This window comes from Chelonoidis abingdonii, chromosome 6 (genome assembly GCF_003597395.2).
Source record: "Chelonoidis abingdonii isolate Lonesome George chromosome 6, CheloAbing_2.0, whole genome shotgun sequence".
In the NCBI taxonomy this organism is placed as follows: Eukaryota; Metazoa; Chordata; order Testudines; family Testudinidae; genus Chelonoidis; species Chelonoidis abingdonii.
Window position 1 is genome coordinate 65,828,256 of NC_133774.1, and position 144,179 is coordinate 65,972,434.

At 40.3% G+C, this 144,179-nt stretch overlaps 1 protein-coding gene across 1 annotated transcript; it reads right to left on the reverse strand.

Annotated features, from left to right (window-relative positions):
- Positions 1-9,896: 9,896 nt before the first annotated feature.
- Positions 9,897-97,478, reverse strand: ST8SIA4 (ST8 alpha-N-acetyl-neuraminide alpha-2,8-sialyltransferase 4). Its single transcript, XM_032762632.1, has 5 exons — positions 97,030-97,478; positions 90,397-90,528; positions 75,147-75,404; positions 47,105-47,398; positions 9,897-14,848 (listed from the first exon to the last, which is right to left on the reverse strand). Exons 1-5 carry the CDS (start codon positions 97,140-97,142, stop codon positions 14,566-14,568), a joined length of 1,080 nt encoding a protein of 359 aa, XP_032618523.1. The 5' UTR covers positions 97,143-97,478; the 3' UTR covers positions 9,897-14,565.
- Positions 97,479-144,179: the final 46,701 nt, after the last annotated feature.

The following is a 144,179-nucleotide window of genomic DNA, read 5'->3' on the forward strand; positions in this document are numbered from 1 at the left end:
GCCTGTACCACTCGGGGCTCCTGTGTTGATTTAAATGGCCTGGATCTTCAGATGCTGCAATGGTGTCCGGAGCCCCAGGCCCTTTGAAATCGCTGGCCTCAGGGCAGCTGTTACTTTGTCCCCTCTGCCCGTCAGCAGCCGGGGAAGGGGGGGGGGGGCAAAAGGCGTAGGGACGTTAAAGCACTGCAGGGTCCTTTGCTGCAGCAGCGCTTTAAGGTGTCTGTGCCCCCGCCCCCTTCGGTGGCCCTGCCAGTGAGGGCGGGGTGCAGCAACATTAAAGTGCTGCAGCGGCAAAGGACCATACACGGCAACACTTTAAAGTTGCTGCTCCTTTCCGCTACCTCCCCCTCCAACCACCATCGGCGGCCCTGCCGTACGGACCCTACCGGCAGGGCCTCCAACAGGGGAGGCAAAAGGGGCAGGGAAGGGCTGGGTATGGGCTGGTGCAGGTTCTTACCAGTACGGAGTACTGGCCCGTACTGGCTCACTTTCACCCCTGGCATCAGGAATTGTGCTCACGTACAAACAAGACACAGCAAATCTTACAGTTCTGAAACAAAGTTATTGATGAGCTCAGTTGGAAGTCACATTTATCATGTCCTTTTCTTGCTTTACAGTGCATTCTGTAGGCAAAAATACTGCTTACAAGTAACTTGTGCAAATTAGGAATTCATTAAATTATTGATCAGCTTTATGGCTTTAAATGCACTGGGTTTTAAAACATAATTTTGTTTGCTTTGTTTCTATACATTGTAATTTACATCATAAATATGGACATAGTGGCTTAAATCATAGAATCGTAAAAATGTAGGACTAGAAGGGACCTCGATAGGCCATCTACACCAGTCCCCTGTGCTGAAGCAGGACTAAGTATTATCTAGAGCAGTGTTTCCCAAACTGGGGATGCCACTTGTGCAGGAAAAGCCCCTGGCAGGCCGGGCCAGTTTGTTTACCTGCCCCGTCCGCAGGTCCGGCCGATCGCTGCTCCAGACAAGCTTCCAGCAGCTCCCATTGGCCTGGAGCAGTGAACTGCGGCCAGTGGGAGCTGCGATCAGCTGGACCTGTGGATGGGGCAGGTAAACAAACCGCCGTGGCCTGCCAGGGGCTTTCCCTGCACAAGCAGTGTCCCAAGTTTGGGACACACTGATCTAGATCAGTGAGATTCAGACTGAGGCGTGAGCTGCAAGTGGATCTTCAATGTCTCTCATGTGGCTCTTTGCAGCACATGATATTAAAACACTGTGTGATTTAATTAACCAGCGTGGCTCCGATCAGGCTCTCACTCACCAGAAGTACCTTCTCCAGGGTCATTGTACTGTACTCTTCCTCCTCCTCTTTATCCTCCAATGACTTTTCCTCCTCGCTCCATACAACTCCCCCCTAGCAGGTGTCCACGGACATTGGTGGGGCAGTGGTGGCGTCGCCCCACATAATTGCATGCAGCTCACAGTAGAAGCAGAATGTAGGGGACTGTGACCCAGAGCACCCATTCACTTCCCTGGCTTTTTGGTACGCTTGCTTGAGCTCCTTGTCATTTGTACGATACTGCTCTGTGTCCCTGGAGTAGCCTCTTTCTGTCATGGCCCTGGAGACTTTAGCGTACATATCTGCGTTCCTTTTTTTGGAACGTAATTCTGCCATAACAGGTTTGTCTTCTCAGCATGTAATGAGATCCAGTACCTCCTGTTCGGACCATGCTGGAGCTCACTGTGAATCTGGGATTGTGTGATCTCCTGTGATGGTGGACTCTGCATGGTTGCCTATGATGGTGACCTGTGCTGATGGTCACCTGTGCTGATAGTGACCAAACAGGAAATGAAATTCAAAAGTTCCTGGGGCTTTTCCTGCCCACCTCACTAGTGCATTGGAGTTGAGAGTGTTGTCCAGAGCGGTCACAAAGGAGCATTCTGGGATAGCTCCCGGAGGCCAATAACATCGAATTGCATCCACAATACCTTTAACCTGGGATTGCTTTCTCAATTTAAGCAATACTCCACTTGCTCGGGTGGAGTACAGAAATCGGATTAAAGAGCCCTTTAAATTGAAAAAAATAGTTTGGTAGTATGGATTTTTTTTTAATTAATTCGGCTAATCCCGAAATAACAGACTAGTGTAGACCAGGCCTAAGTGTCTGATTAAAACCTTTCTGCTCCCTTTATTTTCTGACTTCTGTTTGAAAAAATCAAACAAAGAAGAAGAAAAAAAAGACTTCTTTTGGCAAATTCTTCCACTCATGTCCTACAGATTTACTCAGGTAAAACTCACAGCTCAGTCAATGCACCAAATTCTGAGGCTCTTACTCAGTTTTATCTAGTCCTTACTCAGCAAACTCCCATTTACTTTTTTTTATTTAAATTGTAGCACTTGGTATGTTGCCATCTGTGCAGAGAAGTCAAAATTATTGGCTAAGAAATATATTCTTTGCAAATTGTTTCCTTGCAAAAATGTTATGTGCATATATTCTGTTGCTTTGTTCTGTAGATCAATAGTATTATCCATAGAATATGGATATAGAAACTTCTGCAAGTTTCAAAACCATACTGATCATTCTCTTTTTTTAAATGCGTGAACCCCAAATGTCATCATCTTCCAAAAGGATCTATTCCCATTTACACTGATACTCTGCACCCAAAACCAGTTCTCAATCCTTAATTGTGCATTTAGCTCTGAAAACCTTGATCAGACTAATTGGTATGTGTTCATCTGATTGTCAGATGGACTTATGCACTTTTTCTTGAAAATAAGCAATTAATTGGCTTTCCTCCAGTCCCTTGCCAAAATTAAGTCACTTGTTTGTAGACCTGCTCAAACTGGAGCCATTTATGAAAGACTACATAGTCATAAAATGATCTTGTGATCCACAAGGGACCAAAACTTATTCCCCTGCTGGGATGAATTGTAATTGGTGTATTCATTTCTTACTGACAGGTTATCAGTCTATCAGGAATCATACATCATTGTTCTCCCCACCCTTATCATAAGCTCAGTGTATGAAATCAAAGAGGAGAAAAGGAAGAGGAAAGTGGGTAACTGGTGCTCATCTATCTTTTCCCACAAATGCAGTAGCCAATCAGCGATAAATGCAGACTTTACAGGGGTTGGGAGCAGGAGTGGTGCAAGGGTTTTTGGCGCCTTAGGCGGGGGTCCTTCCACGCTCCCGGTCTTTGGGGGACTTCGGCTGCTGGTCCTGGAACGAGTGAAGGACTCGCCGCAGAATTGCCGATGAAGATCTGGAGCATGGAAGGATCCCCCGCCGCCGAATTGCTGCCAAGGGCCGCAAAATGCCACCTTTCTAAATCCTGGTGCCCTAGGCGACCACCTAGGTCACCTAAATGGAAGCGCCAGCCCGGTTGGGAGAATATGTATGAACTGGGACTCTTTTCAGGCCATCACTTTCCTACCTTAGATGCACAATTCTGTCCTCTACTCCAGAAGGCTCATTCTTTCATTAACAGAGTAAGAATTGTTGCAACTCCATGTGTGACATTTCCCACCCATGAGAACAAGTACTATTTCCCACTCCAGGTATCATCCTCTCTCCACTCATAGCTTTCTGAATCAGCGGATAACAGTAGGAGAGTGATTGGAGACCAAGAGGATGGGCTGAGAGAGCTGGGTGAATGGAGTGAATTGGGGATTGAGGAGTAGAAGATCCTAGCCACTCTCATTCTGCCACTGCTTCTTACTGCCTTCCCACACACTTTCCTATTTTCATTCTCATAGACTTTAAGGTCAGAAGGGACCATTATGATCATTTAGTCTGATCTCCTGCACAATGCAGGCCACAGAATCTCACCCACCCACTCCTGTAACAAACCCCTAACCTATGTCTTAGTTATTGAAGTCCTCAAATTGTGGTTTAAAGACCTCCATGTGCAGAGAATCCTCCAGGAACTGACCCGTGCCTCATGCTGCAGAGGAAGGCGAAAAATCTCCAGGACCTCTGCCAATCTGCCCTGGAGGAGAATTCCTTCCCGATCCTAAATATGGTGATCAGTTAAACCCTGAGCGTGAGAGCAGAACTCATCAGCCAGCACCCAAGAAAGAATTCTCTGTAGTAACTCAGATCCCACCCCATCTAACATCCCATCACAGACCATTGGGCATATTACCGCTAATAATCAAAGATCATTAATTGCCAAATTGGCTATCCCATCTACCGCCCTCCATAAACTTGTCAGCTTAGTCTTGAAGCAGAATGCTTTGCCCGCACTACCCCCTGGAAGGCTTCCAGAACTTCACTCCTCAAATGTTAGAAACCTTCATCTAATTTCAGTCTAAACTTCTAGTGTCCAGTTTATATCCATTGTTCTTGCCCACACTGGTACTAAGCTTAAATAATTCCCCTACTCCATGATATTAGCCCTGATAATTAAAAGAGCAATCATATCCCCCTCAGCCTTCTTTGGTTAGGCAACAAGCCAAGCTCTGCGTGAGCTCCTTTTAAGACAGGTTCCATCCTCGGATCATCCTAGTAGCTTTCCTGTACCTGTCCAGTTTGAATTCATCTTCTAAACAGGGAGACCAGAACGCACAGAAATTCCGATGAGGTCTACCAGTGCCTTGCATAACAGTACTAACACCTCCTTATCTTACTGGAAATACCTCGCCTGATGCATCCCAAGACCGCATGCTTTTAACAGCCATATCACAATACTCCGAGGTCCTCTCCCGTTACTCCAATGATGTGTCCCAATTATAACCAAAATCTGTTAGTAACTCTAAATGCATGACCTTTCACTTCACTATAATTTCATCCATTACTACACTCCAGTTACAAAGTCATCCAACTTCCTGTATAATATCCAGTCCTTCTCGTGTTAGCAATATCTCCAGCTTGTGTCATCCGCAAACTTTATAGCACTTCCCACTTTTGTGCCAAGGTCAGTAAAAGATTAAAGAAATAGATTGTCCCAAAACCGATCCCTGAGGAACTCCCCTAGTAACTTCCTTCCAGCCTGACAGTTCACCTTTCGTATGAGCATTGTAGTCTCCCCTTTAACCAGTTCCTTATCGCCTTTCAATTTTCATATTGATCCCATCTTTTCCAATTTAACTAATAATTCCCCATGTGGAATCATATCAAATGTTCTTACTGAAATCAAGGTAATTAATCCACTGCATTTCCTTGTTCTAAAAAATCGTCTATGTCCAAAGAAGGAGATCAGGTTGGTTTGGCACGATCTACCTTTTGTAAAACCATGTGTATTTGTCCCCATCCAGTGACCTCAATTCCTCAACTAGACTTCCTCTTCAAATTTTCCAAGACTTGCATTACTACAGATGTCAAAACTAACAGTCCATAATTACTCGCATCACTTTTTCTTCATTAAATGTAGGAACTCTGTTAGCATCTCCAGATTGTACGGTACAACCTGAGTAACTCGATCATTAAAAATTCTTGCTAAAGGGCTTGCAATTTCATGTGCCACTATCTTTAATCTTGATGAGATTATCTGGGCCCCCGATTTAGCCCATTAACTGATCGTCTTGGCTCTACCTCGATGTGTAATATCTCCCTCCATATCCTCACCATTTGTCATCCTACCATTATCCTAGCTCCTCATTAAGCCTCATTAAGACTGAGGCAAAGTATTTGTTTAGATATTGGGCATGCCTAGATTACCTTACCTCCACTCCATCCTCATGTAGCGTCCCACTTCTTTCTTGTTTTCTATTTATATGGCAATAGAACCTCTATTGGTTTAATTCTCTTGCAAGGTCCAACTCTGCATGGCTTTGGCTTCTCACTTATCCCACATGCTGGATAACCGTACTCAGAGAGTAGTTATTAATGGCTCCCAGTCCTGTTGGAAAAGTATAATGAGTGGGGTTCCGAGGTTTGTTTTGGACCCTCTGTTCAATCATTCATAGAAAGTACGCTATAGAGATTGCAGACGATCCAAACTGGAGGATGCAACTGTTTTGGAGACAGGTCAATTCAAAAGATCTGGACAAATTGAGAAATGGTCTGAGGTAAACAGGAGAAGTCAATAAAGACAATGCAAAGTGCTCCACTTAGAAGGAACAATCAGTTTCACATACAGAATGGAAGAGATGTCTAGGAACGGTATGGAAGAAGAGATTTAGGAGTCATAGTGGACCACAAGCGAAAATATGATCAACAGTGTTATACGTGCAAAAAAGCAACGTGATTCTGGGATGCATTAACGTGTGTTTAAACAAGACACGAGAAGTCATCTCTCCGCTCTACCTGCGCTGGTTAGGCCTAGCTGATATTGTGTCCAGTTCTGGCACCGCATTTCAAGAAGATGTGGAGAAATTGAGAGGTCCAGAGAAGAGCAACAAAAAAATAAGGCTTGAAACATGACCTATGAAGGGAGGCTGAAAAATGGGTATTTAGTTTGGAAAAGAGAAGAAGGACATGACAGCAGTTCAGTATCTAAAAGGGTTGCATCAGGAGGGGAGAGAAAACTGTTCACCTTAGCCTCAAGAAAGCATGGGTTTAAACTGCAGCAAGGGAGATTAGGTTTGGACATTAGGAAAAGTTCCTTAATTCAGGGTAGTTAAACCGCACATAAATGCCTGGGAGGTTTGGGAATCCATCTCTGAGATATTAAAATAGTTAGATAAAGTTATCAGGGATGTCTACGACAGATTGTCTCGCCAAGTGAGCAGGCGAACGGACTCGATGATTCGGAGTCTTCCAGTCAGGTCATGAGTCTATGTTCTGACCTCAATAAGGTACCTTTTCTTGCTAATCCCTCCCATCTTCCACTCCTTGTAGGCTTTCTGCCTTTTCTTAATCACCTGAGATGCTTGCTCATCCAGCTTGGTCTACAACTCCTGCCTATGAATTTTTTCCCCTTTCCTGGGATGCAGGCTTCGGATAGTTTCTGCAACTTTGACTTGAAGTAATTCCAGGCCTCCTCCATCTTTAGATCCACAAGTTCTTCAGTCCAATCCACTTCCCTAATTTCCTTTATTCTTTAAACTTAGCTCTTTTGAAATAAAAAACCCTAGTCCCAGATATATTTTTGTTTATCCTTCCATCTAGTTTGAACTGGGCAGTGTCCCTCAGCCTGCACCGCTTCCAGCAGCCCCCATTGGCCTGGAGCAGCAAACCGCAGCCAGTGGGAGTCGCGATCGGCTATACACGTGGATGGGGCAGGTAAACAAATCGGCCCAGCCGGCCAGGGGCTTTCCTTACACAAGTGGTGACCTCAGTTTGAGGAACACTGCATAGATGGAATTAAAAATTCCAGTAATGGTGAAAGCCTATAGATTGTTCTAATTCATAGAAGAATGACTCAATGTAGGACACACAAAAGCAGGGCTATAATAGGCTGTTCCCCCAAAAGGAACTCTCTAAATGCAACAATCAACCTTGGGGTGTGCAGTAGGGCTGATAGAAAATTGGAAATTCCATTCTGTGGGAAAATCCAATAATTTGACATTTGTTTTTTCCTAAATCAGGATGGAAAAAGTCAAAATACCAAACCTTTTTGCAGAAAGAAAAGTTCTGATTTTTTCAGTTTGGAAATATTGAAATATTTAGTTTTAAAAATAGAATGCATACTTATGATCAAAGCAAATCATTTCAGCTTTCCCAAATTGAAATATTTTATAGTGGATTGGTTCATTGAACTACATCTGCTGGAGCTGCTGTGATGCCTCATGGGAACTGTTGTTTGGGTACCTCATGTCCTTCTTCTCCTCAATGGGCTCTCTGGCTGGACTACATCTCCCAGGATAAAACAAGGTCATGGGATTCCCATGATGCATCAAGGCAGTTCAGTGACAGAGATGGCCACACTACGTCATGGGAAATGTGTCAGGCCAAGGGGCCAAGGCCATAGGTAAGAATGGGGACATGAGGTACCTAAACTACAACTCCCATGAGGAAGTGTGGCAACTCAGATGGACACAGTTTGTCAAACTGACTTGAAATGAAATGTATCAATTTGCTTTGACAAATGAAAATATTTTGATTTGGCTAAAACCGACCTGAAACTAAATATTCTGTTTAGTTTTTCCCAATTGAAGAGGTAGAGAAAGGAAAATAAATAAACCTATGGAAAACATCAACTTTGTGGAAACCACATTTTTCATTGAAAAAAATATTAGAAAGAAATTCCAAATATCTCTAATCAGATCTAATGTCAACAGGTCTGTTCTAGGGCTGAATTTGTTCTTGAGAGTCTTTGATATACATGTTGCCCTAACACAAAGCTATTGCATTCTGGTTCCCTATCTCTTTCAAGACCAACATAATCTCTTAAATTAATGTGAGTTTGGAATAAATCAGGAGCAACTCCATTGTTTCTAGTTTCAGAGTAGCAGCCGTGTTAGTCTGTAACTGCAAAAAGAACAGGAGTACTTGTGGCACCTTAGAGACTAACAAATTTATTTCAGCATGAGCTTTAAATTTGTTAGTCTCTAAGGTTCCACAAGTACTCCTATTGCTTCTAGTATAGTTTTATTGGTACAAACCCAGTGGAAGTGAGAAACAGTCCCAATAATTTTTAGACCATGCACTACACAAGAACATGATGAGTTCTCCATGAAGAGGCAGACTTTTAAATAATAGGCACTTTCTTCATTTTAGTAACCACATGGCACCAGATTCTGGTCTCAGTTTCAACAATAGAATAAGTCAATGAATTTGAATCAATGGAGTTATTTCAGATTTACTCTGATGTAACTGTGAGCAGAATTTGGCCAGTAAGACCATATTCTACCATTGATCCTCAGGAAAAATTAGCGTTTACTTCAATGAGAATAAGACTGGTCCTCCATATGATCCAGAGTCAAAAAACAAAACAAACAAACAAAAACAGTGGATCAACAAAGGGGTTGTCTTTTTCATTCTGTTTGTTCCTTATCACATTTTTCCTTAGGCAAATTTTAGTCCCTAGGAAAAAAAAAATTTCTCTCAGCCCACAGCCTCCTCCACTTTGCTATCTATCTAATATCATAGTATCTGGGTGCCACTAAAAAAGACAAAGTGAAAATTATGTTCCCTTTTGCATTATTCTTTTAGAAATAGTCTTTTATATTCTTGCTAACCAGGGTTTCTTAGATTCTGAGGAAGCACTTAAACAATGTTAAATATACATACATATAGGTTTTGGAATGAGAAAATAGAGGACAAGAAGGAATACAAGGAGAAAAAGATGAGGCCATTGTTGAGAACTGTGCAACAAAACAGATCAGAAGACCGAGCATAAGCAGCTCTTCATTATAGTGCAAGCATTTATCATCGTACTGTTGTATAATCTGGTATGCATACATCTTCACAGTGGAAGGTAATTAAAGCAATACCACTGACCCTATAAAAACTGACCATTATTTAAACAATCTCAGTCATATTATAGTACTATGGGCTGGATTCAGTAAAATAGAACGTCTGACTTCTATGCAGTGGAAAACAGTGGAGCTCTGCAAAATATTGACTTTCATGGCTTTTTCAAATATGCCCAGGCTTCAGCAGTGTATGTAAGTTGAATCTACTATGACAGAAACAGGTGATCAAATTTATTACAGAACAGTACTTTTTATAGATTTCTTTTTTAAAAATCTAAACAATTCCATAGTAAGGATATAAACTCTCTATTTGATTCTACAGTTTAACTTACAAGTCAATGGCAAATAATATTTGCTATTAACTCCAGGAGTTTTTACAGTAACTTTTATAGAACTCGGTTAATTCCTACATAACCCAATGGATTTCATCCCTAGTATATTCTAAACTTTCTGTAAGTATTAAATCTGGCCATGTTTGATTAGTTTTTCTAACCCTTAGATTCTGACATATGATATATTTTAAAGGATTTGTCTATTGCAACATATTAAGACTAATTTGAAAACCTGTGAAAATAAAACTCAAGGCTGATTATAGTATAGAGGAACACAGTATAAGAAAGTACCAGAAAAAAATGAAAAGAATTGTTTAATTTATTTTATAGTTATACAAATAATAAAACAGTAATACCCAAATGCTGTACACAAAATCATATTAGAGGACAAGCCTGATAGGATACATCTTAATACTGTAAACTGCACAAATGGTATTGTGAATGCTCAGTGGCAATAGTACTGTGCAGAAATGCTCTACTCCATAAACTCTCTTCCTTTATTATATACATTTAGAACAATTGTGCTTTTCCCTAAACAAAGTAACATATCTTCAAAACAATAAAACTTAATGTGCAATATAAAGCTTAAATCCTGCAAGAGGGTAGGCGTCTATTTGTTCTGAGCACTTCAATTCTCAGTGAACTCAATGAGAGCAACAAGTGCTCAGCACTTCACAGGATCAGACCCTAAAAAAAAAAAAAAATGTACTGAACCCACAGGTATTTATCTGCAAATTGCAGTCAATTCAAAAAAGTCGTCATCCTCATGAGCATGTTGATTTTTAATGAGAAGTTTATTTCATGGGAGGATTTATTAATTGTGGTTCAGTTTGCAAAACACATCAAATTGCCCAAAACCCTTCAAGGCTGGAAACATTCAGTAGATGTTAGATGAGGGGTAGAAAAGGGGAAAGGAAGAAATGGAGGGATAGCTCAGTGCTTTGCACATTGACCTACTAAACCCAGTGTTGTGAGTTCAGCCCTTGAGGGGGGTCAATTAGGGAACTGGAGTAAAAAAAAAACAACTGCAAACTTAACAAGCAAATATATTCTCTGTTAAACCACAGAAGAGAGGGTCTCTGACAAAGAAATGTAAAAATACTAGTTTATAAATCATTTACAACAAACATGTTTGAATGAAAACAAATTCCTCTGCTAACTTTGCCTTAATGAGCTCAGCCTCAAGATTCTGGCATCATAACAGACAGCTTCCAGAATTTTGCTTTCAATTATTATTCTTTTTAAAACATATTTGCTAGAATCATTACTGGTGATTGCTATATCTTGTGCAGGAAGAAGTCAATCATTTGAGACCATTCCTCATTCATAATCAGCTTAATCTGATGCCCAGTTTCATATCCCCCCCAAATGGGTTATCATTCTAGCAGGCAGACAACTTGTCCATTTTATTTTCTCTAGTTAACATAAGTCAGCGATAAGTGTTGGGCAATAATTACAACTGATGTTTATACTAGCAGTTCTGTAAGCAGTGTGGGGAGATGAAAACAACAGAACTCATCCAAAGCTGCTATGCAGATTTGAGCTAGATTGTTGTACTGTGAGTTGAAGAACCACACAGTGAAATCCATTCCCTTGCATAGGTCCTGTGCCATATTTAAACCTCCATATAAGTTCAGTGAGGCCAATCCTTCACCAACCTCCACAGGAAAAAGAGGGTCACACAGCGGAAGCAGTGTGATTTCACTGTTGAGGGGAGGATTTGGGGAATTTGAATGGAGGTCCAGGGGCAGCTCTGTACATTATGGACACCAGCTCTGCAATCCTCATGCAGCAGTGTTTAGGAGCAGGGAATGGCAGGCCAGGGATGGGCTGGCATCCATGGATCTGCTGATGTGGAGATTTACTAGACATTGACCTTCACAAAGGGAGATACAGGATCATGGGGAAGGTGGCTGCAGTAAGGGACACAAGACTGGGAATCCCCCTCTTCAGTCTACCAAAGAATCTCCCTGCATTACATTGAGCTACTGGGTTTGTTTGTGGTTTTTGCACTGGGGTCAGTTTCATCAACAGAACTAAATGTGAACACTGCAAAATAGGCTCATGAATATCTTCTAAATACTTATTCATATTCTGCCTACTTCCCCCAATCTTCATCTGCTGAATTTTAAATCTGAACAGGAAAAAACTCATCTACCATTCTGTTTCTAGGTCTCATTGGTTTCCCTAAGTCTACTAAAAAATGGGAAATAAAGCATGTCCATCTACTTTGAACTTTATCTTCATTGAACTCATATTGGAGTATTAAAAAGTTCCCTGAAATGGGGCAGAAAAAAAACCGGTTTTAATCCACAAGGAAACCCTTTTTTGACTGTAGACTCTGCCATCTCACAGGGAGCCCAAATTCACAGACCATGAAGTATGTAGTAATAAAGGTATGTGAATAAGCTAAAAAGACACTACTCTGAGCTTCTCTGACAGGGATATCAGTGGACAGTCAATCATTCTATAAAAAATAATGGGTGGAACAAGACGACCTCCATGCATATTTACTGTTAACACGGATATCATCCATATTTGTTTTAAAATGCAAACCTTGAATGTTTACCCTACACAGTTTTGCAGTTTTTCAAACCCAATTTAAATGTGTTCCATTCAGTGCTGCCAAGTAGCTCTAAGTGATTCCCCTATGATTTCTGGAATAAAAAAACAAAACAAAAAAGGTATTAATCCATGATCATGTAGGCCAAATCTTGGACCCCAGCACAAAGCCAAAGCAAACAAGTCTTGTGCAGGAAAGCTTGGCGGGGCGGGGCGGGGCGGGGGGGAAATACTGACCATGTCTCTGAGATGGACAGCTGTGCTTTCAAACCACAGTCTGTTGGCTGCAGTAGTAAGTTCTGTGGCTTCTTCTGAGGGGAGTCTGGCTAGTGGACTTGCATGATTATAGACTTTCCTTTGGCATGTGTAATGAATCCTGGACCCACAAATTAGGAACAAGATTTATGCTTTAGGGCTAAAACCCACCATGTGTTGTATAGATGCAGAGGGGAGGAAGGAAGAGTTAGTCAACAAGGCAAAGACATGCTCTTAGAACTTTCTTAAGTGCTAGTTCTGGAGCCTGGCACATGACTGGAGACATAACCAGGCTTGAGACCCCACTGTCATTAGGGAGTAATCAGAGTGAAAGTATGATATGGAGCTCATTCCACTAGAACCATCACGTCCAAGACCAGCAGTTGGGATCAGGGGGGTCGTCACTTGGCTGCAGTCATTCCTCTACTAAGGTGTGAGCAAAGTTCTTTAAACTAGCTCTTCCCCTTTTTAAATAGGTGCATCCTTGCTCATGTGTCAGGTATTAAGTTTCCTGATATACACATTCTAAAAAGGAAGTCCTGGTTTTGCTTAACTCTAATGCATTCAATCACTCTAATTACCCAAGTCTGTGATGTGAACAGACTAAGAAATGGTACTATAGACTCTTCTGTACTAGATCCTGAAGATACTCCTCCTGCCACTTCTAAATCTCTTTCTTGGACAAGTACAGGACAAGTGCAGTTGTTCTGAGTAAGAAAATGAATGAGTGAATGAGGTTTGGAAGAATATAACTGATATGGGAATAATACAATGTGTTATTTTCATCAGTTACTTATCAGCATGTTAGACTGATACAAGACAAGTATATTGTCCAACACTGATAAATATAGATTTAAAAAGGACTTTGTTCAATTTATGCTTTATTTTCCATTCAGTTTTTTTACGCATTCCAATGACAGGGATATTACATAGTGCAAAATTTTGCTACATTAATTCTTTGTCATTAATTCTTTTATTACAGTAATTAAAAACTGAAAATTTTGCTTCAATGGAAATAAAAATCACCCTCATATGTTTAAGTGCATGGAATAAAAACAATTTGGATATTTCTACAAAACAAATCACTTTAGACAAAGTCAGCATAGGGAATTTGTTTGAGGCTCTTCATTCAAACAAAGTAGGCAACATATATTCCAGTAGATAACAATACCCAGAAACATTTTTCCTTCAGCAGCACGGCAACACAGTACTAAATGTATGTTTTCTGCATGAAAAGAAAAACAAAGGTATTTGTATACAAAAAAAAAAAATCAGTGTAATCTTTGGTACCAAATGTAAGGGCACCTTCTTATTAAGTACGTCCTCCCCAGTTGGCAAGTAACAGAAACGTTTCCTTAAGAATGGCTCAAAATTACCAATCTCATAGTGGTTCTGTTTAGCTGGTACTGACAACCGCAGTTAAAAAAAGCAATCTGGAGGTTTAGAGTTGTGCAACAGCAGGATACAACATAAATATTTTTTAAGTATTTGATTTCCCTCCAATAAGAACTTATTTCTTCAAATACAACTCTTTGAAGATTTTATTTTTAATTGTTCCTATTGTCCTCATAAAATCCTTTAAGGATTCCAATACCCAAATGAATAAAACAGCAATCAGAAAAAACACCAACAAAACACAATGAGGTTATAATACAAGGTCAAACAGTTCCCTGACTGAAGGCATTTACTTGATCTATTTAATCGTATAGACACCACTTTCTCCACTAATTCCACCATGATTTCTGATGACAAAGGCTGTTTTATTTCCCCAAGGACAGATTCCATCTGCTGGGTATTTCTTCTATAAGCTGCTCAATTTTGTGTTGGCAAGTCAGCATTAAATGGACTATTTGCTTCTTCCTTAATTGACGATGAATGCATCATTGGATCTTGTAAACACTACTGATTATACATTCAAGCTTTGTTCTTAGTGAAAGTGGCACTTACTTGAACCCTTGCAGTCAAGATACCTTAGTTTTATAGCACTTCACAGGTATAATATCAGCTGGTCATGGACTTCAGGTAAGCTTCCTTTTCCCAATGGCTTAGTGGGTATTGAAATATATCTTCTGTTTGATCCCATTGCCTTTCACAACATCTTTATGATGAAGTGACTATTCTGTACTTTATATTGTACTTTATGTGTGCTTTATTGCTGTACACATTTCCCTGTTGTTAATTTCAGTGCTCCTTGGTTATGTAACATATGTAAAGTTTTAAACTCTAATGGCATTCTATGAGGGCTGGCATTAGAAAAGTACCGATATTTTAGATCATCGTAGTAATGATATTTGACTGGTTTTCCATATAAATCCTTTGGAAATGGCCAGAACCCATACAGGTGAATTTCATCACAAAATCTGGTAGTGAGCGTGTACATGAGGAGACCGGTGCTGGGTCGTTTGATGTGGACCTTGTTTGTCAACCAGTAACTACAAAGCAAACAACAAAAAGACAAGTCATGAAACGTACATACAACTCCATATAAACAAAATTTGTGAAATGCACTTAGTTTATCTTCATTATATACATTATTTTTCTTTCATGCATCTTTTTATGGGCTTCATTCATTTTCTTGGAATGGATATATACAGATTAGCTTGTTTCTTCTCCTTTAGGGCAAGATGGTGAGCAGTTACTTGCAAAAGTAGTTCCATTAATTTTCAGTGGTATGACCTATGTAAGTAACTGCTCACTTGTGTGAGAAAGGAGTTCACAAGTTTTTAAAGGGGTTAACTTTCTTTTTGGAGGAGGAGGTTGAAGCCGCAACCAACACACGGTATTGCTCCTGAACTGAAGCTTTACACTGGCTCAATTGTATACTAGGAGTTAGGAATTCCAAGACAAAATGAAGTAACCACTTGAGTTCTGGAACTGCCAGCTCCAAAAGATATAAAAGGAGATTTCATTCATTTTGAAAAGACACTCTTTTTACATTATTTCACAGACGTTAGATGAAGGGAAGAACTAGAATACCAGTTTATCTAGGTGATGGGGACTGCCACCCTCAGGGACATTGTTAACAGGTCCAGAGAGTAACAACTACACCCTCTTTCTTAATGGGACAGGGCCTTAAGTTATTTTCTGTTGTGAGATGGGGTCATGGTATGGAAAAGTTTGGGAAACATGGATTCAAGATTAGCACCTACTAATCAGGATCATTTGCTATATTTAAACACTAAGATAGGAGGAAGTATCTGTGCCAAACAAATGTCTAAATAGTTCACTTTGACTGTGAAATAGTTCAAATCTTTGGGCCAAAGTCTTTTGGACTATTCTTCAAAAATATGCATGTAGCTGTTCTAATTATTAGGTAACTGCATAGGCAAAATGGGCCACGTAGACATATATCTGATCATTTGTACTTAGAAAGATCCAATTTAATAAATAAATATCTAATTAGCCAATTTTAAACACACAAATATGCAAATTAATTGCTTGTGCAAAAGTAGATGCAGTGATAAACATTTTTGTGTAATGACCTATAGCTTCTCTTAAGAAAACACACGAAGGCAAAACTGTATTTTTGTAAAATCTGATTCATTGTTTCATTGAATAATAAAGGACATTTTTATTAAAGTAATCTGACCCTTTAACTTGTTTGCATGTTTACTACAAATTTGAGACTATTCCTTTTCCCCATCACAAGGACAGCAACTTTTTTATAAATTCACCATTAAAATGAACCCTCTCTATTCTCGATCGATCTCTGTATACGTGTTAACAAAACTCTCATAAATCTGAACATGCTTTTGCAGACTTGATAGACAAATCTGTGCGCGAAATCAAGATGTTACCAAAAGGTGATTAATCTAATTTCTAATCTGAAATACTGTGCAGTGTTGTAGTTACACTGTTTCTTTGGTTTTCAGCAAGCTCTCCTTCCAAATGCAACAATGACAAACGTACATCTTGGCAGGCTTAGTTCTGGATGTCATTAATTACAGGTTTCTCAGGTTTTTTAAAGCATAAGTTGGCAATGAGATAGAGCCTCTCAACTGCAAAAGTTGATGCAAAGAGTGACAGAGAAAGAAACACAAGAATGTGAAGAATCTGATAAATTTAGGCTTTTTTTTCTTGCGTGACAAAAAGAAATCCTGACTGATGACACTCCACTGGAAGACCATTCACATCTGTTTTCTGGTACATTTTGAATAAACTGAGGGAACTATATTTTGAAAGGAGGCACTGAGTTGAACCATGTTTTGACAGAATTTTATTTTCTGGTTCTATTCAGGTTTGCCAAAGTATGTTTTTAAGAGATGGATGTGCCAGCATTTCACAGGTTTATGAAAAAGGAAACACTTTTGTTAGGGTCAATGGAACTAATCCATATAACATTAAGATAGAGCTACAGCTACATTGACAATGAGTTATTAGGTCAACTTATTTTCTTCTAAGATATATTAATTTTTATATTAACACCAGGTTAAAGAGAGGCCAGGCATATGAGTTTGAGTTCCAAATTCTAACAAGCTCTCAAGGCAAGGAGGTGCTGAAAATAATTGCAGATAACCTGCTCTGTCCATTGAACAATGAAGACAGCATGTTGTTCTCTAATGATAAACCTTTACTTCCACACTAGCTTGTCATGCTACTACCCAAGCAGACTAGCCTCACACTGAACCTTTGACAAGTACAGAGGCTGTTTCACATATCATTCTTGCCTAAAAAACAAGTGAATGAAAATAAGAAATGCAAGACATAACAGTACTGCATAGCTCGCATAACTGCAGATCAAGAGTTACATTTTGTCTTGCTCATGTATATTTACTTACAAGTTTCCCCGTCTGTAAAACTGAGATAATGACATTAACCCTCCTTTGCAAAACATGTGGAGATCTCTGGATGAAAAGTGCTAAATGGCAGCTAAGTTTTATTATTAACTGAAACAAAGAAAAGTGGTCTGATTTTTATGCTGAATAGCCACACATTCCACTGAAGTTAGTGGGATTACGTTTGCTCGCTCCACTGAAAATCAGATCACTTTTACATAGGTACCTAAATATGGATTTAGGAATCAGGGGATGTTTTCAAAGACACAAATGGAAGTTGGGTGGACTGCATGGAAAGTCAAAGGGAGTTCGGCATCTAACTGAAAATCTTCACCGTCTTCCTATCTTTAGGCACCTAGTTCTGAAAAATATGGCCATATTCATTAAATAAGGTTTTGGCGTATTAGTGGCTTGGTAAGGACTGGCCTCATGCTTGCTCAAACACTTAGTTAAGGTTTGTTGAGCACTTTGAAGAGGTAAAGCTCTGTAAGTGTTAAGTATTATTACTGTTTGGAGCAGGGGTTCTCAGCACATTTTTTGGTGGTCTCAGAGTGTGGCCACCAGCTCTTGCCGTGCTGATACTTTTCTCTAAAACACTTAATTAACTTTAGGGAAAAAAACAAATAAATATGCTTATACACATATCCAAATCATTGTAATTTATTTAAGTAAGTTTTTTTGCAGATTCATTAGTAAAAATAATACTTGTATGTTCGTTAATATCACTTTTCACAACACACTTAGTAACCAGCTCAGAGGCTGTGATAAGTGACTAACAAACATACAAGTATCACTTATTACAGCCTCCCAGCTAGCTAGTATGTCTGCTGTGAAAAGTGATACCTGAATGTTTGTTAATATTACTTTTCTCAGCAAGCCCCAGGACAAATTAAGCCTGGGGGCACAGGAGGTGGCAGCGGGGCCAGGGGTGATGAATGTGGGGCCAGGGAAGGCAGTGGGGCCCCGGGCCAAGGGGGTGAGCCTGCATGGCTGGAGCCGGGGGTCAGCGCACATACTGTGTGGTCAGAGCTGGGGGCTGCACAGCTGAAGTCTGGGGTCAGAGCCCGCTGCTGTGCAGCCAGGACCAGGAGTCAGCATTGTGCTCCATGCTCTGCCCTCCAGCAGTGATGCAGGGCAGTGCATGCAGGAGCAACAGGGAGGGAGGGGGAAAGGTTGATAATTGCCCTCCTCCCCCATCACCACCCAGGAGGTTTTCATGACTGCATGAAAAGCCCCAAATGGCCGCATTTGAGAAATGCTGGTTTGGAGTGCATACTTATGGTTGTGGTGTGGTTGGGTTTTTTTAAAGACACACAAAATTATATTAATTTAGAGCAACATTGGGACTTCATGTGAATACATGTGTTTACAGACATGAGTAAGAGTAGCAATATTTAGCCTTTAATATCAAAAGTGTCTTAAAAGCATCAGAAGCCCCAAAATCCTAAAAATATTAATTCTTGTTAAAATTGACCTTTTCAGTTTCAGTTAGTGTCTTGCAGTCTGAGTCTCTGACGTGGATGTGGCTTTGACAGTGGTTCTTTCATCTCAGAAAAAAAATGGCCTTTGTTTAAAAGGAAAAAGAACCTTCCCTCCCACTTTCAGTCCCTCCCCCCTGCAATCATTCCTGTTGCACTCACGCAATTTTAAAAAGCTCACAGGTTCTGTGAGCTGAAAGCAGCTCCAGGCTGAGCCATGGCCACTTTAAAGACAGCAGAGAAAGACTCAGGAATCTGTTTAGTTTATAAGACATATGAATGAAAGCAAGTTAAGAAAGTGAATATTATGGCATGCGGTTATGATAATTGCACACTACTATGTGTTATTCTGAATGTTTTCATTAACGTACATTTTTAGGCAGGAGAGACCTCTGAGATGTGCCCTCTGTTGATCCAGCATTTTACAACTGGTAAGATTTTTATTGTCATATTTTGTTTTAACAAGTGCTAGGCTCCCTGAGCTGAAAACAACTTCAGACTGAGCAATAGTCAGTTCAAGAACTTCAGGCCACAGATATCTGCTCAACGTAGGCTGAAGCTGAAACCCAGGGATCTAGTTTCAGCAGAAACAGGTGTTGCAGGGCTACGCAGAATTGGTGTGGCAGGCTCACCACATGCAGGAGGTTGCAGAATCAAGCTGCTTACTTACTACACTGCTGCCTTTCCCTCAGAAGCCCAACCAGGTGCTTCCATTTTTTCTGTTAGGAACCTTCCATGGCCTCCTCTTACCCTGGGTGAATTTCACTCATGTAAGAACTAGGGTTGCCAGCTTTCTAATTGCACAAAATCAACACCCTTGCCCTGCCCCTTCAAGAGGACCTGCCTCCACCCCACCCTTTTTCTGAGGCCCCACCACCCATTCACTCCAGCCCCTCTCCCTCCTTGCTTGCTCTCCCCAACCCTCATTCACTTTCACTGGGCGGGGGCTGGGGGCTGGGGTGTGCGAGGGGGTGAGGGCTCCAGTGGGGGGTGCTGGCTGTGGGGTGGGCCCAGAAAATGAGGAGTTAAGGGTGCAGAAGAGGGCTCCAGGATAGGGTAGTGACACAGGGGGCGGGGGTCAATCAGAAACCAGATGCCTGGCAACTCTAGTAAGAATGTCAGAGTTAAATGTTCATTAAATAAATCTGCAATATATAGAGACAGTTCCATATTTTTGGCACAAGGAATTAGTACAAGTTATTTCCAAGAGACAGAGATGAATATTCTATTACTGCTAGGATGAAAAACACCCCCAGCATGCCAAAGTCTATCGCTAGTAGAGTTTACACTAGGAATTAAAAACCTGCAACAAAACTTTTTTCTACTTGTCATAACTCTTATCCAAATCATACTGAGAAAAATGTAATTGTTCGCCCACTCATACAAATGAGACATTGGCCCAAACTAAACTTCATAGTCAAAATATGGGGTGGATTTAAATCTGTAGCTGAATTTTGCAGCTTGAGATCAACTCAAATACAGATCCAAAGAACACAAGATGTGAAATGAATAAAAAGGTTAGAGCAGTTTGAAGCTTACTGCCTTCTTTAGAAATCAAATTTGTAATTAATCAGGAATGAACACATCTCACCTCTGCAAAGCCAAGATCCCAATCACTGTTTGAACTGATTTTAAAATAGACCTTTTCATCTACCTGGCCTCTGTCATTTAGTCCTGGATTATATGACTAAAATTGTTAATTACTAGAATAACTGCCCCACTATGAGCTCAATTAAGGCTTAATTTTTGGAAATTCCTTAAAGTTGCAAGTAATTGTTTGATCAATAACCATTTTGCACCTTTCCCTTCCTGCCTGTGAACACATTCAGTTAAATCTAAGCTATGACGACAGCTTCTTTTTATTTATTTTTAGGAGTATGGTTTGAAAGTATGGTTCTCTGTAAGATTAAGAATTCCAAGCAGCAAAGGGAAAGGCAGCTGGCATCTTTAGTTTTTCACAGGTTATCTCTGGACCTACATTCACAGGGATCGACGTCCTAGACCTGATTTTCAAACTGGCTGTGGACATAGCAAAAACAAGAAACACCACCAGTCCTGAACAGACTATCGTCTCCTTCAGGCTAAGATCAGAATCCTCCCAAGTCTCCTGGCAAGACAGAGCAGCCCTATTAACAAGTAGTTCCTGGATTCAGTCAAATTCTAAAACATCCTTGCATATTACTTCAATTCATCAAAAGGCCATAAAACAGAAGACCAAGTAGGTCATTATGACCATTCAGTGTTAGTGTCATCGTTAACCACAACAGCTGATATTCTGGCATTGAAACATTTGCTCCTTCCTCAATGTTCCCAAGGGTTTCTATGGTTTTCTGATTATCTCTGACCAAAAAAAGTACAAAGGAAGACAATGCATCAGTGACCAAAAACAAACAGATATCGACATGCCCCAGTACAAGGAATACAAGCTTATGTCCTGGCTATTGAAGAAACAGAGAAATCCCACCTTTCTTCCACCACAGCAGCTGCTAAATCACGTTCCATTGAACTATCACAGATTGTGAATCCTCTTGTTAACTGAGTACTTCAGCTACGCCCATTGAGAAGTATTATCAGAGTCCTTCTTGGAGAAAGTCATCCACATCAAATATTGACTCTTGGAGCCCTAGGAAGCATACAGCAGGCATAGGCCTGATGACAGGATACCCTCTCACTTTGAATTTTCCCATTCTTGGCCTAAAGTTGCAACAGGCAGTGAAAAAGTCAACTACTTCCATCCAAACTCCCTCATGCTTCTCAAAAAGCAATGACAGCAAGTATTTGAATATCTGCTTAAAATGGATGTACATAGTAGCAATTTGCCAATTTAAATATCCTGATTAGTCATCTTAAAACAGAAGTCATTAGCAAAATACTGTTTGGCTAATTTCAGAGTAGCAGCCGTGTTAGTCTGCATCCGCAAAAAGAACAGGAGTACTTGTGGCACCTTAGAGACAACCAGATTTATTTGAGCTTCAGCTTTCATGGGCTACAGTCAAGTGGACTGTAGCCCACGAAAGCTGATGGTCAAATAAATCTGGTTGTCTCTAAGGTGCCACAAGTACTGTTCTTTTTGTTTGGCTAATGGCATTAAACAAAGATTAGTATACTGAGTGTATACTACATAGAAAGCTGAATTGGCCATTAAAGCCTTGCATTCTGTAATATTAAGATTTAAAAAGATTTGTGAGGTAAATTATTTATGTATCAGAAAGAACACAACAAAAATATTTATATAAATGAGATCTGTTTACATTTTCAGTGTCTAGCATTAAGGATTATTACTTCACAAGCTTAATGCATAATTTCTATTGAACTTCTGATGCAGAAGTCCCAGGTACAAGATTTTAGGAGAGGAGTGACTGGCAACAAGTCTGGCAGACACACTCAGAATAAAGTTTTCATGGACAACAGACTTTGAGAAATCCTATCATGGTGGAAAGGAGATGTAAGGATTTGTCTAATGGTGCCGTGTCCTCACCATCTTGCATTGTTCAAGTATGGCAATGTTTTGAGACAGCCTTTCAGCACAGTGAGGTAATAGATAAAAGATGTTGAGGTACTGTGACTAGCAAAAATTGTGCCATATTAATCATTGCATATTCCTGCATGAGAAGTGAAACAGCTGAAAATCTGAACTGACATTATTAAGGGTGAAATCAAATGGAAATGGTGGTGAGGGTAGATTTTATTTCATATATTTTACACCATTTTATTCAGTTGTGGATGGAAAATACAGCATAACTAAAAAACCAAGAGTAAACTTAAAAAAAAATGTAACAGAATCAGCTGTTGGCTATCAGACTATCCATTAACCTTCTTGGCACATGTCCTGTAGCATTCTGAAACCCCACTGAAGCACAGTCCATGCTGTTATAGGCTAATGAAAAATAGCACAATATGTTTATAAGTATAAAGACACACAAACTTTGTTCCCTATTGTTTAATATACATATAATTACACAAAAAACGTATGTTAAAAGAATGTAATTAAGGTTGCTAAGTCAAGCACTCAAAAGTTAGGAAATGCTAGAATTAAGGTTGCATGTGCTACTTAATTTGGCCCTAATTTAAAAACTTGGCATTATTATATGACCACATACTATTTTTTCCCACAGGACTTCAGGTCCCAGTCTATTCCTCTCTACAGATTTTGTTCTCTTCTTCATTTGAATCATGCAGCTTCCTCCTCCATGTTACCGAAGCCCAGGAGAGGTTTAACTGTTGCCAATTACATTTGTACAATAAGAGCACGGGAAGCACTGTTGAGTGCTTACCTATCAGCTAATTTGCAATATTTATTGTATGGCATTCTCAAGCAGTTAGTATACAAAACAAAACTGTTTTTACCAAAAGTAATAAGGCACTTTAATAAAGGGAGATGCACTTGCTCAAACTGTTAGTCTTTCTTTAATGAGCTCAGTCAATGTTATTGCCCCCTTTCCTCCTCCTTTGACCTGACTTGGTGCCAAGTGGTTTCTGCTAAATATTTTCAGGCAAATTTAGGTTCCCGTTTATAGAGCAGATGGTGAATGAAAAGACCATTAGCCTGGGTTTTTGATGATAGTGTTTTTGTTCTTCTGCAAAATGAAGGGAAAAAACCAGTGACTGAAGCTGTAATGACAACCAAGTTACAGGAGGCACTATATCTTGTTATGAATAAGAATGAAAGTGCTAAGAAGACTATGTATTCATCTTAATCACCACTGTGGAGAAATTTAAACATTTCAAATATTAGTTTTATTGACTGTGACAAAACAGCTAACAATATTTTAAAGCTCAGTTTGTACAATCTTAAAAATAATGGCCAAATTCTCTGCTATAGTGTAGCTGGTTTACAGTACTCCGGGGGCGTAATCTGGCCCGAGAGCAAATTTAGCCAATCATCTAAAGAAGACCACCTTAGTACAAGGGTGATACTCCAGTGACACAGATATGATGTACGGGCACTTATGTCACACACCCCTCCCTGCAATCAGTGCACTGTGGAAAAATAGGCATGGCAAAAAGACAGGGGACCTGACTACTATGCAGCTGAACCACACCAACCCCTGGCTGTGCTTTGATTTGCATTTAACTTGCCTTTATAACCTAGCATACGTTAGAACTGCCTTCCAGATGGCCTTGTGCAGAGCAGCATTAGGGTTGGGAAACTGCAAATATGAGCTTTAAACAACCTTTGTACCTACCTCTACCTGTACTTTATTTCAGCTGAAGCTTGCTCATTGTCTTTGTCTGTCCAGGTTAAACGAAATACCTGAAAACATGTTTTCCCTTTTAAGGTGGTTCTGAACCTTCTGGGGCAAATTCTGTCTATATTTAGACCTGCAGAATTTATGGTTTAAAGAGGAACAGAATTTAGCTCTGTGTTTTCAGGAATGTCCAGAGGAGCTAAAATTGCACACTATCAAAAACATCAAAGGCATGTTGTTTTTTTAAAAAAAAAATTGTAAGCCTAAAATTTACATTTACGCATTCAGGTACACTGTCTTGCTCCCACACAAGAATTTACTGTGTATATTCAAGTAGGGTGTAAATCCACACTAACATTAAAAAGCCCACCGAAGAATAGGTGCATCGATGATTCTTAAAAAATAATCTGTTTGTGAAGTTTTCCAAATGGCTAACTTTACATGACCAAATAAAACAGAAATAAAACAGAAATAAATAAAAATCACAATATAAGCCTATATATCACTGAATAAAACACAACCAGAATAGACTGATATCCCATAATGGCTGCTGAAGTGTCAAGTATGAATTATTAAAATTGATTGTTAGAAGCTCAGAAGACAAGATCCCACATGGACAAGCCGACCCATGATACAGTAACTAGTTCAATTTGGACTTCACTGCTGAACAAGTTTTAGATGAATTTAAGAAAAATTAATGTACTGATCTCTCTTGGAAGATTGAACACACAGGTGTCACACTATAAATGTAATGGCAAAATACTATCCTATATTACTTTTCAAGCACAGGTGAAATGAACTCAACATGAACTTATACATACTATCCAAGGAGCCTCTATAGGTTTTCCTTTTTCAATATTTCTGCGGAAAGAGTACTGACTCAGCCTCCAAAATGATAAACATCTCAAAATAAGAACAGCATGACTGAGTTAAAAGTTATATAAAATTGCCATGTCATGCTTTTGGTGAAGGAGCAATACTTCTATCCTTAAACTTCCATCTAACTTTTCTGGTTACTAATGTTATTAAGAACTACCCAAAGGCAGATAATCTGGGAGCAAAATACTAACATGCTTAGAATGTCTCCTAAATAATGATCAACATATATGCATAAAACTATTTCAGCTTAGGGTTACTTAACTCAGAAAAGACCTAAATACACTCAGCACACATTGTAAAAACAATACAAATTGCTGACTTGAGAAAAGGCTCAATTTGCAGCTCCTACTCATGAAAACAATCCTCCCCCATGAGAGTTGTTCTACTGACTTACATGCAACTATTCACGTGATGACAGTTATGACTCATACTGGAAGTGAACATTTAAACTAGACCACAATCTACTCGACCTAAGAACTCCAGTGATGAATCACAAAACCACCTAACCAGATGCTTAGAAGAATTTAATTAAACAATAACATATAAAAAGCTAAAAAAACCTGTTTTCTTCTAGACAAAAATATTAGAGGGATAGCAAGCTATGGGAGTAGTTATGCCTATTAAGATATAGACTCTTAAATAGATTTTTTTTTTTAATTGTGCTATAACATGTATTTTTCAGGGATGGTTAAATGTATAGTGGCTATTCCTCTGTAATTGTGGAGCCATAGCAACAGAGCTTGTTTTTCCTTTACATTAAATGTAGTGCTACACGATAAATTACCATTTGTTATTTTAGAAAGAAAATATGTTAATCTTATCCAAAATTTGTGTAAATCTTACCCTGTGCCACAGTAAATAACACAACTAAAATGGAAACATGAAGGTATTTTCAAGAAGCTGTCAAATAAATGCAGTCAATCATCAACGATCTGTCTCCTGCTCAAAATGGAGTCAATGAGAGTTTTACTATTGATGGCAATAGGATCAGGAGCAGGCCCAAATTTATTAGCTAAAGACGGCATTAGCATCTCTGTGCAGATCTTCAAGGCCTTCCATGGAATTGGCCCAATGTACCACAGATGCTTTCCAAGACAAAGATTTCCCTTGACTTTCCCCAGGAACTATGAAGCAGCCAAGCTCAAAGATGGAGTTCCTGAGAGTAGGTGAAAAGTCTTATTTGGAAACAAGGCCAAGGCTTTGAAACTCATTCCAAGAAATGACGGACCACAAATCTCTCTGCCCTCAGAACAAAGCGTTAAATTCACTTCCAATTATCATTCCCTCAGCTGCTATTCTGAACTGCAAAAAAAGGAAAAGAAAGAAAAAGCAGTGAAGGCAAAAAAGGAGAGAGAGAAAGAAGCAGGAGACAGTTAAGTAGAGAGAAAGTAAATACATTAAAAAAAAAAAAAAACCTTCTACTGCTTCAGGAGGAAGGAAAAGCAGACAACTGGACTAATGAGATTTTGGAGGCATTCTAATAATGGTGTGCACCATTATAAAGAACACAGGTGGGTAATCTTCCCTTTCTAAACTATACAGGACTCAAATATACTCTACAAATTCTTCACTTATTTCAGCAAGATTATACTATTGTGCCTTGACTAGATAGGATTTCTGATAACACTGTTATGTCTTTTCCACCTAAGTGTTTTGTCAGTTTTGTTGCTTTTATCAAAATGAAAAAACTTTAATATGATGGAGTTCATTGCTCTCTCTCAGATTTCTCTATTGTTCATCTCACTTCTCATTTTCAATGTACCGTTTAGATAGGATGTATACTGTTAATCAAAACTAATTTCTAGTTTTGTGTTCTAATTTTAGTTTTCATAGTGGGCATTTATTCTGATTACAGATCTTTTACTTCCAGGGTGAAATTGGCGATTCATTTTATATATCGGATTCATTTTACATACCCGTTTCTTAGTCTACCAACATAACCAGACCATTTGCATGTCCTTAAAAATCTCAATAATTAACCAACTCAGGAACTTATATTATTAATGACGCAATTTTATACCAGCAGAACAACAATTAGATGTATGGTTAGAAGCTGAAAGCTTCATTACAATTGCGTAAAGGAGGATATTTCCTAGATTACAAAATAGCTAGGAAGCAACTGAGGCCCAGAGTCACAAAAGGACTTAGGTGCCTAAAATCCAGAAAGTAGGCACCACTGAGAACCTCAAAATCCCCACTAAACTGCCACCTAACCTTCAGAGGTGCCTAAAATTCAATGGTGCGTAAATTTCTGCTAAAAAACAGGAGTACTTGTGGGCCTTGGAGATTGACAAATTTGAGCATAAACTTTCATGGGCTACAGCCCACTTCTTCGGATGCTGTAGCCCACGAAAGCTTATGTTCAAATAAATTTGTTAGTCTCTAAGGTGCCACAAGTACTTTTGTTCTTTTTGCAGATACAGACTAACATGGCTGCTACTCTAAATTTCTGCTGTAAATGTCCCCTAGGCACCTATGGTTTTGGCTCTGGGCATGCACACAATTCCTCAGTATAGGGGCCTGGGCACCTATCTCATGTCTAAGCCACAGCGGGATCCTCAAACCAGGCGAAACCCAAGGTTGTGAGCTCAGCCCTTGAGGGGCCACTTAGGAATCTGGGGCAAAATCAGTACTTGGTCCTGCCTAGTGAAGGAAGGGGGCTGGACTTGATGACCTTTCAGGAGAGGGATAGCTCAATGCTTTCAGCATTGGCCTGCTAAGCCCAGGGTCAAGAGTTCAATCCTTGAGGGGGCCACTTAGGGATCTGGGGTAAAGTTGGTCCTGCCAGGGAAGGTAGGGGGCTGGACTCGATGACCTTTCAGGGTCCCTTCTAGCTCTGTGAGATAGGATAGGTACATATAAACCTGGTAATGCTTGATTATTATCTTCCTCATAAGTTTCTTTATCTGTGCATCTCAAAAACTGTATTTTAATTGCTTTGGGTGTTGCCTCAGGTTTTGGCTTCAAACAACTGTCCAATGAAAGTCAGCAATTCACATTCTTGGTCCTAAAAGTGGTAAGTCATTACTGTGAAATTACAAAAGGTTCCCCATTTAATTCGTTTTTGGTCTCAATTCTCTTCTCACACACACATGCAAACATGCACAATCCTGAAAGAGTTTTTCTACAAAATATTTTTGTAAACACTGATTATTCAGAGAATGCAAGTTTGCTCTTTTAAAGCACAGAAATTAGTTGAATCTATTTTTGATTAACGTGGACTGTACCTACACATAGTGAACAAATCGTGCATTAATATTGATTGAAAATTATCAGCATTAGTGTTTTCTTACTCTATTTACTAAGTACCCTGATACTGCAAAACTTTTCACATATGCTCCTGTGAGTAGTCCAGTGGTAGTAAACATAAGAATGGCCATACTGGGTCAGACCAAAGGTCTATCTAGCCCAGTATCTTGTCTTCCGACAGTGGCCAATGCCAGGTGCCCCAGAGGGAAAGAACAGAACAGGTAATCAAGTGATGCATCCCTTGTCGCCCATTCCGAGCTTCTGGCAAACAGAGGCTAAGGACATCACAGAGGCTAAGTTAAGTATGTTTGAGTTTACAGGATCAGGGCCTAAGATCACACTTGATTAAAATGTTTTTATTAACAAAAAGTCAGGAAAGAAAATATTTGGAATTCTTTAAGGCAGAAAACAGCTCTGCAAAGTAAAACAGCCAAACACTCAAAAAGGAGAGATGAAAATTTATGTGCGTGAGTTTATGAGGATGAGGATATGAGGGAGCTAGGAGCTTTCTTTAGTCTGGTCACATCAGGTCAGGTTCAATCAAATTAACATTTATCCAAATCTTAATTCACAATTAGTGAAAGAGACCAGAATTTGAAGCAACATGATCAACTGGCAAAAACGTCATTTTTAACAAATGCAGAACCTTCAAAAAGTTTGGATAGTCTGACAGCAAGTGCACTCTATGAATCACATACTCTTATGACACTATGTAACTAATAAAATGTAGCTACCACAGCCTGCTGTAAATCACAAGTAGAAGGTAGCAATACTTCCTGGAGACCTGAGTTAATGCTGATGCTCATCAAAGTGACCAACGAATAGCTCAGGCAAAAGCATAATGTGAACAAGGAGCTGTGCTACACTGATTACGTAGTTCTGCCAGTGCACCTCAATTAGGACACATCTCTGCTGTTTCAGGCCCTTGTTTCCTCAGATCAGAGACTTTAAATGGTGCTGAATTGTACAGTTCCTTTTGATGTGTTTAAACATACACTGGAGACTGTATCAAAACCTCTAAACTCATTTTCACTGGTGAGCTAAGTCAACTGTTAATAAAAATCTCCAGAGGTTAAAGACTAGTGAACCACTACACCTCTTAGTCCACCGGAATGCGAATTCAACACAAGGTCGGAGCAGTTAAGCATGCTGATAGCACAAGCATAAAACCAATCTCTTTGGCAGCAACAGTAGTGTTATGATTAAAATTAGGAGAAACAGTGAGCCTGGTCCCACAAACACATACTCTACTGAGTAGTCATTTTTCATGCTAGGTAGTCCCATTGGAGTCAGGAGAACTACTCACATGAGTAAGTGTCAGCATCCCTAGATTTTTCTGTTAGATATACTTTAAATATTTCATTTTCCTTCTGTAACCATAGTTGTAAGAGAATTAGAACAGCACAAGACTGAGAAAAAGGGAGAACAGCAAAGAGATAATGAGACAGACATCAAAACATGTTTGTGAAAAGATGAAGAGTATAATAACCATGACTTGGAAACAAAAGTAACACAAGTAGAGGAATTAGTCAAACTAATATTGACTGACTACAGTAGCTAATCTGATACTCGTTGCAATATTGGTTACTTTGATCTTTGACAAGAATATTTAAATCAGTAATACTATGGGAATCAAAAAAAAAATCCATTGCGGTATTTTATTTCGAACTTTAAAAAATTATATTTCATACTTTGCCTTCATTCTTAGGTTGGTAATCCTGCATAAAAAGACCCTAAAACTTAAAAAATAAGACAACCCCCCCAACTAAATATAAAATAATGAGGTTCTAGTCTATTGAAGTTAACAAGCAAAAAGCAAGAAACTAGAGAGATCTAGGCAAAGACAGATAAATAGATAACACGTTCTACCCAGAAACTAATTTATTGAGGTTAGTTAGTTATCCATAGTAATGTTTGAAATTATCAGCCAAATACAATTCTCCATCTATTCAGATATGGGTCCTAATCTTTCAAGAATGACAAGAGCTATGTTGTGTGTAAACACACACACACACACACACACACACACACACACGAAGATGGAAAGATATGTGCAAAAGAGTGAGTGAAAGAGTAAAAAAAGAAGTAGTGGACAAAGGATACTTTTTAAACTACAGTAATACCAGCTATTTCTAAAAGCAAAATGATAGGAACATATTCATAAAAGACAAGCAAACATTTATTGCATGAAAGACTAATGTTGTTTACAAAACTGTGCAAACCCACCCCGCTGCTCTGGGTACATAGCGGCATTGCTAGCCCGCACTGAAACCCAGTTTTTAGCAAACTAGATAGATTTAAAGCAGATATGACTACACATGCTGCATGTTACACCTCCAGTTGGAGTTCAGACATAGCCTAGTAATTCATAGTTAGTATATACTAAATTTCTTAACATGAAACAACATCTAGCATAATTTACTGCAGATTAAGTGTTAGTCTTAATTGTGCTGGCTGCAACAGTCCCTCTGGGAGTGCTGCCCCACACAGGGATCACGCAGAGTATTAGGCACCCATCCCGCCTTCTCACCTCCTCCTGACACGGTCTCCACACTCCCTTCACTGCCCCCCATCAGGAGGAATTTCCAGCAATCTCTATAAGGCAGTTTTATGGGGACTTAAGCTTTCAGAAGAGATGCAGCCTGGGCAAAAGTCTGGCCCATAAGTTTTAGTGTGTCCCATGCCATCATATGAATGTTTCTTTGACAAATTCATCCGAATCTATTAAAAGATTGGTTTCTGTTAGACAAAATGGTCTGCTTGTTGCAAAAAGGGGTGGCCTTTAAATGATGGGCACACAAATTATGTTGTAGCTAATACAAGTCCTGGTTCAAAACAGCACTGGTGCTCAACTTTCAGCAAGTGTCAAATCTCCCCGAAATCAACAGATTGCAAGTACATGCTTAAAGTTAATCATGACTTATGTGCTCTGTGGCACAGGGGCCGTAGTTCTCACTTTTCCTGGGGATCTTTATTTGCAAGAGAGAGAGGTGTAAAATAGAATGGGACATGGATATCACATGGTTTGTAACAAGACAATATTTGGTTTGAATGGATAAGACTACGTAACCATACACCACTCACTCTGGAAAAGCCATATAGAATGAAGAGTTGTACTCCCCTAGTGAAAGACAAAGAGACAACTTTTGGCTGACGAGAGATGATAACCCAGCAGTAAGAGTAGTTAGGAAAACAGCATGATGTAATCAAACTGCAAAATTATAGTGTTAGGAATATTCTGCCAGTGCAGAAGTCTGATTAGCTGATGATCCCTAAGTGCTTTGCAATAAACAGTATACTTCAGTTGTAATTTTTAAAACATGCATTAAAAAAAACCACACACACAAAAAACCCAATCGACACTTGGAAATCTTACTATTTTATTCAAGCATCATCATAAATTACCTTTCATCCATGTTTTGTTCTTTTTAAATTGCAAAAGCATACCATTGGAGTGGTATAATTAAAGTTAACAACTTGCACTGATTCTACCTTCCACCATTAGCTCTAGTCTTTCCTAATAACACAGATAAGTGCTCTTATGCTAATATCCAAGAAATGTGTTTTCTCTATAGAAAATATCCCAATATATCTCCCTTTTGGACACACTGTCAACACTAAGATAAAAAGGAAAAATGTAAAAAATTAAAAAACACTGGATAATGTTCAATACACTAAGGATGTGGTTTGCACCCTTTACTTTTTAGATCTGATGAGAAGTTCAAAACTACACATCATGCAGTTTAAAATTAATGGACTGTTCCAGATACATATAGTGAAACCCATGTGTATTATTTGGTGTTTGTTAGAACAACTATAATCATACAGCTGTAAATCACACCACTTTTTCTTTAAATCAAGACAATTTAAGGTCTCCTTTTTAGAGATTATTATATATAAAATATTCATTACAGAGAATTAGATTTGATAAATACAATAAACCAGGACATATTAATCAGATATAAAACTATGGATTTTGCAGTTATATATCCCAGTTGTCAGTGTATTTTTATTAGCCAATCAGAAGAACCATGATTAAGGCTATGATAAGGCATGTGTATTTTTAATAAAAGTCCTGGACAGGTGATGGGCAATAAACAAAAAGTCATGACCTCTGATCTGTCCTTGACTTTTACTAAAAATACACCTAACTAAAACTTAAGTGTTAGGGGGCAGGAGTGGGGTGCTGCTACGCTGGAAGATGGGTGCTCTGGGCCCTGCCACTGCTGGGGTGGAGTGGGGCCCAGGGCCCCGCAAATGCTATTGGTTGAGGGGAAAGGGAAGGGGCAGGGACAGCCCAGGGCCACCCTGCCGCTGCTGCTCCGGGTGAGGAGCAGCAGCCCAGGGCCCTGCTGGTGCTCCCGGACTGCTGCTCCAGGCAGCACCTGGGATCAGCTGCCTGAATAGTGGCCAGTGCGGCTGGCCCTGGGCTGCCCCAGCTGCTCAGACAGCACTGGGGTCAGCTGCACTGGTCACTGCAAAAGTCACGGAGGTCCTGGAAAGTCACGGAATCCGTGACCTCCCTGAAAGATCCACAGCATTAGCCATGGTGGATACGTATACAAATAAAGTACTTACATAAATAACCCAAGAGGTACAAGTTACAATCTAGGACCTAGATTCAGCAGAGTTCTTACAAACAGAAGTTTAATGGAGTTTAAACACATGCTTAAAATTAAGCATATGCTTAACTGCTTTCCTCAAAAGGCATAGTTTGCTGAATCAGAACCTGCTGGAAGTTAATGCTGTGAAAGATGCCAGACTGACAGCCTGGCAAAGTGAAGTTCTCTATTCATCCATAAAACACATACAGCACACCTACAGGCACCACAAGCTTCCACAAACTGCCAAGCCAAAATGCCACAGTCTACTTCCTAGTTTCCATGTCCACTCAGTCTCTGACTTCTCTGCTAACATAAGTGTAATTAGCACCAATTGTGAACAGCAACTAGGCCAAGACCACCAATTTGTTTCATACAGGCCACCTAGCCACCAGCTGACAATGACTGCCAGTCACTGCTGGACTAGGCAGAGAGAAACTTGTGACATATAGATAAAAGGCTCTAGATACCGTTATTAATTCCTTGAGCAAACACTTAACCACAAAATAATCTGTGATGCACAGCGGGGGATGGCTGGCAGCATGTTCTCGATGAGGATCCCATGACTAGCCTCCGTCATTGGTCTGACAAAACCCAGATTTGATAGCTTTCTGTATCAGCCCATCTTTTCTATTGGGTGTTTGGGAAATCGAGATAATTGAGTATGCTTGAGGGGCTTTATTATACAACTATTAATTCTTGTCAGGCAAATATAAGGGTGTGTGTATGTGTGTGTGGTTTATTATATCATTTGTTTTATTTTCTTACTGCAGGTTTTATGAGTTTTTAATATAAAACAAAGATGTCCAAGTGGAAAGATGCCCATTATTACTATTATAAATCAACTCAATAAAAGTGTCATGACTAATTTCCAGTAAACTAGCTAACCAGTTCCAATGAATTCCATGAAAGCCACAGTCTTAAAAATGAAACTGTGCAAATCTATTTTAATATTTTTTAAAATGCAAATATTATTTTGTTGCTTATACCCCTCAAGCAAATACTAAAATGTCTACTTGAATAAATAAGCTGCAAGTCATTGCATATTGCCAATGGCCCTACTTATTTACCAACAACCACATAATTAATACTAATTTGAAGTGAGATCTTTAGTTTGAATTCAAACTACTCACCTTCATCATCAATGTTATAGAAATTAAGTGTGTGTACATACTGGCACAGTTCCCAGACGTTTCATGCCCAGACGTTTATAAAAATTGAAAAGAAAAATACTAAAATCAGAAAAAGCCTAACACTCGTAAATCGATGTATTACTTTTTTAATCTGCCCTTTCTTAACTATATTAGTAGGCAAATATTTTGCCAGAATACCCACAACTGTTTACAGAGGTCTCCTGGCTAAGGCACTCAGGGAGTTCAGTTCCTGGCTCTGCCACAGGTTTCCTGTTTGACCTCAGACAAGTCATTCAGGCCCAGATTCCCACCCATTGTCTCCCTCCTCCTTTGGTCATGCTGTGAAATGACCCAAGGGATTTAGGGAGACATCAATTTAACCAGTAACTTTCTTCCTTTGTGAAGACCCCATTCAATGCCCACTGACTTCATTGGAAAGACACTCATTGACTTCAATGTGTGCTAAATCAGGCCATGAGTTCTATCACTGAAGCTGGTGGCCAGCATTCACCAGTGCATCATGCCTGAAGCTCCTAGACTCACTATGAAACTGGAGACCATTACAAGTTTCTCCTTAACAGATCTTTTTGCGACTGATATTTCTGCTAAGATAGAAAGAAACAACCACTGAGACCATGTCTTGTGAGAAATATTTTTGTGCCTAAGCACCAGAAACCCATGATTATGAGTCTTCCTTCCAAAGAGTTTCAAAGATTTGCTGAAGTAGATTTATGTGTGGGAACATGAGAAACTGGATACTGCTCTGATAAAAAGTCATACCACTTTCAGGACACACATGTACATCTTAAGATCCTTGTGGGTGTTATAAAAATCATGTCTTCAAGTAAAACTTATATGAGTGTAAAATGTACCCATTTTGCATTCTGGCACAACTCTGATACACCCACAACTTCCTCTTTGCGAAGTTCTCTGGCAACAGTGCACATATTTAGATTGAAACAGATATACAAAGTCATGCTCCTCCAAAACACTGTGGAAAATGGTTACTGCATTTGCTAAAAATGACATCTTATCTCAGATTATTTCTACAGATAGTGTTTAACAGTACAGCAGAAAATAATTACTAATTCTGAGTGGAAATCCCCCAGTCCCATCTCCAGCACACAAACGGCAACTGAATTTAAAAAGTAAAAAAGTGCTAGCAATAACTTCTATGCCTCAGCATTGTCATTGATGTACATTTGTGTTTTGATGGGGGGCAAACTACATGAGATAAGACTCCTGTTCCCATTCTTTACACCGTGCTCATGTGAATTTGGATACATTTTCAAGTGTGATTTCTATCAGGAAATTGAGACTGTGACTTCCATGTTTACTCTAAGAAGGGTGATGGTCATAACTTTTAAATAACCAGTTAACTCTGTTTTTAGGCACCATTGAAAGTCTCCTCTTACTGTTTAAAATTAATACACGCTATATGAAAAACAGATCCCCAAACGACCATTCTTAAAAATCTACATGTAAACTAAAAACAGTGGATTTAGAATGTGTTACACAAAGGATAATGGATTATTTATTACTTGACTTGTATGTTAGAGCTATCAAAAGAAAAAAAAAGACTGAGCCAAATCCTTCCTTCAAATATATGCCCACTACTCCCACTGAAATCAGGAGTTGTTATGGGTCATATCTGAAGGCATACTTAAGCCCCTTGATTAGAATTTTTGCTGCATTTTCAACAGTAGGACAACTAAACCAATTTGTTTTACCTTAAAATTGTTAGGGCTCTGTCCTGTTCTCATTGTAGCCAATGGCAAAATTCCCACTGATTTACTGGCAACAGGATTGGGCTATTTTTAAAATTCCATATAAAGTAATAAGCAATGCTGTGATTTGTAGTGAGGTAAAAGGTACCAGTCAGAATCCTGTGGTGACATCATCTATACCTCATAATCACCTATGCAGAAATACATACATTACGGCTGGATCCAACTCATTGAAGTCAAACAGTGAAATCCAGGAACGTGGTGTAAAGGTGACTCACACTAGAAATAAGAAACACAGACTTACGTTTTTTGTTGTGGTTGTTTCATTTCTCCATCCTCTGTAATAAAGACCCAAAAATGTTTGTGGTGGTGGTGGTGGTGGTATACTTAGCTGTTTTTTCAAATGGAAGGTGGTTATGTGTATGGAATTCAGATCTAATATTGTCTGGAGAACTCAGTGGTGACTGGAGAACTAGTGAAATTATGACAAAATAGCCAAAAGAATATAAACTGAGATGGTAAGAGAGAAAGGGATATTTACTCAGACTAAAACTCAATTTATTTTACTCCTACTTCACTTCATTAACTAACAATTTAGAGAAAAAAAATCTTGGTTAAATATTCAAAATCCCTATCCCGTCACTTTACAAGCTGAAGTAATGTGCGAGAGCTAACAATATACATCTTCCAAGACCTACTACAAAACCAGGTAAGAACATACCAGGTAGCTAATACTCCTGAAATATCTAAGGTAAAAATCAACTTTAAAACAATAACACAAAACAAATCTTATAGCATTTTCTTATATGTCCTGTAGAACAGTGTTTTTCAAATCACGAGTCGCAACCCACTACTGGGTTGTGGCATGTAAGGTGCTGGGTCTCTTTGGTCAGCACCACTGATCAGGACATTAAAATGTCGGCGGTGCTGCCCAGCTAAGGCAGATTAGTGCCTACCTTTTCTGACACCGTGCTGTGCGCTGGAAGTGACAAGCAGCAGGTCCAGCTTCTAGGCAGGGGGGCCATGGGGGTCCACATGCTGCCCCCACCTCTAGCACTGGCTCTGCACTCCCATTGGTTGGTAAGTGGCCAATGGGGACTGGGGGGGGGCAGTGCCTGCGGGCTAGAGTTTCACAGAGCCAGACCTGTTGCTGGCCGCTTCCATGGCGCAGCGTGGTCCACGGTGCAACCCGACTACACCACTGACTGGGAGCTGCCAAAGGTAAGTCCATGCCCCAACCCCCCTGCCCCAGCCCTGAATCCCCCTAAACCTAGAACCCCTTCCTGCAGCCCAAATCCCTCATCCCCATCCCCACCCCCAGCCCTGACCCTCCTGCACTCCAACCCCCTGCCCTAGCCCTTAGCCCCCTCCCACACCCTGAATCCCTCATTCTCAGCCCCACCCCACAGCCCTCATCCCCACACACTAACTCTCTGCCCCAGCCCCTCCCCCTCCCCCTCAGCTCTGCTGGATCACGGGCATCAACAATTTTCTTCACTTGGGTCCCGACAAAAAAATTTGAAAACCACTGATGTAGAAGCGCTAGATGACGCAAATCTAATTATTTTTAAATACTCTGCAAATTACCTTTAAGGGCAGAAACCTCTCACCATCGCCATGTGCACTCTCTCCCCAATATTATCCCCCAATTTGGGTGGGTAACCCACAGAGCTAGCTTCAGCATTTATTTTATTTAGCAGTGACATAAGGAACCTATGGGCCTGTATCTTGTAACACATTGGCTTAAGCAGTTAGCTTAAGGCTTGAGGCCATCAACTCTGACACAAATATATATCCTAACAGTCACTCTTAAGTTTTGGGGAACTGGGAGTAGCGTGATTAAGAGGGATGTTTGGCCACAATGACACTAGCCAACCACAGGAACATGAGCTAACACCAGCTTTTGTTATTTTAGGATGGGAATGTCTGCAGATGTCTGACCACAAAAGTGCTATGGCAATGAATGGATATCTGTGATGGTTAGTTGAGATCATTAATTTGTACTTGTTTCTCCCACTATTTAAAAGGGGAAGAAACAACACATCCAGCTCCATCCTCTCACCCTCCAAAGCTATCATTCCCAATTTCACCTCGCTTTTCTACTCATGTCAGCAGAGGGAGCATGGACCTCAAAGTAAGGACCACAGAATTTGGCCTAATGCGTTAATTCACAAAATCAGTGCTATCTGGGGGCTGGTCTACACTAGGGGAGGGGATCAATCTAAGATACGCAACTTCAGCTACGTGAATAACGCAGCTGAAGTCGAAGTATCTTAGATCGAGTTACCTACCATCCTCACGGCGCAGGATCGATGTCCGCGGCTCCCCCTGTCGACTCCGCTACCGTCGTTTGCGCTGGTGGAGTTCCGGAGTCGACAGGAGATGCGATATATCGATCCCCGAGAAATCGATTGCTACCTGCCAATACGGCCGGTAGTGAAGATGTACCCTGGTATCCCATTTAAGGACTCTCTGCAAAGCCAGTTCTAATGCTATCCTAAGTAAAGGTTGAAGGGAAATATAATAATACAATCTATATTAGCATTATTTTTATTGGAAAGTGATATTTTCCTTTTTATTCTTCCAGTGTGGCATTCCTGTAATGCACTGAGGATTACTACATTGTTTACAGTAGTAAGTAACTCCACTAAACCTGAATCACACAAGTGTAAAATTGGTGTAAGTAAATTCAGAGTCAGATCCATGCAGGCTCAAAGATGCTCAGAAGTCACAACCTTTAATGTGAGTTGCAGTCCTGCACCTCACATCATCAGGCCATTACTGCATTAAAAATACGTTGGCAAATCACATTTCAACTAAAATTTAGCATTTGTAAAACCCAACAGAAATATTTCCAATAAAAAGTTAAATCCTTGTAACTGAAACTTTGCAATATAGGCTTACTGAATAAAAACTCAAATGAGAAATTGTGGAGAAACTCAGGTTTCAGAGTGATAGCCGTGTTAGTCTGTATCAGCAAAAAGAACGAGGAGTACTTGTGGCACCTTAGGACTAACAAATTTATTTGGGCGTAAGCTTTTGTGGGCTAAAACCCACTTCATCAGATGCATGCAGTGGAAATTACAGTAGGAGGATATATATACACAGAAAACATGAAAAAAAATCAGATTCAAGAATTGTAACATTCAAAAACCAGTCGGAGAACCCTTCAACCTCTCTGGTCACTCAAATACAGACCTAAAAGTTGTAATTCTCAAAAAAACAAAAACAAACAAACAAAAAAAACAAGCAAAAAAAAAAAGACTCCAACGAAAAATTGCAGAATTGGAATTAATTTGCAAACTGGACACTATTAAATTAGGCTTGAATAAAGACTGGGAGTGGATGGGTCATTATACAAAGTAGAAACTATTTCCCCATGCTAATTTTTCCCCTTCTTGTCAACTGTTTGAAATGGGCCATCCTGATTATCACTACAAAATTTTTTTTCTCCTGCTGATAATAGCCCACCTTAATTGATTAGTTTTGTTAGAGTTGGTATGGCAACACCCATTTTTTCATGGTATGTGTGTGTATGTGTGTGTATGTGCGCGCGCGCATATATATATCTTCCTAGTGTATTTTCCACTAAATGCATCCAGGAAGTGGGTTTTAGCCCACAAAAGCTTATGCCCAAATAAATTTGATACTCTCTGAAGTGCCACAAGTACTCTTTGTTCTTTTTGTGGAGAAACTGACAATTAAAAAACAAATTACCCTAACTAGCGCATTTTCATTAGGAACCTGAGTTAGAAACAAAACGTAAAAAAAAAACAAAAACAAAAACATAAAAAACACACACAGAAAAAGCAGTAAGGAAATTTTTTAAAAGAAATCTTTCATTGTGAGATGTTCAGAAAGATAGGTTAAGGCATTTACTGTATTTAAACATAAACAATATATGATTTTTAGACTAACTGTGTAACTTAAATTTTTTATTTTCCAAAAAGATGTGTATATATATATATTGTTACTTTGGCAGCAAAAATAGAGAAAGACTGTTAACAGAACAAACCACAAAGTGCGATATTGATCCCTCCCAGCAATTGTTTAGCACAGAGCTACAGGAGGACAATTTGACTTATACATGTTTGAGTTTCACAAAGTATTATTTTTCTGTACTGCCCGCTGTGAAAGACATCAGAGAGATAGTGAAGATGTATATAAGGTCATTCCCTTCAAAATAAGCTGTTTGTCTCAACTTATAAAGGAAAAGGGCTCTGCACTGAAAAAATGACCATAAATAGGTACAACCCTGTACCATTTACTCAGGCAAAATTCATAAAGACTTCATTAGGAATTATGCCTCAGTAGGGAGTACAAGATCAAGCTCATTACTGTCTTTTATAAGAAGTGGCAAGATTAAAATCTTAATAAAGGGAAAGCCTGAAGAATGGTTATGTGATTTCCCCTATACAAAAGATTATGAAGGCATGAAGAAATTTCCAGTGATGTGAATGCTAAATGGTGAACAGTTCAAGGGAATGAACTGTTGCAACTAAAAAAAAAAAAAGTCAGGATCATGCATTACATTTAAATTAAGATGCACATGAGAATATTGTTTTTGGACTCCCAGAGGGGAACAGGGCTGGACAAGGCAGGTTCACTTCATAGAAGAGTAGTATAAAAGACTGTAAAATTGTTTTACTGACTCTCTTTTGTTTCATTGCATACTCTCATCAGTGAGGAGTGAAGACTGTAGAGGAGTCAGAGGAAAGAGACCTTCAGACCCACAGAACCCAGGGATCTGTGGATCACTGTGCCACAGCTCTCCAGTTCCTGGAGCTATGTGTACGTCTGTCCAGCCCCTCCATGTTGCCTGCTGGTTCCTCTCTCCCTGATGGTGTAGTTCTTACAGGAGCTTTGGTGCCACTGTTTGCTTCTCTCTGTGGCCATGTAACAGCAGAGGGAATTCACTGGAACCTAATGATCTTTGGAGCAGTGTTAACAGCTGCTCAGTTATCCGTGTGGTCTGCAGAGCGGCATGCCATGGAAGAGAGTATCCCTTGCTCTGCTAGTTTTAATTGCCCTTCATTAGTGGAAATGAAGAGCAGCATTTGGCCCACAATGCTAGCCAGTCCTAGTAAGTTCTACTCATCACTTTGTCTCCTGTTTAATGTGACTTCCATGGACGTTTTGACTCAGCAAGGTACTTGAAGAAGACCCTACATGTACACACTGCACTTACTTTCCTATTCAGATGTCTTTTGGTGTATAACTAAACACAAACAACAGCTCAGCATGAAGTCTCAGGTCCATAAACAAACCCCCGTTTCATCTTTCTGAATTTTTTTGTTCAGTTCAATTATTTTTAAAAGCTGTGTGGTTTGCTTACTGGAATTACCCTATAATTAACCTTCTGGTCAGCGGCTAAAGAGAGTGAATCATTTAAATCAATTAAACCTTTAATTTAGAGCTTCTACTTCCTGCTGTTAATCTTGAACACCATAGGATATTGATTACCTCAATTATTTTGTCAATAATGCATGCACAATTACATAAAAGTTCAGTAAAAGCTATTAGACATAATGCATAAGCAAGTCACGCAACTGTATAAAGAAAAATCTTAGTGCCCCAAATTGTAAAGTAGTGATATAAAATGATATCTGAGCAAGCAATACAATGCTTAAGAAAAATTTCTTTATATTTGCTCACAGGAAATGGATTACAGCATAAAGCTATTTGATCATCCTGGGGAAGAACTGCTTAAGTCAGAATCTGAATGTAAAGGTCACTAAATATATGCAGTGGCTTAAAAATGCAGTTATCATACTGGACCTAGTATTTACATAATATGTGCATACAACGCTTTAAATCATCATGAGATTTCTGAGCAATACCCATACATTCACAGAAGTTTAATAGAGCATGAAATCTGCAAAAAGAACTTTCTTTTTCAAACACCACATTACCTTTTTTATGAACCAAACAGCCCACATGTGATCAGAATAAAAAAAAGTTTTCTTTAAATTCTCTCATAACATGGAGGGAGACTAGGATACATTCTGAATAAGAAAAGTGGCCAGATCCAGCTAAAAGTAATCCTATTAAAGACAACAGAGTTAAATGAGTAAGAAGAGAAAGGTTTAGTGCCATGTGTGATCACTGCAAAACTGTCTGGTTATTATATACGCCAGTACACATGAAGATATAATGTGGTCATACTAGATCACCTAAGTAGTCTATCAAGTTTAATATCCTGTCTCTGGAAACTGCTTAAACCTGATGGTCACAGAAAGATGAAGGAAAAACAATGCCCCTGGAAGACTTGGCAATGCTGTTCATAGGCAGAGAGCAGGGGTGATTCCTTCCTGAACGTTGCAGTTATCAGCCTACACAATGAAACATGAAATTTCTTTAACCCTTGCTCAACACGTCAAGTTGAAAACAAGAATCAAAGTCATCCAGCCTGTTTTAGACCACAGGTCTCCCTAGAGCACCAAATTTTTAATGAAAATTTCAGGTGAGTCAGACCACAGGGCTCCTGACATTGAATTAAATATAGAGTTGCACAGGACAAAGTTTTGCTTGTTCTACAAAAAAATGAATATTTTACAATGTGATTGTAAGCTCCTTGGGATAGGGATTGTCTCTTAATGCGTGTTTGTAAAGCACCCACAGAGATCCATTGTATTTGGGATGTCTACATTGCCATAAGAAAACCACAGCACTGAGTCTCAGAGGCCAGGTCAGCTGACTCAGGCCACAGAACCATAACATTTCAGTGTAGACAGTTGAGCTAGGGCTGAAGCCCAAGTTCTGAGACTCTCTCCTCTCATAGGGTCTCTTAGCCCAGGCTCCATCCTGAGCTCAAAATGTACAGACTGCAATTTTGCAGCCTGAGCCCCACAGGCTTGAGTCAGTTGACTCGAGCCAGCCACCTCATTACAATGTAGACATATCATAAGGCTGACGGAGCCTTTCAGCATTACCATCTTACAAATAATACACTTTTCTACTTCGCAGGCCTTTGTAGAAGTGTACTTGCAAATCTAATAAAAAAATAAACAAAGTCTCACTAAAGAGTCTCAGTTTGCACATCAGAACTCTATGGAAGTGCTGTCCCTCAAAAGACAAAAAAAACCCAGTGAACATGTAAGCCATAAAGGGCCTCTTCTCTATCAGAGATGAAAATTCCTTTCTTTCAAAACAACTTTATGGAGTCATTTAAACATCAAATTGCACATTTTATTTATCCCCATTAGATTATCATTTCAAGTTCAGGATACTACTTTGGAAGATCCTCCTAGTATGTTTCTGGCATGGTCTTATAAAAATCTCTCCATGTTTCACCTAATATAACTCTGGAAGGATTTCAAAACATAAAAAAAAGCAAAATTACAGCCTTAATGATTTGCAGACTGATACTCTTATCATGAAGTCTAATTTAAAAAGCCACCTTCATATAAATGATTATTTAAATGCAAAATAAAATGTAAAACAATGAAGCCTTGTATGTGTTTAAAGGTTAAAAGGAAGTTTCTATGTCTTCGGAGAAAATGCAAATATTATTCTGGGAGAATGATTCTAAACGTCACGTTCACATATGTGTACTCCAAGCTTTTTGTGGTCCTTAATGAAAATCACCACAGTATATTCAAGGGCAAGGATATGAAAACTATAAGAATCTTGATATTTAACAAAACAAGGATCACAAAAGTAATGGATATACAATTAGCACCATATTGTAAAATAAAGTACCTGACCAGACTGTCATAAACAGAGAGCTAAGGGTTAATGTCTATTTCACCTGTAAAGGGATAACAAACAGTGACCTGCAACACCTGACCAGAGGACCAATCAGGAGACAAGATACTTTCAAATCTCGGTGGAGGGAAGTCTTTGTTTGTCTGTTGTTCTCTCTGGGATCTGAGAGTGACCGGATGTACTACAGGCTCTAATTTTCTATTCAAGTAGTAAGTGCAAGTAGAAAGCTTTAGCTTTAATTTGTTTTTCTTTATTGACAAATGTGTATTGGCTTGTAGAGTTTTAATGGTATTTGCTGAAAGTATTTTAAATTGTATTTCTGCTGGAGGAGGCTTTTCTCCAGTTTCTATACGCTGAAAGACCCTGTAATATTCCATCTTGGAATTTACAGTGATTATCTTAATCTCCTTTCTTTTATTAACATTTTTCTCTTTAAGACCTGATTATTTTTTCCCCTTTAAGGCAAAGGAACTGAGTCTTACTCACCAGAGAATGGTGGGAGAAGGGAGAAGGAGTAGTAGGGAGGAAAGTGAATCCTCTGTGTTTTAGATCACGGAGCTTGAATCTGTCTCTCTCCCAGGATAACCCAGGGAAAAGCCTGAGAGGGGAGAAGGGGAGGAGAAACTTATTTCTCTGTTTGTAATTCAAGGAGTTTGAAGCACGATGATCTCTTGGTGTACCCAGGCGGGAAAAATCTGGAGGAAAAAGGAGGGGGAAGGGAGACTCAAGGAATTTGGTCTTGGGGTCCCAGGGAAGGTTTTGGGAGACGAGATTTATCAGGCACTCCAATCCTGATTGGTGGCAGCTTATCCGAATCAAGCTGTAATTAAGCTTAAGGAATCATCTACCCCTTTTTTTTTTGGACTCTAAGGTTCAGATTGGGGAAAGATACCAAGACACAGACAATACCACTTTTTACAGTTAGAACACAAGAACGGCCATACTGGGTCAGACCAAAGGTCCATCTAGCCCAGTATCCTATCTTTTGACAGTGGCCAACGCCAGGTGCCCCAGAGGGAATGAACAGAACAAGTAACCATCAAGTGATCCATCCCATCACCCATTCCCAGCTTCTGGCAAACAGAGGCTAGGGACACCATCCCTGTCCATCTTGGCTAATAGCCATTGAGTTCAGCCTTGCCTATCTTTCTTTAATCAAAAGTTAAAACTTGATCTCCTCTGATTGTTTCAAACACTGATGTAAAATATACCATGTCTAAGAGATTATTTAGCTGGTGTATACAATAAATTAGATGGTTTTTCACAAGTCTCACCCCACTGTTTTTTTTAAAACAAACAAGTAGAGTATTTGGGTGTACATATCCTGTTTCCTTTTTACCGCAGAGCTGGCAGCAATCTTCTACATGTTTTCTGCTATTTCTTTCACTTCTGCAGTAGCTGAGGACTCCATTAATAATCACAGTTTATTTATTAGACGGTAACTTATGGAGACTTGTGCTCAAGCATAGCAAAAAATACTGTTATACAGAAGACAAGTTCAGCCTCCACATAAGAGAATTTTAGGAGTGTTGCTTCTGGAATGTGTCTTCTCAGGAGAGCACAGATCATCACACAATTCACATAGGGTTCGAAATAAAAATGAATGGAACAAAAATAAAAATAGAATTGTCATGTATTAAATGTTCCTCAAAACTACTATACCATAATATGCAAATAACAGTTACTACATGAAGTGGCAATCAGTGGTTCTGTATTTGTTTCACGCTATTACTGATGTCAGACAAGGTAACTATGCAAACCTTTTCACAGCCAACTATTTTACAAGGTTAGTGTGAGTCCATGAGGGCAAGGGGGGGGGGGGAGGAGAGAGAACATAAATTTTACTTCATGTTTTCACATTATAGGTTTGTCACTGGGGAATGTGGAACTGAAATTTAGGCATAAATTTTATTTTTATAAAATCAATGTTCAAAATTAATCTTTGCCTATCAATTTCTACCACTGCTATAACATACAAATTGTTCTGCTTGAAATACATAGACCAGATACATACTGTGGTGATAGCTTTTGAGATTTATCTCTAAACATGAAAGAGATGGTACTTTTTTCAGAGGCATAAATTGTATTTAGTACTAAATCTTATCGCTATATTTTTAAAAGCCAGAAAAGCCTATCTATTAGGAAATCTAGAAGGATATTGACTCTAAATTTAATCAATAGATATCTGTATGCTACCTGTCAATCAGAGACATGAAGCCAAATTAATCCTTCATGTCACTTTGTGGTAGTCAGTGCACTTAGATCAGGGATGAATCAGACATAGGACTTTTAGTTTTTGTTTTCATTAGATGAACTTTCATTTTTATTCATACTGTAAACGAGAACAATGAATAATGAGATTTAAAATTGTTGGCCTAAATTTTCAAAACTGACTGACTAGTGATTTTTGGTGACTCAGTTATAAGTTACCAATTTAAGATACAATAAAGGGACCTGATTTTCAGAGGGTAAGTGCACAGTGCTTTCAAAAAATTAGGCCCCTTCGAGGTGCCTCAAGTTGGCCACCCAAAATGAAAGCACCACTAGTCACTTTTGAGAATGTAAGTTATTACTACTACAACAGTTGTTTGTTAACTGAAACTGGACTTATTTTAAAGGATTTATTAGGTTATGTATTTATTCATTCAGGTTTATACACTTTAAATAAAGATCACCTATCCACATGTTCCAGGCACACTAGAGACAACCTGAAAATTCGACAAAATCAGTGCCCAAATGTAATTAAAGTATAGCAGTACAATTCAAAACAACCCACCAACAGCAACCAGGTAATCCAATACCAAATTTACCTCCCTCTCTAACAATTGTCCTCCTATTCTCAACTGGCTGAAGAAGAAAAAGACAAGGTTTGCCATCTGAAGGTACTTCAAGTTAACTTCTTTGGACTGAGAGGTGAGCGAACTGTAAAGCAATTTTCATGGAAAGCACTGCACCACAGCAGCTCCTTCTCAGGCCTACTAGTGAGACTTCAGCTCAAACATCTCATCTGATCTCAGCTGTAGTGGTCTGGTAGACAGGCAGTTTCTAAGCTGTTTAGGGTTGTATAATCAAAACAGACACCTTGAACAACACCTGGAAACCTACAAGTCACTAGTGAAGTTCATGGAACATGGGCTGAATATGTTCACAGCAAGGTATTGGACTTAATAGATGAGCTGAAATATTGCACCAACTCCAGTGCGTGGTTTTAAGGTGTATCCCTATGTGCATCGTGGTAATCTAATCTTAAAATGACAGACATGAATGACAGTTGCAACGTCCACATCCAAGAAGCACATGCAATTTTATCTGGTTGAAAAGAAAAAAAACCAAAACCAAAAACAACAGTCTCCTAGCTCCGCTGGACACATACCTAGCTTTTAACAACTACTTTTAAGCTTTCAGTTATTCTGACTAGTTGGCTGTTTTTGATGGCCCAAAAGGCTCTCAGTTCAGGACAAAACAGGGAACATTTTGAAAGGAGCTCAGGTTTTTACATCTGCCAGACAGACTCTTTTGTAGTACACCATTTCTGGAGATGGAATCTAACTGTTTCTCATGAAATACCAATCATTTTTGTCCTCCACAGCCTGGCCCAATAGAGAACATGAAGCACTTTTATTGCATTCTGTGGGTCAAAAGCTTCCCACCCATGCTTTGAATTCACCTTATTTTTCAGTAATTCTTCCTTATGATAATAAAAGTGTTCATGAAGGTGGAAAAGAAAAGTTACTAAAACACCCCAAATGTTTACTTTTGAACAGACTTAAAGAGCAGAAAACATTTATTACCAAACAAATAGCTTTATCAACAAATGCAATCCATTATGAAAATAACAGATACACCATAAACGCTTTTAGAGGTTCACTAGAGCTTTTTTCTATCTACTGGAAATTTTAGTTATGAGTTCCATTGTGCCAAGGACAGTCCAGTCTTTTACAGACACTTACCCTCTGACAGCATGAATAAGTCTCAGTGATGGATAAGCGGTTCGCACTTTCAATTTATTCTTAAGGATCAATGCATTAACCCACTCCACATGCTTCTCTCCGCCTTTCACCATGAAAGCAGGGATCCAAAGGACACTGTCATTCAGCATGGATAGTCTATGCACAAATTTTTCTCTGTCACTCTCATTCCGAAAGCCTCCAAATGCTCTTTGTACAACTGATGGATTCATGGTAATAAAATCAGATTTAGTTCCCACATCTGCAGCAAACTCCACCACAGGGGCTAGATTGCACCTGAAGAGGAAAAAATTAGTGGACAAATGAAAATAGATATGAACCATTAACTTAGATAAGGGTATGCATGAAGGAAAAGCTGAAAATGAACATGTAAGACTGTTTCACACTAGGTGAGCAAAAAAGTACCAATGGTAATCTGCATGATATTACTTAGTGCTGTATACAGCCTGGATGTTCCCAGCATGTTCTAAAAAAAGTATTATGTGTAACCAACTCAGTGAAGAAGATACTGTACAGTATATTTAAAATTCATATAATTAGAGTTGAAACAGAATGTGTCAATACTTAGACAAGCGCTGAACAATAACAATATGTCTCTTACAGCTATTGTTATTTTCACTAATCTGCAGTTGTTTAACCTATCTTGATTAAATTCCTTGGGGACAGCTGAAGCTCTTTAAAGGTAGTCATGCCAATCAAGTAAAATTCATGTATTTTTGTTATCCATTATGTAGTTTGTACAGCACATCATTTCATACCAATCACAAATAACTGTCAGAAAAATCAAACTGGTTTGTGTTTGTTTAGTTGTCAGTAAAGCTGGCTGAAAAATTCTGACAATCACGATTTGGAGGACATTTTTCATCTAAGTTTCAAGTTTTGACCAAAAGACTGAGTGACTTTTTTGTGAAAATAATGTCCCATTTTTAGACCAGCTGCAGTTGTCAGTGACCCCTTGCTCTCTCCAATTTTGAGCTTGTTCAGGCCTTTTCCACCAACATGTAACTTTTAATAATCACCAACCTAAGCAAAAAGATCAGTCTCAACGTTTTACTGTAATATATTGGCCATTAAGCTCATCATTAGTAACACATCCATATATTATGCACCTGATAATATTTAAAATCTGTTCTAGAATAAACTGCATTTAAAAAACTTTTAATATATAAAATCTATCTCCAGAAGAATATGAGAATCTATTTACTGCATATACGTACAGGACACAGAAGTATCAACATAGGTACGGTTTTTCTTACTCATTTCTTCGTTTCTGCAGTTGTTGCCTTGCAACAAAATCTTCCTACTCTTCCACTGAGTAATCTTTTTGTTTATGACAAAAATGGGATGTAATTTTAGCAAAAATTGTCAGAAAATTTCATGTAGTGACTATTTAATGTGCCCCTGGAAAACACTGAATTTATCCTCACAACACTGCCGTCCCAGTCTAGTGCTTTAATCACAAGAGCGGCCTTCCTCTCAATAATTCTCAAACAGTGTAAGTTTAAATGAAGAAAGTTAAGTGTGAAGTAGGAGTTGAAATGGAAAAACATATTGGGTCCACTTCACATCTGTGGTGTAACTCAAATGAAATCACTAAAGTTTTACAGGTGCCAGCACAATGGCTAATTCTGAATGTCATCCTTGGCACTACTGTAATATAAATAATAGTTATTATAACAGAGGTTAATTCATTTAAGAAGAAACAAGATTTGCAATGCAAATTCTATTACCTGTACATACAAGTGCTAGAATCAGATGGATGCGAAGGATATGGTGCTGAACATTTTTTTTTTTAATGTAAAACTGCACTGACACAAATTTGGCCAATATGTCTTTAAGACAAACCTCTTCGGACCTGGCAACTACAGTACTGTTTAGGTAGCATCATCTCTCTTCAATTACAAAGGTTTTCTGCAGTTAGAAAATGGTACCTAAATGTAATTTCCCCATAAACCTAAAAAATAATTATAAGGGCTAATACTTTGTGAGTTATCACCAATTCATGAGAAACATACCTAATGCAAAAGGTTATGTTTTATAATGGTGTACTTTCTTGACCTAATGTATCTGGCAGTACATGTTTTATAACAGGCAGCATCATGAGATTTTTCAACCCTGGATTAGAAAAGGTAATAAACCAGCCCAATCTCACTCCTTGGTAATGGAGGTGTCCCTGCTTTGTTATTAAACATCTTAAGCAATTTTTTCAAACCGTGGTGCCTCATTATATGGATAGAGGAATTTAAACAAGTGGTTTTAATTGTTGGACATGCTGTGTATCTTCAGTACTGTGCTTGGTCCTCTAAGAATCTAGTCAGTTATTTTAGGTATATAATTATGAATTTAAGAGAATCATTTTAGATACTCAGTTTGAAAAACTTGTGATAGCAAAAGAAAGACAATGCCCTGTGAATCTCTAATTTCATGGAAGTACCTCAATGTTGCTATGCTAGTGCAGTGCCTACACTAATATTATTTTGGTAGAATATCAGTGTAACACTAGCTGTTACAGCAATATATAGAATTGTGTTAGGAGAATGAACAATACTACCTTGGGAGCAGTTGATTGCTTTATAATAGTATTATCAGACTTTGTTCACTTTCCATCTATTTAACAGATTTTTTTTCTCCAAAAATGTGGCTTACAGAACAGAAGATAGCAGTACTTAATGTTTTCTCAATACCCCAGTCTAGAAGCAATGCAAAATCTTGGAAAAATCTGTAAATTCAAAATAGCATGTTCTTCACAAAGCAGCTTATGGTACAATTGTTTCTGCCATTCTCACTGACCCATCCAAGACTATGTTCACAATAGTCTTCAACTATATTTTTGACACCACACTGCCGCTACTAATCAACTTATATTTCCATAGGATTCTTGGAAATCTTATGTTAAAATGCCTTTCAGAATCTATTTTTTTAAAATACTTTGGACATGCACATACTACAGTAATGTGGGGTGGGGTCACACAGAGAGAGAGAGGAGAGAAAGAGGAGAGAGAGCACACTACGTAAGATGTCTGTATGCACCTTTCTGAAAGTTTCAGAGCAGCATACTTAAAAATAGGTACCTTTCTGTAAAATTGGATGTGAATGATTTCCACAGAGATATTCAGCATTTGCATACATTATGCTTTGGTTTCTGAAAAAATTACTAGCATTTTAGAGACTTAGTTGTTACATTATCAGCAAAATGGTCTTCTTTCTTCGTGAAACTGGGATTTTTCTTGGAATTCAGCACTGCATTTTCTGAATGATAACTATCTATGTCTAAATACATTTATATCTGGTTTTGACTTCACATATATTCTGCATGTCATATCTTTTTCTAGATCATAAACTAGCTGCATTGCACACTTCCACTTTTCCATCCTCAAGAATCCACAATCAAGTCATTTTTTATTCTTTTTGGAAGGCTTGGATTCTAAAGCTTTTAGTTGTTGTAGTTTCCATTTAGGACTTCATGTTTTCAGATGCACATACATGAACCTTATAAAATCTGCCACTGCCCTTGCACACAGGTCTAAGTATATGCAGATAACTTCCTATATCTGTTTTCAAACCCTTTCTGGAGCCTCTAATGCAGCACCTTTGTGATGTATCATGCTTGCAATACTGTACTTAAATAAACATACTGTTTTATTAGTTGACATCAATTGTTTTCTACTGTCTGTTCTGCAGACCTGTTTCAGGACAGCATCCTGATTCAAGAAAGCAGTAAACGTGTTTTAATTTTGAGCATGGACTCAAATCTTACTGAAGTCAATGGACTTAAAGAAAAGCACAGGTTTACTGCATACCAGAATACAAATACATGGAAAAAAATATTTGATTGCCTTCCTGAATCGGGACCTCAGATGAATGGCATGGGAAAAAGGAATAGTATCTGTATTAGAATATGTCATATTTTAATCACCTATTCAATTTTTAACCATATTTCAAACTACCACAGCTTTCTGCCCAACTAATTCATTTCTATCATGCTGTCAGTTCAAGTCACTAAAAAGGTATGCATCTTACTCCACTAATTGTTTATTTAACCATAATGGATTGCACCCAACCCCACTGCAGGGTATTGCTGTGATACACCAGACTCCTTTATATGTCTGGGAGCATGTTTTGTGTAATATGAGCACAGAGATCAGAACTGAAAGTGCACCAAGCACAAGGATCAATAGGTTTTAGCCCTCAGTGAGTCCCTATTAACACTCAAGTATTCTGAGGAAGTAACTGAAGATTACTTCAGCAGGGCTCCCAGAAATAAAGAGAGAGGAATAATCTAGGAACAATTACATTATATAGTTGCCACAAAAAGGTCAACCCAACCATTCCTAACCCAGTCCTTGGGGCAGCCTAAGAGAGGGGTATAAAGAGTAACCATGTCTTGTTGAGACCTCTTCACACCATAATCCTCCCAACCATATGTCCCATGTCAAATACTTTCAGGCCATCATCATGTATCTTGCTACTGCTGCTTACCTGTGCATCTCTTGATAGCCACAGGAAACATGTTGTTTCCTTGCCCAGCTCCCAGGCCACCTGCTATCCAGTCTTTACCTCAAAGCCCTCAACCGCTGACTCTGGCCTACTACTCCTGGTCACATACAGGCACAGCCTCTTATGCCCTCCTAAGCCTGTTCTCCTCTGCTTTCAGATTAGGGTGACCAGATAGCAAGTGTGAAAAATCGGGTCAGGGGTTGGGGTGGGTGACAGGTACCTATATAAGACAAAGCCACAATTATCGAGACATAAAATCAGGACATCTGGTCACCCTGCCTCAGGAACTCTCTTCCTTTTCTGTACTGGAGGGATTACAGAACCATAGAAATGTAGGGCTGGATGGGACCTCCAGGGATCATCTTGTGCACCCCGCACACTGAGGCAGGATTAAGTTTACCTAGGCCATCCCTGACAGATGTTTATATGGAGCTTTCTACCGGCCAGCATTAAACTGCATAACACATTATGTTCCATTCATTAGATCCTTTCACTGCAGCACAGCCAGGGAAGAAGGTGGATACGGAGTAATAAGCCACCTGATTCATTACAATATTTTCCCGTACTGGACATTAAATGACATGCTTCAAATTAAACTTTAATTTTTCCTGTTAATAAAAGGCTATTGCAGGAGTGTCCCTACTACCACTCAGCCAGATTGAACAAGGGAGAATAAATATTATAGTGGCATTTACTGGGCTATTTCCTTCCCACCTACCCCAATATTGTTTTCTTCCTATTGCACTACTTTTAAAATACCACTCTCAAACACAATTCTCTCCCAGATCTCAGCAACTCCCTTTAAGCTTCACAATCACAAGACCATCTTAACAAAAACAGTATCACCACTACTTAAGTCAACCTTCAAGGAAGCAAGCCTAACTCATTAATGCCCAGGAGGACAGACTTGAATATAGGAAATCAGTGAAGTCACGTACTGAAGTTGGGAACATGAAAACAGGACAGAAATATCAGTTATATCCTACACTGAAGACAGACTTCAGGAAGCAGGTGAGTGGCTCTACATATGAACAAATCGACAAAACCTCATCACATCCTGTGGAAATTTGAAATGCTACACCACAGTATTCACAAATTCCTTACTGCAGCTTATTTTTAAAGGGACTGCAATGTAAACAGGGATTGCCCTGGTAACAAGAATGTTACCAAAAAAAAGAGATTGTTTTATTTAGTTCTTTGTTTTTTATCCATTAAATTTCACACTGGGAAATGGTTCTGGTCTTTGAGATTGAAAGAATAAATATTTTTATATGGAAAAAAAACAGCTTAGCAGCTTTAGCTCCTTGTTTTTCCCATACACTGACTAGTTTTATCCTCCAGTTCTTAGAAAGATTCTTCTTGGTCTGAAGGTGCAGAAAGTTTAACTATAATGGTCTTTATCTGTGGGAAAAGATAAATAGGCGGGAAAGGATCATAATACATGTGTTCACTAGTATTCACTCCACTGAATACAAGGCAACACATCTGGGTTCCACAGCTCACTACTCTTCCTCTTGGATGAACTAAGACAATATCCAAAATCCTAACTCAGCTGGTTCACCATCCCATAAAAATGATATCCAGGAAATTACTGGCCAATAAATCTAACCTCAGCATCACATATTTAAATAAAAAAAAAAAAAAAAAATCAACCAACCAAACTAGATGAATAATAAGGATTCAAGAACCTAATAAGGAGGAGAAGTAAGCAGCAAGAAGATAGTTAAGGTAAGCAGGTTCAAGTTAAGCTAAATCACGTGTGTATTTATAACAAACATAGTGGACATAATATATAGAGATATTAAAAACAGTTCCAAGTGGAGTCTCAATTAGAAAGCAAAAATATAGTTTGGATAAAAGTACTCATGTAAAAATATGCAAAGAGTAGAAGGATGGATACATATTTGGCTGGAGGAGAGTAATTATTAATGACCACGTGTAACAGTATCTTGAAGCATTCAACAAGGGTCGGTGTTGTATCTACTATTACTTAGTATCTTCATAAGTGACCTAGAGCAGTGGTTCGCAACCAGGAGTACATGTATCCCTGGGGGTACGCAGAGGTCTTCCAGGGGGTACATCAACTCATCTAGCTATTTGCCTAGTTTTATAACAGGCTACATAAAAAGCACTAGCAAAGTCGGTACAAACTAAAATGTCTACTATGACTTGTTTATACTTTTCTATCTACTATATCAGTGTTTCTCAATCTGGGTGTCGCAACCCCTGGGGGAGAAGGGGGATGTCACAGGATGGGTTTGGGGGCTCGCAAGTGCATGACTGACATTAGGTGGTGGCAAGCATGTGCCCTTGAAGCTAAGATATATGTTGAAGCACAAGCTCCACCACCTGTGGCTCAAGCCAAAGCCTGGGCCCCACCGCCCAGGGCTGAAATCAGACCCCTGAAAGGGTACAGTAATCTGGAAAGGTTGAGAACCACTGACTTAGAAGAAGGAGTAGAGAGGACAGTGATCAGATTGGCTGACAAAATGATGGACGGACTAGTACAATTAACAAGTAAATTCAGTAGCCTGTTTAAAAAAAAAAGTAGAGCAACAGTCAGAAATTAAGATAACAAGATTTAATAGATAAATTATGAGTTGGTTCACTTGGGGAGAAAAAATATTCTAAAGTATAAAATGTCTGTTTCCTTGATAGGAAACAATACTCCATTGGGGGTGACATGAAAGAATAAACTGAACATGAGCATGCAATGTGATGCTGTCACCATAAAAGGAAACAAAGTACTGAAGTACACTGCATGTCATTTGGGAACCCATATAATGAACCACATTCTGAGATGTACAGAGTACAGGTTATGCACGTGCACACAAAGTGCTTAAACCCTTGATCCTCCTACAGCACTGTCCAGGAACAGTCCCCCTATACCATGTCAGAACAGCCTGAGGACTACTCTTAGTAAACTTGAAATCTAGAGGCCAAAGGAGTTAAAAATGCTGCCAAAAGATTAGCATTGCATATACTTCTTTTCCTTTGGCCATGCCCCCGTCACCTACATCATGAGATGCTCTACATTCTTACAGAGAAATTATCCAGGCTGGGCTCATGCTGGTTTTATGGCCCAATTAAGCCTGTCGCACAGTGAAGTTGCAGAACTGAATAACCTTATAAAGAAGGTATTGCAATCACATTCCTGGAAGCCACAGCCAAATACAAATTTTATTATTCCACGGTGATGCAGTGGAATGGGCTAGATGACCCAAATGTACATATCCAACTCTAGTATTTATGGGCCAAATCCTGCATTCCTTGCTCAGACAAATTCCAATGTAAAGCAACAGGTAAAAACTGAGTAAGGATCTCAGGATTTGACCCTATACATTTTAAGTGTGTTGATCCATTGTCTGATCTGTGCAATTTGTAGAATACAGGCTCCTTGGTTGAAATAGAAGTGTTTGGCAACTGTTGCTGGCGTCAAGCAGAACCTGCACAGAACACTGCTGTGAAAGTGTTTCCTCTTTCAGCAAACCATTTCTTGTGGATCAAAGAATAATAAGCCCATCATATGGTATTAACTTGAGGTGTACTCTGGAAGCCAAAATATTAAGATTAACCTGTTATTGGAAAATCGATATGTATTCAAGTCACCTAAACTCTACAGATGCACCTAAACTGGCTCCAGGAACCCCCAAAGCTTTCCCCCTCACAGCCTGCAAACTTTAGTAATACAGATACAGTCCTGATCTCTAAAATGGACCAAAACTGGAACCCTGAATCCAGATGCCCCTGAACTTCTAGAATGTATCTAAATCTGGAACTGAACTTCATGGCTCATGTGCACTGCAACAAAACAGAAAACAAAAGCAAGGATAGCACAGAACGTACCAGAGAGAGTAATACCTGCTCATCTGTCTATTTACAGAAAGCACATCACTATGACGTCTGCACACTTAACACAAAACAGCTTCACTGCCTTGCATTTGGACTACATATAGCATGAAGCCAAAAAAAGGAGAGACCATAAGAACGGCCATTTGGATCAGACCAATGGTTCATCTAGCCTTAGATCCTGTCTTCCAACAGCGCCCAATGCCAGGTGCTTCAGAGGGAATGAACAGAACAGGCAATCATCGAATGATTATCCCATCATCCACTCCCAGTTCCTGGCAGTCAGAGGCTACGGATGCCCAGAGCATGGGGTTGCATCCATGATTATCTTGTCCAATAGCCATTCATGGACTTGTCTTCTATGAACTTATCAAATCCTTTTTTGACAAGTTTTGGCCTTTACAACATCCCTTGGCAATGAGTTCCACAGCTTGACTGCGTGTTGCGTGAAGAACTAGTTTTGTGTGTTGTTTTAAACCTGCTGCCTATTAATTTGATTGGGTGATCCCTGGTTATGTGAAGGAAAAAATAACATTTCCTTATTCATCTTCTCCATACCATTCATGATTTTATAGACCTCAGTGATCTCTACCCCTTAGTTGTTTCTTTTCCAAGCTGAAAAGCCCTAGTCTTTTTGATCTCACCTCATATGGAAGCTGTTTCACACCCTTAAATCATCTTTGTTGCCCTTCTCTATACCTTTTTTAATTCTTTCTTGAGATGGGATGACCAGAACTTCATGCAGTATTCAAGGTGTGGGCGTACTATGGATATATAGTGGCATTATGATATTATCTATTCTTTTCCTAATCGTTCCTAATATTGTTAGCTTTTTCAACAGCCACTGCACACTGAGCAGATGTTTTCAGACAACTATCCACGAAGATGCCAAGACCCCTTTTTTGAGTGGTAACAGCTAATTTAGTTCCCATAATTTTGTATGTAAGGAAAACTGCATCCCAACTAATGTGCAATATTTTGCAAGTAGATTTCATTTGCCATTTTGTTGCCCAGTCACCCAGTTTTGTGAGATCTCTTTGGAACTCTTCACAGTCTGCTTTGGACTAGTTTTGTATTGACTACAATTTTTGCCATCTCACTGTTTAGCCCTTTTTCCAGACCATTTATTAACATATTCACTAGTGCTGGCCCCAGTGCCAATCCCTGGGGAACACCACTGTTTACCTCTCTCCATTCTGAAAACTGACCATTTATTCCTCTTCTTTGTTTCCTGTGCTTTAACCAGCTACTGATCCATGAGAGGACCGGCCTTATTAACCCATGACTAAGGTTATGATTCTGTCATGGAGATAACTTTCCCCAGGGCCGCAGTGACAACTGACCAGCTGTCAGCCCTAGGGCTGCCAGAGATGCAGTCCCCAGCCCACCGGAGCAGCGGCGGGGGTTGGGTCAGCCACCCTGGGGTTGGAGCAGCTGCAAACCTTGGCAGCGCTCTACTTGTCCCCCACTTGTTCCCAGGGTATTTTTTAGTAAAAGTCAGGGATAGGACGCAGGCTTCCATGAATTTTTGCTTATTGCTCATGACCTGTCCTTTAGTGTGGGATCTTGTCAATAGCTCAAGTACATGATATCCACTGGATCATCCTTGTCCACATGTTTGTTGACCCTCTCAAAGAATTCTAATAGATTGGTGAGGTATGACTTCCCTTTACAGAAACTACATTGACTCTACCCCAAAAAACTGTGTTCGGCCATATGTCCAATCAATCTGTTCTTTAGTATATTTTCAAATCAACCAATTTGCTTGCTTTTGAAGTCAAGCTTAACGGCCAGTAACTGCCAGGATGGCCTCTGGAGCTTTTTTTAAAAAACTGGTGCCACATTGACTATCCTGCAATTTCATATCTGAGTTCCTGCAGAACACCTGGGTGAATACCATCTGAGCCTCACTTATTAATATTTAATTTATCAATTTGTTCCAAAATCATCTCCACTGGCACCGCAATCTAGGACAGTTCCTCAGATTTGACACCTAAAAAGAATGGGTCAGGTGTGGGAACATCCCTCACATCCTCTGCAGTGAAGACTGATGCAAAGAATTAATTTAGCTTCTCCAGAATGGCCTTATCTTCCTTGACTGCTCCTTTAGCACCTCAATCATCCAGTAGCCCCACCAACTGTTTGGCAGGCTTCCTGTTTCCTATATACTTAGAAAAAAATGCTGTATTTTTTATTAGTTGCTCTTCAAAATTCATTTTTGGCCTGCTTAATGATACTTTTACACTTCACTTGCCAGAGTTCATGCTCCTTTCTGTTTTCCTCAATAGGATTTAACTTCTAGTTTTTACAGAAGGCCTTTTTGCCTCTAATTTACTGTTCCCCAAACTGTGCAGAGGAATGTTTGGGGGGGGGGATTCAGAGGAACATTTGGGGGGCTAGGATGGAGTGCCACCCAGCCCCGCTATGCCCCAGTAGCAGCTCTACTCCACCCCCAGCTCCGTCCCCAGCCCCAGCTCCACCCCCCAGCCCAGCTCTTCCTTCAGCTCTGCCTGTTCCTCTGCTGAGCCAACTGTGTGGTAACGGAAGGGGGTGCACACAGATTCCATTACTGTGTAAAGGAGTGGGAGTATAACGAGAAAAGTTTGGGCACTATTGCTCTAAGTACTTCTTTTACTTTGCTGTTTAGCCATGGTGGCACTTTTTGGTCCTCTGGGGTTCCCCCCCCCCTTTGGAGTATACAGTAAATTTGAGCCTCTATTACAGTGTTTTTAAAAGTTTCCATACAGTTTGCAGGCATTTCTTTTTTGAGACTGTACCTTTTAATTTCCATTTAACCAGTTTCCTCATTTTTGTATAGTTCCCCTTTCTGAAGTTACATGCTATTGTGGTGGGCTTCTTTGATGTTTCCCCCTCACAAGGATGTTAAATTTAATTATATTATGGTTGCTATTATTGAGTGATTCATCTGTATTCATCTCAGACCAGATCCTGTAAGTATCCCCTTGTGGGTTCCAGGACTAGCTGGTCCAAGAAGCAGTCATCTATGGTGTATAGAAACTTTCTCTCTGCATCTCATCCTGCGGCAATATGAAGATAATAATGAGAGATTGTAACTGAATTTCCCGCTCCCAACCCCCATATTATAGCCTCTCTAATCTCCCTGAGTTTTTCACAATCGCCATCACCATCCTGGTCAGGTGGTCGGTAGTATAATCCTATTGCTATATTCTTATTATTTAAGCATGGAATTTCTATCTATAGAGATTCTATGGTACAGTTTGATTCGTTTAAATTTTTTACTATATTTGACTCTTTCTTTCATAGATAATGCCACTCCCCCACCAGCATGACCTACTCTGTCATTCCTACGTATTCTGTACCCTGGTGTTACCATATCCCATTGATTATCATCATTCCACCAAGTTTTTGTAATGCCAGTTACATCAATATTATCATCATCTTAATTCTAGCTTTTTTACACAAGCACTTATAAAATGTGTCACTTTTAGTTGTCTGCAATTATGTGATGTAACTGAATGGGACTCTTTCATTTGTTCCTACCTGAATTTTATCAACATCCATCCTCACCTTTTTATAAGGATACAGAGACTTCCCTTTAATAGACACTCCCCTACGGGACATCTCTATGAGAACGGTGTGCTCTCCACACCTGTTGGCTTTCCCCCAGCCCTTAGTTTAAAAAGGAATTCGTATTTCTTCCTAAAAGAACAGGAGAGGTCTGGCAATAGCAGTGATTTGAAAAGCATATGGTTTGGAGCCCTCAGAATTGTAGGATGATCTGGGAGCCAGTGTGGTTCCTGCCATAAACTAGAGCACTGGCTGCTCCAAGTTAAGGCAATTTAAGCTCCCAGCAGCTATCTCTAGGCTACTCCACAGTCTGCATAGCCCAGAATTCCTGAAAGTGATGGTCTCACTTCCTAAGACTTTCTCCCATCTGCTGGGTATGCACGGGAGTCAGCATAGAACTTCTTATAGAAGTAATACGATGTGCATGTGCTGGGGGAGTTTTCCCAAGGCCCTTTGTGGTAGCACAATTCCAGTTCCTATCTGCCACTGATGTACAGGGGCCAGGTCTACCCCTCAAGGTCTATCACGGTGATGTTATTTGTTAATTATTCCCTTCTGTAAGACTTGTTACAAGAATTCAGGTTTTATTTAAAAAAAAAAAAAGTGTCGCCTTCTTTAAAGTGAGCTGCCAACAAGTTTTCTCATTTCTAGTACCCTTATTTTTAAGTTGTTTACGAAACAGGAATTTAAACTTACGACCACTAAGTTCCTTGTTCCTGCAATAATATAGTTACTGATATAGGTTCTTCTGACATGAGGCCACAGAGTGAAGTAACAGGGAAGGTTTAAAGGATATTAAATACTTAGAAAAAGTGATGACACTTTTTGGCAGCAGACCTTGCTGCACCGCTACCCATGAGTTACTGAGTATTACTCTTGTTTCCAGTAGAGTTCTTCTGACATGGTGTAGCGAGGGGGCTCCCCTCCCCCACGTTCCTGAGACAGGGAATAGGCCAGAAGCCCTGCGGCCCCGGGCAGAGGCCCGGCCGCCTATCCCCGCCCCCAGGAAGCCAAGGGGCGGGACCGGAAGTTCAAGGCCCCCTCTGCCTGTTCCCGCCCCCAGGAAGTCAGGGGGCGGGACAGGAAGTATAAAAGCCCGTCCCAGCCCTGCAGTTGGGAAGACGGCCCGGGAAGGCAGACTGGGCTGCCCGCTCCGCGCGGGCTACCGCTACTCAACGCCGGTATCACAAGGGGTATACTGCCTGACCCTCTCCCTGGGCCAGAAACCTAGAACGGCAGCGGCAGCCCTCTGACGCTTGGCCTGGAGGACTGGCCAGACGCCTGGACCCCGGTACCCCGAGACGGACCACCGCCGAACCCCGGGACGCTGAGACTGAACCGGACCGGCTGGACTCCGGTACACCGAGGACTGGACCAGACGCCGAACCCGGGAGCGAGGATGGACCAGACCGCCTGGACCCCGGGACCCCGAGGACTGAACCGGACTCCCCGCCCGAGCTGGCTGAGGACCATGTTTGAGGAACCCTGGAGACGCGGCGAAGGGCAGGTACCCGGGGAGGGGAGGTCGGAAGTAGCCTGGGGCGGTGACTACAGTCAGCCGTGGAGGCCCTGAGCCGATGGCCGTGAGTGATGCCAGGATCCCTGACCACCCTGTCGTGTGTTTCGGTGGAATCCTAATGCTCACCGGTCAGTGTGTTTCGGGTGGATCCCCATTGACCGCCTTAGCGGCGACAGCGCTCTAGGGCCGGGCTGGAATGCAGTGGGTGGGAGGGCCTGCATTCCCTGCCACCTTAAGGTGTGCAGACTCCCCTTTCTTTACTTAACCTGCGCCTCCAGTTGTCCTCGCTTGCCCTGCCAAAGGCAGAGCCCCAAACTACCTATGTCTTGCCCTGTCCCAAGGGCCAGAGCTCTAAACTGCTTGGTGCTTGCCCTGCCACAAAGGCAGAGCCCCTAAACTGCTATTGCTCTGCCCTGTCCCAAAGGGCCAGAGCCCCTAAACTGCTTACTGCTCTGCCTGGCGCAAAGGGGCCAGAGCCTCTAACCTGCTTGTTGCTCTCCCTGCTCCAAAGGGCAAGAGTCCCTACACTGTTTGTTCACCATCCGCCCTACCCAAGGGCTCGGACTGCAGACTACATTCGCTCAGCCCCTGCGACCAGGAGCTGAGCCCCAGCCAAGGCTGTTACACATGGTTATAAAGAAGTAAATTCATATCACTGAATGTTGCTGCATAGTATATGCAAAAAACTAAGTAAGTGAAATATCAAGAATGAGATCTTAATCACGGAAAGTCAGAAAACTAAGTTGTAGTTTTCACCCTGTCCCTAACTCCATCTTCTTGAGTACATGTTTTTTACTGACTATATAAGAGGATTAGTCTAGAGGGCAGATCTCACACCACTAGCCTTTTCATACTATTTTAATATAGGTAATTTTAGAGTCATTATGTGCCTCAGTGAAGGAAGAGAGGTTAAATATTACAATTATTTACACTTCTGTGAGGGTTAAGGGGAACTCTCTTTTCCAGTCTTACAGAAAAAGGATCTTTGTGGTTGTGAATAACAAGAAGGAGCTCTTAAGATATTCAAAAGGAAAAAGGGACTTTTTATGCTGGTGGAGCTGCACCAACTGAAGGGTTAGTTTTTTTTAAAACTACAAAACTCACCAAAAGAAGAAGGGGGCTAGGGAAGCAGATTTATTACAGAACTGGTAATTTGTGGTTTCTGAGTTCAGATTACAGTTTTATAGAATTTTGTTTAGGAGAGTTTTACAGTGCAATTGAATTATGGTGATTTTTAAAAGGTAAATTTAGAGTTTTGTGACTTCTGAAGGAAAAAATATTAACAGATGTTCTGCATTAGAACATTCTTTGCTAGTGACTAACATGAGTATCTTAACCATTAATGGAAATTTTACTATTAGGTGTCTCTCCCAGGAAAACCATTAAAGCCAGACTGGATCTTGTATGCTCTAGAACTAGCTGTTCTAAAAAGCAGTCATTTCTGATATCAAACTATTTATCTAAATCCTATCTGTTGTATGCAGTATTATAGCTATGGTGGTCCCAGGCTATTAGGGAGAAAAAGTGGGTGAGGTAATATTTTATTGGACCAGCTTCTGATGGTAAGAGAGAAGACCCCTCTCTCTCTCTTTCACCCCAACAGAAGTTGATCCAATAAAAGATATTACCTCACTCATCTTGTCTCTCTAAATATCCTGTTATGATATTTGACTAGCCTTCATGTGAGCAGCTGAAATCAGCCATCGTTATTGTTTTATTGATTTAGACTGATCTTACATCAAATTGCACATTCAGACCAAGATTTATGAAACTGAGTGTCTTAAATTAGGCTTCTAAATCCTGACATCCCTAAACAACTGCCATGATTTTCAAAACTGCTGAGCCCCTGACAACATCAAAGGAAGTCAATAGCCATGTTAGGTGCTCACTGAACTGATGATTCCCATGGGTAATGAAAAGTTTCTAAAACTGGTTTTACCTCACCTACTCTGGGGCATATGGCACAGCGGGCATGCCAAGACATGGAAAAGGCCTAGCTGCTAGAGAAATCCTGGGCTGGAGCAGAAATTCAAATGGAAACTTTCCAGATGCAACAAAGTAAGAATAATCTCAGAGCTGCTCTAACTCATACCAGGGGCTTTCAGTCATCCCGAAGACTAGAAACAGTAGTGGTAGTAGTCACTTCTGCCCTCCTCGCTTCTCAGAGGCACCAAATAAAGAAGAGCAACAGCTGAAGATATGACTTATTTTTATGCAACTGTTTTGTCTGACAAAAGTAATTGGGAATACAATAGAAAAAAGATTAATCAGCTGGCAAAGTAGTAATTCTCACGTATGGAAGAGAAGTAACAGAAGCATCAGAATCTATGATGGAGAAAGTGTCAGCAGAAGCTGAAAAGTTGTCTTTGAAGTGCCATCTATATTTATGATACTCTGCAATATATTTTAAATAAAATAAGACACAACATAAGGTGAGATAGTATTATCCAAAGACAAAAAAAGGGTAAAGTGTCACCCTAAATCTTGTGCTGACAAGTCTACATGAAAATTTTTGCTAAGATACAGGAGGGAAAAAACAGAAGAGAAAGCTGGGACCTATGCATAGGTAAACACTGAGTGAAGTGAGCAATATTACTATCGACATTATTCTCACTCACTGCTCACATATTGTAATTAAAGCTATTTTACTACACAACAGAATAATTTGCAGAAAGAGGACAGACAATGGGCTGAAGCATTTGTAGAACATGAAGAGGAAGAGAGTTTTAAAGGTTCTATTGAAATTGTTTATTACACAGTCACATGATACCTTAAACTGCAGTTCTGCTCTGAAGAGTGAGTTTGTAAAATTGGCAACTTCAACAGATCTGCTGCCTGTGTGCTTTCCTTGTTGTAACTGCTTACTTTCGCAATGAAAAGAAAAGTTTCTACTGCTTTCCTACCTCTTATTCCTACAAAGTCAAGACAGTTAAGAGTAACCGAGCTGGATTCTATTCCTTCTGATGAATAATCAACAGAAGTTGTTTATCAAGTTCCAATTACCTACACCTGTGAAAACCTCACTAAAGGCAAGGGGAATGCACAGGTTTCACTAATAGGGCATGTCTACACTGTAAACTTAAGTTGACCTATGTTAGGGCAAATTATAGCCACCGCAGTAATTATTGTGGTGGTTCATGTCCACACTGCCCTTCTTCTGTCAGCAGTGTGTCTCCTCACCAGAAGTGCTTCCACCAACTTAAGAGGGACAGTGTCAGGGGCTGAAAGCCAGGACTCCCAGCTCCACACACAGTTCCCTGCCAGTAGTCCAGTTCCCTGCCTAGAATGGGGCAGCTGCAGCGGGCTTCTCGGCTCCCCGTTCACTTCTCCGGACACAGAGCTCCCTTCCAGGTGCAGCCTTGCCCCCAGCAGGCAGCCAAGAGCCTGGGAGGGCAGTCAGGTTCCTGGCAAGGAGTTCCACATCTGAAATCTGGTCAGCTGCCATGCTCCCAGTGGGGAGTAGGGTGACCAGATGTCTAAATTTTATAGGGACAGTCATGATATTTGGAGCCGTCTCTTATACAGATGCCTATTAACCACCACCACTCCCAGCCTGTCCCCATTTTCCCTCACTTTCTATCTGGTCACCCTAGTGCAGAACCAGGAGCCTGGCTGGGAGACCTGCACGCAGAGTCTGGTCAGCTGCTGTGTGCCCAGAGGGGAGCAGGGAGCTGAGAGCCTGGACAGCAGCCCAAATCAGCCTGGCTGAGCGCAGGAAGTTGGGACCTGGGTCACAGTAAGGTTCCCCAAAGGGAGTGGGAGCCCAGCAGCATCTTGAGTTGAGAGCCTGGGTGACAGCCCATCTTGGAGCAGAGACCAGGCAGCAGCCCAACTGGGGAGCCAGAAACTGACAAGAATGACAGCCAATAGATATAAGTAATGTATCTACAGGGCACTGCATCACCCTAACTACATCAATATAAGCCCTATACCTCTCATGGAGTTACTATGTCAGTGCAGTAGGGCACTTACAATGGCAGGAGCAAGGCTGCAGTATGTACAATGACATAATTAGGTCGACATAAACTGCCTTACATCCAGCTAATGCTGTAGTATAGACCAGGGCTAAGGGAATAATTTAAAGACAATGAACATTGGAAAATTGAGGGCCTAATTTGACTGGCAAAATCTCTCTTACTGAAGATGATGTGCAACCCGGATGGATAAAAATCAATGATTTTTTAAATGAATAAAATCTGATTTTTTTTAAATTTAAAATCAGGTTTTTTCCTTAAAAAGCATTTAATCAAAAAAAATCCATCTAAAGATAAAGATACATTATAGCTCAATGATAACTCATCATGGAATAAGGCTTATAAATTCAATATTTTCATGTAATGTTTAAGAAAAAAGTTTTGCAAATGATTTCCAATAGTTCATGGATTAGGGATCCATGGATTAGGAGTTTCTGTATAGATTTAGGTTAATCTTTCTATCTACCCAATGGGACTCAGTGCTCAGTCTAGAATATACTATCAGATGTTTAGTTTTGCAGTTCCCAAACTGTGGATGCGTCTCTCCAGAGATAAAAAAATTAAATTGACTATGTCAGCTGTTAATTATGTTTTTAATATTTTAACTATTTTAGTTAACAATTTTAATAAAAACAAACCTGATTTTAAAAAACTTGAGTGTTTAACTAAATTCAAAAATTGATATGCTTGTTTTGTTAAAATATTATGTTTGCTGTCAAAGAAAAAAATTCTGAATACTTAACGTCATTTTAGTTAAATAACACAATTTAAATGTCTGTCTGCTGATGTTCTCCTCCTAATGTAGGAGCATTGCCAGCAGATTGAGGGACGTGATCATTCCCCTCTATTCGGCATTGGTGAGGCCTCATCTGGAGTCCTGTGTCCAGTTTTGGGCTCCACACTAGAAGAAGGATGTGGAAAAATTGGAAACTGGAAAGAGTCCAGTAGAGGGCAACAAAAATGATAAGCCATGTGCTCCAGCCACCTAATGAGGAGAGGCTGAGGGAACTGGGGTTATTTGGTCTGTGGAATATATAGAGACATACCTATATCTCCTAGAACTGGAAGGGACCCTGAAGGGTCATTGAGTCCAGCCCCCTGCCTTCACTAGCAGGACCAAGTACTAATTTCTGCCCCAGATGCCTAAGTGGCCCCCTTAAGGACTGAACTGACAACTCTGCGTTTAGCAGGCCAATGCTCGAACCACTGAACTATCCCTCCCCCAAGAATGAGATGGGATTTGATAGCTGCTTTTAAACTACCTGAAAGGGGGTTCCAAAGAGGATGGATCTAGAATGTTCTCATTGGTAGCAGATGACAGAACAAGGAGTAATGGTCTCACATTACAGTGGGTGAGGTTTAGGTTGGATATTAGGAAAAACTTTTTCACTAGGAGGGTGGTAAAGCACTGGAATGGGTTACCTAGGGAGGTGGTAGAATCTCCTTTCTTAGAGGTTTTTAAGATCAGGCTTGATAAAGCCCTGGCTAGGATGATTTAGTTGGGAACTGGACCTGCTTTGAGTAGGAGGTTGGACTAGATGACCTCTTGAAGTCTCTTCCAACCCTGATATTCTATGATTCTAATAGAGCATGGCAAGAAAATCCTCCAAGTATTAATGATGAACTTGTTGAATTGGAGAGAGTTCACCTTCCAATGACTTCATAAATATCTGCTTCATTTACCTTTGGTAAATGAAATAACAAACAATCACTAATTTTCTGATACAGCTGTAAAACTAATCTGAAAATTTTTCAGAATAAATCACTTTAAAAATGTATAGTGTGTAACCTCTGAAAATGAAACCTACATTTACCTCTGAGCTGTGAAGAATACGTATTTCATGTAGAAATCCATGATTAAATCAAGTCTTCCTGACTAGTGATTTAAATCAATTTGATTTAAATCAAATCCACCCTGCATGCAACAAAGATCCATCTGCTTCCTAGAAAGAAGGGACAGCAAGAATAGCAATTGCAGAGGTCAGAAAGTATCTTTATACTTCTGAACTGTGCACTTTTGCACTAAAAATCAGAGACAATTAACATGGAACCCCAAAATGCTGTTTTTACATACACAATTTTGAGAGTACACCATACCTTAAGTAGAGTTGTGTAATATGGCATATTAGCAGCATGTGAAGTTCAGTGGAGACAGATGGGATAAAGTGTTGTGACTGTTTCCCTTTTTGTGGAGAGGTCAGATAAAAGATTGGGGTAAGAGTTTGGAGATTTAGAAGATAAATAAGTTCTTCACATTGAAACAGCATTGAAAAAAAATGTTATTGCACCTGACCAGAAACCTCAGAATCAGAAGTACAAATCTGGGGAACCTACTGGATTACAGAAGCAGTAATTGTTGCATGAAGATGAAATTTATAGAGAAATTGGATTTCTCATTATTTCTATTTGGCTTGCTCGTGGGCTTGTGTGTTGAATTTTAGTCTTTGTAGAGTACTATGGTTAAAAGGGTTTTCATTAGAAGATATACGGGAAATATAACCTGTCTTTGTTTGAGAGATGTAAGTGGTTTAACCATTAAGAGTAGGTTCCTCTAACTTTTAGGAATCACTCCCAGTGAAGCTACAAAAAACAATAAAAATAACAAAGGCCAAGACAAACAGCTCCTGGCTAGTAAACACAATAATATCAGAAGGAGATATGAAAATGTACAGTAGGTAACTTTATTAAGGTATCCCTTTTCTCTAAATTTAAAGAATTTCTCTGAAAATTGAGGAAGACAGATTCCATCCACCATTCTGGAGGCATACAACTGCTGTACATGAGAACATTCTCCTGGTACAGGCACAACATAGGACTGGTATATACTGCTCCCCCTCTCCCGCATTAGCCCTGGCATAAAGGGCATGCTCGGGACATGACCGGAGAGAAATCAGGGGTGGGCCCATACTGGTGCTATGAGGATTCTAAGCACCATGGTAGCCCAGGATGGGTTGCCACTACTTTGAGCAGCTAGGGACTGCTTTAATTTACACCAGGGGCCATTTCACTGTGCCGATGAGCAGCATCAAATTAAACCATACGAATGCGGAAATGGTATGTTTCGGGATTGTCATACACATTAATCAGATTCAGAGAAGTTCAGTAAGACATTCAAAGAACTGGTTAAAGAGAGAGCCAAATTCTTTCCCCCAAAATGGGAAGGACTCAACCCCCTGCTCTCTGCTCTTCCCCTCCCAAACACCCTCATTCATAACTACAGATATAATATAGATAATTTTTTCACAGCTTAGTACTACACTTGATCTCAACCAAAAGGCTGAAAGTGACACCCCATTCCCACTTTTCTTCCTCCCTCCCCTTTCTCAACTGGCAGAAATGTGAATGACTCACTCATTTCAAATCACTGGCACGCAATGATCCTTGTAATGACTTAAATACAGGTTTTGGATGTTTCTCCGAGGTTGCACACTTCATATTGCAACCTGAAAAGCACTGAAGGCATGTCCCAGTGCTTCTTGTAGTTCATATATTTTCTTTTTAATTGATTGACACATTCAAACACATATTGAAACTTACTGAGCTCATCAACTCATCTCAGAGGCCCAGCAGTCATCAGCTGGTCAAAATTTGGGCCCTGATCCTACAAGCTGATTTCTGCAGACCCTTAAGTCAATGGCCTCAGGGCTGTCCACTCCGATCAACTTGCAACAGTAGAGTTTTAACCAGTATCTACTTGGATCTGACTCACAATGGCAATCTACAAGAGAGAGCTGTTTTTTGTCATACATTTAGAGTGATCCTACAAATCCTTACTCACATGAATAGACCTTGGGGCAAGTGTCTTTCTGTCGGTCTCTGAGGGTACAACTACACTACCTGCCGGATTGGCAGGTAGTGATCAATCTATCAGGGATCGATTTATGGCATCTAGTGTAGACATGATTAAAATCAATCCCCGATCGCTCTGCCGTCCACTCTGGAACTCCACCGCAGCGAGAGGCAGAAGCAGAGTCAATGGGGGCGTGGCAGGGGTCGAATCGCCGCCATCCCCACAGCTAGGTAAATTGACCTAAGATACGCCGACTTCAGCTACGCTCTTCTCATAGCTGCAGTTGGGTATCTTAGGTCGACTCCCCCAGTGTAGACCTGGCCTAAAAGAGATGCATCATGTTCCTATATAAAGCCAATGGAACTAGTTGTACAAGTAAGGACTGCATCATATATGCATAAATACAGTATTCTGGTAAAATGTACGTAAGATGCGACAGAAACCCACAACTGATTAAATGTTTACTATGTGGACAGTTCTGAGGAGCTGAGAGATAGTCAAAGTCATGGAATACAATGAAAAATCCTTTTCTCTGCTCAGCCTCTCTCTCCATGGAATATCTACTATCAAAATTAATATTTGGTAGGTTTATGCGAAACAACAATTTGCTTAATACACATGCAGTAGTTGCCATTATCTCAGATGCCACTTCACAACATACTCCCCACACCAAACAAGAGGGGAGCAGGCACACCACAATTTCCTTAAGCAGAACAGTAGGTGTTCCTTACTCCAGGATAAAATCTAAATGCACCATCTAGCCCACACTAATATATTTAGGTCTGGATTCCTTGTGGAATAAGGTGCTACTCAGTGTCAGTAAGGCTGGCAGAATCTAGTCCTTACTTTGCACAGGCACAATAAACTATCTGTAGCTACATCAAAGGTTTCTTGAGTGATCAGAATCCTTAAGTCCTGCGGAAAAAACGAAGCTGTTTTTCTAAAATCCTAAGTATTCTTAACATTCTCATCCTAAAAGTAAACTGAATTCTCTCATGCGCTCATGAAATCATGAACTGTTATAGGGAAGAAGAAAAAAAAAAAAATCAGAGAATCTTGAACTCATTTTTTGGCAGGTACACAAGTGGCTCTTCTTTCTGATACTTGGAAACATTATAATTATCTTACAATATATGACTAAAAATATAATTTAATATTTTTAAACAAAGGTCTTAAAACCACCATATAACAAAAAAATTGCCACTTGCTTACTCTACAAAGGTTACAAACTCTACTCTTTAGTGGGTATAACATCATTAGCAGAGTTCATGCTTGAAAAACTCAGACAGTGAGAGCTGATACTCCATGACTGAGACACCTTAAAACAGAAAAATGGTTGAGGTTAAAAATCATGTGTCCCCTGAATGTCTATTTCACCCTCATTATTTGGGGGCATTCAGCACATGTTGTCCTATGGCCAGCGTCTGGTTGGTTTTCTAAGTACTTGCAACTTATCTCTAAAGAAAAAGCACAACCAGACTACGCAGACAAAGGAAAGGAAAGACAAAAGGTAAAGGAAACCAAAGAAATGAGTCCTTAGAGCTGCAGAAGTCTAGTGAATCTTACTGCATGTGTATTTTTTTACCTGACAGCAATAGCAATAGAAATATTGTTTAGAACATCCTCAGTGGAGGAACAAGCCTGACATGTTTTAATCTTAGACAGGAGCACCATCTTATAGCCATCTGATTCAACAGCTAGATAACTGAAGAACAGCAGCAAGTGGAGCCAGGCCATTTCTCAGCAACCTGTGAGCAATCAGTGTATTATCTTATTTTCTACAGCACTGATTCCTTTCATGGAGTGACAGGTGTTCTTAGAGCTAAGGAACCTTTTCATGGTATCATACAGAAATGCTACATGCTGTGATTTATCACATCAGTACTGTGGATGCAGGGATCAGTGCTCATTTACTTGGATACACTTAGCTTTAAAAGGTGATGAGGAAAGAATCTGAAGAGAGAAAACAATTTGCAATCAGTATCGTTTTAAGAGAACAGTAGCCTGATTCTCCCCTCTCACCAAGTTAACTCAACTGGGTCAGACCTTCTCATGCTTAAGCTGTTGTAGCTTTACTGAACTTGACAGAGCTAAGCCACTTTACTCCAACAGAAGATCTAGCCCCTTGACATTAAAGAAGTTACTCTTGATTTACACAGGTGCATGAAGAGAATCAAGTCCTGCATGTGTAGAGTTATACTTTATCTCAAAAATAGCTGCTTAAGATGTGCCCTAAATATGGTAGAAACAGATAGTTACTCTGACAAAGCATACAACTACATTTGCAAAACAGTGTGTGTTTACATACGCATTTTTAGCGCTCTGTAAAGAGGAGTGATAATTGCATTCTTGCAACTGTATAATTTACTAGCACAATTACCTGTTTGTTCCCATGTGTGCATACACTTCTCTCTTTGTTAGGTACCTATTTTTAAAAATGTGGCTTAACATTCTAAACACAACGTAGTTATTTTCTTCTTTAGCTAACTGTAGGCTCCAATTGACTATGAGAGCTCAGATATCATCAGCACACTGTGATGTCTCAGAGACAGAAGACCAGTTATTAACGAACTTGGATAACTACCTTAGAGATAAGACACTATAAAATTTAAGATTTCAGAGTCGCAGCCGTGTTAGTCTGTATCCACAAAAAGAAAAGGAGCACTTGTGGAGACTAACAAATTTATTTCAGCATAAGCTGATATAAATAAATAAATAAGCTTATGCTGAAATAAATGTGTTAGTCTCTAAGGTGCCACAAGTACTCCTGTTCTTTTTATAAAATTTAAATAAGCTACATAGTGAATGCTTCCTTCTCCCCTTGATAATGCTTTTAGGGTGTCCAAGTCATTTCACTGGTTATTAATATTTTCAGGTTATCTTTAATGTAGTATCCAATTCCATCATATTGTAATTCAAGATTGCTGGATTTACTGTATCACAATCCAAACAGTAACATTAGAATGGCCGTAGTGATCAGACCAAGGATCCATCCCGCCCAGTATCCTGTCTACCGACAGTGACCAATGTGAGGTGCCCCAAAGGGAGTGAACCTAACAGGTAATGATCCAGTGATCTCTCTCCTGCTGTGCATCATCACCCTCTGACAAAGAGAGGCCAGGGACACCCTTCTTTACCCATCCTGGCTAATAGCCATTAATGGACTTAACCTCCATGAATTTACCTAGTTCTCTTTTAAACCCTGTTATAGTCCTAGCCTTCACAACCTCCTCAGTCAACAAGTTCCACAGGTTGACTGTGCGTTGTGTGAAGAAGAACGTCCTTTTATTTGTTTTAAATCTGCTGCCTATTCATTTCATTTGGTGGCCCCTAGTTCTTATATTATGGGAACAAGTAAATAACTTTTCCTTATTTACTTTCTCCACACCACTCATGATTTTATATACCTCTATCAGATCCCTCTTTAGTCTCCTCTTTTCCAAGCTAAAAAATACTTGCCTCTTTAATCTCTCCTCATATGGGACCCGTTCCAAGCCCCTAATCATTTTAGTTGCCCTTCTCAGAACCTTTTCTAATGCCAGCATATCTTTTTTGAGATGAGATCACATCTGTATGCAGTATTCGAGATATGGGCGTACCACGGGTTTATATAAGGGCAATAGGATATTCTCAGTCTTATTCTCTATCGCTTTTTTAAATGATTACTAACATCCTGTTTGCTTTTTTGACTGCTGCTGCACACCGGGTGGACGTCTTCAGAGAACTATCCACAATGACGCCAAGATCTTTTTCCTCATTTGTTGTAGCTAAAGTAGCCCCCCATCATATCGTATGTATAGTTGGGGCTATTTTTTCTGATGTGCATTACTTTACATTTATCCACATTTAATTTCATTTGCCATTTTGTTGCCCAATCACTTAGTTTTGTGAGATCTTTTTGAAGTTACTGTAGAATGTCTGAAGTACCTTCTTTATCTTCAGATACTGGTCTCATTTTCACTATCACTGCCCCCATCAAATTAACAAGACCACTGATATTAGGGGCAATGTGATCAAGATACTCCTGTTCTAATTAATCACACACACTTTTTGTTATGTATTTCCTTTCATAAATCTCTTAAGGGGAAAATACAGTATTATCAAAATTAACAGAATAATATTTAGTTTCACCAAAACAATATGAGCATCTCTCTAAAATGCTTTGTTCATACTACACAAAGCTGTTAGAGTCTACAGAAATTTTCTTCCTTAGCTTGTACGGTCAATTGTGACCCCAATATACCCTATACAACTGCTTTTACAGAAAAAGCAAAAAAAAACAACCCACTATGGTGAATAAGATGTGTATATTTTATTTTCAGTGAAATCAACCAAAAGCAAAGGAATCTGCAAAGTCAGATCATGGAGTTCACACCTGAGCCCTTACAGCAATACAATTATCCAGCATGAAAGCAGCACAGAGTGCTGCTTACTTTTATTAGGTTCCTTTCTCTCCTCCTCCTAGCAAAGAGATATATTCAGTCTTCTCCCATAATTCCTAAAGGACTTCCTTACTACAAACTTTAAGCAGTGAAAAGTCTCTGAATGCAGTTTAGCCACACACATTCTGTGCATTTCTGAAGAGTTTTAAGGTCTGATCAGTGAATAAAATCTCTGTACCATACATACTCCAAAGTGTTACACCCATTTCCTTGCCTCTTGTTTATATGAAGGATTCACTCTTGGCTAATCTGACTCTATTCTGGAGTACTAAGGATACTGTTTATTATGGCAGTCCCTCTGATGCAATGGGATTGCATTGAAGTGACACATTTGCCTCCAATCTAAATTGCAGGTTTTGCTTCCTGATGTTCATACTGAGCTTTATCATTTTCCTTTCATTCACAGGCTAATTTCTGTAGATTAAACCTTTGCAAACCTACTTTCTTTATTCCACAGAGCTCAAATTCTTTGCTAGTTCAAAATTCATATTAGATCTCATCCTCTGGTTTCACTACTAGCTAAGACGTGTTTTGGAGACAGGCATAGTTGGTCTAAGCAATGAGTTCTTTGACATCTACAGGAATTAAGCACACGATAAAGTTAAATACTGTACATGCTTAGGTACTTTGCTGAATCCAGGCCTTTTTGAGGGACAATCATGAGTTTACCTTCACATAGAAGAACTTCCTGCAGAAAGTATGGTATCTGCATCATTATGCAGCTTGTCAAGTCAAACACATTAAACCTGCAAGAGGGCATAACGTCAAGAAAAGAGCTACAGGCTAAGTGCAGTTAGGCAATGGACTGTTTATAATGAACTCTCTCAGCTATAAGCAGGAGTTCTAACTTGGCAGAATCAAAGCATTCTCAGTATAAGTCGAACATGCATGGAAAAGGAAAGGGCAGTCTCTGGCCAGTCACTGGAAAAACACCAAAATAAAATATAGCTCCTATATCTGTGTGTGCAGTGTTTGGGTCACGTGTTGTAGGACAGAACAGAGAGATGAAAGGTGGAGTGTGAAGAAAGACATTGTAATATAGCTTCCAACTCTTGATAATTTTCTTGTCTCTATCCTCCCAGCTTTCTGCAGTGTCACTATCCAAAACAGAAGTCAGGCCCTTCAGTTAGCAAGGTGCAGGAGCATCTGATGTCTCTGACAACCCTAAATGACATGCAGCATTTTTCCATAAGAGTCCAAAGGATTTGTATCCATTTTTATTAGCATCTTTGGAAAAGTGCTCTTTTCGCAGATTAATACAAGTGATTATAAAATGAGATAACTAGCTGTGATGAAGTGCATAATGATGAAATGTATTTCACATTGTCCAATATACTAACGAGGTTTTCTTAAGCCTTGTTAAAAAGCTTGCTGTATTTCTCTATTCAAGCCTAAAATCGTGCCTTTGAAGAAAATACTACACAATAATTCCTGCAATTGTTACTACTAGGAAAAGGGTGATGTATTTATTTCAAAGCTGCCTAAAGGAGTTAGATGTCCAACCTCCACTGAAAGCTTTTGAAAATCCCAGCCTTAACATTTTGAAAAGAAAAGAACTATAATTTTTCCTTTCACAGACCCTGTCCTTTTCAAGTTTCTTTGACCACCAGCTTCGTACAAAATAGAAAAAAGGAAAAATAGGAACAGGAGCAGTGATGTAAGCTAACCCTACATATATAGTAATTTTCTACCACCACCATTTCACCCTCCATGTTCCATACCAATGGAGACTTTGCCTAAATTTATCTGTGTACGTTCATATAATGACAGCTTGTCAAATGGAGGCAGTAACTGCTCTTAATTTGCCTCTGATCCGTGAAGACAAAATTTTGTTGAGGTTGAGCATGTTTGAGTGTCTACACTAAAAAAAATAATTTTTTTTTGTACCTGCTGTGGGGATATATTTTCAGAGCAATATGAAGTGAGTGAGATGTGTGGCTTTCAGTTATAATACCAGAAGCCATCTGACTAAATTTCAATGCCTCACAACGAAATTTAGACATCCCTCCCCATATATAAAGTAATTCAGTAATTTACTGCTAGGCCACGTCTACTGGCCAAGAGACGGGAAGGGAGATTTTGGAAAAAGAAAAGTTTTCCATTTACAGGAACAAATTTTCTATCAGAGTAATGCATTTATCTGGAACACCACAAATGAACAAACACAGGCAATGAGTAATGTGAATCTGTCTTCTACCTCCAAATATGCACACCTCTCATTCCAAAAATGTATTTAAATTTAGGCATCACGCAGTGAAAATATCACTTCAGATAAATTACTCAGTAATTCCAAATAATCCCTGAAATTGATCTCTCAGGTTAAAGCATATCTGCCTGTTCCCTCTCCCAACCCCAAAAGTGACAGATAGCAGGCTATAATCCCCAGCAGCAGATGAAAGCTCACCTTATTACAAAGTCATGGTTGTCAATCTCCTTTCCACATTCACTGTCCAGGAGGATGCCAGAATTGCCCACAACTGCACATGTTTTAAACCGACGGTTCTTCATTGGCGAAACTTCAGGAAGGAGGCTGTGTAAATCCTGAGAAATGTTCAGGGTGCGACGTCTGTCTAGCACATAGTGAATTACGTCTCCTGGCTTAAAGCTGCTTTTGACCACTGAGACATCTCTTTCAGCATCCAAAAATCGAAGAATATTCTTCCTATTTTGAAAGAAACAGGCAGACAGTATTCATTCCTCACAATCAGCTCATCTTCTAGTAATATGGTATAAAACATAAAAGAGTGTGAGGTTTCAGATTTTCATTCCCACAGTTTCAGACTATGCCATTTCAGGTGCTATAAAGTCATGTTAGAGCTCCATTAAAAACCCTTATGGTCTTGATTAAAAAAATTTCATGTGACAATTACTCAAAGACAGTCTAATCACTAGATGTTAAAGAATTAAGTGACTATAGATTCAAGTTTTAAAAGTTGGACAGTGCACATATGCGGTAACGGGTTTTGGGTGGTATTTTAGAAAACCATCTGGCATGTGGGTTAATGCACAGATTCCAGAATAAAATGCATCATTCTATTTTAGTAACAACCAGTAAATTAAAAAATATTTACAAAGATTTCAATGTAGCCTTGTGTGTCAAAAATGAAGGAATGAACTAGCATGGGTCTCACAGCCTTGGTCGAGTTGTCAGAGCTAGCAGCTAGATAAAACCTTTTTTTTAACCTCTAAACTGAGCATCTCTGTCATGGAAATCAGCAGGAGATAAGTCTGGCTTCCTCACAGTGTCTTTTAGAGATTCATAATCACGTTGGAACAGCACTTAAGAGATTTTCAGAGTTCTCCTCATCACCATGTCCTTCAGTTTTAAGCACCAAGTTGGTATTATTATTCAGCATGCTTGCACATGTATAACTCATTAGAATTTAGCACTTGTCTACACAGAGAAATTGCAGTTTTGTAACTTGAGGCTTAAATTGAATTTAAACTGACTTGTCTACACAAACTTGCAGTGGTTTCATTAAACAAGTTCAGTTGTATTGGTGCAAACCCTAATGTAATGTACACACTTATTTTGGTTTAATATTGGCTTATTTTGGTTGACCTTAAGTCAGTTAGGAACGGGTTTAAGATGAACCAAAATAAGCCACTATTAAACCAAATTAAGAGTACCCTTGTGTGGACACTCAAAGATTTAAATCTGGAAAAATAAAGGCTGTAGTGTGGGGTTTGTAGAGCCCCCCATTACACAAAAAAGGATTACAAGAACATAAGAACGGCCATACTGGGTCAGACCAAAGGTCCATCTAGGCCAGTATCCTGTCTTCCGACAGTGGCCAATGCCAGGTGCCCAGAGGGAATGAACAGAACAGGTAATCATCAAGTGTTCCATCCCCTGTCGCCCATTTCCAGCTTCTGGCAAACAGAGGCTAGGGACTCCATCCCTGTCCATCTTAGCTAATAGCCATTGATGTACCTTTCCTCCATGAACTTATCTAGTTCTTTTTTGAACCCTGTTATAGTCTTGGCCTTCACAATAGGTTAGGGGTTTGTTATTGAAGTGCATGGGTGAGATTCTGTGGCCTGCATTGTGCAGGAGGTCAGACTAGATGATCATAATGGTCCCTTCTGACCCTGAAGTCTATGAATCTATGAGCTTGCACCTCTGCAAGCCAAACAGCCAGATTTAAACCAATCTAAGAATGTCCACAGCCAAAGTTGCACCATTTTCACTACATCAGTTTTTAAAATCACTAGTGCAACTGTACATGTAGACTGGGCTTTAGTAAACAATTTCCTTGATAATGAAGAAATTGGAAAAGATCTGGTCCACTCTGTCAGAGCCCAATTGTATAAATATCACCAGCTACAAATCCCGAATCAGCAAAGCATTTAAGTACATGTTTAAGTCCATCTCTATTCAGCTATGTACTTACATTTGTTAATGGGACTACAGTACATATCTGAAGTTAAGCAGGTGCTCAATGGAATGCAGAAGTGGGGTTAGAACTACACCGAGGGGGCCTGACCTGGCAAAAACATTAGCCTAACTCTTACTAAAGCTTATTGGAGACTGCTCATTATGTATATGCCATCTGGAAGGCAGAAGAGGGCTCTTAAAATTGGTTATGGAAGGAGATTTAGTTAAAGCAGATTTGTTATTAAATGGTGCTTTCCCTAAAAAGGTGTCGTACTTCAGCATTGGCTCTGCAATTCTAACAGGAGAAAAAAAAGCTGTAAGAGATATTTTTATCATTCAAGTCAGCAGATAAGACTCTGGATGCACAACAAGCATTTTGTTGAGCGTAAAAATAGCATTTTCTTATAGTCACTTTGAGGATTCTGCATTTCTAATCCTTAGGACAGAATCAATACTTACCAGGAAAAACATCCTGCTGTTTTAACTGCTGTACAAGCTATTTAGAAGTACCTACTTGGAAATGAAAGGGGGGAAATAATCTCCAGAGGTGAAGGGACAAAAACACATCATCATCATGTAGGCCAGTCAGCTACCCTGTGTCACTGCCTCAATATACAAGAGAATGTCTGATAATGAAACTGGTTACAAGACATTTGGAACCCTGGAATTTACCTTAAAAGCCTAAGGGAAAGTGAAACACAGTAAGATTTTTTTTTCTAATATTATCTCACATATCTTAAATCTAACTAAAATAAAGAGAAAACCTTTAAATTATATTTTAGGGCTCTTGTGAATGTATGAAGTAGCATCAGAGCAAGGACATCTGATGATGTAGCATGCATGAGGGACCGAGATTAATGAAGCAGAATGGGAGATATTAAAACCTTAAATGCCTTAAGCTTTTGGTAAATGGTGTAAATGTCAAAGCAAGTGATTTTTGTTTTGTTTTTTTTTGTAAAGCAAGATAAAGACTTTCAGCCCGTAAGTTTAATAGACTTAAAAGCCCTGTGGGTTTGATGTGCCTACTTTTGTGGGCACCTGCAATAGAGATGTAATGACTAGAAAAAGAATGAACGAAGAAAAACATTTGAGCAGATTGAATTAAAATCCTCATAAAAATATTCATTACATAGGAATGCAGCCTTCAGAGTTGGGGCTTTTTAAAGGAGATGGTGACTACATCTAGAAGGACAGTGACCACAATGGAGAGCCTCAATGAACAGGTGAAAATGTCAAAAGGACTCTCGGGAACCTGATAAGAATCATAAGGGAAGAGGGATTAGGAAGATTCGCTTTCAATACCCGATAGACACTTTCAGTATCGAAGAGGCACCTGGCTATTATGTGTTAGCAAAAGTGCAGCTACATTTGCACATAAACAGGATTTCCCATGTATTGTTTTACTGTATCTTTTTAAATGTTAAGGCATCCAAGCGGGGAATAACTTTCTATCTCAATTAACACGAAAGAAATTAGATAGAAAGTGCCCTGGCTTGAACTGTGACTGTATTTATTAATCTGAATGTGGGTAATTCATGGCACAAACTCACTAGTTATCTAATTTTTAAATGCATGAAGGTCCTGATCCAGTTCCCATTAAAATTAATGTAAGTCTTTCACACATATGTATGAAATAATTTGAATAAGAGATCATTCAGAATTTACAACTTTGTTTAAAGTTTACAAGATAGCTCTGTTGCTGACATGATTATTGTTGGAGAGTTCACTCTTAATATGAGCTTCTGATTTCAGTTTCTATCAAAACTGAGGGTATAACTGCAGATTATTTAATAAGCAATATACAATTATTAGCGATGACACTTATTTATAGCTTTCTGGGAGACAGACTATAGACTAGACTCCTTTTAATAAACTGGCATTTTTCTCTTAAGATGCAGTTTATCATTACAAAGCTCAAAATGCAATATTTGTACTGTGCCATGGTAGCTTCTCCAATCTCTGTCTGAGAATGGTGTAGACTGAAGAAGAGTTGGGCGGGTAGACTTTAACTTAAAGGCTTTGGATTAATTTGCAGCCCACTAGTGATTGGTCCATTTTCTTGAACAAATCTCCCAACTTCAAATGTCCCAGAAAGATCCACAGAGACCATATATCCTGCTTTCACTTATCTCCCACAAAGATTCACATCCCCAAGCCAGCTAGCACTGGAAGTCCTAGTTTCCAGAAAGGGTCAGGGTTTATGTTCCAGTTGTTTCTAGTAGAAACAACTCATGAGGCAAACTTGCCAAAGAGCACCATAAATATCTTGGAAGCCAGACTAACCCCAGAAACACTGCAGTGTTAAAGCTGTTAGAACTACATTGAGAGGTCCTGTTCTGGCAAAGACATTAGCCTAATTCTTACCAAAGCTTTACCAGAGACCATTCATTAAGCATATACCATCCGGAATGCAGAGGAAGTTCTTAATTTCAAAATTAGTTACAGAAGATTTAGTTAAAACGATTTGTTGTCAATTAAATGGTGCTTTCCCTGAAAAGGTATTATTAGCTCAACTTCTTTATCTGGCTGAACACAGATTTAGATAAGCATTTTGGGGCAAAATTTTGCCTCCTCTTCCTCCCCCACTGACTCCTAATGAAGTCTATAGGAATTACACATGTCTCTAAAAGCAGACTGTGGCCTTATGTTAATACAGATTTTTTTTTTTTTAATGTTTATATTAAGAGGGAGAACCAAAAACATTGTTTCACAGGGAACAACTGGGCTTGCCTTCAGCTACGCATTTGAACAGAAAGTAGTATAATATACTTCCAGTTATTTGAAAATACTATTTATCCAAATCCACACAGTGCCCCCCATGCAGTCTTAAATTAGTTAACACTTCCATTTATCTAAATGCCTAGTTATCTGAAAGTTTTGGATATTGCCCAGCAGAGTCAGCTCCAGGCATAAGCAGCAATAAGCAATTGCTTAGGGTCCCGATCAGCTCAAGGGAGCCCCTTATTTGCTTTTTTAGTTTGTGTTGGGGTGGGGGCCAAAACCATTTCTGCTTAGGGCTCCCAATGGGCTAGCATCACCTCCGTCCCTGGGCCATTTGGATAAAAGAGTGTATTTGATTTTTAACATTTTTGAATAACTGAAAAATGCATACTTTAATTTGATTAACCAATTTTTATTTTTCTGTATTTCTTTTCATGTTTTTACTATGCATAGTGATCACTAAGAAAATTAGCACTTCTAACAACTGTTTTACATACTGTACATTTTTGAGTATATATATTTAGTAATTGCAATGAGCTTTCTGCATGCTATTAAAAAAAAAAAAAAGAGAGAGATTCATGTTTAACTTCTCCAAGGAACTGTGGCTGATTCCTTAAAGGCAAATGGTCACTATTAAGAATATCTGCATGTGTTTTTAAATTGTCTTAAAGCATCTCTGTAAACAAAGTCTGATTTTTAAATATCACATGGATCATTTTGACAGTAGCTAAAACTAATTTCTCTAATTAGAATACAAAAATAGCAAACCTTGCATGTGTTTTCACTTAAGCCCAACTTTGGACTTTTTAGTTCTATTTTGGTCCTTGTATGTATTTTTGTATAGAATAAACAAAATGTCTAAATATATAAAAGCAACTAGAAAGTCTCACACATTACTAACTGCTCCTTTAGAAAGATGCTACAGAATCATTCAGTACATTTGGCACATGTGTTTTGTTGGCTTGCAGCAAAGCCTATGAACCAAGCACAAGTTTATCTAATCCAATTAACCTTTTTTTAAACTGTGCCCATCTGTGTGCTAGGCGCACCACAGAAGGCACATACAAAATAGGTCCCTATTCTGAGGAACTTATACTCTAATTGATGGACTTCACAAACGAATGAAGACAAAGGTGAGGGCAATCATTTTAGTTGTGAGTATCGATGCAGGATCGTTTACAAAAAACAGCTTCTGACTTTTCCTGTACGAAAATCCTGGCTGGGCACTTTGCAGGCTTCCACTCTTCTTCTTAACAGGAAACTCCATTCATTGCTCCCTGACCCAGCACACTAGACACTTGGGTAATTTTCTCCTTGCTTTCCCTCAATGGATTCAACCCCCCAACAGTTTAAGGGAGGTGAAAGAAGAAGGTGGTCACACACACTGAGTGGGACTCTGAATACCTAGGAGGTTGTATCTAAGATGTCGAATCAACCAGGCAAGGTACTAACAAACCTCAACAGGACTTTATTTTTAAAGTGGAAACCTCTTTACAAAGCTGCTGCTGCGTCCTCTATAACTCTCACCCTGCCTCCTCAACTCCTCCCTCCTCCTTCCCGTTTCCTGTCCTTTCAGACTCCCAACAGCCAGTGCTCCCAGTTCTCATAATCTAAACACCACAATCCCTCCTCTCAAGAAACTCTCCCAACTAAAATAAACATTGTTGTTCTAACCATAGGAAAAAATAGGAAACAAGACACTATATTATTGGCAGAAATATTATACTGAAAACACTGTAGCTACTACATAACACAGTCTCTAGTCCAGACAGGTGGTCGTCTGGGTCTGACAGGCCGTCTCTCAAGCCCTGGTTCCAGTGCAATGTCTTGTTGTGTGGATACTATGGTGAAGTCATCCAATACAGACTGGGTGTTGGCATAATCTGCTCTTGGTGCATACGCAGGTGCAAGATCAGAAGTATTCCTTACTCACCCATCAGAAAGTCAATGGAGAAAAAGGGACATTACACCTATGATTTTAAGAGGAGCTGTGAATTTATGATCCCCTTTGCGTAAGATTCCAGGCTTTTGTATTTAACGAAGGAACCACCCTCAAACTTTGGTTCCTTAGCACTCACCGCTTGTCTGTGAAAGCCTTATACTTTGCTTGGTTCTGTTCAACTGTTTTTCCTCACATCATCCTCGGTTGGGGCTCAGGTCATGCCTTTAACAATCCAGCAATGTTCAGTTCAGTATTCATCTATTTCCCATGCAGTAATTCTGCAGGTGATCTTTGTGTTGTGGCATGTCGTGTACCTCGGTATGCTTGCAAGATATCAGTAGTGAAGGGTATCCACAATTGCCCTTCCAGTTTAGCCATTTGCAAACCCTTTCAAACTTCTGTTAAACCATTCGATTTCCCCATTGGCTTGAGGGTAATATAGGGATGACTTTCTGTGTAAAATGTTCCTCTCTGCTAGAAAAGTTTCAAACTCCAGGGAAGTACTTTGACTACCATTATCTGAAACCTGTTCTTTGGGGTTACCTTCCTACTAAAAACTGAAGAGAGGAACTGAATTACTGTAGCAGAAGACATTTGCGATGTAAATGCTACCTCAGGCCATCTACTGAAATAGTCTATTAAAGTGATGCCATAACGACAGTCAATTGGAGCAGTATCAAAGGGTGCTACAATGACAATCGCCACTCTTTCTCCATGCAGATTTAGGAAGAGGAACAGGCTGTAATGGAGGGGTACATGTCACTGCTGTCTTATCATGCATTTGGCAAGTGACACGGGATTTTATGAGTGTTTCAGTTTGAGAGTCCATCCCTGGCCACCAATATAGATCCCGTAGTCGTTGTTTGGTTCTGACAATTCCTTGATGAGTATCGTGTGCCAGGTGTGAGTTTTGACTGTAATTCAGGCACAAGTAGCTGGTGTGTACCTCATAGCACACAGCCATTGAGCAAAGAAAGTTCATGCCAAAACTCTAAAATAAAGGCAGCAAAACTAGTTCAAGGTTTTTAGGGTTACTGGGCCATCTTTGTCAGAAATTCCCGTAGTTTTTGTTGAATTGGACACGCTGAACAAGCAGCTTGAAATTGTTCTCTTATTACAAGCACTCTTACTGCAGTTACAAGTGCAACTACTACATCCTCATCCTCCGGTGGACCATCTGGTGAAGGCAAAGGCACGTGAGAAAGAATCAGCTACCACATTTGTGTTTCCAGGGTTATATTCCAGCTCATAGTCTTGCAGACCATCTAGCAATACGATATCCTGCTCTTCCCAGTCCTTTCATGGTGAGCAACGTCGTCAAAGGGCTGTGGTTTGTGCGCAACTTTAAGGTGTGGCTTCACAGGTAAGTTCCCCATTTTTCAGTAGCCCAGACACAAGCAAGTGCTTCTTTTTTGACTGCAGAATATTTTCTCTCAGCATTACTTAGTGTCCTTGAAGCAAAAGCAACAATGCTCTTTGTGCTATCCTCATGAAGTTGTATGAGGACAGCCCCAAATCCATAATCAGAAGCATCAGTAGTTACAATTGTGGCAATGCAGGTCTAAACAGTGCAAGTACTTGACTATATACAATCAAGTCTTTCACCATTTTGAAACTAGCTTGTGCATCCGCTGTCCACACTAAGGTTGAACTTCTTTGTAGTAATTCTCATAACAGTTCAATGACAGAAGCATAATTGGGAATGAATTTTGCATACTAGGAGGTAAGACCCAAGAAGGAATGTAAAGTTTGCAAATCTGTTGGAGGAGGAACATTTGAAATTGCCAGGATATGAGCTGGATCAGGTTTTAGTCCAGCCTTGAAATTGTATGCCCCAGAAAGGAGAATTCAGTTTGTCTAAATTTGCATTTGGCCTATTGAGCTTGAGGCCTGCTTTGCTGAGGCAGTTTAGTACAGACTGCAGATTATTGTCATGCGCCTCAGTAATATTTCCAATTATAGTATCATCCAAATAGCACTGAACTCTGTTGATTCTTCAGAATCAATGAATTTTTTGGAAGGCACTTGGGGCTGATGCGAGACTGTATGGAACATGTTTAAAACTAAACAGTCCCTCATGTGTAATAAATGCTGTGAGGTCTCTGCTATCTTCAGGTAACATAACCTGGCGGTATGCGCTCTGCAAATCAAGAGTAGAAAACATCTTTGCTCCACAGAGTTCTGCAAATACTACTTCTATGTGAAGAAGAGGACAGCTGTCAATCACAATAGCTTTATTTGGCTCCCTTAAGTCCACACAAAGGCAAATGCCTCCACCCTTCTTCGGCATCACTACTATAGGTGAAACCCATTCCAAGGAGTTACTCTTCAATAATGTCCTTTTGAACAAGTTTTTTAAGTTCCTCTGAAACAGCTTCCCTGACTGAAAATGGTAAGTGCCGTAATTTCTGTCTTACAGGCATCACATTATTCCATGTTTTAACTTTATGCAAAAACCCATAAGCACAGCCAAGTTTCTCCTCAACCTGGTGTTGGGTCCCAGCTGACACTGGTGTGTGTACTGCAAGAGTGCTTTGCTGAGGAAGATCAATTCCTCCATTAACTACCCTGAGATTTAAAGCAGCCAATAAATCTCTGCCAAGGACAGGAGTGCCTTTGTGGACAAAGTAGAACTCTGCAGTTACACAGCAATCACCAAAAGTAACTACTGCTGGCAGACAGCCATGTTTTCAAACACCAACTAAAGTTTGGGTTCAGTAAGAGGCACATCTTTAAAGTAATGCAAATAGATGGAATCAGGTAGCATAGATACTGCTGAGCCAGTGTCCAACATTAGCTGAATAGAGTGTGATGTGCCTGAGGGTATGGCGGAAACATTGCAGTGCACTCTCTTCTGGAATATGTGCAGTAGTGGTTTTGTCCACGCGCAGCACAGTAACATCTGCTATTGTAACTGCATGCACCTGTTGATTGAACTGGCTACAGCGACATACTTTAGCAAAATGCCCAATCTTTTTGCAATGACTGCACTGAGCTATTTTTGCTGGACATCCTGTGTAGCTTGCAAGGTGTTGTGTGGATCCACAGCGAAAGGATGCTTTTACTGTATTCTGAATTTTCTGATTCAGTGCCTTTTCATTAGTTTTCCTCTTGCAATAGTTTGTCTGCAACGATAGTGAACTTTTCTGCAAAGGAGTCACAGCCTGGACTGTGCCTCCTGTATCCTTGCTCATTATTTTGGCTTCAGCTGTAGCTGACTCAATCTGAGTAGCAATGGTTATTGCTTTTTCTAGTATAAGTTGTGGTTCTAGAAGTAAGCTCTCTCTTACATGAAGCATGGTTGTTTTCTCAATGAGCTGGTCTCTAATCATCTCATCTGCCATATTCCCGAAGTCACAAGTTACAATCAGACTCCTCTGGAAAGCAATATACTGCGTTATAGTCTCCCCCGTTTCTGCTCACGCTGGTGAAATCTGTAGCGATTAGCTACTACATTCACTTTTGGCACAAAAAAGTTCTTTAATGCAGTGAGTGCAGTCTCATTTATCATCTGCAAGGGGAAAAGTGTAAAGTATACACTGCCCTTCTGCTCCAAGGCACTGGATTAGCAGAGCACGCTTTCTTGCTTCAGAAATCTCTGTAGCACTGATTGCAAGCAGATAAGTCTCAAACATATGGATTCAGGCAGTAAAAGCAATTGGAGGCTCACCTGGGCTTTGCAGAAAGGGTGCAAGTGGGTTCAGAGGCAGAAGATCCATCCTCTTCGCCAAATTGTCATATCAACCAGGCAAGGTACTAACTAACTTCAACAGAACTTTATTTTTAAAGTGAAAGCCGCTTTACCAAGCTGCTGTTGCACCCTCTGTAACTTACTCTGCCTCCTCAACTCCTCCCCCCTCCTTCCCGTTTCCTGTCCTTTCAGACTTCCAACAGCCAGTGCTCCCAGTTCTAATAATTACAAGCAACATCTAAACACCACACAGTCACAACTGGGAAGGCAGCAGATTTGCTGCAATCTCCAATTACTAACTAATTATACCTCCTTCCACACCTGCGCCTCCCACCCCCACGAATGTTCTCACAGGCTACTATATCAGCCTCTGCTGATTCCCAGGTTAAGAGACAGGAGCTAAGGATCCACAAGGGCCAGTTGATAGATGTCAGGAGCTCAGATATAAACCTCCCCACAGAGTCTTGATCATGGAACTGCTTAGCAGTCACTCATCCTCCCCCCAGTGTGGATCTGACATCAAGAATCTGATTCAATATACATAAATAAATAAAAAAAGTTAGGACTTCTGTGGATAGTGGAAAGCTGTCATTTACTCGAGCAATTCAAAAATGGTAATGGAGAGTGCTCAAGACACGGTACAAAATGAACCATAGACTTTCAACTGCCTAGTCGGTAAGTCCAGGCACACAATGAAACATGCTATCCCTGTAGAAAGCAAATCCCACTCAGCAATTTTTCATATTTTGAACTTTTTATGGTGGGTGTCAAGCTGATGTAATACACAGCAGTGGCTGCCATCATGGGTTTTATAAAATGCCCGTACACTATACATTAAGGGTTTCACAAATTATTTCTCCATTGCAAAGAACTGACAACTTTTTATACATTATTCAATAGGTACTAGCTTTTTTTTTTTATTATTGTGTTTCTCTGTTATTTGCTATGGCATACCTCACATCACAAGTACAAACATTTTATTCACACTAACAGTTGCAATAATAGGAGCATGAATCATCTTCATGATCTACATAGTGCTTTTAATGTACTTTGGAAAGCTAAACAATTACTTTAGCAGTGAAAACACTCTAGGAGTTTGCTAGAGACATTCTGAAATTAGTCCCTATGACTCCAACATATTAAGGGACCCCAACATATTAAGGGACAGATCCTATTTACTGGTATGCATGGGATGGAAAGGTTGCACAGAAAGCCTGTTGCGGAAGCAGAAGAGTAAGATTTCTTCTTAGTGTTTAGAGAGTATCAGAAAGGGGACCAGATATAGCAATGGACTGTTTCCAAAAGGCATGGTCAGCTCTGCAGAAGTTGTTCCCAATCTTCATCCATCATTGTTGACTAGCTTGTACCCTGGCAGTAAGGATTCCCGGAAAGGAGATGCATCTGCCAGCATCCCTGATCCCCCTTGCACTGACGACTAGGGCAAGATGCAGCCCTAAGTCACATTCAGCTAAAAGCTTCTGTTGGATCCTCTACTTCCACGACTTGATGCTCCTGGTCATTACTACTATGACTCAAAAAGACAGGAGCCATTTAGTGTTCAGCAGCTATTGCAAGTCTTCACACTGGTGTAGTGGAATATTTCCTACTTATACTAAGAGAAAGCATGTGCTCTTCTTCTCATGTGTTCCTGGGATGACACTATAGCCTACATCATCATTTTAATAAGCCATTGTGTAATTTTTAACACTTACTCTAACAAAGGCCAGGTCTACACTACCGCAGTAAACTGATCTAAGCTACATTACTCCAGTTACATAAACAACATAACTGAAGTCAACATAGCTAGATTCACTTACTGCAGCATCTACATCATGCTGTGTTGATGAGAGACACTCTCCCACTGACTTACCTTATTCTTCTCGGGAAGGCGAAGTACAGAAACTGATGGGAGAACGCTCTCCCATCGATTTAACACATTTTCACCAAACCTGCTAAGTCGATGCAGCAGCAGCAGATTTAGCTCCATAGTGAAGACACGCCCAAAGTATTTTAAAAAGTTCTCTTAGTAATATGTTATTTTTGTTTCTACTGTATCTGCATTGTCTCATTTGTTTCTACAATGGTTCTCTTTAAACAACCAAAAATCTTCTGAAAAGTGTAAAGACAGTGTGTGAGATCCCTCTCTAGAAACAGACTTTGGAGCATTTATCTGACATTTTCTTCAACATTTGTTCTCCTTGTCTTAATGTTATATTTTGCTTTCTTGAAATTGGGGAAAATTAAGTTTGTCAACTGTATGACATGCTGTGTTTCCTTCTGTAACCTGTAAGCCAAATACTTACTACAGTGCTGAAGCTCACACTTAATGGTTTGCCCTGCACAACCAGATAGATTTGTTTTAAATGGTTACATTTTGGAAAGTGACTAAAAAAGTGGTATTACTGGGTTTCATAATTATGTTCTCTCAATTACTTCCATAACGAATATGCTCAGTTTGCAAGTAAAACAATGATTTTGCTAAATTGCCAGCCCAAGAACCTAGGATTTGAAAGTCAAGAGGTGTTCTTTTGAGCTCACTCACGACCCCCACTTCAAATTGTTCTATCAATTAATCCATGTAAACCTGAAATAATCCCATTGATACAGGAATTACATTGATTTACACTAGGTGTAAATTAGAGCAAAATTTAGCTATTAACTATGCATGAGTCATATAGGCTTCAGAGTACTAAGGGAAGCAAAAAGTAGCTTAAGAGACAGATTTTGCCACCCTTATTTGTAAGCAGTACTTTACTCTGCCCATTACCCCACTAGAGTTCAGTGGGACCACTCACGCGTTAAGGTACAACTTGGTACTAGTAAAGATAACAATATACAGACTAAATTGAGAAAGCACATGTGGTGCTACTTCTGCTCTCGGTCACACCAACACAGAATTGGAGGAAGTAAAATCACTGGACTTACTCCAAATTTACACTGGTGTAACTGAAAAGAATGGGACCAAGTATCTGTAAAAGATAAAAGGTCTCACTTTAGAGTTCATTTACTGATCACTGTAGCCCATAGAGCTAGCTTTAGCATTTATTTTTTTCAGCAGCAATGCAAGGAACCTACAGGTCTGTATCCTGTAAGACATTGGCTTCAGCAATTAGCATAAGGCTTGAGGCCTATGAACTCAGGTGCAGATAAATGGCCTAACAGGTCAACCTTAAGTTTTGGGGAACCCAGAATAGAGTGTATTTAAGGGGGAAGTTTGTCCATAACACCAGCCAACCATGGGAACTTGAGCTAACACTAGCTTTTGATATTTTAGGATAGGAACATCTGCAGATGTCTGACCACAAGAGCGTCACAGGCAATGAATTGAGGTATATGACAGTAAGTTGAGATCACTCATATACTAACCTATATGAGAAGGGCACCTCAAAATTAGTAGAGTGAGGAAATACAAATAAGAAAGAGGGGAAAAACCCCAAATGAATATGCACTAGAGATAGTGGCATCAGCGTAACATAAAAAGTTGTATCCCAGCCTGTGTGATCGGGGAGGCAGAGATGCAGCCCTTGGGAGGTGCCAAGATGATGGCCAATGGTGATGAGGAAAATAATGGCAAACATTTTGGGTTGTTCTGCAAGGGATAGTGCGAGTACCTGGATGTTCAGATGTACAGTCTGTATTATCTTTATCTGCCTTGCTGGGTTAGACTGGTTTATGAATACATTTAGCAAGGTCACAATTACAAATATTTCCTGAAATATGAATGTTGTAACTGTGCACATCGAGGTTCCCAACTAAACAGTAACTTTAATATTAGGCCTGATCTTGGGACAAGAACCTGTCAAACCTCAGTGTGATAACTGGGAATTCTTCAGTAATCAATATAATTAATATGTGATATAGCCCAATCTATGAATCATATGCTTAATTTAAAATTTAGAATTATTATTTCCTTAAAAAGCAATGAAATCACTGAAATGCAAGTCATCACAATCACTGTTCAGTAACTGTTATAATGGTGAGGCACTGGGGTCACTCACAGCATAAGCTTTTCGAAATCTCCATAGTCATGAGTATCTCACAGATTCCTTTTACCACAACTTTGCACATGCTAATTATCATTGAGCTATTAATATCTTCCCTTTGCTTTAGAATTCAAGACATAAAAGAATTGGGCCCAATATAGCAGTCCTTACTAAACATTTATGCAGGCAAACTACTCTCGCATAAATAGGAGTTTTACCTGATTAAGGACTTCAGGATTTGCCCTTTAAAAAAAGGAAATGGTTACACAGGAAGGGCACAGATGCCCCACTTTAAGGACTAGATTGAATTTTTGCTCAATGCCCCAAATATAGGCCAGTACATAGACTGCCCTGCTGCCCCAACACAGAAAGAGGCAATTTCCCACAGTCCTTCACAGGATATAGCATATTCTACCACCCCTACTGGCTCAATTCTGCTAGCCAAGGCTCCACACATTCCCTACCCTTTCTGATCCCTGCTTGCTTGACAGGGGGAGGAAGTACCATACCCACAGCCCTGTGCTCTCCCATTCTTTATCCCCCATGCTGGGGCCCAAGGTCCAGGAAGCCTTGAGTGAGAGGTTGTGGCTTCCTCTTACTGCACGGTCAGGCACATTCTGGCCTCAAGTAACTTAACGGAAAAAAGGAAACTGCACAAAGTGTCCCTATTACTACTATTTTACTCCCTCACAAAGCACAATCATTGTTATTTAAAGCTCCCATTTATTCAGTCTTATACATGAGGATGGAAGTATTACTTCTTTTCAGGCTTTCAGGTCATTCACCATGCAACATCAAATAGAACGAGCATAGTATTTTGTTAAGCAACAACCACCACCTTTAAACTGTAAATCAAGAGCTCTAGATAAGTTTGCTAGACCCAGAGAATTATAGGCTATAGTAATATGAAATTAACTGCGTGTTATTCAGGGCACTCACCTTATCTCCAGTACCAAAGAAGAATTGATTTTCCAGCCTTCTACAGAACGATGAAAGATTGAAGAGCCACTCTTTTGAATTATTTTATCAGAGCTATTGAGCACTGATCTACTCAAACTCAACTCACCATCTCTGAAATGCAATACGGAAAAGACATCATTAAGGTAAGGTTGGGCTGCTGGGATGCTTTTTCTACACATCACAAAACACTAGTAGGGGTTTATTTATATCCATGAGGCAAAGAAGAAAGAATTTCTCCCCCATCTCCACTCACTTTACATGTTCAAGAAAATAAATTCCACCTAACAAAATGGTATTTTAGATACAAGGAAATGCTTAATCTGAAGAATATATAAACTCTTTAATTACATTAAGTTATTTTAAATCATATACCTTAAATACAGAGGAAGCTTTTATTGTGAATGTGGGCCCAAACCTATACTCCTGGTACATCACATACTCCCATGAACTATTAAGCTATGCAATAAGTTTTAGCTTTCAAACAACCCCACCCACCCACCGAATTTCTCAGTTATTATGCATGTGCTGGGCACATCAATTCTTTTGACTCAATGATAGTACAAGTCCCCCACATGTGGAGTTTCAAGTTACTGGGGCATATTCTTCCTTGATATGCTCATGGAATTTCTGTACAAGTTTGGAACAAGGGGGAGAATATGCCCACAGTAACTTAAGCTTGATTTTTAGGAACTTTTGCACACATACATTTCATACAGCCATATAGTGTCAAATAATCTTATCACAGTTACATATTAAGCAGAGTCAGAGGTGGACATTTTTTAGGTGGAAAAACCTTGTGCACCAGAGGAAGTGGTAGTTGATGATCATGAACATGTACGGAGGTATTGTAATTAAAAACCAGACAATAATAATTGCAATTATTGAATTGGTGTGTCCTGGTGTATGGGAAGCTTGAGGGCCAAAGAATCACACAAATCTAATAGGACACCTAAGATGTTAGAAATAAAAATAGCAAGAACAACAATCAAATTTTTCTCTCTTGTAGATAATCCTATTGACCCCAGCACAGAGATACACAAGACAAAAATTGGCTCCCTGAGTTCAAACTTGAGGTTCTTTAATCCAGAGACGGGGTCCCCAGTGCAATGCCCACGGGTGCCATGGTGCCCGCCAAGGCCATCTAAGTGTGTCTGCGTACTGGCTGGTGGACGAGCATCCACCGAAATTCGGCAGCATTTCAGCGATGACGCCTCTGGATGATGCTGCTTGCTGCCGACAAGCAGCGTCATCCAGAGGCATCGCCACTGAAATGCTGCCAAAATTCAGTGACATTTTGGTGGCGACGCCTCTCGATGACGCCACCTGGCGGCATTTCGGCGGATGCTCATCCTCCCCCACGGTCCTCTGTGGCTCGTTGTCTGGTGCCCGCCCAACGAAAAATGTTGGGGACCACTGACCCAGAGTTTCTCAACCTGTGGGTCATGACCCAAAATTGGGTCACCAGAATGTATCGGAAGGTTGTGTCAAGGCCTGGTGGGGGAAGATTTGGTCCTGGTGCATGGGATCGCAGCACCACTCTTGACTGGCCTAACCACTCCTCCATCATGATGACAAGGGGCCAACACAGCCAAATTTGATTGGCACTGTGACCCCACATGCCAGTTCACAATCCCACTCACAGAAATTACCCCTTTCCAAATGCCCCCGACCCCTCCAATCAGGAACGCTGGGCCAAACATGAGTGGCACTGAAACTCCAGAGACCACAAAACCCAGAGCAGGAAACAAAAGACAGCCAGCCTCACGGGACAGGAGCAGCCGCTATGGTACACCTGGTGTACATATGTAATACTTATTACATTAATGTGTATATTATATATAGTGAGTAAGAAATAGTTAGTAAACAAGATTAATTGTTGTGCTAAATCTATTTGCTAGGTCATGACAGGCCATCAAGATTTACAAATGATTCCTGAGTTCCAAATGGCTGAGAATCACTGCTTTAATCCTTACTGGATAATAACATTTTAGAGTTAGAGTGCCCTTCATCCAATAACATTTCAAATGACTTTATCAACTACGTACAGGAATCGCTTTCCCTACTAAGGGAACGCAGTCACCTCTGAAATCATACATAAATAATAAAATTAATACTTGGCTCCAGTATAGAGCTTTTCGTCAATAGATCTCAAAGCAAGTAAATGGAACACGCCAGCTGTTAGACAGTAAGCTCTTTGGGTCCATGTCTGACTTTGTGTTTACACTGCACCTAGAACAAATGGGATCCTGGTTGATAAGGGCTCCTAAGCACTACAAAAAATAATATTTGGCAGTATACAAACAGTACAAAACAGATTAGTCTATAGTGATGAATCCAATAGAATTTAAACTGCATTAGAATTTTAGTTAGGCTGAATGTAATTACCTAAACTAAAATTTGGGTAGCATTTCAAAAAAAAGTCATGGTCACTAAAGAGCCAATAAGTGGCCAAACACTGTTTCACAACTCATCAAAAAGACGCACTACTAGCAACCCTGTGCCCCACTGCTATCATGCTGAGGCACTGATGTAGTACTAATTCAGAGGTAAGATACCACCTACTGAAAAACCAACTCAGTAATTTTATAGGTCTGGCACCTTTGTGCAAATTATTCAATTTATTTTAACTTGAAGTGGAGAGGAGGCTGTTGCAAAAGTCCATGTGGAATAATCCCATTAGTGTCAATGAAAGTTATCTGCATATGTTCTATGGGAAAGATCTCAATCAGAATTCATTTAACCATTCCCTTGTGACTCCACAGGCAGTAAAATTTCTTTACAATAGCCGTGAACATATTTACTGCATATATTTGCCCTACAACACGATACAGTACATGCATCTAAAGGAAAATTAACAAAATAAATCAAGGAAAGTATACTGTATAACAATACATTGGAGAGGATTCTGGTTTATGCTGGGCTAAGAGAAATCCATTAAGCACTTTCACACCGTGGCATACATAACAGAATTAGCAATTAAGTAACTTGTACCTAAAAAGTACTCCACACTTTGAAATGTGGTTGACAAGTCTTCAAGATGTACTCGATAGCTACAACAAACTACAAATATGATGAAATAAAACAAATTAAAAAAACATGTTTTCAGGAGATGAAAGTCCCAATGTTCTGCATTAAAGCTCTACTCCAAATGCAGTAGAAATCTGCTTACTCATAGAAGTGCTCTCCTTATCCCTTCTCTTTACCCTATATATCAGTAAATACACAAAAGAAAAAGCTACATTTACATAAAGATAAACATGTCACAAAACACCCAGAAATTTCTCTTTGCGTAAATCGTCTGACAAGTTTAACAAATAATTTGGGCCGCATTCTACCCTCCAGATTTGTGTGGAACTACAGCTGATGTTAGTGGGAAATCCACCTAAAGACAAAGGGCAATTTAGGACTGAAAGCATCAACCTTGATGCTGACTCTCTTGACTTTGGAGATATACAATATCCATTCATATCAATGGACCAAACAATCAATCAATCTTGGGTAAAATATGGGCCAATATGATTCCAGAAAGAAATCTTTCACAACCCCTCTTTTCTGGCCTTCCAACAAACCCCCACCTTCACCAAAATCATCAGAAGCAAGCTTCCCACAAACCAGGACACACCAATTCAAAGCAGCACCAGATCCTGCCAGAACAACAGATGCAAAACCGGAACACAGATCTCCATTGCTATGATTATCAACATCCCAACAACACACCTTTCAAGTTCCATAGGTCCTACATATGCCTATCATAAGATGTTGGTATACCTCATGCAGGTAATCAAATGCCACAAGAACTATGTGGGTAAAAACAGTTCTTGACCCTCAAAGGAAACCTACACACCATCTTCAAAGAGACAAACCTAGAAGCTTAAATTTGTAACTTTGCTAGACACTAAAAATCATGGACTCGGAGACACCGGTTTTATGTCTTATTACAACAGTTAGGGACTACTTTCTAACTGATTTTAAATACTTTCAGTTATATGTGCCCCAAAAAGCACATATATTAGGATACATGTTTATATTTATATAAACATATATATTTATTAGGAGATATGTTTATCTTTAATAAGCTAGTGAAAAAGAAGGTTAGCTAGTTTTAAATGTCTTCTTGGGAACACACCTAAATCTTTAACTTTATATATACACATATACATACAAAGACATCAAGAGAAGTTTGAAGAGAAAAACTCCAAGATATGGTCCAAAAGAAGTGGGGAGGAATTGTGGGCACCCCTGATCCTGTGTAAATGGGAAAAGGAGTTGAGAGTGAAGTGTGTATCTATAATATCTACTTTTGTAAAGAAACTATACTAAACCTTAGATTTTAATATACCAAATTGCAGCAAGACAGAAAAGGTTATATAGCCCAGTTATGTGTCCCTTTATAAAAGGTGATCCAAACAATACATTATTAACCATATGAAATACAAAGCGGCTCCCAGGCTTAACTCTGTGCTGGGGGAAAAAAAAGAATGAAAAAAAGCAGAGCAAGAAAGAAACAAGCTCACCGCAGCCTGGCAGGAGTGGAACAATCTACCTGGCCCCTCCAGCTCTGTAATTAGTGGAGTTAATGAAGGAGGAGGAGCCCTGCTATCTGAACTGTGCCTGCTCTTTTCGATGACCGGGGCAACCTGCCTGCGCTAACAAAGGCTCCGTTCTTTTGCCTCTTTCTGAGGCTCAAGCTCAGCTCAGCGGTTGAAAGAGATAGGCAGCGCTTTTCCTGTCGACTTGCAGAGAAACGCTCGCAATGCAAATTTTCCGACACGCTACGTACGAGGCAACCACAAAGCCTGCCCGGAGCTGCTGCTGCTGCATCTGCTCCAACCCGCCGGCAGCAACCTTTCTGCCAGCTGAGCACAGCTGCTTGTCATGGTCCCTGCAACCAGGCATAGGGGGAGCAGGGGAGGCGCTCCAGGGGTGCAATGTCCGCCCCTCCTTCCAGCAGCACAGCTGCTTGTCAGGGACCCTGGTCGGGATGAAGGGGCATAGCTACCTGTCAAGGAACTTGGAAACAGGATGCTAGAAAGGAGGGTGGGGAAGGGTCGATGCACTCGCCTCTTTCACACTAGCACAGCTGTGCCCGTCAGCGGCTGGACCAAACCTCTCCAAGGCACTGGCAGACTTGCAAGGAGGAGCAGAAGGAAGTACACTAGCCACTGGCTGGCCCTCCATCCTGCGCGGCGCACACATGCACACACGCGCCTTCCCGGCCACGCCAGCCGCACAACGGTAACGGAACCATATTGTATGCATGAATAGAGATGTACATACGGAGCGGGCCATGCCCCCTCTGGGTAATACCTCCAACAGCCCCACCGCGTTCACACAAGGCACCTTCGTAGGGGGCACGTGTACAGGGGCAGTGGTTTGCCACGAGCCCTTTAGGGAGCTCTCTTTCCTGTTAATGATTCACTGGGGATCTCCTCTTCTTCCTCTCCCCCTACTCCCAATGAACCCTCACAATAAGTAACACTGCTTTGCATTTATATTGCGCCTCCAAACCAATGAGCTTTCGGCGTGTGCAAAGATTCATGAATAAAAACCCGCCGTGAATGCTTCCAAAAAAATCGATTTTACGCTTCTGGTGACATAAATAGAAACCAAGAATTAAATTCCGCTGCTTTATCGCATTTCTGCAGTCCTTGGCTATCTTTAAAAAGAAATCATGAAAGAATAAAAATTCGACAATCATCTCTGGTGGACGGAAACAAAGACTTGGCTAAGAAACCAGCTTCTTCACGTTAGTTTCAAGTTTAAGAAAAAAAATGGAGTGACCAAAGACGACAATAAACCAAGAGGAAGACAGCAAGCAGCTTTTGTCTTAATCACAGATCGGGAGAAGAAGGAAACAGGCGGTGGTCTGTGAAAAAAAGGTTTGCAAGAGGAAACATCTGAAGAGTGAAGGGGATTTTATAATCTATTCTCGGATCCCCGAGGAACAGGCTACCAGCAACAACAGCCATCACCAAAGTTATGACAATCCGCTATACAAACTTCAAAGCAACAAAGGCAGAAAGAAACAGCTCCTTGTTTTTGCTCTCTCACTCAAGCCAGGAAACGAAACGGAACTTGATTTTATTATTATGGCCAGTGTAACCACTAGAAAGGTGTCCCAAGTCCTCAATAAAAAGCTTTCCCCCCCCCCCCCAATCTTGTTAGAAAAATGTGTTATTGCCTAGATCACAAAAACAACAAATCTAACGTGCCACCCGTTTCAAAACTACACGACACTGATGAACCCTCTTCTATTTAAAAGTAACCGGCTTCCTTCAGCCTCTTTATGTGTGCAAAAAACAACCATTTGTGGGGCGTGGGGTATTTAACAACCCTCAGATCACACTTTGATTTTAGATTTAAGGAGAAAAAGTAAAGACAAACTCTTTATTACGAGACCATTCTGCAGTGCTGGTTGCTTTTGTCATTTGAACATGAAAGCAATACCACACGCTTATAAACGCAAAGTTGAAATATGCTAGAATATAAAACCAAGGAAATGAGGGGTGGAGGCGGAGGAGAGAGGGAGAGTAAGAAAGAGCCTGGGTCATTTAAATTTCACATGCTACTCTTCCTTTGTCAAATCCTTACAAGTCAAGGCTTTGCATTTACCCCGTGAGTTGCGTTTCCTGGTGCTCCTCAGTTCTTGCTATTTCTTTTGTCTTATAAAAGATCAGGAGGATACTTATCGTGCAGATAGTCCACCTCTTCCTGACGGAACGCATGTCTTCTCCCAGAGCCCCCCCTTCTCTTTGTTTAGCAGGGGCGTGCAACAAAAAAAAAAAAAAAAAACCAAACACACACAAAACACAAAGACTCTACGCAAATTTGAAAAAAAAAAAAAAAGGAGCGGGCAGAGATGCTGCTGTTATGGTCAGAAATCAGAGGCGGCGGGGACGGCTGCTGCTCCTCGGATGGGGGAGTAAGTCCTCGTCCTCTCCCCTGGCGCTGCCCGGAGCCTGTGTGCGCACTGACGCGCCACACTCTCTTTGGCTCAGCGGCCACTCTCACGTTCCTTCCCCATGTACAGAGCAGGCGGCGGCTGCAGTAGCCAGCGCCAGGCTCCTCTACGTCGCTGGCCCCGCCCTTTCCCTGGCGAGGAAATGATGAGCACAGCCAATAAGTGGCCACGGGGCGGAGACGGCTGCCTCCCCAACTTTAGAAGCCTTTCCCGGCGCCCCGAGCTTCTTTAAAGCTGCTTCACGCGCTAGAAGTGGGGATGGGGCAGTAGCATCTCCCCGCGCTGAAGGGCGCGCCCCGCAGAAAACTTCTCAAAGAGCCTCTTCCCTTCCCTTTGAGGGTGGAGGCATGAGCCCCCAGGGGACAGCTGCGTATTGTGCATGTACCGCTAGAGTCAGTGCGCTGCTCGCAAATCCCATGTCATGCTAGCGCTTGGCACTAACAACCGGCATGAATTAAGTCATCCACTCTGCAGTCAGTTAGCAATTTCTTTGATGTGAGTAAAAAGGTGTTTATTACGGCTGGAACAAGGTTGCAAAACAATGTCTTTTGTAATACTCCCCCATCCCCAATACACCCAATGTCCCCAAGCCGGCACTGGACGGTATGACTTTAAGATTGGAGGTGGGGGGTAAGAAGAGGGAATTTTTAGTAAAATCTCTTCAACCACCCTGCAGCACTGGGACAGTAGGAAAATACATTTTCTTTTAAAGAGATTCTTTTAAAAGGGGGGAGAGGTGATAGCACAAATTACTCCAACGTTTGCACCTTGACAGGCTGCAGTTGTTTTAGAGCAGGGGTAGGCAACCCATGGCACCTGTGCCAAAGGTGGCATGCGAACTGATCTTCAGTGGCACTCACACTGCCTGGGTCCTGGCCACCAGTCCTTGGGGCTCTGCAATTTAGTTTAAATTTTAAATGAAGCTTCTTAAACATTTTAAAAACCTTATTTACTTTACATACAACAATAGTTTAGTTATATATTATAGACTCATAGAAAGAGACCTTCTAAAAATGTTAAAATGTATTACTGGCACACGAAACCTTAGATTAAAGTGAATAAATGAAGACTTGGCACACCACTTCTGAAAGGTTGCCAACCCCTGGGGTTTAGAGGATAAAAACAACATTAACTGATGCATATGCCCTGATCCTGCAAAGATTTATGCATGTGTGTAGTCCCTTCAGTCAGTAGGACTTCTGGCATGCATAAGTTAAGTACATGCATAAGTCTCTGGACAGCAGTTGCTAAGATATTAGCAAGATATAGTTAAATCCTAACTCACCCTGCTCAATATTATTGTATATACTTTTTAGCTGGCTTGGCATTCAATAGGCTGTTACTATCAGACTACTGCAGGGCCAATTGGTATTAAATGGATAATGGCCCTTTAATACTAAATAAAACTCGGGAAGCAGAGGGAGACCGAACAAAAAGACATGGGTAGTAGAAAATTGTAAAGCTTGACAGTCAAAACCTGGCTCACTTGGGGCTGTATTTACTCTCCTATGGCCCTGCTATGCTCTCTTCCAATAGAGTTGACATATCAACTGCATGGGGAATCCCTGGAGTTGGACTGGGTAAATACATGGGGGTGGGGAGGGAGGAGTCAACCCCAGGCAAGCAGAATAGCTGTTTGTCTTTTAGCTTAATGTTGGCACAAGAACAAATGGGTATAAACTGGCTGTAAATACATTTACACTGGAACTTAGAAGAAGATTTCTAATGATCAGTAGAGTGAGGTTCTGCAAACAGCCTCCCCCTAGGAATTATGAGGTCAAACAACCTAACTAGGTTTAAGATGGAGCTTAATAGATTTATATTCAGGGGCCTGAACTTGATGATCCGTGAGGTTCCTTTTACAAGCCTATAATGTATATAGATTAATTTATTTTTCCTCCTTTACTGTGCATTACTTTGCATTTAATCAACAATGTTCTTCATTTGTCAAGTTTCCCATTCATCTACATTGTTTAGGTTCCTTCAAAGTTTCTCACAGTTGTTTCTGAATTGGCACACAATTATTTATCTTTGGCATCTGCAAATTATTACATCCCTAGTCATCCCCCTTTTCCAAATATAGTGCACAATACTGAGGCACTCCATTGTTAACTTTTAGCTATGATGCAAATTGACTATTTATTCCTACACTTGATAAAACCTTTGACTCTCATCCACAACTGGTTAGTTTCTTTTGTGAGGAATCTTGTTGAAAGTCCTTTGAGAGAGGGGAAAAAACAAACAAACCCTACATCAAGCAGTTATTTTTTAACCATTACTCTGATACATCCAAAGACTTGAGAGATTAGTGACAATTTTCCTTAGCAGAAACTATATTAGACCCTATCACATCACAATCTTGCAGGGTTTTTTTTGTTTTTTTTATGTCATTTCAACCAATTGACCAAGTACAGATGTAAGGCTTGTTGGTCTGTAATTCCCTAGATCACACCTTTTAAAATGTTAATTTGCTCTTCTCCAACCCTCAACTCAGCTTTACAATTTTCATTCCTAAATTCCCTCATGAGAATCTGAGGTGTCCCCCACCGCAGCAGAACCTTCTCCCATACAGTTGCATGAATGACTGAAGCCCCTCTTGTTGCAGGGTTTCTAAGATTTGGTACATTCTACGATAATCTACAAATGCTAATAGTTATTTAGAGAATGGGCCCAGTCCAGAACCAGCACCCATTGAAGTCAACAGAAGTTGTACTAGTGACATTAATGAGAACTGAATCAAATAGCAAAGAAAACTGGTGAACCTCTGGTCTGATAACCCAGACTCAGACAATGGTCTCCAGATAAATAGAAGTATCAGAGGTAGGAAACCACTTTACCTCTATGAGATGAGATCTTCAGAAGCTACTTGGGATCATTTAAATATTACCATTAAGATTAGGCAGTTTCTCTTTTTAAAAAAAAATTATATATGAAATACAAAAATCTATACTGACATAGTATTAAAGTGGCATAGCTAAGATCACAAGGAAATGCAAAAGTTATAGTTCCACTTGCCATGTTAGCTATGCTGTACATAGGTGATATTTTCTATTTCTGGTTAGATGTGTATATAATTTGTACATGTCAAAATTTATACCATAATGGCAGGCAGGATGTACAATATATTCATTTTTTCATGAACGTACTCAGATTTTGAATTAAGTGCTCTGAACTGCCATTTAGTGATGGCAATATGCAGTCTAATATTACTGTGGTTCTCAGCCAAGGGTCCAGGGGCCCCGAGCAGGTTTCAGGGGTCTGCCAAGCAGGGCTAGCATTAGACATGCTGTGGCCTAGGGCAGAAAGCTGAAGCCGCACCTCATGGGGCTGAAGCCTAGGGTTCCAGGCCCTGCCACCCATGGGTGAAGCTTGAGAAACTTAGCTTCACAGGTGCCCATGTGGTTTGGGGCCGTGGCAATTTCCCTTCTTGCTACCCCTAATACTGACCCTGCCTTTTATGTGCAGAAAAACACCTGTTGTGGCACAGGTAGGCCATGAAGTTTTTATAGGGGGGGTGGGGGCTCAGAAAGAAAAAGGTTGAAAACTCCTGTAATATTACAAGAGTAATAGTGGGTTTCATGTTATACAAAACATGGAGAAACACATGATTCCTACTCCAAAAAATTTACAACCTTAAAATAAAGTGTTCATAGATTCCAAGGTCAGAACCATTGTGATCATCTAGTCTGTGTATAACATGGTTATAAACATCCACAAAATAATTCCTAGATATTTCCTAGATAATTATTCTATAATTTAGAATAACATTAAATGTTACTTTAAAAGTTGTCAGTGATGGAATCCACCACAAACGGTAGTAAATTATTTTGTGATAAGGGTGTAATTCCTATATTCCTGCCTCTCCCATGAACACAGACCACTCTGAGACCTTTTTGCTTGTAAACACTGGCCTGTCCTTTACTTAAAATGTCTCACTCTCTCCCCCAATACATATCAGTGCATCCACCCCTTTGCACTGTATGTGTGGGGCAGTGGTTTGAGGGTGTCTAGACTCAGGCAACTCCCCTGGCCAGACTCTTGCTTACCTTCTCTCTCTCCCCCTTCCCCCTCCTTTTTTTAAACACTGGCCTGTGATGGGTTAATTAGCTCATTGACTTCCTCTGGCCTAATAATTGGATACACTCCTGACCAATTAGGTCTTCCTTGGGGCAATGTAATTGTTGCTAATACTGACCAGACTGCTGGTTCAAACTCCATTTCTCAGACTTGTCACATGTTCCAATGTGAAATTAAAAATTTGCACCTTATTTCCAGCCTGAATTTGTCTAGCTTCAACTTCCAGCTACTGAAGCGTGTTATACCCTCTCTGCTAGACTGAAGAGCCTATTAACATATTTGTTCCCCATGTAGATACATATTGACTGTAATCAAATCACCTCCTCCTTTGTTAAGTTTAATAGATTCAAAGAGCTTACTCTATCACTATAAGGCAGGTTTCTAATATTTTAATCATTCTTTTGGCTCTTCTCTGAACCTTTGCCAATTTATCCTCCTTTCTACTTCTTGAATTGGGGCACCAGAACTGGAGAAAGTATCCCAGCAGCAGTCACACCAGTGCCAAATATGGAGTTAAATAACATTTACCCCTACTGAGTAGTCCCTGGTTTATATGTCACAGGATTGCATTAGCATTGTTAGCCTCAGCACCACAGTGGCAGCTCATGTTATGCACCAATCACCCCCATGTCATTTTCAGAATCATTGGTTCCCTGGACAGAGTCCCCCATGCCATAGGTGCCACCTCCATGGGTGCTCTGGGCTGGAGCACCCCTGGGGAAAATTAGTGGATGCCCTGCGCCCACTGGCAGCCAAACTCCCCTCACCCCCTGCCCCATCTCCTCCTCCTCACCCCCTCACGCACACTGTGTCCCTGCTCCTCCGCCCACCTCCCACCATTTCCAACCCGGCCACTGCCAAACAGCTCTTTGGCAGTGTGCTGGGAGGCAGGGGGAGAAGTGGGAATGTGGCACACTCAGGGCAGGGGGGGGGGATTTTGGGAAGGAGTTGGAATGGGGCCTGGAGGGGGTGGAGTTGGGGCAGGGACTTTGGGGAAGGGGTTGGAATGGGGGCAGGGCTGCATGGAAGGGGTGGAGTGGGGGCAGAGCCAGGGGCACTGGGTGTTGAGCCAGGGGAAAGTGGGGTAGTCGGTGCCTATGCCCCATGCTGTAAGTAGGGTCTACGTTCTTTGTTCTCCATTTAGCTGTATTAAAATACATAGTTTGCTTCTAAATTGTGCACAGGAAATCCAGATCAATGAGTTAGTGACCTGTCCTCTTCCTTATTTACCTCTCCAGAATAGGGCTGCCAACTGTCTAATCACACAAACCCAAACACTTTGCCCTGCCCCTTCTCCGAGGCCAAGGCCCTGCCTCACTCACTCCATCTCTTCTCCTTCTGTCACTTGCGCTTCCCCATCCTCACTCAGTTCCATGGGACTAGGGCAAGGGGTTAGGGTGCAGGAAGGGGTGCAGGATGCAAGGTCTGGGACCGAGTTTGGGTGCAGGAGGAGGCTCAAGTCTGGGGTTGGGGGTTGGGGTGTGGGCTCTGGGAGGGAGGTTATAGGAGGGGGCTCAGGGCTGGGGTGCAATAGGGGGTGAGGGGTGCATGCTCTGGCTGGGAGATGCTTATCTCAGGCAGCTTCCGGGTGGTGGTGCAGTGGGGTTAAGGCTATGTCTACAATGGCAACTGAACAACAAAACTTTTGTCTTTTAGAGGTGTTAACTCCGCCCAAAAGAAAGGTTTTGCCAATGACAAGTGCCGGTGTGAACAGCTCTTTGTCAGCAATATCACTCGCCTGCCAACAACGCTAACACCGCTCGCCGTGGGTTTTTTCGTTCACAGGAGAGCAGACAAACAGCAGCTACACGGCACAACTTTTAGCAGCACGATTGTAGTGACACAGCCATATCACTAAAAGCAGCATAATGTAGACATAGCCTACAGGGCAGGGGTAGCATTTGGAGAACTCCTGTCCCCCCACCCCAAGGGCCGCAAGGATGTGCTGGACACTTCCAGGATGCTTCCGGGAGCAGCAGCGGGGGCAGAGTAGGCAGCAATCCTACCTTAGCGCTGTCAGACTTTTAGCACCTAAGATCTCCTCATTTGGCTTCAGTAGCTTCTGAGAGATAAGGTGTGATTAGACACAGGCAAAACAAGGAGAGTTGACAACCCTACTCCACAAATGTGTGGGTCATCTGCAAACTATCAATGATTATTTTGTTTTGTTCCAGGTCCTTGATAAGAAATGTTAACTAGCATAGGGCCAAGAACTTGCAGTGGCCTACAGGGGTAATACTTGATTATTTCTTCTTTACTATTACATTTTGAGGCTTAGCAGTTAGTAATCCATTTAATGGGTGCCATATTAATTATGTTGTTCTATTTTTCTTTAATCAAAATGTTGTGTGATACCATGTCAAAACACCATACAAAAGTATGTTATGTCAGCACTATTTCTTTATCAGCCAAACCTGTAATGTCTTTAAGAAAAGAAATCAAGTCACGGAAGATCTATTTTCCATAAACCCAAGTAGATTTGCATTAATTTTTTATTAAAAAATCCCATATCAGCCACTCCACTATCTTGCCCAGATTTGATGTCAGGTTGAGAGGTCTAAGTTACCCAGGTCATCCTATTTACCCCTTTTTAAAAGTTGGGGCATTAGTTTTCTTCCAGCCCTCTGGAACTTTCCCAGTGTTTCAAGACTTACTGGAAAAAAGTCAACAACATTAATGGTCCAGCAAGCTCCTGAGCCAGCTCTTTTTAAAACACTTGGATGAAAGTTATCTGGACCTGCTGATCTAAAAATATCTGATGTTAGTAGCTTCTGTTTAATATCCTCCAGAGATAATAGCAAAATGGAAAATATTCTCCCCAGATACAGAACAGAAATATTTCTTGAACACTTCAGCTTTTTCAGCTTTACCACCATCTAGTAATGGACCAATATCATTGTTAGGTCTCTTTGTTTAATATTAAACTCCCTATTGTCCTGAACTCTGCTGGCCATAGATTTCTCGTGGCCTTTTGCTTTCCATATCAAATATTCTACAATTCCTAGCTTCTGATTTATTTTCATCACCGTCAATTTTCCTTTTCTTCCAGTTACCTCATTGGGTGTTTTCGTTGCATAAGGAATGCACTATTTGTCCCCTTGGCCCCTTTTTGTGGTTGCTATTCAAGGCTAGGACACTGCAACCCACCTGTGTGCACTATGCAGGGATTTTTTGGCCACTGGAATAGTTCAAATGTGATCTATTGGCCCCTCCTCAACTTGACACAGTCCATTATCCAAAGCACCTCTGTGCCAGTCTGTTCAGCACCTACCTCTGAGTCCCTACCTCAAGGCCTACTGGGAGTATGAGGGGAGACCCTCTGTCTGGATGCTCTGCCCATGTTTCCCCTTCTCATATAGGATTGTATTCTAGCTCTCATATGTAGTCAAGTAATAAGCAGAGGCATATAGTTAATTGAGCCAGGTGGTGCATTTTATTTCTAATGATAGTTTATTACAACACAAAATGAGTTTACTGTATAAAGAATTTTGAAATTCTTATCTAGTACTTCACCAATTCTTTTAATTACCTTTCTTTAATGGGCCATCAACAGTACTTCACAGCACTAACAAGCTATCTAAATTACGCCTTGAAATTATATGGCTTGGGTTTTTTTATAAAAACTGATATTTACATAAAAAGAATTCATATCAAATATAGTTTATAATATGAATTAAATTGTTTAGTTAAACTAATCCAGAAACATGCTCAGAAAATCGTATTTCATGGCAGCTAACGAAAGATTTTTCACAGAGGGGTATTGGAGAAGCAAAAAATTGTGAATACTACAAATCATGCATTTAAGCAGTTCACGTTTTTGTGTGCTAATTAGTTCCAGCATCAGACTTCATGAGAGAGCCTGAACTTTGTATTGAATAAATTTAGCGACTGGAAATATTTGCATTTGTTAAACCATATTAAGTCTTTTCCCACTAAATACATTTCATTCTATGCATCTGTGCCCCAAAAAACAAACAAACAAAAAAACACTTTTGTGGCCAAATTCTTCTCTCATTTAAACTAATATAAATCCACTGCAGTCAAAGTAAAAATGTAGTTCTCTGAGCTTTATCATACAGTCACTTTTTAAAAAAGAATCTCCATCTAAATTCATGTAGTTCTACCTTAAAAAAATAAAATGCTATAGCTCTGTATTTGTAACTACATTTACTGCAAGGAGGAGTTTGGTAGATGTCTGTTCTTGAGGAGGGAGGTATTCATATATGCTCAACACTTTAGAACTGATTTAGTTTTGCACACCACATTTGCTACTACAAGCCATTCTATTTTTGTTGTGTAACAAAAATCTTAGATAATGAATGATTAATCCTTTGAGCAGTTTAAGCACTTCTCATGGTTAGATATTTTTTCCACAGAGGCGTGATTCAATATGTATCATTTCCTTTGATAACTTCAAGTGAAGTATCAGAAGGGTAGCTGTGTTAGTCTGGATCTGTAAAAGCAGCAAAGAATCCTGTGGCACCTTATAGACTAACAGACATTTTGGAGCATGAGCTTTGAGTGACACCACCTCAGATGTAGGTGGAAATTTCTTTACCAAGAAAGAAACCAACAGGACTCCACTGGCATCACATACGTCCCCAGCTAAAACTCCTCCATGCATCATCAGGGATCTACAACCCATCCTGGACAATGATCCCACACTTCACAGGCCTTGGGAGGCAGGCCAGTCCTCGCCCACGACAAACCTGCCACCTGAAACATATCTCACCAGTTAACTGCACACCCGCAGCCATAGTAACTCTAGCTCAGAACCATCCATGCAACAACCTCGATGCCAACGCTGCCCACATATCTACACCAGCGACACCATCACAGGACCTAACCAGATCAGGCCACACCCAACCGGTTCATTCACCTGGCATCCACCAATGTAATATACCCATCACATGCCAGCAATGCCCCCTGCTTGTACATCGGCCAACTGGACAGTCTCTACAGAAAGGATAAATGGACACAATCAGATATTAGATGGCAATTACAAAACCTGTAGGAGAGCATTCAACTTCCCTGGCCAACACTATAGCAGACCTTAAGGTGCCTCCTGCAGCACAAAAGACTTCAGGACCAGACTTCAAAGAGAAACTGCTGAGCTTCAGTTCATCTGCAAATTGACCATCAGCTCAGGATTAAACAAAGACTGTGAATGGCTTGCCCAACTTACAAAACCAGTTCTCCTTGCCCTGGTTTCACCACTGCTGTAGAACAGGGCCTAATCCTCCCTAATTGAACTAACCTCGTTACCTCTTAGCTTGCTTGCATATATATACTTGCCCTGGAAATTTCCACTACATGCATCTGACAAAGTGGGTATTCACCCACAAAAGCTCATGCTCCAAAATGTCTGTTAGTCTATAAGGTGCCACAGGATTCTTTGCTGCTTTCAAGTAAAGATAAACAATAACACTGTTAAGTTTAAGTTGTTTAGTGTTGATGTTCAGGAAACACTAATACTTTGAACAAAATATCAATCTTAACCCCCAAATTTTAACACCTCCCTGTGGTTTTTTTCCATTAAACTTTGTCCTTCAACATGTTTATGCTAGAGGAGCTCTTTGATATGCAATCTTTTTATTCTTGTAGCAGAAGCATAATCCTGTATTTTTAAAATTATTAGCATTTCAAATAGCAAAACATTGCACATTAGCAGTGTAGAGGAATGGCTTTGCTATATGCAGTAGGGTTAAAGTAGTTTTAGTAAACTTCTTTTTATCATATTTATTCCACCATATAGAAAGTGAAGTATGGGTGGGTCATGCTGAATTTTACTTTTCAGATTCCTAAAAAGCATGTATTTCCCCTCTTTTTGTGTGCTTAAATTACGATGACTTATGTGTGACAGCCTGACAGAACAGCCACAGGATCAACATAGAATTGCAATAAACTTACATGTATTACCAAATCTTTCTCAGCAATTTCTTGTGTAGTGGAAATCTCCCCTCAATCCCCCAGAAGTGCTGTAGTAAATCATAATGTTGATGTCAAATTCCAATGTGTTTTGCTTGTGTGTTTCTTTTGCACTGGAGTAACTATACCAGCGCAGACATCCCCATGCTACAGGGGTGCTGTAAAATGTTTATAGTGGGGGGGTGCTAGGAGCCATTGAACCAAAACTGTAAACCCTGTATAGGATGGAAACCACTTCAAGCCATGGAGTGCAGCAGCACTCAGTTCCAGCACCTGTGTCAAGTGGTAGTTGCACTGTAGAAATGTGAGACAGAGCTTGCTCTGGTGCTGCAATGCATTTATTTTAGGAGTCTGCACCAGTGTAACTCAGTATAGTAACACTAAAGTATTGATATTCAAACTGTGAGGTGCACTCCCCAGGGGGAAGAGCAGTGAGTTTCCAGGAGGACAGAAGGACCTGACTGGTTAAGAATTCTCTTGTTTCTTCAAACTATTATCGATAAAATAAGAATTCCTTTCACTAGCCACCAAGTCACTTGTTCTTCCAACCTGGCAGCAGTGGCTGGAACAAGGAGATAGGAAGGATGAGAGGGAATGGCCTCTCTGTAGAGGAGGTGGAGGGCACCTCATTCCAGCTCACTAACCTCTACAGAGATTGATGTACATGGCCCCACACTGGTGGTTCCTCCCATGCTCTTGTGCATGCATGCTAGGGATTGTGTCAGGGTCAGAGAAGCCTGTGGCCTGTCAGTGATTCTGGGGATAATGGGTGCAATGTGTGTCCTGCTGGGGCTGCCTATCTGGCACACATCCACGTAAGAGGGTACTTGCAGGTCAGTAGCAGCTGAATGGCCTGGCTGGGTTGGGCTGCCACAGAAATACTGTTTCTTAGAAGGGAGCAAGTATGCAAGGGACATGAGATCTCTGAAGGGAGCCCCCCCACACGCACACAAATAAAGAATTTGGGAGCCTCTGGACTAGAGCAAGTTTCCCTGATCCAGATGTGTCCTTATATGGCCAGAACTACATCAAACACTCTTGGCACATAGCTGTGTTGGTCAGCAATCACAGTGCTGACCAACATAGCTGTGCCAGCAAGAGTATCTAGCTTAGACCCAGCTACACTAGCAAAATTACACTTTTGCCAATATAGCTTATCTCACTCAGTTGGGGAGGGGTGGGGAAAATTCTTCATGATCGCTCATCTAGTGTGAAGTTGGATTAAGTAGCAGTAAGGAGTTCCTTAGGCCAGGTCTATACTAGAAGTGCTCAGGGCTAGCCTTTGAGATCCATGAAAACTGTGGCATCAAATCTCAGACAGCCACAAGATCACTCCCAGCCAGAGGCCTTGCAGCAGAGTCAGCAAGCATATTTGTGGGACAGCTGATACATCTTTGGACACAAGGAGACTAATGGGGTCAGCTACTCACTATTCAGCAGTACATGTTTCTGGTCACTTTGGGATTAGCTCTTTGAACCTGATGCTCTCTTCCTGCAATTCCTTGGCCTGTCATCTCACTCTGCATACTCTCTCTTGCTCCTCAGGAGTTGCAGTGCCTCATCTTTGTGGCTTTGTCCTCTGGCCAAGCCACAAGAGTCCTCTCCTTCCAGAGTAATATCAGAGTCTTCCTTGCCTCCTAAACAGCCTTTAAATCCACTGTCCTGGCTGGGCCACTCCCTCACGTGGTCCCAAACAGCCTTCAAGTACACTGCCAGGACTGAGCCACACAATGGCCAGTAGGTGAATTCAGGCCCACCCTGTACTCTGGGGCATCTACTCCAGGGCCTTATCTCCAGTAGCAAAGGTCCAGGCAATCACAAACCTTCCTGCCACTCCCCTGGACTACTCCCTATCTTGCCTATCCCAGGCTTGCATTCTCCACCCTTCTAGCCAAACCCTTTCACTTGGGTCTACATTTCTCTCTCACTCACTTCTCTCAGGGAGAGTGACTGCAGCCCTCTTTCTGCTACTAGCTTCCTGGTTTTATAGAAACCCCTGCCTGTTCCTGTACAGGTTAGCTTCCCTTAATTAGGGATTTCTTCAGCCTAAATATCCCCCAGCTTGCAGCCTAGTAGGTTAATTGGCCCACCTGGCCTACATTAAACCCACTAGGGCCAGTGTGGAGGGCATACTGCAGAAACAGAGCAGCAGCAGCAGGGACTAGATTATGAGAATGGAAACAAGGACTCCCACACTCTAATCCTTTCTCTGAAACTTACTCCTTCTGAAGCTTGGGTCAAGATATTTGACCTTTTTGTTCCCTCAGCTATAAAATGGAGTTAATACTTGCCTGCCACACAGCAAGAGGGCTGTGAAACTTAAACAGTTGCTGTTTGTAGAGAACCATGTGTCAAGCCAGATTTTGGCTGGATGCCACACAAAAGCCTCCAGAGGCTGCAGACATAGTGGCTTCCATGTGCCCAAATTATCCATGATAATTTTCCTTGAAATGCCACACACAGACCCCAGCACAAGCAGCTGACCTCCATATCTGCACCTGGGGAAGTAGGAAGTAAACATTTTCCTCCACTTTTTATAAGTGAATTAGTAAAATTTGGGATGCATCCCAAATAATCTTACTAACTCTTCTCCAAATCCTCAGGCTGGCCCTCTGCATAGTGGGGTGATCATAACATACAGGGGTCAGTTAGGTCTTTGTGTATGAGGAAGAGTGGCTATATTTTGTTTTGAAAGCTTGCCTAAGACTACTGAGGCCACCTGTGGCCTACCAATAGGCAGGCCACTCGGTCAGTTTTAAATTGGACAGTCCTACTTTTGTAATGTTTGTCCCCCATCTGGTAGCAAGACAAAACTCCCATCTGATACTGGACAAACCCAGATATGGACATCATAATGGAGTGCTCTGCTCTGCCCACACTTGTGTGACTTTGCACACACAGTTCATGCAAGACCATTGAGGAGAGGCAGACTTACACCATTCCTTGAAGTACTAGAATATCCAGTATTCTGGGACTGTGTACATGGACATCCCATCTACCTCTGAGGAGTTTGCCCTGTAGGATGCATATACTGTAGGTCCCCACATCCACAGACTGCATATGGGGCCATTCCATCAGCCCTGTGACTGGGGTGGCCAGGTGCCCAGTTTTCAACCAGAGTCTGCCCAAAAAGGGGACCTGACGGTATCTCGTCAGATCTACAGACTGGACACCTAAAGTCCGGTTACTGCAAGCAGGGGAGGCACTGGGTCATCACCTGCACCATCCCTATTCCTTTGGGGGTGCCTCCTACTTGCACTGGACAGCTGCAGCTCCCAGACCTGGCTCCATGGGAGAGTCCCCCTTGACCCAGGCAGGGGGTTGGGAGGGTAAAAGCAGTGAGCAATTGCCGGGGGGGAGGGGGGCAAGAAAAGAGAAATATGTGACGTTATTGATAATCTGTAAATGTATAGACCACTTGTTATATATTTGCAGCAAAAATTGTATAAAGGTTGTCATGTAAGGGGTCTATGGAGAGGTTATGATTATGCTGTCTTTATACGCGTATCATTTTTGAAGTTGAAGTTATGAATATTGACTCTTTACTGTCTATATTTCAAACTTATGCTTCGCTTCTGGGTGATACCCCAGACAAGCTGGTGTCAGCTCTGCCTAGCCTGCTTCCTAGCATGCTTGATGCCTCATTAAGGACCATCAGCTATACAACTGATCCATTGAAAGAAGGCAGGTACACCTTGTGACTCAGCAAAGTATGCAAGGACTTGCCTGTGTGACTCCAGACTCCATTTTGCTGTAATTTTCCACAGTAAGAACAAAGAGGTGTTCTTACACCTGGAAAAGAACAGACCCATCAGACTATAAAAGGCTGATGGCTCATCTCTATCTGTTTTTCAATCCTGCTTCATACCTCTGCAGGGACTTTGGTACAAATGGAAGCTCTAAACTAAGGACTGATGACCCATCCCAGCTGTGGATGTACTCCAGAGATTTTATTTAAACCTGCAGTTTATTCTAACACTGCTACAAGCCTGAACCAAGAATGTTGCCCTTACTTATGTAATTGATTCCATTTAACCAATTCTAGTTCTCATCTATATCCTTTTCCTTTTATGAATAAACCTTTAGATTCTAAAGGATTGGCAATAGCGTGATTTGTGGGTAAGATCTGATTTGTATATTGACCTGGATCTGGGGCTTGGTCCTTTGGTATCGAGAGAACCTCTTTTCTTTTACTGGAGTACTGGTTTTCATAACCATTTGTCTCCATAATGAGTGGCACTGGTGGTGATACTGGGAAACAGGAGTGTCTAAGGGAATTGTTTGTGTGATTTATGGGGTAAAACCAAAGTCTTCTCTGTTTGGCTGGTTCAGTTTGCCTTGGTGTGCATAGAAATCCCAGCCTTGGGCTGTAACTGCTCTGCTTTAAGCAATTTGTCCTGGATTGATACTCTCAGTTGGGTCCCACGAGAACGAGCATCGTTACAGTGGATGGGGCAGAGCTGGGTGGGGGAGTGGGGAAAAGGAAGGGCAAGGGAGGTTCCAGCACTCCTGTTGGAGTGTCTGTTTTTTAAATATTACCTATTTGACAACCGTACCTGTGACACTCATTTCTTTCTAGTTGCAAATCCAAAGGCATGCATGCACCCCCTGTGACCTGAAGGAGATGTGCACACCTACCTGAGATAAGTACCTACAGTAACAGTAAGCAGACAAAGGTGTAAGAAAATTCAATGGCTGGAAGTTGAAGCTTGATGAATTCAGAACAGAAATAAAAAGCAAATATTTAATAATGAGGGTCATTAGCTGTTGGAACAACTTACCTAGGGATGCGCTGGATTTTTCAAAACCCCCATCTGAAGAATTTGAACCTAACCCTGACAGTTTAAGATCAGGGAGGCACTCATGTAGAGCCATAGAAATTCTGTTGGGATTTCATCAGGAAAAAAGCTCACTACTGTCTGACCCAGCAGATACTCTTAAAGGGTACACCATTGGGGCAGAGTGCAGGAGGGCTGTATTTGGATTAATGTAGCACCTAGGAGACCTAGTCATGGACCAGGACCCCATCGTGCTAAGCACGTACAAACAAACATGCTGTCACAGCAACCCATCATGCGTTATCATTAATTATTTGTATTATGAGAGGACCCAATTCAGGAAGAAAGGTCCTATCATGCTAGTTGCTGTCTACACAGGTAATAAAAGAAAGGGTGGGGGGTAGAAAGTCCTTTCCCCAAGCTTTTAATCTTACCTTATGAAGATAAATACGTGGACACAGGCTAATGGGTGGAAGAAAACAGCAAAACTATGATTACTGCAATGAACTGTGGTCTCACCACATTAACTGTCAAACCCTCTTGTCACCTACCACCCCACAGCCATACGGGGTATCATTAAACAATTACAACCCATATTCAGTGGGGACCACTCATATCCCGAAAGAAGCCTTTCCTGAACCCCTTCTTCTGGCCTTCAGACAACTCCCAATCTAACTATTATAAGCGCCTCACAGACCAAGGCCCACCTACTCAAGGCAGCACCAGATCCTGATATAACAGGTGAAAAATGCAGACATCTCTCTACTTCTAGGATGATCAACACCCCAACAACACACCTTTCAAGATCCATGGGTCCTACATGTGCCTATCGCAACATGTAGTGTAACTTAGCCAGTGCAATAAGTGCCCAACAACTACATGGGTGAAACCAGACAATCACCACAGAGTGGCAAACACTTTTCAGAAAACCATCATTTTGTATTTGACCTCTCAGTCTTCAAAGGAAACCTGCACAATACCTTCAAAAAATGAGCCTGGGAATTTAAACCCATAATTTTGCTAGACACTACAAATCATGGTTTTAATAAAGACAATGGATTTATGGGTTATTACAACAAAATTTATAACCCACTACTACCCCCACCCCCTTTTTGTCTCATGAATGCAAAGGTGTTAACAAGCCACTACACCTTGAATGGTCTCTTAGAACATGAGTTATTTATGTTAAACAATCTCTTCCACTGTGTATTAGCTGTGATATGGTGAGTACCTTTCCCCAGACATGAAGAGTCCAGTGCATCTCAAAAGCTTCTTTCACCAACTGAAGTTGGTCCAATAAAAGATATTACCTTATTCATCTTGACTCCAGAACAACGATTCCTAGACATCACGGCAGACATAAGTTATAAGTCTGAAGGAGAAAATGTACTGCCTTTATTGATATTATGTGGAGCTTAGTGTCAGAGACAAGATGAGTGACGTGTTTTATTGGACTGACTTCTGTTGGTGAAAGAGAAGCTTTTCAGCTTATATAGAACTCTTCTTCAGGTCTGGAAAATATACTTTGTTGCAGATAAATACAGATAATGGTGGAACAGATAACACGTTGAAGAGACTACTCGGCACTGTAAATGAGCTTGCATGTCTGTATTTTAAAGCTTTGCAAGTGACTAAATAATAAAATCAAGGAAGATACATCTCAAAATCTCCCATTTTAAGTATTGTGCAGGAGTTAATACTTCATAGACTACTAGTAAATGCAGAGTAGTACATTTTGTAAGCATGTCATAATAAGGATGCAGTAATGAGAGAGCTTTACTGCATTATTTTGCCACTAAGACTGACAGCCTTTTTGGTGAATCAGGTGTGTGGATTAGCAGGAGTCTACTGTATTTTAATTATCAAATGGTCCTTCAGTGAGAACTGTCCTTTTACTACTGCTTCCCTGCAGGAAACTCAGCTTGTTGTTGTGGATTAAGGAAAATAAGCTTTGTGTTTAAATTCAGGAAAACAACAGTGGCTTTCAGTGCCCTGGCAGATATTCTATTTTTTCTTAAACTGTTGATTAATTTACCACTGCTTAAAGTGTCTGTAGACAGAGTACACTGCACACCTACCTTCCTCTGATTTTCACCGAAAATAAAGCTATGGGCCTTCAGCTACATTTTATTAGGTCTTGTATGACAATAGCACCTAGAGGCCCTAGCTGAGGGCAGAGCCACACTGAGCTAAGCACTATACAAACAAAGCAAAAACAAAACAAAAACAAACAAACAAACAAATAAATAAAAAATCCTGCCCAGAGTCTATATTCTGACTAGTAAAGAATAAGGGTGGCAGGGGAAGCAGTGGTACAGAGAGGTAAAGTCATTTGCCCAATGTCACAACTGGCCAGAGGTAGACCTGGGAAGAAAATCTAGGTGTGGAGTCCTGTATCCACTGAAGTCAATGACAAGACTTCCACTGACTTCAGTGAAGCCAGGATTTTACCCCAGCTCTCCAGTCCAGTGATATATATCAACTTAGACCATGTTGCTAAATATAATGAGAGAGAAAACTAGTTTTACAAAAGTAGGGTGCAGTGAAAGTTATTTCTGAATAAGAAATTTCCAAAAATAAATGACAAATTCCAATAAAAAAGTGCATTAATGATCCAATTATATTACTTTCATCTGCTCAACTTCTGTGACTGAGACTTCCTCCCCATTCCACCCCCCGTCCCCATTCTGATGGCTTAGGAAAAGCAGACAAAGCTTTAAACTGGTCACAGTTATAGAAGTCCTTTAGAAGCTTTTCAATGCTAAGGCTCTCATCTGAGGAAATATAAATACTGTATCAACTTCAGACCATTTTTCTTTTGACTCTTCAAATATGCTTTTCATTAAATAAAGGCCGTAGATCTTCTTTTGCTGAGAACATTTGAACTTGTGTTCTTTAAAAAGCAAACTGTCACACAATCAAACAAATATTTTTGATATGAGGGAGTAGCACAATAAAAGCACTTCTAGTTCAGTGAAATACTGTGAAAAGCAAATTTGATTTACCAAGTCTGTAGGATAATGTGAACTTTAATGTTAAAGTTACAGGGATGTTTGATCTTGAAATCACTGTTTGAGCCTTGCCTGAGGTAAACTCCATTGTGTGAAGGACGTTTATTTTTATATATACACATATAAAGTGTTACAAGCTGTAGCTATGTTTCAGTTACATAGAAAGGGTCAAATCTGAAGCTAAAAGCATTTTAGAGGAAAATTGCATCTTACCAAGGGAGCATTCTGAGTTGGCAGATTGGGGGTTGGGAGAGTTTGTATCTCTGGGCCAGGCTAATGAAAAGCTCAGTGTGATCTGATTAATCCAGTCCTGTGCCCACACACAGGATTAGATTCACCTGCAACTTTGTTCAGGTAGCACAAGAATGTTGTAATGTGGTCACAAATTCCAAAATAGAACTTCTCTAGTGCAGGGTGTAGATGTGCCCAGTCTGGGTCTGCACCTCAGCCTCTCTACTATGTCTCCAGCATAAGACGTGTGCCATGGAGGGGGAGGTAGAGCTGACAATTTAGCGGGAGCTCTGGGACAATCTCCCATTGGTGAAATTTAGAGGTGTCTGGCAGCACCTAAAAGTTATGTCAGGACCAGGTCTTGGAGGCCAGAGCTCTGATATAGCAGCCAGTTACATGAACACTGCCACCTACCTGAGCAGCAATCTGATAGCTGCCCCCCTTCCCCATAAGAACTTTTAGCCTCTGCATCTGGCCATGTGTCTGTCTATTCTACAGCATGGAGGTGTTGCATGCACTGTTGCATCCCCTAACATCCTTTTTAAAGTGTCACCGTCCACACACAAAGCTTTACTGAACAGCACAAAGGCATTCACACCACTAATGTAATTACACTTGCCCTGAGAAAGGCTAAAGCACCACTAGATCCACCACATTTCACTCTTGCAGTGCTAGCAGGCACAAGTAGCAACTGTTCCTGTGCATTTGGTACTCTTAGCCAGTAGTTAAAGTAGATTGAAACAAGAGGAGGAGCACCACTGCACCAGATTAAAACAAAACAAAACAAAACAAACAAAAAAACAACAAAAAATAATTGGCTCTTGGGCATGCCACCACTTTACTCAAACCAGGGAGAGAAGGGAGCAAAATTTCCCTGGCCTCCACCAGAAACAATCTCTCTATCCTCACCCCACAAAAATGCCCAAGAAATTCCTAATGGCCTTTGTGGGTCAAATTTCCGAACTTCACAGCTCGTGAGGTTTGTAAGAATAGCCACTGGGATTAGAGGCTAGCAGCCTTTGCTAGGTATCAGGAGATTTAACCCTGGCCCTTGTTATGTGATTGGGACCATGAAATTAAAACTCTTCTTGCCTGACTCTGTGCCAAAAGTGGAGTCAATTAAGGCACCCAAATCCCTGCATTTGGAAGGTCCCCTGCCAGGGAATATTAGGAGGTGGTTGCATTGCTTTCAAATTTGTCTTTAAACAAGTGATATTGATGAGAAATTGGAGTGGCAAAGTCCTCCACATAACTGTGTTAGAGCTCCATAAGTACAGGAGAGCTATACCACATTCCATTAGAAGCACAAAGTCTTTCAAAAGTTTCAAGAATGCTTGGATCAATGCAAAAGTGTTATTTGGGAAAAACAGCTTTCCAAGGGGCCAAGGAAGACTATTGTTATAGACATGTGTAATAAAGCTAAGTAATATGAAATTGACGAGTGCAAATTAGTTAAAGATTATATATGGTATAACAGGTCAAAGCAAAGTTATTGCGAGGAATGAACTTCACGTTACAAAGCACAGTGAGTATTTGCAGAACTAGTGAAAACTGCTTCCCAAATGCAAGTGTTAGCAAGCAGAGAAAAATGAAGTGCATCTAACGAAGAGTGTATACCAAGGTAAACAAAATACAAGGGTAAACCACTGACAGAGGCCAGTTTTGTTTGCAATAAGTGTGGAGGTAATCATAACAGGATGCAAACGTGTGTAGGACAAAGGCTGTTGTGTCAACAGGCAGGAAAACACCATATTCCCAAAGTATTTAACTCAGTACAGATAGACAAAAAACAAAGAACATGCATCTGGAGGACAAGGCTTTGATGAAGCTTCAAACTATGTTCAATGGGGCAAGAGACAAAAGTCCACAAGTCAGTCCAAAATATGGAGTTGAAATCTTAGGGGACATGGGCAATCTCAGTAGGGATGAGACAAAAGGGACTGTAGAGGGGAAATTAACAAATATCTTAAATGTTTGCATACTAATTCCCCATACTCTTTGTATAAGCAGTAAGAACTAGAAATACTAGCAAGTAGTTAAGTTTACAACATAACTGGCATCAGAAATGCTTGCTGGGATAATTCCCATGATTGGAATATAGATTTAGAAGAGTACAACCTGTTCAGGATGGAGATGTTCCCTTTATATCAAAGATATATACACTTGCACTGAATTTGAGATAGCAGTGGGAGTCTGACCTATTGAAAGTCTCTGGATAAGGATAAAAGTAGCAAAAAATAAGGGTGATGTCATGGTAGGTGTCCATAGACCACTTAAACATGAAGAGGTGGATGAGGATTTAAAAGAAAAACAAAACAAAAAAGCCCTAAACATTTCATCCAAAACACAGGACTTGGTGGTGATGGAGGGACTTCAGCTACCCAGATACAAGTTTAGCCAACAAGTTCTTGGAACACATTGAGACAACTTGTTACAGAAGGTGAAGAAAGCTACTAGGGGAGATATTTGATTGAGAAAGAAGAACTTGTTGAGAATCTGAAGGTGGAAGACAACTTCAATGAGTGATCATGAAATTATGAGTTTGTGATTCTAAGAAAAAGAGCAGAATAAAGACAATGGACTTCAGTAAACTCAGAACTGATAGTAAGATTCCATGGGAAGCAAATATAAGGAAAGAGAATTCAGGAGAGTTGGCAATTTAAGAGTACAAGAATAAACTATCCTGATGTGTAGGAAAGCAAGAAAGTATGGTAAGAGACTATTCTGGTTTAACCAGAAGATCTTTCACAACCTGAAATAAAAAAAAAAATTAAAAGAAAAGTCATCCAGAGGAGAAACTAGGTCAAATGGCACAGGATGAATATAAGAAACCTCAATCATGGGTGGACAAAATATGAGATTAAACTCATCAGGGACATAAAGGGTCACAAGAAATATTTTACAGACACACGAGAAGCAAGAGAAAGACCAAAGACAGGGTAGGCCCATTACTCAGTGGGGAGGGGGAGAGGGAGAGACAGCAGAAAACATGGCAATGGCCAAAGTGTTAAATGGCTTGTTTCAGTTTTCACAAAAAATAAAGTTTCCAGTCATGAACATCAGTGTAGGTGGGGTAGGATCAGAGGATAACACAGGAAAACGAACAAGTGAAGAATCACTTAGACAAAATCAGATCTCGGTGGGCAGGGCCTGGTAAAATACATCCTAGAATATTTAAGGAGCTGGCTGAAGAGATTTCAGCCATTATAGATTATCTTTGAGAACTCATGGAGGCTGGGAGAAATAACCAAGGACTGGAAAAGGGCACATGTAGGACTTTTCTATAAAGAGAGAATAAGGCCAACCCAGGAAATTACAGACCAGTCAGCTTAATGTCAGTACCCAGGAGGATAATGGAGCAAAACAATTTGTAAATACCTAGAAAAAAATAAGATGAGTAATAATCAACATGGGTTTGCAAAGAAGAAATCCTTCTTTGACAGAGAAACAAGTCTTGTGGATGAGGTAAACAGGAAATATGATGCATCGATCTCAGCTTTAGTGAGGCTTTTGATACTCTCTCATACGACCTTCTCAAACAGACAAGAGAAATATAGCCTAGATAGAACTACTATAAAGTGGGTGCATAACTGGTTAGAAAACTGTTCCCAGGGAGTAGTTATCACAATCAAACTGAAATGATATGTTGAGTGGGGTCCTGGAGGGATGTGTCTTATGTCCAGTTCTATTGAATATCTTCATAAATTATTTGAGTAATAGCATAGAGAGTACACTTATAAAGTTGGCAGGCAATACTAAGCTGTGAGGGGTTGAAAGCACTTTGGAGGGCAGGATTAGAATTCAAAGTGATCTTGACAAACTGGAGAAGTGATCTGAAATGAACAGGATGAAATTCAGTACGACAAATGCAAAGTACTACCCTTAGGAAGGAATAATCAGCTACACAAATACAAAATGGGAAACATCTAGGAAGGAATACTGTAGAAAAGGATTTGGGGGATCTAGTGGATGATAAGCTAAATATGAGTCAACTATGTAATACTGTTGAAAGAAAAGCAAACATTCTGGGATATATTAGTAGGAGTGTTGTAAGCAAGACATGAGAAGTAATTCTTCTACTCTATTCAGTGCTGATAAGGCCTCAACTGGAGTAGGGTGTCCAGTTCTGGGTACCATACTTTGGTAAAGGTGGATAAATTGGAGAAAGTCCAGAGAAGAGCAACAAGAATAAGTAAGTCTGGAAAACATTACTTATCAGGGAAGACTGAAAAACTTGTTGTTTTTTAAGTCTAGAGAAGAGAACAGTTTTCAAGCACATAAAAGATTGTTATAAAAAGAAGGTGATAAATTGTTCTCCTTATCCACTGAGGACAGGAGAAGTAGTAATGGGTTAAATTGCAGCAACAGAGATTTAGACATTAGGAAAAGCTTCCCAACCGTAAGGACAGTTAAACCTAGGGAAGTTGTGGAATCTCCATCACTGGAGGTTTAAGAACAGTTTAGACAAACACCTGTCAGGAATGGTCAGATAATATTTAGCCCCCTTAATGCAGCAGTCTGGACTAGATGACCTATCGACGTCCCTTCCAGTCCTATATTTCTATGTAGCTGCAAAAAAGAAGTTCTTTGTTGGGTCTCTTTATAAGTGTACAAAGCACTGTCTAACCATGGACTGGTTTGTGGCAATGGAAATAAACAATGTTTCAAAATAGATAGTGGACATAGTGAAATGGTCTCAAAGTGAGCATGTACAGGCTTACTGACTGTCTAACCTAAAAGAAGACATTAAAGTTTGACCCTGCAGGATACTGAGCTCTCTCAAAAAATCACTTATCTTAAATCTGGTGTAGTCACGGGAGTATGCATATGCTTAGAGTTACCATCTGCTTAACTGGATTCAGTCCAGAATGCTCAACACCTTGTAGGATTGAGCCCCAAGCTATCTTTCTGGATAGATTTTGTTCCAGTACCTTGGTCTATTTCATCAAGCAATCCTTCAGAGTGCTTATAACAACATATTTTAGCCTAAGAGGGGTTTTGCTGAATTACAGCCCATCAAAATACTTTTGTCCTCAATTGGTTATAGATCAGTTTGCTACATGATAGCTTAAGGACAAAGCACAATTTGTAAAGAGCTCCTGTTGGGAATTTACAGTACATTACCATTACCATGCCTATGTTTGCTCTGGTACATGTAGAAAAAAAGAAAGTGAAGCCTGCTATCTTGCTAAGCAAAGATTCTTTAATATTATTTTACAATTGGCCAAGGTCATCTTTTTGTCCAACTGAGCAGTAAATGGAACTGTAATAGCAGGTGCAGTTGGAACGTTATCATCATCTCCATTTTCTCAGTTAGTTATGCCTTATTCACAGAGTTTTTAGAATTCCCATTAAGACACCTATCAATCGTCGCCTTAAAAGCTGGTGGCAAGTCCGAATTTAAAATAAAGCAGTAAGAAAAAAAACACAATGCCATTCCCCTACATTTCAAGCCTACTGAGAGATATAAGCCAGGTTCTAGCTTCCAGGGCCATTTTCTGTTGACTTATTTCACATGTTAAAGAAGTACTAGTCTCCAGGCAAAAGATTAATGATATTTTCATGGGCACACCTGCCATATGCTGTAATTAAGTTTTAACTACTGATTAGTTGTCATAAGCAAATCAGAGGGGTTGCATGACTCATTCATCAGCATTGGTGAAATTCTCCTCTGTGTGTAGTCAAGGTAAAAGGGTTTTGTTTGAGACACAAACATGGAAACTTCAATATTCTCTCCAGTTCACAGACAGTGCATAGGCCACATATGCAGAGGAGTGGCTTCTAAAATTTGTGGATCAAAATCAAGGCAGCAGCCCATTTTGATCTCCCACACCCCTGTGTGGAGCCTGTGCCATGTGGACCCTTCATATTTCTCAGGAACCCAGCCACTCCCCAGGCTCTAAGGACAAGCAACCTAGAGCTTGGGACTACAGTTTCCCTGGATAGCCTCACCCAGTCTCAGATTTACTTATAGGACCACAGCAGCTTAGCTGCAAGTAGGGAATTTTAGGTCACATGGGACCCAGTGATAAAATGTACATTTCTGCTTTCTCCAGCTTCATTTAAGTGTTTTGGGTATATTTAAGAGCAGGTAAAGATGATTTTAAAAATGCAAAAATTCTAGTTAGAATCTAAAATTAGTAATGGTGCATGTGTAGCCTTATATTTATGCAAATAGAGTAAAAGGAAATGGATTTAAAAAATAAAATGTTACCTGCCAAAACCTGTACTCAGAGTTGCATACTTGTACTGAAAAGAGGACTGCACTGGAGTAGGCAGGGAACAACACTTATCCTGCTGCTTTAGGTATAAGTGACAGCAACAATCCTCAGAGCAAAAATAGAGACCTCTGAGCAGATAACACTGAACCTTTGGCAGATCAGTAACAGAGTATATGTAGTTTTGAGAGAGTGTGCTTTACAATAGATTCACACCAAGCAGGGCCGGCTCCAGGCACTAGCTTATCAAGCAGGTGCTTGGGGCGGCCACTCTGGAGCGGGGCAGCACTTTCAAGTATTTGGCGGTAATTCAGCAGAGGGTCCCTCACTCCTGCTCGGAGCGAAGGACCTCCCGCTGAATTGCCACAGATCGCGATTGTGGCTTTTTTTTTTTTTTTTGGCTGCTTGGGGTGGCAAAACCCCTGGAGCCAGCCCTGACACCAAGTGCAAGAGTGTAAACCAGATCCTACCATACCTGTCTGGGAAGTTGTGTGTCAGGGGATTCAGCTGGTGGGAGGGCAAGGCACCAGATGGCAGCCGAGAGCATCATTCCTGGTTGCTTGTTCCATCTTAAGATATGAGCTCCCTCACTTCATCTAAGATGCTCCAGATCTCATAGGATTTGATCCAAATCAGTTCATATCTCTGCTGGTATGGCCCTTCCTATATACACCCTATCAGCGATGTTGGGTAGTTCTAGGCCTGACTTCAGACATTTGTACTACTGCACCCCTTTGGTGGAATTTCTGCCATCCAGGGAACAGAAAAACTGCTCTGTGGTATTCAGGTCAAGTCCCTGTATGTATTACATGTGTGAATGCTACCCTTCCACCAGAGCCTCAAAAGGGCCACAGTACAAAACTGCGGTGGTGAAGAGGCCCTGTAAGAGATCTTTATGAACTCTAAACAGAGTAGAGTTGACGTTAGTTGCGGTCCAGTCCTAGGAGCACACAGATGAGACGGTCTTGTGGGGAGGGGAAGTTATGGATTCATTTTTCTGGGCCTGTGAATTTTATAGATTCACCAGTTGGAATAAAAATACACACACACCCCTGCCATCTCATTGAGTAGCAGCATTTGCTCTCCCACCCCCTATCATTTCATGGGCTGATTTCCCATATTCAAAGTTTGCAAGCCAATAAATGTGTACTGATGTGATGGTGCCTCATAGTCTGAATAATGTTGTGCACTGTTAGTTATTTTTTCAGTATTTGAAAAAGTGTTAAAAATAGTAAAATAAATGTGGGGGGAGGGCTTCCACCTCTATTCTTCAGTTTCAATAATCTCATAACTGGAAAAGAAATCCCATTCTATCTTTCCAGTCACAGACTCAGACTAACCCACTGGAAGGTTCACTGTCTAGTCCATCCAGGACACTATTTTTGTTGTAGAACAAAACAAAAAAACAGATGACTGGTTGTTTCAAAGATTTATGCTTAAACAGGCTAATATGCAGGTTCCAAATGAAGTTCTATTTTGATTTTCAAAACATAAGTTGTCCTTAGCACCATATGTCCTCTAAATCTCTGCTTCTTCTATGAGCTAAAAATTGACAGAAGTTTCCAGATTTACTACAAGACAAGAAACATGTGTACCACAAATGGAACAAAACTGTAATTTTAAATCTTTGCTAACTTTATTTCTGATTCACAGCTATGATATTTTGACCTTTTCAGGCGTGCTCTATAAAAGAAAATATCAAAATAAGTTTTTAGTTGCAGTAAAGTTAATATACTACTAGTTGGTCTGGAACACGACTAAAACAGGCCAATTGTTTTAAATTGCCAGAGTCTCATTTATTTCTAGGGCATTACTGTAAGTGCTCATAGGGCAGATATGTTTAAGATGAAATAAGATACTTGAGGCCTGTTTCTCCTCTCATTTACAAGTGAATAATTCTAACTCTGCTGTCAGTAGAATTAAACCAATGTAAACTGGTATAAGTGAGTGGAAAATTAGGTCTGATCTTGATGTTTGATCTTGGCAGCAGAGAGAACTGCTAGCTAAAAGCTCAAAAATTTAAAGTAAAGCGACCAGGGGCCTGATCCAAAGCCCATTAAAGTGTATGGAAAGCCTCAGGTGGACTTCAGATTAGACCTTATAGGACACTGATTTAAGTCAGGAACAGCTCCACTGAAGAAGTGAATGGAATTATAGCAACATAAGTGACAAATGAGGCAGCTTTGGTGTGTGTTCACAGGTTCAATTGCACCCACAGAAATCATAAAACCAAGAGTGCAAAAAACAGGAGAAAATACACTGGTCCTGGTCTGACAGAGCAGGGAGGCGTTAGGCTGGAGAACAAGCCCACCTTGCACTCATATCACAACAGTGGTTCTCCACTCACTCAAATTCAGCCTGGTCGTCCCTCTGACACAGGGACAGCCAAACCAAACCTGGGTGGCATTGTGACCTGTGCACTAGTTTGCACCAGCCAGACCAGGGAGCTGGGCTCAGCCCCATGGGACAGGAGCCACTGCTGTAAGGCGAGTGTCAGACAGGCCTGCTCTCCAATATCTCCTTGCCCAGTGCCTCCCCTTCACACTGGGTTAGGACTAGGGCAGAGAGTGCTGCTGCAGCTGGCTGATCAGTGCCCTCTCAGCAGTGAAGTATAGTACACCCATTGAACTGGGAAGCTACATTCAACCAAGCCCTATGTAAAAGTGACAATTCAACTCATCTGCTCCCTGGATGTATTCAGACTTACTAAAATACATACCTCACTTCTGTTAGCACTTCATAGCTAGTACAGCTACAGAGAATGAGCTGGTGCTTGTTTAGCTCATGCTTCATCAGTTACAAGTAGAATTCAAAAAAAAAAGTCTCATTAAGATAGAGTTAAGGTTGGATAGATTTACAAGGGGTAAAACAATTACAGGGACATCATTGCAATTACCCAAAAACCAAGCATTAGAAACAGGAAATTCCGAATTAAGATGACACATAAGAAATCCAAACATGTAAAGGTATGGAAATTCACAGTTAACTCCTTAACAGCTTTCACACAACAAGTATGTTTGAGGCATTTTATTGTTTTTGACCCCATATGAAATGAAACAGATGCTTAAGGGCACATTAGAGATTTGTAATATATTTGATTTCCCAGTGCCACAGGGCAGAGTTATTTGGGTACTTTAATAGTAATGAAAAATTGTTCTTAAAAAAGAAAAGAAAAGAAACCACTGGCTGTTCATTACTGCTTATTAAAATGCAAGCAAAAGGAGGCAAATCATCCTATGCATCTTATTTATTTTTTGGACTATGACATATGAGAAACCTTTATTTCACACCATTCATTGAGTTATTTCAGAGGATGTATAGTCATGACAAGTTAATTGACATGTTTTCATGTGACTGTAAAGCAAAGTTAATGCAGTCTAGTTAATACTGTTCTGTTTTAGAGGTGGGACGTGAATGAGCATTTTGGATTGCAGCGCTAGAGCTCATGACCATTTGAATGGTCAAAACAAGAGATAGGTAGGAAAAAAACATTTTCCTGAGGAAGATTTTGTTTTTTAGATTTTTAGATTTCCATGGAAGTCTTTAAGGGCAGGGAGAGGGAAGAAGGAGGAGTGGGCACACATACTTTTTGTCAAACACTGAAGCATTTCAGTCAAAAACTTTGTTTAAACAGAAAATTACACTTTGGAAAAGCCACCACAGTGCCTCTTGGGAGTTTTAGTTTGGATGCCTTGTGCCTGCCCCCTCCCACTCCAATCTCTCTCTATGATCCAGGCTCCTTGGTTGGATTGCATGTTCCATGACGCATCACAGACTCCCTCCTGTGTTGCAGTGCATCCTGGGAGTCCCTACCTATGGTGCATGAGGGCAAATGAGTTTAGTTTGGGAATCTTTCTCACAGGAGAATGAGGATACAAGGCAGCTAAATTGCAACCCCAGCTGAAGAGCTGCCTTAAAGTTCGTTTGCCAATGATTTCCTTTATATCTTTAAAGGAAGAGAAAATATTTATAATTAAAGAATGCCAAAGTATGAAGCAGAAGTGAAGTATAATGGAAGAGCCATTTTCACTCCAGCATCAGAAACACTGGGCTCAGCTAATGTTTCTTATCACTTTTAGGTTAGCAACCCCTTTTTTGGGCTTTGAATAAGGGAACTTATCCCATTACAAATGATATAGATATAGGAATAAGTATCAATGACAAAGGTTATATGAGTTTAATTGTGTGTGTCAAGAGGTTAACAAAGCCTTGCCTTGAAGGAGCATGCTCACCTTTAGAGCAAACTTCCCTGCATCAGCACATAATATCCCTAGTATCCTCAACTCCAATGCCGCCTGCAGGCCATCTACCTCTCACCAGGTCTTGCACAACTCAGCCCTCCAGTCCTATGACAAAATTCAACCACCTTCCAGGGTACTCAAAGTCTCAACAAACAAAAAGCTATCCCTCCTGGGCTCAGATCACAGTTCTTCCTATGCTTCTCTCCAGTCCCTCATTCCTTACAGATCTTAGCTCAGGACTTCCCCAACAGGAGTCTATCTTGCTCCCTGTGGATCTCTCCTATTCTCTGTTCCCCTTCCAGAACACAGGTCCCAAGACTGCTTCCCTGGACAGCTCACCTTTGTTCCAGGGGCGCACTGCAGAAATTAGCTCTGTTCCTGCCACTTAGTCAGAGCCACTCCCAAAGCATCAGGCTTCCTCCATACATTCTCTGATCTGAGTTCACACAGGCTTCTTACAAGGCCCAGATGACCATTGGCTCATGACCTAGCTCCACCTCCTGCAGCTGGAAGGAAATCAATCAGTCAATCACTCCATAGGTATGCAACATGTCTCTACTTGGGTTTTCATTTCTTCTCTATCAGATGATGGAGAAACCCCATCACAGAAAGGTATGAGGGAACAAGATAGTGTGGCAGGGTCTCTTGGGAAGACATGAAAGGAATGGAGCTACTACTACATTTGAAATCACAATCTTTGAAGGTTTTGGCCACCCAGAAGTTATTCTGTGAATGATTTTCATTTTTGTTTTAGAATTATAATAAAATGTTCAGTACTTTTTATGAACCTACTCGTTGAAAAACTCTGGGCTATACTGTATCATTTGGAAAAAACTTCTGAAGCTCCCAAGCATGCAAAGTGAGTGCACCTGCTATCACATTCCTTTGTGGGACACAACTCACTTTGCCTTATATGGCTGGCCAGTTCATCTTGCCAGTGCGTAAAGGGGATCAAAAGTCATGATCCAGTCAACTCCTCCCACATCCTTTCTGGGTACCAGGCATCCTAGGATTGGAGAGGGAGAAGCCTCTGCACTCCACAGAGAACAGGGACTGCAGATTTGCCTGGCCCTTTATCATAAGCCTAACTCCCAAATCTGGACCTTAGCATCCAGAAATCTGGGTGCCTAGCATGAACCCCTCTAAGCTTAATTACCAGCTCAGATTTGATCTCGCTGCCACCAGCCAAAAATTCCAGGGTTTTTGCTCCCTCTGGTCTCCCCAAAACCTTCCCTGGAGGGACCCCAAGACTCAGAGACTCTGAGTCTCTCCCCAAAGGGAAATAACCCACTTCCTTCCCTCTCTCTCTCCCACCGAGACTTTCCTCTCTGGGCTCACCTGAGAGTTACTGATCGCCAATCCTCTTTACACACAATAAACAAGAAGCATGTCTCCTCTATTCACAAAGAAGAACAAACCCGCTAATACAAGGAAACAGAAATGATTCTATTCTCTTCCCCCCTCCTACCAATTCCCTGGTGCTGCAGAGCTTTCACCCTCCCCGTAGATCTATACACAAAGAGATTCCCCTTCCCTTCGTTCCTTAGCCTACACGAGAGAAAAAACTCACAAGTCTTAAAAAGAAAAACTTTATATAAAAAAGAAAGAAAAAGACATGAACATAACTCTGTATCAAATACCAATACAGGGCATTGCTTATAAGAAAAAATATGATAAACAGTCTGATTATAAAGATATCCAATTTGAAACATTCCAGCAAACTACACCACGTGTAAAATACACACCAAAACAACATAAAAGCCTATATTGTTTTTCTACCTGTACTTACAATTTGGAAACAGAAGATTAGAAGATAGAAAGAACCTTCTCATAGCTGAGAGACAGACAAAAGACTCAGACCCCAAAAATTCTCTCCCTGACTTTGAAAAATCCAGTTTTCTGATTGGTCCTCTGGTCAGGTGTGTGGTTCCCTTTGTTAACCCTTTACAGGTAAAAGAAACATTAACCCTTAGCTATCTATTTGTGACACCCTTATGCAGGCCACAAAAGAGGAATGAAATCCTGTCCCCACTGAGTCAGTGGCAGAACTCTCATTGATCCCATTGTGGCCAGGATTTCACCTCAGATGGCTCTTTATGCCCTTTGCCTTTCCTGCCCAACCAAATAAAGAGCAGGGAGAACCAGGCCCTCAGTCTGCAGTTTAAATTTGTATCCATCTTGGACAGTTCTCAGCATTCTTCTCCAGCAACACTTTTTAACCTTTCATCTTACCATCACACAACAGGTTATTAATGTACAAGGGGAACATTAAAATAAACAAACAATGCTAATATAACAGTTCACCCTGGCAAAAATCATTACAAAATTGTACCCATCCCACAGTGGACAGTGCAGAAAACAATGACAGTGCAGAATATAAGAAGATAAACAAGCCAGTAAAATCAAATGAAGAAATATCCTTATCTGACAGGAACCTAGTCCAGAAAAATAAATAAATAAAATATATAATTTGCAGTGTGTTTTGTTAAAAATATTGATATCTTAGCTATGTCAAATAAAAATTCTTCAAACAAGGCAAAGTCTTCAGTCCTCATACAGGCCAGATCCTGCTGGTTCTGACTATCTAAGCCATTTCTCTTTGGCTTCAGTCAGAGCTGTGGTTGATCAGTACTTCGCATTAAGTATCACGCATGAATGGATTCTATATCTATGCCAAATCTGATGTTTTAAAGCTATACAGTATTTGAATAATCTGTGTACAAAAAGCATGTTAACAAAACCCTTTAAAAACTGCTTATTTGTATTTTAGTCTTGACAAGGGAAGCCTGATTTTTTTCCACATACTTACCTCAAAAATGGCAAAACTCAAAATAATTCATTTCAGTGCTGACCAGATCCAGAAAACATTAGCTTTGAGAGCATGTTTTCAGAATGTCATAGACATAAAGAGTATTTTTTTCAAATACATCTAAGTGATTTAGGGACATATGTTCCATTGGCTTTTAATAGGACTTGTACTCCAAAGTCATTTAAGCACTCTGGAAATTTCCACCCAAAACAGGAGGAGGTATATCTTACAGCCTTCTGTTAATGCTTGAGGGTTAAAAGCTGGGGAAAGTACAGAAAGAGCAAATAAGTTACACCTTCTTATTCCTACTTTCTGACCAGTTTATATCAGAAACATATTTTACATGATCATTTACATCACGGCTGTATTTGGCCAAACATCTTTTCAATGGCCCATGAAAATCCACTATAACTCTCCACAATTTTTTTTTTAAAACTACTGATGTATAACCTGCACTAGGGACCAAATTCTTCTCTCACTTACACCAGTATAAAGTTGGAGTGATTCCATGAAATAAGTGGTCCTACCTAGATTTACATTGGTATAACAGAGTAAAATCTATTCTAATCCACATAGGGTCCAATCCTTACCTGGCATAAATTGGTGTATTTGTATGTATTGGAAGAAAACTAGGAAGAAGCCTCTACATAGGAGGACCTGGAAGTTTGAGGGGTGTCTAGCTTTTTGATGAATCTGGGTCCTGGTTAGCCTTAGCCTAGAATAATTGTGTCATCTCAGCCTTAAGAATATCTAGTCCATGTACTAGATGCATCTAGTCCATCTACTAGTGCAATTCTGTGTAAGTGGTAGAGGTACAAGTAGATTTGGCATCTTACATTCGGAGAAATTGTGGCTGTTACTGTCAGTTAATAACTAACTAAAAACGGCTGATTTAATGTTGACCTTCATCATATATCTCTGTCTAAGTAGATACTTTAGAGTTCCACTGTTTCTTTGCTAACTGAAGTTATTTCATGACCACGGCATATTACTACGGGAGATGTGACTGATAACCCAAGAGAAGCAGTGTTTCTCAGACACCACTCTTTAAAACAATCCATCTGACTTAAGGTTTCACAGAAAACCTCAACAGCATCTTTGTAAATACCAGATGTTAATAGGTTATTAAATTATTTTTCTCTGTACAAGAAACTATTGCTACACTTAATAGCTCTGCTGATTGTTTAAGTCTCGGTTTGTAATCAACTCCATGTTACTGCATCTATTAAAAGTTCATTTTTAAAATTTTAACAATTCATACAATGTTTGATATTCCTAACAGTATGATGATATATGAAGTAATTGTTAAATCTAATAAAATAGCATGTACAAAAGGTTTCTGTCAAGTTAAAAATTACAGATTTTACTGTGTTGGTTTGTTTTTATAGTTTACACAAATAATTTTAAAAAACTGATTTCAATCTCAAAACCTGCTCACAAATGTGGTGCTATTTCTGCTCTAAAATGAGCACAATGCAACTGTTTCCTTTTGGGTTTAATATTTTCTTATTCAGTATTCTTGTTCTTCATCAATGAAAAATTAAAACAACATTTTCAATGCCTGTAAGATGCAAAAAGGCTCATCCTCAAGTTGCTTCTGAGGCACTGAAGACAAAGAAACAGAAACAGCAGCTAAAAAGGTGATCCCCTGCAGCCCTTGTTTATCATATATTTGTAAATGGATAAAAATACATTTAAAAAGTCTTAGAGCTTAATTCATCTGCAATTTTACAAGCTTTACGTTCAACAGAAAACTTGCCAGGGTGATATTTTTTATAAGAAAAAAAAAATCAAAGCCAGCTGAGTTGTTACAGAAAAAATATTTCTGAACAAAAGCTCTATCAACCATCCAGCTCACTATTCTGAAACTAGAAACAATAATGATTTATGACATTTTATGACATTTAACATGACATTTAACAGAACATGAAATGTCATTGCCTACACTACATAATTTCATATGTAAATATAAGTAACACAGTTAGATGAAACATTGCAAAATCTCTTCTGAAATATTTTTTGTCAGTAGTTAAGGATTTTTAGTAAGAGAGCTCAGGAAATCTGAATAAGTTAGACCACTCTTTATTGAAATCCAGAAGTATATGTTTTTCCCTAGCACCAAAAAGAACAATAATTAGATATGTCTTGATATGTGATTTTCATAGGCACTGAATGGAGTTCAACAACCAGTGGAAGTTAACTTAACTCCCTTAGATGCTTTTGAAAATCCCAGTCTAGAAATATGCACTGCTATAAGTATCAGTTTAGCTCCTGGCACAAGTAAGAGGAGCCATAATTATGACAGCAATAATAGCTGGACTGGAGCGTACTGCAGCCATACCATTTACAACATGCCCTCTATACCAAAAATATTGGGCATTAGTGTCACAGTACTAGATATGCTGGCTGTAAACAAGCTAGGAACTTCCCTAGGCAAATTTTCTGGCCCATTTACAGCACAGGAGTGGTGCAAAGCGGATAAAGTGGAGATAAAGAATTTGGCCAGAATGTTTTATATCATTTTGCAATAGTGAAAAATCTGGAGGTTTCACTCAAACATTTCAAACAAAATATTTTTTATAGGAAAAACTGTTGAACGGATACTTTTTAGGGGAAGGGAATTGTCTATTTGCACAGTGGCAAATATCTAAAAATGTGCTTTTTCTCGAAGGAAATTGTTACACTTTTTCACAATAAAATGATGTTTTTGCACTGTACATATGGTCAGAGCAACATAATCACCCCTGAATGTGCACATAAGTAAAATATACAGTTAACCAAAATGAGCCAGAACTGTGCCATTGAATGAATCACAGAGTTTTGCTCACAGTGCAAATCTTGTCTTAGAATGGATGTTAAGACAAATTAATTTCAGTTAACATAATATATCATAGTAAAATACAGTTCGGGTTTGTACCTACTATAGCTATGGTAGTGTACTTTTTTCAGGAGGATCAAAGGGAAAGGAAAGAAGTCACATATCTCTAGGTGGGGATTCCTGTCATTTCAAGGAGAAAGGGATAAAGTGGATATCCCTGGATCATACTGTTTTCCCTCAATCCCCAGCTGAAATATGGTCATTTGGGACCATTGCAAGTTGGCAGAGTTTCGAGTGGCCCAGGGACTTTTCTAAATTCTACTGGAGATGGGAGCAGCCAGAGAATCAGGAAAACATTACCAGTTCCCCAATAATCCCTCCTGCTCTCCCTCCACAGCCCCCCGTTTTCAGTGCAGAGCGGATAATATGAGCTACAGTCTCTGCCCCAGAGAATTAACAAGATTATTGTAGGCAGGGCTGGTAGCACTGTAATATTAAGGTTGTCCAAGACTTCTTGTGGAAAAAATAGTATATGATCATATAATTAAATACTATATCATTATATGAACAGGAATACTTGTGGCACCTTAGAGACTAACAAATTTATTTGAGCATATGCATATGCTCAAATAAATTTGTAAATTTGTTAGTCTCTAAGGTGCCACAAGTATTCCTGTTCTTTTTGTGCATACAGACTAACACGGCTGCTACTCTGAAACCTGAATGGGCTGAATTAAGGTAGCACAGACAACCATATTTCCAGCATTTCCTCATTTTTCTGTGTGTGCGAGAGAGAGAGAGAAAAATAAGTATGCTATAACCAATACACTGATTGTATTGAAAACATGCCATCTTGAGCAAAGGCATTTCATCAACCACATAAGTGCAGTACAATTGTGAATTAAATTACCTTACTTTATTTAACGTTTAGTTCTGGTAAACATGCTTGTTATTAATTATTTTAAGATATAGACCACATACAGCAGTGGTCACAATAGAATTCCTTATCTTTTAGTTATATGTGTCTATATTCTGTTTCAAGGAAATCTATATAAGTTAAACTTCCTTGCTTAAAATTATATAAGTAAAAATGATTTAGATTATATAAATGTCTTCCTACAGGTTACTTCAATATGGATCTAACTGTCGTACAAACAAATGAATGAAAATATTTTGGTTTAAAATTAAAATGTATTATTTTTGGAGAAAATACATTCATTGTAAAGCAAAAAAGACTTAATGCAAAGGCAAAACTACTTCTAAAATGCATTTCCTAAGACCATTTCAAGGTACTGTATATAAAATGCAATAAAAGCTCCCTTAATAATAAAATTGCACCTTCTACCTCAGTATGACTCATGTCTGCCCACCTATTGACCAAAACCAATATTTTACGTGCTTCTAGCACGCCAGAGCCAATAACAATATGGAAGGGTGAGTGGGATGCCATTTTGTTAGCATATTAAATTATTACAGAATAAATACATAAAGTCAGTTTTCATGCTGATGTGCATTGGCATAGTTTCATTAATTTTCATGGTGTTAGGTCAACTTTCACCTGCTAAGGAGCTGCTCCAGAATTTTTTATTATTTGTGAAGGATAATGTAAGAGGAAAAAAGCACAGTTTGATTTTTCAGATACCTATGCTGAGTTTGAAGGATGAGAAGTAGAAAGTCATTTTGTGACTTATAGATTGAGCAAATTTTATATAAAAATCATAACTGAATATAAAACTCCATGAAGTTATTTTTTTGGTTCCATTTCTAACCCTAGCCCGACTACCTGGCCTGTTTTCTTTGGTGTATTACACCATTGTTCTGTCAGTTAATTCCATTGAAGTCTATGGATTACACCAGCATAAAACTGATGTAACGGAGTGGAGTGTTCAGTCCTAAATTGTAAATGGATGGCATGGCTGCTGCTTCTTCTGCTCATGAAGACTAGTGAAGTGAGTGGTCTTAGGGTTTTGTAATATTACCTTCACGGTTCTTCTGATATGCACCTCTGATTTCATTTAATTATTTAAAATATATTCTAATTTTCTACTAAGTGATTTGATTATCAAGCTTGATATACGATTGCAGTTTTGCAAATGTTGAGATGAAAAGTTCTTGGTACTGTGTTTTCAAGGTCTCAGTTTAAAAGAAAAGATTACAAATGAGTTTATATCAAAGATCCATGTTTTGTTCTAATCAATCATTCATACCTTCCACACTGGATCTTTCAGAGGTTTTTAATCTATTCTGTGAACCAAAGATGCACTGAATTACAACAAAGGTAAGTGTTGACTTCCTTTATCTACATTATTAGGAGTCTTTGTAGAGTGGTTCAACACTAATTCTTAGCTTAGGCTGCCTTTTTAAACATCCATCTAACAGCTTCCTATCTCACTTCATTGTTTCTATTATAATTTAAAAGGAAGCAGCTGTTCAAATTTATTTATGTTCTTCTTTGCATCTACTCAGACCCATTATATTTATTTTGGCTTCCACAAATCTGTTTGTATCCAGTGTCTTTACTCTTACAAGTAAAAGAGGAGGTTTTCTGCTTTTTCTTTAAACACACAAATTGTCTTCTTTTTGTTCCAGAACTGTTGTGTACACAGAAATAGGCACTGAAAATAAACTCATGCCAAGAGAATAAATCAGATAAAAAGAGTTAAGAAAGTGGTTGTTGAGGCTTTGGAACAGTAAATCTGGCCTTCACCGGTAGTTTTATATCACTCCTGTGGTGAAAAATAGTCATACACTAAGACAGGAGTAGGCAACCTATGGCACATGGGTGCCGAAGGCGGCACGCAAGGTGATATTCAGTGGCACTCACACTGCCCGGGTCCTGGCCACTGGTCCAGGGGGCTCTGCTTTTTAATTTAATTTTAAATGAATCTTCTTAAACATTTTAAAATCGTTGTTTAGTTTACATACAACAATAGTTTAGTTATATATTACAGACTTATAGAAAGAGACCTTCTAAAAACGTTAAAATGTATTAATGGCACATGAAACCTTAAATTAGAGTGAATAGATGAAGACTTGGCACACCACTTCTGAAAGGCTGCCGATCCCTGCACTAAGAGTATGTCTACACTGGCAAGTTTCTGCACCACAAGTTATACCACTTTTATTAAAATGCTGGAATTAAACCACTGTTGCGTGTCCACACTATGCTTCTTGTGATGCTGGACTGCATCCACATTAGCAGATCTTGCAATGGTAAAGACAGCAGTGCATTGTGGTACCTATCCCACTCTGCAACTGGCCACAGGGTGCTTTGGGAAGGATTTGCAGTGCCTCATGGGGCAGGCACAGTGTTACATGATGCAGGTTTCTTTGGCCTGTTCTAATTTTCAACAGGGAGCACACAGGTGCCAGCTCACACTCAAACTATCTATATTATTAAATGGATAGGGAATGTCTGATAACAGGGTGTTTCTTAGAATCATAGAATATCGGGGTTGGAAGGGACCTTGGGAGGTCATCTAGTCCAACCCCCTGCTCAAAGCAGGACCAATCTCCAACTAAATCATCCCAGCCAGGGCTTTGTCAAGCTTGACCTTAAAAACCTCTAAGGAAGGGCCAATCGCCTAACATTCATCGAACACCATGCCAGGCGCTTGACAGTCCAGAGCGCTTGAGTCGGTCACAGTTAAAACACTCCTTAAGGAAAGGAGAATTCCACACCATTTGAGACAGCCTCCGGAGACCTGAGACCTAAAACATTACCATCAGTCTGCTTCACTACCACTCTCTACTGAGAAAACAGAGAGTTAGTTCAATAAATATCCAACTTAAATCTCCACCACTGTTCAGACCGGTGACTTAAACATGTTGTACAGCACGATTTATTACGTCGTCTTGTATCTATCATCTGGTGCCAGTGAGAACAGTCTAGACATCTACCTATGCGCTTCTTTGAACACCACTTTCAGATAATTGAAAGGCAGCTATCAAATCCTCCTCATTCTTCTCTTCTGCAGACTTAAACAATCCCAGTTCCCTCAGGTCTCCTCATAAGTCAAATGTGCTCACCAGCCCCCTAATCATTTTTGTGGCCTCCGCTATGACTCTCTTTGTCCACAAGACGTTTTTCCACACATCCTTCTTGTAGTGTGGGGCCCAAAACTCGGGATACAGACAGTACTCCAAATGAGGCCTCACCAAAATGTTCGAAATCACTTAGAGGGGAATGATAACGGTGCATCCAAAATGCGTAGCATGCTGGCAGACAAGATGCACTGACGAGCTTGACAGTGTCCTCCGTCCTTACTACTCCCTGTATACTATTGGCCGACTTGGAAGAAACTGGCTGCCTAGCATTTATCGCACCTCTAGTCCTGTAGCAACAAGGGCACTACGTTGTCACTCATAACATGTATCCAGGATCTTCTCATCCACTGTAACCTCATCAGTCCTTTTCTGGCAGCAATGCTGCCAGGCATAAGTGGCCCATTGGCGGGTACCGGACACATAGCCCACCGAGTAGCTGTGGCCACCGGACAAGCATCAAGAGCTTCGCTCTGTCCAAAAATGCAGTGCGACAATCTCTACTGCACTATGTCATAGCGCTTCATTGAACCTCATCTGGCGGATTTCTATGAAGATATTGAACAAAACCGGCCCCAGGACCGACCCTTGGGCACTCCACTTGATACCGGCTGCCAACTAGACATGGAGCCATTGATCACTACCCGTTGAGCCCTGACGATCTAGCCAGCTTTCTATCCACCTTATAGTCCATTCATCCAGCCCATACTTCTTTAACTTGCTGGCAAGAATACTGTGGGAGACCGTATCAAAAGCTTTGCTAAAGTCAAGGAATAACATGTCCACTGCTTTCCCCTCATCCACAGAGCAGTTATCTCTCATAGAAGGCAATTAGGTTAGTCAGGCATGACTTGCCTTGGTGAATCCATGCTGACTGTTCCTGATCACTTTCCTCTCCTCTAAGTGCTTCAGAATTGATTCCTTGAGGACCTGCTCCATGATTTTTCCAGGGACTGAGGTGAGGCTGACTGGCCTGTAGTTCCCTGGATCCTCCTTCTTCCCTTTTTTTAAAGATGGGCACTACATTAGCCTTTTTCCAGTCATCTGGGACCTCCCCCATGATCACCATGAGTTTTCAAAGATAATGGCCAATGGCTCTGCAATCACATCCGCCAACTCCTTTAGCACCCTGGATGCAGTGCATCCGGCCCCATGGACTTGTGCTCGTCCAGCTTTTTCTAAATAGTCCTGAACCACTTCTTTCTCCACAGAGGGCTGGTCACCTCCTCCCCATACTGTGCTGCCCAGTGCAGCAGTCTGGGAGCTGACCTTTGTTGTGAAGACAGAGGCAAAAAAAGCATTGAGTACATTAGCTTTTTCCACATCCTCTGTGTCACTAGGTTGCCTCCCTCATTCAGTAAGGGGCCCACACTTTCCTTGACTTTCTTCTTGTTGCTAACATACCTGAAGAACCCTCTTGTTACTCTTAACATCCCTTGCTAGCTGCACCTCCAAGTGTGATTTGGCCTTCCTGATTTCACTCCTGCGTGCCTGAGCAATATTTTTATATTCTACTTTTGTCATTTGTCCAATCTTCCACTTCTTGTAAGCTTCTTTTAGGTGTTTAAGATCAGCAAGGATTTCATTGGTAAACCAAGCTGGTCGGCTGCCATATTTACTATTCTTTCTACACATTGGGATGGTTTGTTCCTGCAACCTCAATAAGGATTCGTTAAAATGCAGCCAGCTCTCCTGGACTCCTTTCCCCCTCATGTTATTCTCCCAGGGGATCCTGCCCATCAGTTCCCTGAGGGAGTCAAAGTCTGCTTTTCTGAAGCACAGGGTCCGTATTCTGCTGCTCTCCTTTCTTCCTTGTGTCAGGATCCTGACCTCGACCGTCCCATGGTCACTGCCTCCCAGGTTCCCATCCACTTTTGCTTCCCCTACTAATTCTTCCCGGTTCGTGAGCAGCAGGTCAAGAAGAGCTCTGCCCTTAGTTGGTTTCTCCAGCACTTGCACCAGGAAATTTTCCCCTACACTTTCCAAAAACTTCCTAGATTGTCTGCGCACCACTGTATTGCTCTCCCAGCAGATATCATGGTGATTGAAGTCTCCCATGAGAACCAGGACCTGTGATCTAGTAACTTCTGTTAGTTACCAGAAGAAAGCCTCGTCCACTTCATCCACCTGGTTTGGTGGTCTATAGCAGACTCCCACCATGACATCACTCGTGTTGCACACACTTCTAAACTTAATCCAGTGACTCTCAGGTTTTTCTGCAGTTTCATACCGGAGCTCTGAGCAGTCATACTCCTCTCTTACAAACAATGCAACTCCCCCATCTTTTCTTCCCTGCCTCTCCTTCCTGAACAGTTTATATCCATCCATGACAGTATTCCAGTCATGTGAATTATCCCACCAAGTCTCTATTATTCCATTCACATCATAGTTCCTTGACTGTGCCAGGACTTCCAGTTCTCCCTGCTTGTTTCCCAGGCTTCTTGCATTTGTGTACAGGTACTTACGATAACTCACTGATGTCCCACTTTCTCAGTCTGAGACAGCAGTCCTCCCCTCTTGCACTCTCCTGCTCTTGTTTCCTCCTGGTATCCCATTTCCCCATTTACCTCAGGGCTTTGGTCTCCTTCCCCCAGTGAACATAGTTTAAAGCCCTCCTCGCTAGGTTAGCCAGCCTGCTTGCGAAGATGCTTTTCCCTTTCTTCATTAGGTGGAGCCCATCTCTGCCTAGCACTCCTCCTTCTTGGAACACCATCCCATGGTCGAAGAATCCAAGGCCTTCTCTCCAAAACCGCCTGCATAACCGTTCACTGACTTCCACAATTCAACGGTCTCTACCTGGCCATTTTCCTTCCACACGGAGAATGGACGAGAATACCACTTGTGCCTCAAACTCCTTTATCCTTCTCCCCAGAACCACGTGGTCTGCAGTGATCCACTCAAGGTCATTCGTGGCAGTATCATTGGTGCCTGCGTGGAGAAGCACGAAGGGGTAGCGATTTGAGGGCTTGATGAGTCTCAGCAGTCTCTCTGTCACATTGTGAATCCTAGCTCCTGGCAAGCAGTAGACCTCTCGGTTTTCCCAGTCAGAGCAGCAGATAGATGACTCAGTCCACTTGAGAAGGGAGTCCCCGACCACCACCACCCGCCTCCTTCTCTTGGGAGCAGTGGTCATGGAACCCCTATCCCTAGGACAGTGCATCTCAGGCTTTCCAGTCGGTGGAGTCTCCTTCTGCTCCCTTCCCTCAGATGTATCATCTAGTCCACTCTTCACATTAGTACCTGTGGAGAGAATATGAAAATGGTTGCTCATCTGTATCTCCATTGCTGGTACATGGACACTCCTTTTTCTTCTTCTGAAGGCCACTTGCTGCCAAATTTCTTCACCATCCTTCTGTCCCCACTGCGCAGCCTGCTCTGATTCTTCAGAATGTTGTGACCGTAGAAGCATATCCTGATGTCTGTCCAGGAAAGCTTCATTTTCTCTTATGCAACACAGGGTTGATACTTGTTTCTCCAGACCTCGAACTTCCTCTTCCAATATGGAGACCAGCTTGCACTTTGTACAGACAAAGTCGCTTCTGTCCTGTGGAAGAAAGACAAACATGGCACATTCTGTGCAGGTAACAACAGCTGAACGCTCACCATCCATATTTCCTTCCTCCTAAGAGCTTCCTCAGCTGTTGCAGTAACTGCTCAGAGAAGCTTGCAAGATGAAAGTCTCAGTGCATTCTCCCCAGGCAAACTCCCTCTGTTAGCCTCTGTTGTTCGCCACTCATCTGGTTTGCTGCTGACTGACTTTTTATAACAGTCAGGCCCACTCAAGGCCCACCTGGAACAAAGCACTCCCAATTCACACTTTTCAAACAATCAAGCACATGGTTAAACTGACAAATTGTTCCCGCAACAAACACTCAACAAACAAATACTGCCCTCCTAATGCAGCACTTAGCATACCTCCTCTCGGACAGATCCCAGGCAAACTCCCTTTGTTAGCTTCCGTTCGCTGTTTTAACTTCCTCTTTCCAGGGTAATCCCTTGTTTGATAAAGCTTCTAATTTGCAGTGTTGTTATAGCCATGTTGGTCCCAGGCTATGATAAAGAAGATAGGTGAGGTAATATCTTTTATTGACCAGCTTCTGTTGATGGAAGGCTTTCAAGTTTTACAGAGCTCTTCCTCAGGTCCAGAGAAGGTAACCAGAGTATCCAAGCAAAATACAAGGTGGGACAGATTGTTAAGCCTTGTATTGTTAAGGGGTTCACACATGCTGTAGGAGGCCACTTAAAATGAAATGGGCAATTAAGTGTTGGCAGCAGTGCTAATTTGTGCAAGGGCTTAGGCCCAGCACCTCTAGGCTTGGCAGTTCGTAGCCCTGGCACTTCTGGGCTTGCTGCATCAGTTATGAATGTAGAAGAATTGCTTGAGCCCCAGCATCTCTTCCATTACAAATTAAGCACTATTTGGCAGGCAGTATGTTGTGTTACAGATCGTTATAATGAGCCATAAAACCAATATCTTTGTTAAGTCCATGGTCTTCAGTATCCAGCCCAGTTATTAATTTAAGTTCCCAGGGTTGTCATTAGGTGTTATGCAGGTTTTCTTTGAGAATGAGGCCAGAGAAGTCAGATATGGCATGATTGCTTTGTGAAAAATGTTCACTCCGGATGATAAGGTATTCTTGTCTTTTATCATTTTTCTGTGTGAGTTTATTCAAGAGGGTATGATTTTTAATTTTATTTTATTTTTATTTTTAATTTTAATTTTTATTATGATTTTTCTGTGAATTAAGATACTTCATTTTCAAGTTGATTCTTTGTATGACAGGGTAAGATCTCTCCATTGAGATATTTTTGGCCATGATTTGACAGGTGAAAGTTATTGAATCCCATGTAAAACCTTCTTTCAAATAATGAGGGGCATATACCAACACATTTTAAGCAAAACTCTCCCACTGACTTCAGTTGTGAATATTGCTTAAAAATCAGCAGCATATATCCCTAGCTTTGTATTTGCTTAGGCTTTCAGTTGTGAAGCTACATATTTTAAACATTGTGAAGCACTCAGAGGGGAGTCATAACATTAGTTAAGCTTTCCCCATCTGTATAAATAATTGAAGAAGAAAAAGAGAGTTTCTCCTACAAATTAACCAGAAGGTATCAAAGTTAATAGGGCTCTGCCTGGGCAATGGAATCTGCTCATATGGATTCAGTTTCAGAATCAGGACCCAAGTCAATCCTGTTCAGCTGAAAAACAGGTTATGCAATAATAATTTCACCACTTGGAAGTCACATTTGGGGGCCACATTTCAAAAAGATATGTGTAAAAATGCATGTACAAATCTTGTGAACCAACTGTAGTCATGTGCAGAACCCCCAAACTCCATATCTAAATTGGACATGTGAAAATTTATGCACGTACTTTTGAGTAGGCACTGGTGAGAAATCACTCCCAGAGTACTAAATGCAGTTTTGGTTACTGAGCTTGACAAGGACATGAAATAGTAGGGTACAGAGGACAGAAATAAATGATTTGGGGTATGGGGAAGAGAAATCATTGCTAGTCTTCAAGATCTAAATACAGTGGATTCAGTTTATCCCATCAGAGCAAAGAGGTGAAAATTTGTGTCCCTCTATGCCTAAAAGGGCTGCTGTACTCCCGGAAAGGACAGGTAATGTTAGCATAATCACCTTCTTTTGCAGAGGGTAGTGAAGAAGTACAGTAAGAGCTCCATCAGTGCCCTGCCAATGGAGGCTGTTCAAGCATGTGCTACTGACTCATTATATCTGAGCTCGCCTCATCATACTACCTCTCCAGGCAGCTGTATCCACTTTTGAGGGTGCAGTGGCTCATCCTGTACTTTAAAAATTGCAATGGAGTTTGAACCCTTTCATCAATCAGAGCATTAAATGCTCACCTGTCAGCATCTAAAGCAGATTAATCCTCAAGCCTGCAGTGATGGCGCAAGTTCTTTTATGCTATCCTCAAGGTCCAAACGCCTGATTAATTCTTTTATATTTTGAAGGGGTGTTTGAGATTATACAGCAGGGGTAGGCAACCTTTCAGAAGTGCTGTGCCGAGTCTTCATTTATTCACTCTGATTTAAGTTTTCGCGTGCCAGTAATTCATTTTAATGTTTTTAGAAGGTGTCTTTCTATAGGTCTATAATATATAACTAAACTATTCTTGTTTGTAAAGTAAATAAGGTTTTTAAAATGGTTAAGAAGTTTCATTTAAAATTAAATTAAAATGCAAAGCTCCCCGGACCGGTGGCCAGGACCCAGGCAGTGTGAGTGCCACTGAAAATCAGCTCATGTGCCATCTTCGTCATGTGTGCCATAGGTTGCCTACCTCTGTTATAGAGTCTCTAAAAAGTGCTTTTTTTAAGCAGTCTTCCAGAATAAAGTGTAGCTATTGTTAATGGGGTTTGAAGGCTGAGATCTTAGGGGAGATCGATGCTACTTCAATCGATGGAGGGGTCGATTTAGAAGGTCTAGTGAAGACCTACTAAATTGGTGGCAGAGCGCTCTCTGGTTGAACCCAGTACTCCACCTCTCAGAGAAGAGTAAAGGAAGTGAACCAGAGAGCATCTCCTATTGACGCAGCACAGTGAAGACACTGGGGTAAGTCGACCTAAAACTATGTCAACTTAGCATAACTTAGGTAGTGAAGACAAGCCCTCAGTAAATGGTTTGTATTAATTTTCTAAACAAATTGAGAAAAGAAGCTTCAAATAAAGCTCTGTTTGCCTTCCAGAGCTTCTTGCTCCCTTAGAGTTGGAACTTACTCAAAAGTAGCTGAAACTGTGGCATGATTTGAAATAAGAATACTGCCAGTGTCAGCATCAGCCTCTTGGCCCACACTTGAAATATTGTCTATCTGTTAAAATTAATTCTAGGCTGTGGGGAAAAGATATATTGATGATCCTTTAAATGTAGTAGTCTCTGGAAGTCCACTAGTGAAAGGAGAAGCTTAGTGAAGGTCTCTCATGAATTATCTTAAAACTGGAGTATCACACAGTTAACTCAACCCCAAATGATAATATATCCATTGACACAAGGGCCTTAAAGAATAACATCCTACTAAAAGCTTTTGTTCCTGGGTTATTAGGGAAATCCCCTCTCTCTATAAAATATCTCTAATAATAACTATTGCACCATTCAGGATCTGAAAAAGATCTTTATATTGTAATTATATTGTAAATGTGAGGTTAGTATACAATCTCAACCACCACCATCCAGATTTGTTATTGCATGTTAATGAAGACAATGTCCTTTCCACCTATTCATGCTTACAGTACTCCAACTGATTCACTTAATTTTCCAGAGTAAAACAATGTGAGCATGACCTCCTTTAATTAGAGCTGACCAAGAATTTTTCAACAAAACATGTTTGTCAGAAATTGTTGATTTACTGAACCAGAAATTGTTAACAGGAAAGAGTATCTTGACTTTTATATAAAAAAAGTTTCAAAATGATCAAGACGTCCTGAAAAGGAACGTACCAATTTTTGAAAAGGAACGTACCATTTTTTTCCAATTCAAAGAGAATTTGTCTCCCAATTTACAGTAAAAAAGAAATGTGAACCAATAACAAGAGATTGCAAGCTCAGCAAAACTTTTTGATTGATACAATCTGCAATTTTTTTGAGGGGGATTTTCAGTTTGAGAACATTTTTGAGATTTTAAGTTTTTTGTCACAATTTGGGAGGGAATATTTTCAACACCTCAAAAATTTTCATGGGATTGGAAACCTGTTTCCTGCCTAGCTCTACTTTTAAATATCAGCAGAATTCATGAGTTTTAGAATGAGTTTAGTATCATATATAGTCTCTATGGACCAAACATGGAAGATTTAAGATAGCTGTGGAGAGAACCAATGATGTGTTTAGAGGGATTTCACTTGCTAAGACAAAGGGAATGATCTTCACACAAGGGAAGACTGGGAAAAATGGTACGTATATATATACAGGAAAAAATGCGGGTAGTGCAAAATTTTACATTCTTAGGAGTTATGTATGAGAACAAACTACCTTTAGTCTTGATATTATCTATATGACACTTCCAAGTGAAAGAAAGGATGAATCTGCTTAAAAGTATTGCTGGGAATAATTGGGGTGCAGATAAGAACACACTGAAGATGCTGTATAGGGCATTAATAAGACTAGTTGTAGATTAGGGATGACAAGCCTTTAATTCAGCTTCTAAATCAACACTAAAAATATTAGATCCCATCCAAGCCTGAGCTCTGTGACTCACATATGGTGCAAGTATCAGAACTCCATTGTGTGCACGGTAGGTAGCAACTGGAGAAATGCCTAAACATTTCAGGATTAAATTGTTAGATTTAACCTTTTGGGCTAAAGTTAATGGAAATAGTGATGATAAGAGCTTTAAATGAATATATGAGGACAGCTGGGAATTAAGTAGACAAGAGGTAATTGGATGCCACTAACTCCCATATGCCAACAGGGTCAAAAAGTGGGTTAAAGACTTAGGTCAAGAGGAAAATCTGGAAGAAATTAAAAACTTCAGTTATGGGAAATCAGACTATAGCTGTACAGTTGTCTCTTCAGTTGTAGATTTGGAATTATATGATAAAGGGAAGAGCAGGACCATCAAATAGGATGACTAAGATTTATGAATTTGTATATGACAAATGGGGTCAGCATTGCCAAATCTATACGGATG

Excerpts from the sequence above, each read along its gene's own strand:
- ST8SIA4 (XM_032762632.1), bottom strand. The coding sequence starts at position 97,142 with ATGCGTTCCGTCAGGAAGAGGTGGACTATCTGCACGATAAGTATCCTC. Across the intron at positions 75,405-90,396 it reads TCTTTGGTACTGGAGATAAG|GAAGAATATTCTTCGATTTT; the intron begins GTGAGTGCCCTG and ends CTTTCAAAATAG. Across the intron at positions 14,849-47,104 it reads CTTATTCATGCTGTCAGAGG|TTACTGGTTGACAAACAAGG; the intron begins GTAAGTGTCTGT and ends TTTGCTTTGTAG.